The sequence below is a fragment of the Heterodontus francisci genome, chromosome 15 (genome assembly GCF_036365525.1).
Source record: "Heterodontus francisci isolate sHetFra1 chromosome 15, sHetFra1.hap1, whole genome shotgun sequence".
Classification (NCBI taxonomy): Eukaryota; Metazoa; Chordata; class Chondrichthyes; order Heterodontiformes; family Heterodontidae; genus Heterodontus; species Heterodontus francisci.
The window spans coordinates 52,733,547-52,877,725 of record NC_090385.1 but is presented as its reverse complement, the minus strand read 5'-3'; the positions used below and the strand labels follow the sequence as shown (position 1 = coordinate 52,877,725).

Genomic DNA, 144,179 nt, shown 5'->3' with positions numbered 1-144,179 from the left:
CAACTACACTGCGACAATGTCACAAAGATAGGTATGGGCAAGTTTGGATATGTGACTTTCTGTCCCATGGTCATCATCCCATCAGGGAAGTTTGAAATGAAGACATCACTGGAACGCTGGTGTGCCTCCTAGTGATCTTCTCCCAGCAAGAATGGCATAGTCATGAAAGCAAGGAGGCTGAGCTAGTCAATATTTCGCCAATGGGGAAGTACAGTTATCACCCCCATCCACTGAAGGAAAACACATTAGTTGACCATGTTAAAATCAATCTTGGACAATACGTCTATCATAATGCTAGTTACCTTGATCGTTTCTCCTTCTATATTCACCGGTTTCTCTCGAAAATCTACCCCTATGGTGGCTTCGGTCTTGTCGGGAAACGTTCCTCCACAGAACCTGAAGGTCAGGCACGTCTTACCAACATTGGAGTCCCCGATTACAATAATTTTAAATATCCGCGCTTGCACCGAGAGCTCCAAAGACGATTCATAATCCGTGGACACCTTTTTAGACGTGAAGCCTCGGGTCTCGCCATTCGCCGCCACTTGATTTGCCATATTGGATACCTCTTTGTATTATTAACGGAAGTGAAACAATTCTTCACAAAAGGATCTTTTCACGCTTAAAGGGATATGGAGCCCTTATCCACCGATGAAACCACAATCGGCTGGCAAAAGACTTCACATAGAAAAATTAAATATAAAATATTAGGATCGGGGCTGATATTGTCTGAATCAGCATCCTTACCAGCTGGGCGAACCTTTTTTCAGTTTGATTGGCAAGAATTGGAATGATAAAACTGGAAATGCTATAAAGCTGCTCCTTTTTTTCCTCGCTCTCCCCGCGCGTTGGTTTTTTTGTGCTGATTAATGGGGCCACGCAGTAATTGATGAGGTGAAGTTGACGCAGTGATGGAGGCAGAGCGCTGGCATCAGGACAAAGCACTGCTCACAAGAGAAACCGAGAGAATCAGTCACTTGCAGGGCACTTTAAAGCTAGCTGTGCATTCATTTACAGCCGCGTCATTTAATTAAATATAAAACCCTCCTCTCTATACATGTAAACCATTCTCAATTAGTTTTTTTCTTCTTTAGTGCCATATTTTAATTGCTAAAATGCTCTAACTGGTTTTGATTTGTTCCCTTCAGGTTTTCTAATAAACAGTGACTGATGCTGGGGTGCAGTTCCACAGGAAGGAAATCCTCCTATGGTTGTCCAATTAGAGATTTTTTTTTATCAAGCTGTGGGCCTAAACTGTGAATGCTCGTGCCTTATTCTGCCATAATAAGAGTATCATAGGTGAGCTGTCCTTACCTGATTTCCACACGTGTATTCTCCAGCAAGTGCCGGGATATCAATCAACACTGCAAACCTTGGTTGATTTCCCAAACCGCTTTTATTGCTCAGGACACCAAGTTTATTTGACGCATTCCTAATGTTACTCTTGCTGAGATCAGCAACTCAACCAAGACCAGGAATCAAATCTGGTCAATACGGTTTCATATCAGCAACATTTAAATTTAAAAAGCGCCGTGTACATACACAACTCTCCAAGGCACCAGCGATGGGAGGAAAATGTACACTGAGTCAAAGGTGAGATTAAGAGGAGGGAGCAAAAACTTGGTCAACACATGAATTTTCAGGAGGATCTAAAAGGATGAGAAAGATACAGAGATGTGGTCACTGCAAGCTACACATATAGAGATATTTGAAAGTTAATTTACTGTTGCTTTAGCTTCATACTTTTTTCAGAATTATTGTTCCTGTAATTAGAATCAGGTCAGGCAGCATCTGTGGAGTGAGAAACAGAGTTAACGTGAACCTTAACTCTGTTTCTCTCTTCATAGATGGTGCCTGACCTGCTGAATATTTCCAGCACTTACTGCTTTTATTGCAGATTTCCAGCGTCGGCACAAAATTGTTTTTGTTGTACCTTGGATGCAGATCAGTATCAAATACTGTGAGGTTCATCCCTCTGTCTTTGTCTTCGAACCAAGTAGAAAAGCAGTTCTTTTGTGAAGTTATGATTATCAAGATAAAATTGCCAAAAATGAAAGCATCCAGATGTCATTTTGGCAGAACACTGAACGTTCCCCCAGCACATTTAATAATGAGAGCATTAGGTGCTCTGAGCACATATACGAACAGGGCCCTCAACTTATTTCCACTTTTATGGAACTGTTGCTGCACCTATTATACCACATCTCTGTGGAATTTGATGAGTCTGGAACAGTGCATTAGTCATGTCTTAAATATAGGTGGATCTCTCTGCTGGAAAGCCACACTGCCTCAGGGTAGACACGCTCAGCCAGCTTCTGGAGTCTGTTTAAAACGACTCAAGTGAAGAGTTTCCCCACTATGTTGAGCAGGGAGATTCCACGATAGTTGTTGCAGTCACTGTGGTCACCCTTGTTCTTATAGAGGGTGATGATATTGGCATCTTGCATGTCCTGTGGTACTGCTCCCTCATCCCAGCACAGGCAAAGCAGTTCATGGAGTGCTGAGAATATAGCAGGCTTGGCACTCTTGATTATTTCAGGGGTAATGCCGTCCTTCCCAGGGGCTTTTCCACTGGCTAGAGAATCAATGGCATCACTGAGTTCCGATTTTGTCCACCATTGACATGCCGTTCTCCCTTCGCCAGCTACAGGAGAAATGCCGCGAACAACAGATGCCCCTCTGCGTTGCTTTCATTGATCTCACCAAAGCCTTTGACCTCGTCAGCAGACGTGGTCTCTTCAGCCTACTAGCAAAGATCAGATGTCCACCAAAGTTACTAAGTATCATCACCTCATTCCATGACAATATGAAAGGCACAATTCAGCATAGCAGTGCCTCATCAAACCCCTTTCCTATCCTGGGTGGCGTGAAACAGGGCTGTGTTCTCACACCTACACTGTTCGGGATCATCTTCTCGCTGCTGCTCTCACATGCGTTCAAGTCTTAAGAAGGAATTTTCCTCCACACAAGATCAGATGGCAGGTTATTCAACCTTGCCCGTCTTAGAGCGAAGACCAAAGTACGGAAGGTCCTCATCAGGGAACTCCTCTTTGCTCACGATGCTGCATTAACAACCCGCACAGAAGAGTGTCTGCAGAGATTCATCGACAGGATTGCGGCTGCCTGCAACGAATCTGGCCTAACCATCAGCCTCAAGAAAATGAACATCATGGGACAGGACGTCAGAAATGCTCCATCCATCAATACTGGCGATCACGCTCTGGAAGTGGTTCAAGAGTTTACCTACCTAGGCTCAACTATCACCAGTAACCTGTCTCTCGATGCAGAAATCAACAAGCGCATTGGAAAGGCCTACACTACTATGTCCAGACTGGCCAAGAGAGTGTGGGAAAATGGCGCACTGACACTGAACACAAAAGTCCAAGTGTTTCAAGCCTGTGTCCTCAGTACCTTGCTCTACGGCAGCGAGGCCTGGACAACGTATGTCAGCCAAGAGCGGCGTCTCAATTCATTCTATCTTCACTGCCTCCGGAGAATCCTTGGCATCAGGTGGCAGGACCATATCTCCTTGAGGTGGCCAATATCCCCAGCATATACACCCTACTGAGCCAGCGGTGCTTGAAATGGCTTGGCCATGTGAGCCACATGGAAGATGGCAGGATCCCCAAGGATGCATTGTACAGCGAGCTCGTCACTGGTACAAGACCCACTGGCCGCCCATGTCTCCGCTTTAAAGACGTCTGCAAATGCGACATGAAGTCCTGTGACATTGACCACAAGTCGTGGGAGTCAGTTGCCAGTGATCGCCAGAGCTGGCAGATAGCCATAAAGGCGGGGCTAAAGAGTGGCGAGTCGAAGAGACTTAGCTGTTGGTAGGAAAAAAGACAGAAGCGCAAGGATAGAGCCAACTGTGTAACAGCCTCGACAACCAACTTTATCTGCAGCCCCTGTGGAAGAGTCTGTCTCTCTAGAATTGGCCTTTATAGGCACTTCAGGCGCTTCTCCACAAACCACTGGCCACCTCTAGGCACTTACCCATTGTCTCTCGACACAGGAGGCCAAAGAAGAAGAAATAATATAGGTGAACATCCTTCTCTAGCTACCGCCTGCAGAATCACTTCCACGTGAAAGAGTGGTACATTGGGTGTTAAAAAGGCAGTAATTATGACCATCTAGGCCAGTGATATATTACTACCATAAAAGACATTCAAGTCTTTAGTAATTAAACATCAGTAATTGCCACCCTTGAGATTCAGCCTTCTTAAAATGTTTTTTTGCTGCCAATTTTGTGTTTACAGAGAACCACAACCTACAAGCATTGCTTTCTTGTATTGTTTTTGCAGTGTGCCTGTGGTCCCTATTTGATGCATTGGAGGTACTGAGTTCACCTTCCTTCTAACAAAAAACAAGGGTGCAAATACTGGAAATATGAAATTAACCCAAAAATACCAGCAATACTCGGAGATCAGGCAGCATTTGTGGAAATGCTTCTGAGAAACTAACATTGACTTAAACATTGACCCTACTAGTCTCTCTCCACAGATGCTGCCTGACCTACTGAGTGTCTCCAACATTTTCTGTTTTTATTTTACCCTCTTTATATTGGTAATGTGTCACTGGTGGTGAGAAACCCATAACCTTGATACAATAACACACTTCTAAAGTACATATTACATTCAAAGGAACATTTCAAAGCACTTTACAAGATGTAGGAAACATATATGCCAACCATCAGCTTTTTAAGCTGACGGTCAATGTTCAATCCACATGTCAGCTTGTCATAAGAAAACAAAATTGTCACTGATAATGCATATTATGTTATTTTACGTACTCAGGATGAGAAAAGTAATCAGGCACATACATACTCACCCCACTTATGGACTCATTTCTGTATACCCACGACTTCTTTTCCTTCTGTCCCCACCACCTGGGAGAGGTAAATATTAAAACAGAAGCAGAGCCAATTCAAGGAACGTTTGTGAAAATTTCCTGTCTAATCCTTCAAATGGAATTGGACACACCCCAGATTCCAAATTATTGGTTATTACCGAAAATCTTGCCTTCCTTCTGTTGTGATTTCCAAAAATGCACCAAACACCTTCTTGAAGGACTGTAAGGAATCAATTTTCATTAGTGTCAACAAATCAGGGGGTTTGTAAGGTGAGACTGAAGGCTGTCAGAACCATTTCAATTTGGGAGGATAACAGGAATGAATATGTTGAACCCAGTTGGGTAGACAGTGACAACAAAAACAAGAAATGCTGGATTCACTCAGCAGGTCTGGCAGCATCTGTGGAAAGAGAAGCAGAGTTAACATTTCGGGTCAGTGACAATTTTGTTTTCTTATGACAAGCTGACATGTGGATTGAACATTGACCGTCAGCTTAAAAAGCTGATGGTTGGCATATATGTTTCCTACATCTTGTAAAGTGCTTTGAAATGTTCCTTTGAATGTAATATGTACTTTAGAAGTGTTTTCCGAAGAAGGGTCACTGACCCGAAATGTTAACTCTGCTTCTCTTTCCACAGATGCTGCCAGACCTGCTGAGTGAATCCAGCATTTCTTGTTTTTGTTTCAGATTTCCAGCATCCGCAGTATTTTGCTTTTATTTGGGTAGACAGTGAGACTGGAGACTGTCAGGATCAATCAGACCTTTCCAGGATGGGAAGTGAAGGTTGCTGGAACCAGTCCAATTGGTTGGTGGCAGGACTGAGGACTGGAAGAACAAATCAGACATTACTTTCTCCTGTTGTTGGTCATCCACAAACAAGGCAGATTTTTTTTTGTTCAAGTTGTTCATTTCTGAGAGTCATAGTTACAGGTAGCTTCCCCATTTAGTGCATGTCCCCAGGGGAACTTAAAGAACAAATAAGCTGTTTAATGTGTATCTTTTAAAATCTTTTAATTTTCCTCAAAAGAACTTCCAGATTTATGTCAAGATTTTTTTTCAGGACTGGATGAAGCCATTATATTTTATAAAGAAAAGGAGGATGTTCCTGGTGTCTGTATTAACTGCCTTCATTGGATTATTCCTGTTAGTGCAGTTGTGGAAATTGGCAGGATTCATAAAACAGAAAATAAGGTTGACGTGACCTAATTAAATTTCACCTAATTAAAAATATGACATTGAGAAATACATGCAGAATTACAAGTAGAGTCCAACAGGTCATACAATGTACTAATATAATATAAAATAAAAACAAGAAATGCTGGAACCACTCAGCAGGTCTGGCAGCATCTGTGAAAAGAGAAGCAGAGTTAACGTTTCGGGTCAGTGACCCTTCTTCGGAACTGACAAATATTAGAAAAGTCACAGGTTATAAGCAAGTGAGGTGGGGGTGGGGCAAGAGATAACAAAGGAGGTGGTGTACCTCCATAAGTAATCAGAAGCTGCAGTGTAAGCCACTTAAAGCGATCTGCACCTTATCTAAAAAGCTTAATTGATGTCTTTACAGTAGTTCATAAACCTATTTCTGTTCCTTAAACCTACATTGAAACAGGTAACCTCTGTCTACAAAATTTGATGCACTTGTTCTTTCTGGTGGTTATATGAAACATTAGAGACCTAGAAACTCACTGCAATGTCATTATATGAGGTAAAAAACAGAAAATGCTGGAAATACTCAGGTCAGGTAGCATATGTAGAGAAACAGAGATGTTTCAGGTCAATGACCTTTCATCAGAACGGGAAAAAGGTTTTAAGTACAGAGGCAGGGAAAGTTAGTAAGTCCACGTTGTGCAATGGTTTGAGAATTTTATTACAACTATTGTAACACTGTGTCTTATGAAGTCAGCAGTCGCATTAAGTTGGTACTTGTTGGTAATTGAATGAGAAAGGTCAAAGTTCCTCTTTACAACCCTTACTGTTATCACAACCTATATGCTATTGACCATTCTACCTCACCAGCTGATCCTTGCATGGGGATTAGCCAGTTAAACTGCCAACGAAACTGACCACCACCTCTCTAGATGGGAATTCCTGGAAGCTTGCTCTTGCTGTCCTGGAACAAATTGGCCATCTGAACATAATAATTGTGGATGGTCAACTGAAAGGTCTAAATTCACTTCCATTGCCTCAAGTGGAAATGGTGGGTGGGTAAGAGGTAGCATTTTGCAAACCGGTCCATGCAGCTCTAACCTCCAGCCCCAATTCAGCACTTGACTGCTCTGTGAATCTAAGTCCTTGTGAGGTAAAACTAACAATATAAAAGAGTCAAGATCCTTCCTTCATGAAGTAGCCAGGAATCCCAAAATGTAACCCAAGGGCTGCATCATTATACCATATTGTGTACTATGTGTATTATTATGCTGCTCAGCAGCAGTTGTGCTCAGCTAGGCCTATGCCTTTAAGAAAACAAAGTTTAGCGCATGCCGAGCTAAATCAGATGGGTAGATGGAGTTAAGGTAAAGATCAGCTATCATCCCATCAAATGGCAGAACAGGCTTGAGGAGCTGAATGGCCTTCTCCTGTTCTGGTGTTCAGCCATTTGAGCTAAATTAGTGGCTAATTACAGTTCCTGAGGGAAGATTGGATCAGGGAAAGAATCAGAAAAGAAACCCCAGAAAGAGAATCAGAAAGGATGGACAAAAAGAGTGAAAATTCTCTTAAATACAAGATAGTCACTAATAATTCAAATAAGGAATTCAGGAGAAACTTCTTCATGCAGAGAGTGGTTAGAATGTGGAACTCATTACCACATGGAGCAGTTGAGGTGAGGGAGATGAGAATAGCAGGATATGCTGATAGGGTTACATGAAATATGGCGGAAGGAGGCTAGTGTGGAGCTTGAACATCTGCTGGACCAGTTGGGCAAAATGGCCTGTTTCTTTGTTGTAAATTCCAAGTTTAAAACAAAAAGGAAGCTTGCAACATGAGCAATATCTTTCCTGTGACCAGTATTTGTACATATGGGCGGCGCAGTGGTTAACACCGCAGCCTCACAGCTCCAGCGACCCAGGTTCAATTCTGGGTACTGCCTGTGTGGAGTTTGCAAGTTCTCCCCGTGTCTGTGTGGGTTTTCGCCAGGTACTCCGGTTTCCTCCCACCACCAAAGACTTGCAGGTTGATAGGTAAATTGGCCATTATAACTTGCCCCTAGTATAGGTAGGTGGTAGGGGAATATAGGGACAGGTGGGGATGTGGTAGGAATATGGGATTAGTGTAGGATTAGTATAAATGGGTGGTTGATGGTCGGCACAGACTCGGTGGGCCGAAGGGCCTGTTTCAGTGCTGTATCTCTAAATAAAAATAAATAAAATATCTAAGCTGGACTGTAAAAAGTATCATAGTGTTTGTGGCTATCAATTGACAAGGGTCCAAGGAAAGAGCTTTTGAAAGCATCACCAAGAGTCTACACAACACAACGGCTATTTCAGTTAATTTTTTCAAATATTTTTGTTTAAAGTGACTACATCTGATTTCTTTGGGAGAAATAGTTTTAGAATCTGGTCAAGAGGAAGCAGAGTTGCAATAAATACACAGTCCTCATTTAATGAGGAAAGCAAAATACTGCAGATGTTGGAAATCTGAAATAAAAACTGAAATTGCTCGTCAGGCAGCACCGGTGGAGAGGGGGAAACAGAGTTAACGTTTCGGGTCAATGACTTTCATCAGAACTGGAAAATGTTGGAGATATGACTGGTTTTAAGCAAGTAGAGGCAGGGAAAGGAGAAGAGTTGGGATAGGTTGGGTGGTTGGGGGGGGGGGGGGGGGGGGGTGTTGAAAAAAAGGAGAGAACAAAAGGTCTGGGATAGTGTAACAGAACAAGGTACTGAAACCATTTTGTCCAGAACAAGCTTTTTCTATGAAGATGCATAATCATTTCTGCAGATTTCCTGCTAACGGTCATCTTTGGACGGGTGAATGTTTAAGTGTGCAAACATTTATTGCAACAGTGGCTGATGATGTAACACATAACTCAACAGCAGTTAGGATCTGATACTCCATCACTGTCAGCAGATGCCAATACATTCCTCTGTTGCATTTTATAATCCAATTAGTTTTTAAACCAGATATTGATTCAAGCCACATGAAGCTGCAGGATATATGATAGTCCTCTTTTATTATCTCAAACTTGTTTTTGTTATTTTAATCTGTTACTACAGTTTATATTGGTCCATTTACCTCAGTCATGGGTACAAAAATTGTCCACGACTGCTCATAAATAAAATGACACTTATCATACATAGCTGATCTTTACTTGCGTAAAACCAAAATAGAATGAAGACAATCATAATATGCATTGCATTCAGGGAATATCAGAATTCCAGTCGTTGATATATGAACTACTGCCATCTAGTGCAGTAAAAGTCAACTAAAGCATTAAGAACAGGGCTTGATTCTGGAAAAGCAAAAATTAGAGGAACATAGGACTGAAATATGCAATATGATAAACAGTCTAACTGAATCCTCAAACAGGACTCGAATGACAGCATAAGCCAGGTGGAGTTTTCCCCTGCAATTTTCTTTTTAAAGAACTGTGACAGAAATCACACATGCCAAATAGAAATATTAATTTAATTATGTGAATCTGCTTGAGAACTTTTTACTGGACACTACAAATAACTTATTTAAAAAAGCAGGACTGAACAGATAAAAAGACGTCGACATCTCTGACTTTGAAAGAGCCAAACTCCACCACCTCCCCCCACCCCAGTATCCGAGTATGTCTGCAGGGCTCTGAAGTTCAAACGGCCCTCCGGGAACTATCGTTTCAAACAAAGAGATGGTCACATGACATACCTGCTGGTGTAACAGAGGTTTTTGAATTGTGCCTCAAAGTAGAGACTGCAACTGAACTCGAAGAGAAAAGGATATTTTTCTCTCTCTCCAATAAAGTCCCAGGGAAACCAAGGTGGCAGCTACTACACCTCAAGACTACAGGACTTTACAGGCGACCACTAAGAAAACAGTTAAAACCTCCCTTCAGCCTTCTGGAACCACAGAAGCAAGCCTGAAATTGTGCACATGACCCCCAGCAAGGACTCCAAGAATTTAACTTCAATTAAGGACATTACAACCCAGTATTTGCATTCCATTTATTACCGACTTTACTTCAACCTCCCGACTCTTTCCTCCCCTCTGTAATTATTTGTGTGTGCGCGTCTCTCGCATGCATGTGAGCATGGATGCGTCGCGTATTTTAGTAATTTTAACTGTGTTAGAGTGATAAGGTTAATAAACTTAAACCTTTCTTGTTTAAACCCAAGAAAATCTGTCTGATTGGTTCATTTGTAATTATATTCAAGGAACAGTGAGCAAGGGCTCACTGAGGCGGTAAGCTGAAGTCACTGTGTTTAAAGAGATAAACTCTGTTACGACCAAACCAGAGAAGGGTGAGAGGTGAGCCTGAGACCACTTTCTCAACTGGTCGTAACAGAATATATTAAATTTTCTGCTTAAAAATTACAAGTGATCAACCCACAACACACTACCACCTGCACCTTTACCTAGGTCTGTTAGATACTTCTTATGCAACAATTCTCAAAATGCACAAATCAGTTTACTACAAATATAAAATACTGAGATAACATTGGTTCAGATTTACAGAAAGATGCAAAAATAAATAAATTAATAAACTTTTTTTAATCCATGCTACTTAACATGAATAAGGCCACTGTAGATGTCATATAGAGCAGTTTTACCTAACCTATGCAAAGGTCAACTCAATTAAGAGAGCTACAGAAAGGCCTAGCACAACTGAAAAATAAAATGGGTAATAAAAAGATGCAAGGATTTAAAATGCTGTGCAGCATTAGTCCGTTTGGATACAATGACCTCCCAGGCTCTCAAAATCTGTTGTCAAGGTAATTGTGATCCTAAATATTAATAATGGGCAGAATTAGTCAGCAAATCTACAGAGGTAAAAGTAAAATTAGTCGGTAGTGGTGTTGACTTTCAAAAGTTAATTGCCATTTCTCAGTCTTCTTATTTCACTCACATAGGAACATAAGAAATAGGAGCTGGAGTTAGGCCATTTGGCCCTTTCAGCCTGCTTCACCATTCAACAAGATCATGGCTGACTTCAACCTCAATTTCACCTTCTGCGCTATCCCCATTTCCCTTAATCCATTACAGGATACAAAATGCTAAACTACCAAAACTGAAACTAGTGAACATTACTAATGCAGTTTGGCACGACCAAGATAATCAGTACTTCACACAACGGAGGCATTATATTTTCATGCCATTTTCTCAACAGCTCCAGTTCTAAAAGTGAATCTTCCACCAGCTGCCATGTTATACTGACTACTCTAGGGTGCAAAAAAGATCTTTATGGACTCAGTATCTTGGCACAATGGCAAAGTGCTCCTGGCCAAGGTAACTTCTACCTTCTCCACTCAAGAAAACTGTTTTTCACTTCAAAATTGGCCAGTATTTGTTCATCCACAGTTTAAGCAGCAGTATTAGGTGATGGGACTTGTGGGGACAGAATAATATGGGGACATTTAAGGTGAAATAATTAATCAATTATGTACTACTAACAAACTAACCTCGGAGCTGCAGAGACAGCTTTTCAGAAATGACTTCATAACTTCGGGGCTGCAGAGGCAACTTATCAGCAGAAACAGACTAACAAGCAGAAACTAACGGGGCAGCTGCAGACTGCTTAATAGTAGCCTATTGTACAACAATCAGCCTAACGGTTCACAAGGAGATAAGGGGATGGGAAACTGGAGTAAGAAGTTAAAACAAATTGACAAGGCAGTACCCCAATCAGGCCCCGACACCAAGAAACTGCAGAAGTTTGTAGACCAATTGGGAACAAAGAGTAGGTGTTACTGATTTGTATGAATAACTATAATTAGGCTTGATTTGGTGCGAAAGATGGGTTAGTTCAGTGTGTGTGTTGCTTTTAGTTTTAGGTTAGTTCAGTTCATTGTTAATTGTTACATCTTCAGAAAACTTAAGTACTGCAATAAAGTTTCTTAAAGCTACAGTCGGACTTCATCTCTCTTTGTGCAACTAATGGGATCCAACAATTTGGCGTAGTCGGCAGGATCACTGGAGGATAAAGACCAAAGCACTGGACATCGGACCTACATTGGCCCCAGAGGTAACGACTCCTCTTTGTTTTAAGAAAAAAAGTCCTCGGCCGTTGTCTAAGCTACTCCACCATGCCATTGCGAACCTTTCTGTTCCGCAACTCGAGACTCGGGGGGGAAAACGGAAACCCCCTATATATATTCAGGTGCCTTATTCGGCGGTATTTGGCGTAATACCGACCCGGCTATTAAGCCCATGGGCTTCGAAGGAAGCCCCCTCGGCTCGAGTTTATCTGTAAAAATTCAGCGGTATTTGACGAGATATACCGACCCGACGGCATTGATAAAATGACCAACGAAGGCAACCGACAAATTTACCAACTACCGTCAAAAGGGGGCGGGCCCCACATGACGTTCCCGAAGATGAAATCCTTCGGCAGTTAAAAGAATAGATAGAGCAACAGTTTAATTTGGCGAAAACATACACTGAAATTGGGCAAAAATATGGCACCTCCACAGGACAGTGGTCCTTGGAAGATATAGAGAGAGTTTGGGTAAGGATAAAGAACGGACCCAGTGTTCCTTGGCCGATAAAAGCCAGAGGGCTCCATGACAAAGTTTATGGCAGAGTGACATAAAGGACTATGTTTTAGAGTAAAAACAAGTTACTGTGTCTTTGATTTGAATGTGTGAATGTTGGAAGCTTCCACGAATGAATTGAATGTCCCGGGGATGTACAATTTGTGTTCTGTCGAACTGACTGTCGTTAACTCTTTGTTGTCTGGCTTTAATGTTGAAAGCATGGGTCTATTAAGTTGTTTGGAATTGGATGGGTGAGAAAACTGATTGTTGAGTGTATTCATTTCAATTTAAGATTGTGCACCCAGTAATGGGATATAAAATCGAATTATATTTTAAGTTAAAGTTTTATTTTTATTTTTAAAATTGGTTTTGCAACTGTGAAAAGGCAATGAACAATTTTCTAAGAGATAAGCTTCAGCTTTGAAGGTCTGAAGATGTCTGGCAAAAATCCAATTTGAAGTTTAAAACACTGCTTTAATTGGAAACTCTGCTATTGCTTTATTTTGCAGTCTAAACTTGACATGTTTTACTGACTGTGTTTAGGTAGCAAATGTCAGGAATTGGATATTGGTTTAAGGGAGAGAAGGATAAACAAAAGAGATATAGGAAAGAAATCCTGTTTAAAGTTTGTGTAAGGAGTTGGTGTTAAATCTTTTGTGTTAAGAATGTTAAATAACTTTTCCTTTAGTTTTTGGTTTTATTACAGGCATTTGAAAAGGCACCTGAAGAACAAGAAAAATGACGTAATTTACATTTCCTTTTTAAAAAAGCACATGCTATTCTGTTCTGTGTGTAGTTAATAAGTATTATAAGTTAATAAGTCTGAGTTAAGTTTATACTATTAAGGTTAATTGACCTGTTAAGTTGAAAAACTGGAAATTTCATTTGTGGCCACAATGAACTTTCAAGTTTATGATATCAAGTTTTGGAGGAGTCTTCAGTTCCGGACACAAGACTCGTTCATATAACATTGGCAGTTTTGATTTTTAAATATTTATTGCAGTGAATTGGAATTTGGAATCATCTTTGTTATAAAAAAAATCCTGGCATTAGAAACATCTTACAAAAGATGCTAAAAATTTGAAAACAATTGCAGTTTGATCTAAAATGCTGTCTTTCCTGATGGAGATGCTTTCCTTTGAAGTTGATAATGTTACTAATGCTTTTGTTGTTTTCAAACCCTAAAAATACCAAAAGGATTGAAAAAAAAGTTTAAAATGGAGTGTAGTTCTTTTCGATCAGAAAAAACGTTATGTAAAGTGACGCAGCTGAGAATGTTTTGCTCCGCCCCCTTGGAGACAAACAAAGAACTTAACCCTGCTGCAGCTATTGTTTTTCCATTTAATCCACCACACAATTTTTGCATTGCTGAGAGTAAAATTTATACATATTGGACATTGTTAAATTTTAAATTTCTAAACTGACAGATGTAATTGGTCAAATTAACCCATTGGGTTCAGGGGCAGAGCCCCTGATGGCAGGTTCCAAGGCCATGTGCGAACTGATGCCACAGCAAGAGATCCAGCAGCTTTGAGAATTTAAGAACTTAATTGCAGACATCAAATGTCACAGCATCTTTATCAATGAGACAAAGTTCTTCAGAAGGAGAGATAGTTGCAAGCACTTCTGTCTTTAACGTACAAAAAATACCAAGTCTGGGCATAAGAAATTGGAATCAATAAACAAAATTTAATTGATGTGAGTGGTTATTTAAAGCACTCAAAGGGAAATTTATCTGATATTTAAGAGGACAATCAAAGTTTCAGAAAATAAAAAAACAAAACAGTATAAGTGGTTTACTGTATTGGATATTAGCAATGGGTTCTTCATGTTTACGTTCCAGGGACAACAGTTCACCTGGACGTCTCTCTCCCAGGGATTTTATAATAATCCATTGATATTCCACCTTCCTCCAGAAGGTCAGAGTGAAAGTTAAGCTGGAAAAGGCATAGATAATGAAGGAAAAGGTTTCTTATTTGGGAATAGTAATAACACAGGGAAAGCATGAGATAGAGCAGATGCGAGTACAAACTCCCCTTTCAGCAAGATATTAAAGCTCTAAGATCATTTTTGAGCCTTGTTGGGTATCGCAGGAACCTTACTGATGGATTTGCCGTAAAGCCAGTATTGAAGTAGTGTTGGGAATACCTGTAATTCTGAGAGATAAGTTAGGGATGCAATTACATGAAGTAGAAATTATAGGGGTGATAAGGGGAAAAGATTACATAAAATACTATGATATATTACCCTATGTTATGGAAATTGGAAAAAAGAGGTAATTGGAACAACATTGTCTGAGTATAGTCTGGAAAACCAGGTGGTCATATGTCCTCAAATATAAAACGGCAGAATCAAAATGTGGATTTAATGCCACTGTAAATTGCACCATGGAGACTAGGAAAGCATTGTCTGGGCTAACCCATGTGGCCTATATGGGAAAGAGGAGATATTGCTTAACCACCACAGCGAAGGAGTACCAGTATGGACATAAACAGACTTGTCCGGTGAGCAACAGTACATTTTGGTTCAACCCACAAATACCAACCCGAGTAGGGAAGATGGAATTGGTAGAGATACATAAACAAAAGACAGAAATGATAACTGTGACAGAAAGTATTGAGGATTTGACCAATTACCTCCGGGAATATGAATATACTATTCAGCCATTTCCCACACGCTTGGGTAAAGAGAGACAGCAGCTAGAAGTCATTTCTGTAGTGTACTACAATCTGGAACAACAGTCAAAGATGCTACAAGATGAGATTGATGACATAAATTAGATTAGATTAGAGATACAGCACTGAAACAGGCCCTTCGGCCCACCGAGTCTGTGCCGAACATCAACCACCCATTTATACTAATCCTACACTAATCCCATATTCCTACCAAACATCCCCACCTGTCCCTATATTTCCCTACCACCTACCTATACTAGTGACAATTTATAATGGCCAATTTACCTATCAACCTGCAAGTCTTTTGGCTTGTGGGAGGAAACCGGAGCACCCGGTGAAAACCCACGCAGACACAGGGAGAACTTGCAAACTCCACACAGGCAGTACCCGGAATCGAACCCGGGTCCCTGGAGCTGTGAGGCTGCGGTGCTAACCACTGCGCCACTGTGCCGCCCTGATTCTACCTGGTGGGAGGACTTATGGAACTGGGGGTCAAACGTGCAGATACACCCCTGGTTTAGAATTATCTCCCACGTCCTGATAGTGGTTTTGGGTATCATGGTGTTATATGTGACCTACTTAATTTGGCAACTTAAGAAATTAATTAGGCGATGTAAGAGGATGTATGAATACAGGTTGGACAGCTACCCGAAAAGCAATTAGTGTTCGAACTTGCTCTATAAAAGGAGAGACAATTAGTTATGCCATAAAAGGGTAATTGTATAACCTTTTCATATATACTTAAAATGAATTAATGAATGATCAATGTACTTTATGAAATTGTATTATGTTTGTACAATTGATTATGTAATAGTGATGCTTAAATGAAATTGTAATTGTACAAGTGTACTACCTTTTATGTTTTTGCTTATTAAGTGCTGTTGTAAGCAAGTAATTGAAGCCCCTGCAAAACTTATGCCTTTCCAGAGCTCCCGCGGGCCCCTCTTGTGGCACAAGCAGGCAACGTATTGAGTGTGACCCCTCCGGGTGTTGAAGGCTGTTTCTAGACAAGTAGAGACCATTAAAAAGGCACCTAGGTGGGATCAAGGGAATGATTCTTATAAGTGTTTGAAGAATCAAAGGGGGGACTGTGGGGACAGAATAATATGGGGTCATTTAAGGTGAAATAATTAATTAATTATGTACTACTAACAAACTAACCTCGGAGCTGCAGAGACAGCTTATCAGAAATGACTTCATAACTTCGGGGCTGCAGAGGCAACTTATCAGCAGAAACAGACTAACAAGCAGAAACTAACGGGGCAGCTGCAGACTGCTTAATAGTAGCCTATTGTACAACAATCAGCCTAACGGTTCACAAGGAGATAAGGGGATGGGAAACTGGAGTAAGAAGTTAAAACAAATTGACAAGGCAGTACCCCAATCAGGCCCCGACACCAAGAAACTGCAGAAGTTTGTAGACCAATTGGGAACAAAGAGTAGGTGTTACTGATTTGTATGAATAACTATAATTAGGCTTGATTTGGTGCGAAAGATGGGTTAGTTCAGTGTGTGTGTTGCTTTTAGTTTTAGGTTAGTGCAGTTTAGTTCAGTTCATTGTTAATTGTTACATCTTCAGAAAACCTAAGTACTGCAATTCTTTCTTTTTCTTTCTTTTGGGCCTCCTTATCTCGAGAGACAATGGATACGCGCCTGGAGGTGGTCAGTGGTTTGTGAAGCAGCGCCTGGAGTGGCTATAAAGGCCAATTCTGGAGTGACAGGCTCTTCCACAGGTGCTGCAGAGAAATTTGTTTGTTGGGGCTGTTGCACAGTTGGCTCTCCCCTTGCGCCTCTGTCTTTTTTCCTGCCAACTACTAAGTCTCTTCGACTCGCCACAATTTAGCCCTGTCTTTATGGCTGCCCGCCAGCTCTGGCGAATGCTGGCAACTGACTCCCACGACTTGTGATCAATGTCACACGATTTCATGTCGCGTTTGCAGACGTCTTTATAACGGAGACATGGACGGCCGGTGGGTCTGATACCAGTGGCGAGCTCGCTGTACAATGTGTCTTTGGGGATCCTGCCATCTTCCATGCGGCTCACATGGCCAAGCCATCTCAAGCGCCGCTGACTCAGTAGTGTGTATAAGCTGGGGATGTTGGCCGCTTCTAAAGTTTCTTAAAGCTACAGTCGGACTTCGTCTCTCTTTGTGCAACTAATGGGATCCAACAGGACTCAAAAGTGTCGCTTGTACATTAAAAATTTGGTGTAATGTATTCCATGATTGATTGCCTGACTTTTATATTTAGTGCCTTGTTTAGTGTAAACAAGGTGAATTTCTGACCATATTAGGGCAACACTGTGGTTACGTGTCCACAGTATGGGGGAAGGGGGAATGCAGCTTTGATCCTAACATCCACTCGCTTTCCAATGTGAGCGGGAAAAGAGAGACCGTCAAACAGCTCAGTCTGAATAGTAACTTGCAACCCCTACATAATGTCTGAGATCAGAAGGAAAAAGAAATAACACAATAAAAGTCCTTTTCTGTAGAAAAGAGCAAGAATGGCACAAGTCCATACAGCAGAATAATGAATACAATAACTTACCTTGACAAACTTAAAAATTAAAGAAAAAAATTAAAAGCGCAGTCAATGAAACAAAATTGGCTTTATACATCGTTAACTTATGAAAATACATAAGGTAGGAATAACGTAGAGACACACAATTAAAGATACATACATTGTAAAATGAATTGTACCACACTGACATTGAAAGCCCCTAAAATTCTAAAGATGAGTCAATCAAGGCCAATTTCATGCACCTTATGGCATAGCTCACAAAGCCATGTGGGCAAAGGTTTTGGATCAGTTAACTTCCTATAAAATAAAGTGATGTCAACACAAGGGAAGCAGGTAATCAGTGAGTTGCTGATGAGTCTTTATTTATTTCTTTAGTTTATTTCTGTTAAATCTGTTAATAGTCTAACAAATAGAAACATGGCAGGGCATCACAGTCCCATGAAGTGGACATCTTGTTCCACATGGGAACTCTAGGAAGCTTCTCACGTCCTGGACAACATGTATAGGAAAATGTCATCAGCTGGAACAACTCGAGCTCCAGGTTTCAGAGCTCGAGCACAAGCTGGTGTCACCGCAGTGCATCTGCGAGGCTGAGTGTTTCATGGTAGCACATTTCTGGATGTGATCGTGCTGCAACTTAAGGTTATGCAGGCAGACAGGGAATGGGTAGTCACCAATCAAAGAAGACCAGGCAGTTAGTGACGGAGATCCAAGTGAATCTCGCTCTCCAACCAGTATTCATCGTCCAGGGAGTTTTGGCTTTGTTTGTTCTACCTTTTCCCATTGTGGGAATGTATCTCGACTGTACCCGAGCCATCTCTTTTTAAAGGCAGACCATTGTTAGGCGGGGGGAGGGTGAACAGCCAGCAGTTGTGGTCCATATTGGTACCAGAAAGAGGGATGAGGTCCTTCCAGCAGATTTTAGGGAGTTAAGAAGAAACTAGCAAGCAGGGCCTCAACGGTAGTAATCTTCAGATTACTCCCGGAGCCACCTGCTATTAAGCATAGAAATAGGAGGATAAAGCAGATGAATATGTGGTTGAAGAGATGGTGCAAAAGGGAGGGCTTTAGATTTCTGGGACATTGGAACCAGTTCTGGGGGAAGATCTGACCTGTACAGGTCCTATGGGTTGCACTTGGAACAGAGCCGTGACCAAAGTCCTTGCAGGGTGGTTTGCTAGTGTTGTTGGGGAGGGTTTAGGCTAACTTAGCAGGGGATGGGACCCAGGAAGTAACATGAGAGGGGAAAAACAAGGTGCACAAAGAATTGAGAGAAGAAAGAGTAATGCATTAAGTGGGAACATTGAATCAGGGTAAGAGGTAATGCAATAAGGTCATAGAGACATTGCGTCATTTACGGCACAGAAGGAGGCCATTCAGCCCATCGAGTGCATGCCAGCTCTCCACGGAGCTATGCAGTTAGTCCTACTCCCCAGCTCGATCCCTGGAGCCCTGCAAGTCTATTTCTCTCAGGTGGCCATCCAACCTCCTCTTGAAGTCATTCATTGTCTTCGCTTCCACTATCTCTGTGGGCAGCGGGTTCCAGGTCATTACCACTCACTAAGTAAAAAAGTGCTTCCTCATATTCCCCCTGCTTCTTTTGCCCAAAGTTTTCAATCTGCATCCCCTAGACCTTGTACCATTTGTTAATGGGAACAGCTTTTCCTTGTCTAACTTACCTAAGCCTGTCATAATCTTGTACACTTCTATTAACTTTCCCCTCATTCTCCTTTGTTCTGAGAACAAACCCAGCTTTTCCAACCTAACCTGTTAACTAAAATTCTCCATCCCTGGAACCATTCTGGTAAATCTGGAGTGATAGTTTACCTTTGTCACAGTCACCTTCAGCATTCAGCAGGGTCAGTGGTAGAGAAAAAAAAAAACGATGTGTTTAAAACAAAGCTGACATCCAACATCTATCCAGAATATTAAATTCCAACACAGTTATAGGAGTTATTAGCATCAACAGAAACAAACTCCAACTGTCAGAATGAACCTGGTTCAGTCCAGGATGTGATCAACAGCAGCAATAAAAGCAAAATCCAGGCACCTGCGAACTCTGTGTCTCAGCAGGCCAGACGTCCGTGAATCCTTTCCCACATACAGAGCAGGTGAACGGCCTCACCCAGAGCGAGAGCGTTGGCGCCTCAGCAGATCCTTTTTGTTTTTAAACTTTTCTCAGTCTGAACATTGAAACGGTCTCTTATTGGTGTGAACGGACTAATGTTTACTGAGTTGCGATGACTGAGTAAATCCCTTCCCACACTTGGAGCAGGTGAACAACCTCTCCCCAGTGTGAGTACACTGATGTACAGTGAGATCTGCCAATCATCTGAATCCAGTCCCAGTGAGAGCACTTTAATTGTTCACTGGTTTACTGTGCATGCATGCATACGGATGGAGCGTGGCAAGATTGGTGAGCTGCAGACTCAGATAGCAAAGGGGCAATATGATGTGGCTATAAAGGTGACCTGGTTCAAAAAAGGGCAGGACGGGTACTAAATATTCCTAAATACAGGGTGTTCAGGAAAAATAGGGAAGGAAAGAAAGGATGTGGGGTGGCAAGTATTGATTACAGAAAATATTACAGTGCTGGAAAGAGGATGCCCGAGAGGGGTCAAGGACAGAATCTATTTGGTTAGAATGAAGAAACAATAGAGGTACCATTACATGACTGGATGTATTCTATAGGCCATCAATTAGTGGGAAAGATATGGAGGAACAAATTTGCAAAGAAATTACGGAGGAATTGCAAAATATAGAATTGTCCTAATAATAGTAATAGTTAAAGGATAGTGAGGGGAAAGAGTTTCTAAAGTATGTTCAGGAGAATTTTCTAAATTAGTATGTTGCCGGTTCAATGAAGAAGGAGGCATTGCTAGACCTGGTTTTAGGGAATGAGGTGGGTCAAGTGGATCAAAATGTCAGTAGCGGAACATTTAAGAGACAGTGATCATAGTACCATAAGGTTTAGGTTAGCTATGGAAAAGGAACAATCCGGAGTAATAATTATTTGGAAGAGGGCGAATTTCAATGGGGTGAGAACAGAACTGGCCCAGGTAAATGGGAATCAAAGATTGGCAGCCAAACTGTAACACAACAATGGTCTGCCTTTAAAAAGAGATGGCTCGGGTACAGTCGAGATACATTCCCACAATGGGAAAAGGTAGAACAAACAAAGCCAAAACTCCCTGGACGATGATAGAGAGTAAGATGAAGCAGAAAAAAGGGTGCATATGAAAGATGTCAAGTTGATAATACAGGTGACAACAAGGCTAAATATAGAAAGCTAAGCAAAGTGGAAAAAAATGAGAAGCAAATAGAGTAAAAGAACCAGCTGACAGTTAACATAAAAGGGAATTCAAAAGTCTTCAATTAAATAGTAAAAGGAGGAGTGGAACCAATTAGGGACCAAAAAGGAGATTAACGCATGGTGGCAGAGGTATTAAATAAGTATTTTTCATCCACCTTTACCAAGATGCTGCTGCCAAAGTCAGTGAAAAAGGAGGTAGTTGAGACACTGGATGAGCTAAAAATTGATAAGGAGGTATCAGAAAAGCTAGCTATATCTGAAAATTGATAAGTCACCAGGACTGGATCAGACACATCTGAGGATACTGAGGGAAGGGTGGAAATTGCAGAGGCAGTGACCATGATCTTCCACTCCTCCTTAGATGCACCAGGGCTGGTGCCAGAGGAGTGGAGATTTGCAAATGTTACACCCTTTTTTGAACAAAGTTGTAAGGATAAGCCCAGCAACCTCAGGTCAGTTAGTTTAACCTGGGTGCTGGAAAATCTATCAAAAACGATAATCTGGGACAAAATTAATAAGCACTTGGCTAAATGGGGATTAATTAAGGGAAGTCAGTGCAAATTTGTTAAAGGCAAATAGCGCTTAACTAACTGGAGTTTTTTGATGAGGTAACAGAGAGGCTTGATGAGGTGTACATGGACTTCCAAAAGGCATTTGATAAAGCGCTACATAACAGGCTTGTCAGCAAAGTTAAAGCCTATGGAATAAAAAGGAAACTGGCGACATGAATACAAAGTTGGCCAAGTAACAGGAAACAGTAATGGTGAATGGTTGTTTTTCGGACTGGAGGAAGGTATATAGTGGAGTTCCTGAGGAGTCTGTATTTGGACCACTGCTTTTCCTGATCGATATTCATGACCTAGAGTTGGGTGTGCATGCCACAACGTAAAATTTTGCATATGAAAAAACCTGCAAACTGTGAGGATAGTGAAAGACTTCAAGAGGACATACAACAGGCTGGTGGAAAGGGCAGACACATAGCAGATGAAATTTAATGCAGAAGTAGTGGTGTGGGATTTTGGGAGGAAGAATGAGGAGAGGCAATATAAAATAAAGGATACAAGAACAGAGAGACCTAGGGATATATGTGCACAAATCGTTGGCAGGGCAGGTTGAGAAAGCAGTTAATAAGGCATATAGATTACTGGGCTTTATAGAGAGACAGAGTGCAAAAGCAAAGCGGTTATAGTGAACCTTTATAAAACACTGGTTTGGCCTCAGCTCGAGGAATGTGTCCAATTCTGAGCACCACACTTTAGAAAGGATGAGAAGGTATTAGAGAGAATGCAGAAAAGATGGAGAATGGTTCCAGGTATGAGGGAATTCAGTTACATGGATAGATTGTATAAGCTGGAGCTGTTCTCCTTGAAGAGAAGGTCCAGAGGAGATTTGACAGAGGTATTCAAAATCATGAGGAATCTTGTCAGAGTAGATAGGGAGAAACTCTTCCCATTGGCCGAAGGGTCAAGAACCAGAGGGAAGAACTAAAGACGACATGAGGAAAACTTTTTTTTAAAACTCTGAGTGTTTAGGATCTGGAAGGCATTACCTGACAGCATAGTGAAGTCAGATTCAATCATGGCTTTCAAAAGAGCACTGGATAATGATCTGAAGAGATACAATTTGCAGGGCTACAGAGGAAAGGTAGAAGGGGCAGTAAGAGAGTAGATTGCAGAGAGCCAGCATGGACAGGACTGGCTAAATAATCTCCTTTTGTAATGTAATGATTCTATCATAGCTGAGGATGTTATAAACCTACAAAAAAGAAAAAATGCATTTAGAATTGCGTGTAAAAAATATTTTATATTACTTTTGCATTACAATTCCTAAATCACTACCACTGTCAACATATTTAAATATCTTCAGGACACATTAATTGCATGTGACTGAGCTTAAATAGTTCAACTTATTTTAGAGTATATTGCAATTTCATCTTCTTCCAATTGCCTTGAGTTTTGCTCTGTGTTTTATCGGTACTTTCCAATCTGTTAAACAGGAGTCCAGTATCAGGCCCCAACTTTCTTCCTTCAAAAAGGCAAACACCATTATGATATTTGGCCAAGAAATTCAAATATCTCCAGTCTCGTTCATGTGAAGCAACAGCCAGCCGTGAAAGCAATTTGTCAGCAATTGTTGGGACCACTGGCTGCAAGAGGGTCCCATAAACACGCAGACACTCCAAAGTGACATGAAGCACAGTTTCTAGCCAGCTGCAATCTTCAGCATTTTTTCGGTCAAGTTTCCAGGGAGCATGCCGTTGAAAAAAGCCATTTGTTAACCGAATGCAAAAATTGATGGCTTCTAAAGCCTTATAAATTTGAAACTTTTCAAAGCAGTGTTCAACATCCAAAGGTAGCTGCTCAACCAATTGAATCATTTTGTAATCTTCAGTCATTGCTCTGCTTGAACTGCCCATGTAGGGCCTCTTAGGAAAACAGTGATTTGAAAAAGATGAGTAGATTTGGTCAGGATTCATGCGTGTGCCTGTACAACGGTTAAGGAGGCCTCCCAACGCATCTGCAAGCTCTGCATTTAAAACTTTACACACTTTGTCATCATAATAGTTACAGTCTGTACCTGGTACACCTTGCCTCAGCAAAAAATATCTGAAGCCATCAGCAGTGTACACAGAAAATCGTTCCATGGGATCAATAACATTCCCCAGGCTCTTGGACATCTTCTGGCCATTGACTGTCCAATGTGAATGCACATAGATTTGCTTTGGTAACTGCAGGCCTGCTGCCATCAGGAAAGCCGGCCAATATATAGCATGGAACTTGAGAATATCCTTCCCAACAATGTGATGTAGTGTAGGCCAATGATTACGATTCTCTGGATAACCTGCTACAGTAAGGTAATTAACTAAAGCATCTAACCATACATAAATTGTTTGTGTTGAATCTCCAGGGACAGGAATACCCCACTTCAAACGGTTCCTCTGTCGTGACACTGATAAGTCTGGAATTTCTTCCTGGAGCCAATGGACAACAATGTGATGGAATTTTTCAGGATATATTACTTGTGGATTTTCCTTCAACCACTCTAACAACATTGGTTTAAACTCAGATAACCTGAATATGTAATTTTCTTCTTTAGTCCATTCTACCTGTTGGTTAGAAATCAATTTTAGAATAAATACATTTCAAAATACAAATACATTCTCATTTTCTCTAGGTGATAAGATTTTGATTTCTTTGATTAAAGACAGTAAAGAACCCAAGGGTGAACGTCACCTCAATCAAGTTTCTATCAAACACATAGCAATAGCACAAAACTAGATTTTTCATTCAGAGCTCTCAAGGATTACAAGTGTGATCTTTTGAGGTTGGATTAAGGTACATTAAGGCAGTGCAGAGGGACGGTTTATTCTGCAGCAGGTTTATTATGCAAGTTGCATGTCAGTCATGCCAAACACTAAAAAAAAGTAGAGAAAATGTTCCATTTTCTTTCAAGCTTTAACGGGCATTAAAAAACACAAAGCAGCTGAAACATTCTATAAACTGAAAACTCCAGATACTGCACAGAGCAGCATACTGAATAGTCAAAGGTACTGTTCCTTTCCATCAACATCTACCCCAGTGTATTAATCCCATATAATGTTCCTACCATATGGAGTATTGATCAGATTGTGTTGGGAAGTTTACCTTGTGTCCACTTTCCAAAGATACTTTAATAATGTTCCCATGTGCATCCTTTCTTTCTACAACCTGCGAATCAGACAGGAAAGTCTCATCTGGAACAGAATACCATCCCTCGTACGTTCCTTGGTAGAGATAGCCCTTTTCACGCAAGACACACCAAAAATGTTGGACAGCACTTTTGTGACGCTTCTCTGTGGTTCGAATGTAATCCGTGTATGAAACTAGGGACTGCTGGAACAATGTCCTGAACTCCTCAGACACTTTGGAACAGAATTCCAATGGGTCGGCAGCTGCAGCATCTGCAGCTTGTTGAATCTTCAGGCCATGCTCATCTGTCCCTGGAATAAATTATACAATCATGTAATACATAAACAATACCTAATCACCTAAACTATAAATATTTCCAACAAGTGAGAAACCTCTGGTGGTGTAATTAGCCAATATGTCTCCAAATTGAAGGACTATGGGTTTGAACACACATTCCCTTATGCTATTGCAGAGCTCATAAACAATTCCAGAGCTACATGACTAAGATTACAAAACACAGGACAAATAACACACAGGATAAGGGAAGAAAGTAAACATTATCAATACACTTCAGCCAATAGCAGCTGGCAGCTGAGGGCACAACATTGTACCTCTGTTTAAAAAGGGAGCAAAGGACAGACCGAATAATTACAGGCTAGTCAGTCTAACCTCAGTAGTGGGCAAATTATTGGAATCTATTCTGAGAGAAAGGATAAACTGACACTTAGAACGGCACAGGTTAATCAAGGATAATCAGCATGGATTTGTTAAGGGAAGATCTTGTTTGACCAACTTTATCGAATTTTTTGTAGTAACAAGAAGGAAGATAGATGAGGGTAGTGCAGTTGATGTGGTCTACATGGATTTTAGCAAGGCTTTTGATAAGGTCCCACATAGCAGACTGATTTAAAAAAAAAATCCAATGGGACCCAGGGAAATGCAGCAAGGTGGATACAAAATTGGCTCAGTGGCAGGAAACAGGGTAATGGTTGATGTGTGCTTTTGCAACTGGAAGATTGTTTCCAGTGGGGTTCCGCAAGGCTCAGTACTAGGTCCCTTACCTTCAGGAGCGGAGAGCAGCTGGACCTGTGTAGAAACAACCAGAACCGGCAGCGGATAAATCCAGCGCAGGGCTCGGAGCCTTCACTTACCTTCAGGAGCGGACAGCAGTCGGACCTCTTCTAGCGCGCCGGAGTTTTGAAAAAGAGAGAAAAAAAAGCCAACAGTGACGTCACAGGAAAGCTGCAAGGTGATTGGTTGGTGAGTCTCTGCTGTTAGGGAATAGCTCGGTAAGTATCTAAGGCAAGAAAAGTTTACAGTTTGTTTCATATATAGTAAGTAGTTTTTTTAAGGAGTTCTGTAGTAACGAGGACCAGGGAAGAAGGGCCATAGAGTAACTGATATTATTTGACATTAAGATCTTCCAAAAGGTTAATTTAAAGGGTTAGGTCATGGCAGGAGAGCTCAAAGCCGTGGTGTGCTTCACGTCGGAAGCCGGGAACATTTCCAGTGCCCAGGACCAGCATGTGTGCAGGAAGTGTCTCCAGCTACAGCTCCTGGAAGCCCAGGTTTCAGAGCTGGAGCAGCAGCCTGGGACACTGTGCAACATCCACGAGGCAGACAGTATCGTGGATAGCACATATAGAGAGGTGGTCACACCGCAGGCTCAGACTCCACAGGCAGGAAGGGAATGGGTGACCACCAGGCAGAGCAAGAGGACTAGGCAGGTAGTTACGGAATCTCCTGTGGCTATTCCCCAGCAAAACAGATATACTGCTTTTGATACTGTTGGGGGGAATGGCCTCTCAGGGGAAAACAGCATCAGCCCAATTCATTGCTCCACAGTTGGCTCTGCTGCACAGGGGAGGAGTAAAAAGTGTGGGAATGCAATAGTTATAGGGGATTCAACTGTAAGGGGAATAGATAGGCGTTTCTGTGGCCGCAAAAGAGACTCAAGGATGGTATGTTGCCTCCGTGGTGCTACGGTCAAGGATATCTCAGAATGGTTACAGGTCATTCTGAAGGGGGAGGGTGAACAGCCAGCGGTTGTGGTACACATTGGTACAAACGACCCAGGTAAAAAAACAGGATGAGGTCCTAAAAGTAGAATATAGGGAGCTAGGAAGTAAGTTGAAAAATAGGACCTGAAAGGTAGACATAGAGAGATACAGCACTGAAACAGGCCCTTCAGCCCGAGTCTGTGCCGCCCAACAACCATCCATTTATACTAATCCCACATTAATCCCATATTCCCTACCACATCCCCACCTTCACTCAATTCTCCGACCACCTACCTACACTAGGGGCAATTTACCATGGCCAATTTACCTATCAACCTGCAAGTCTTTGGCTGTGGCAGGAAACTGGAGCACCCAGCGGAAACCCACGCAGTCACAGGGAGAACTTGCAAACTCCGCACAGGCAGTACCCAGAACTGAACCCGGGTCGCTGGAGCTGTGAGGCTGCGGTGCTAACCACTGCGCCACTGTGATCTCAGGATTACTACCAGTGCCACGTGCTAGTCAGAGTAGGAATAGCAGGATACATCGGATGAATACATGGTTGAAGAGATGGTGTGAGGGGGAGGGTTTTAGATGCCTGGGACATTGCGACTGTTCTGGGGGAGGTGGGACCAGTACAAACTGGACGGTTTACACCTGGGCAGGACCGGGACTGATGTCCTAGGGGGAGTATTTGCTAGAGTGGTTGAGGAGGACTTAAACTAAAGTGGCAGGGGGATGGGAACCTTTTCAAGGATTCGGGGGGGGGGGGGGGGGGGATATCAAAGACAAGAACAAAAGACAGTAAGGGGAATAAGAAAAGTGATAGGCAGAGAAATCAAGGGCCAGTATCCAACAGGGCCACAGTGAAAAATAGTGGGAAGGAGACAAGTAATGTCAAAAAGACAAGCCTTAAGGCTTTGTGCCTTAATGCGTGGAGCATTCGTAATAAAGTGGATGAATTAATCGCGCAAATAGTTGTAAACGGGTATGATATAGTCGGGATTACGGAGACATGGCTGCAAGGTGACCAGGGATGGGAAGCATCCAGGGGTATTCAGTATTTAGGAAGGACAGACAAAAAGGAAAAGGCGGTGGAGTTGCATTGCTGGTTAAAGAGGAAATTAATGCAATAGCGAGGAAAGATATTAGCTCTGACGATGTGGAATCTGTATGGGTAGAGCTGAGAAACGCTAAGGGGCAAAAAACCTTAGTGGGGTTGTATATAGACCCCCCAAACTGTAGTGGTGATGTTGGGAATGGCATTAAACAGGAAATTAGAGCCGCATGCGATAAAGGAGCATCTGTAATTATGGGTGATTTTAATCTGCATATAAATTGGGCAAATCAAATTAGTCACAATATCGTAAAGGAGGAATTCTTGGAGTGTATACAGGATGGTTTTCTGGACCAATATGTCGAGGAACCAACTAGAGAACAGGCCATCTTAGACTGGGTATTGTGTAATGGGAGAAGAATAATTGACAATCTAGTGGTGCGAGACCCCTTGGGGATGAGCGACCATAATGATAGAATTCTTCATCAAGATGGAGAGTGATGTAGTTGATTCCGAGACTAGGGTCCGGAATCTTAGTAAAGGAAACGAAGAAGGTATGAGGCGCGAGTTGGTTAAGACGGATTGGGAAACATTACTTAAAGGGATGACTGTTGATAGGCAATGGCAAACATTTAAAGAGTGCATAGATGAACTGCAACAATTGTTTATCCCTGTCTGGTGCAAAAGTATAATGGGAAAGGTAGCCAAACCCTGGCTTACAATGAAAATTAGAGATAGCATTAGATCTAAGGAAGAGGCAAATAAATTTGCCAGAAAAACAGACCTGAGGATTGGGAGCAGTGTCGAAATCAGCAAAGGAGGACAAAGGGATTGATTAAGAAGGGGAAAATAGAGTACGAGAGCGAGCTTGCGGGGAACATAAAAACTGACTGTAAAAGTTTCCATAGGTATGTGAACAGAAAAAGATAGGCGAAGACAAATGTAGGTCCCTTACAGTCAGAAACATGAAAATTTATTATGGGGAACAAAGAAATGGCTGACCAACTAAATGCATACTTTGGTTTTGTCTTCACAAAGGAGGACACAAATATCATACCAGAAATGTTGGGGAACACAGGGTTTAGTGAGAGGGAGGAACTAAAGGAAATCAGTATTAGTAGTGAAATGGTGTTGGGGAAATTGATGGGATTGAAGGCCGATAAATCCCCAGGGCCTGATGGTATGCATCCCAGAGTACTTAAGGAAGTGGCCCTAGAAATTCTATAGACTGAAAGAATTCCTACAGATTGGAGGGTAGCTAATGTAACCCTACTATTTAAAAAGGGAAGTAGAGAGAAAGCAGGGAATAATAGATCAGTCAGCCTGACGTCAGTAGTAGGGAAAATTTGAGAGTCAATTATCAAAGATTTTATAGCAGAGCAGTTAGATAACAGTGGTAGAATCGGGCAGAGTCAGCATGGATTTACGAAAGGAAAATCATGCTTGACAAATCTGCTAGAATTCTTCGAGAATGTAACTAATAGAGTTGATGAGGCGGGTGCCAGTGGATGTGGTTTATTTGGACTTTTAGAAGGCTTTCGACAAAGTCCCACACAAGAGATTAGTGTGTAAAATTAAAGCACATGGGATTGGGGGTAGTGTATTGCGATGGATAGAAAATTGGTTGGCAGACAGAAAACAAAGGGTAGGGATAAATGGGTCTTTTTCCAAATGGCAGGCAGTGACGAGTGGGGTAACGCAGGGATTGGTGCTAGGACCCCAGTTATTCACAATATATATTAATGATTTAGATGAGGGAACTAAACATAATATCTCCAATTTGCAGATGACACAAAACTGGGTGGGAGGGCGAGTTGTGAGGAGGATGCAGAGAGGCTTCAGGGTGATTTGGACAAATTCAGTGAGTAGGCTAATGCATGGCAGATGCAGTATAATGTGGATAAATGTGAGGTTGTCCACTTTGGTAGCAAAAACAGGAAGGCAGACTATTATCTGAACAGCTATAAACTGAGAGGGGGGGAATATGCAGCGAGACCTGGGTGTTCTCGTACACCAGTTGCTGAAGGTAAGTATGCAGGTGCAACAGGCGGTAAAAAAGGCAAATGGTATGTTGGCCTTCATCGCGACAGGATATGAGTACAGGAGCAGGGATGTCTTGCTGCAATTATACAGGGCCACACCTGGAATATTGTGTGCAGTTTTGGTCTCCTTATCTGAGGAAGGATGTTCTTGCTATAGAGGGAGTGCAGCGAAGGTTTAACAGACTGATTCCTGGGATGGGGGGTCTGACATATGAGGAGAGATTGAGTCGGCTGGGATTATATTCGCTGGAGTTCAGAAGAATGAGGGGGGATCTCATAGAAACCTACAAAATTCTAACAGGACTTGACAGGGTAGATGCAGGAAGGATGTTCCCGATGGTCGGGGAGCCCAGAACCAGGGGTCATAGTCTAAGGATACGGGGTAAAGCTTTCAGAACTGAGATGAGGAGAAATTTCTTCACCCAGAGTGGTGAGCCTGTGGAATTCGCTACCACAGAAAGCAGTTGCCAAAACATTGTATGCTTTCAAAAAGAAGTTAGATATAGCTCTTGGGTCTAAAGGGATCAAAGGGTATGGGGTGAAAGCAGGAACAGGTTACTGAGTTGGATGATCAACCATGATCATAATGAATGGCGGAGGAGCCTCGAAGGGCCGAATGGCCTAATCCTGCTCCTATTTTCTATGTTTCTATGTCCCCTGCTTTTTGTGGTGTATCTTAACGATTTGGATGCAAATGTAGGGGCATGATCAAGAAGTTTGCGGACGACACAAAGATTGGCCGTGTGTTAGATAGCAAGGAGGATAGCTGTAGGCCACAGGAAGGTATTGATGGTCTGGTCAGATGGGCAGAAAAGTGGCAAATGGAATTCAACTTGGAGAAGTGTGAGGTGATGCATTTGGGGAGGTCAAACAAGGCAAAGGAATACACAATTAATAGGAAAATACTGAGAAGTGCAGAGGAAGTAAGGGACCTTGGAGTGCATGTCCACAGATGCCTGAAGGTAACAGGACAGGTTGATAAGGTGCTTAAAAAGGCATATGGAATCCTTTCCTTTATTAGCTGAGGTATAGAATATAATAGGGAGGTTATGCTGGAACTGGATAACTCATTAGTCAGACCACAACTTGAGTATTTTGTGCAGTTCCGGTCACCTCATTACAGAAAGGATGTAATTGCAATAGAGAGGGTACAGAGGAGATTTATAAGGATGTTGCCAGGACTAGAAAAATGCAGCTACGAGGAAAGATTGGATCAGCTGGGGTTGTTCTCTTTGGAACAGAGAAGGCTGAGGGGAGATCTGATTGAAATGTACAAAATTTTGAAAGGCCTGGATAGAGTGGAGGTGAAGGGTCTATTCACCTTAGCTGAGAGGTGAGTGACAAGGGGGCATAGATTTAAAAGTGATTAGTAGAAAAATTAAAGGGGAGATGAGGAAAAACTTTTTCACCCAGAGGGTGGTGATGGTCTGGAACTCACCGCCTGAAGGGGCAGTTGAGGCAGAAACCCTCAACTCATTCAAAAGGAGTCTGGATATGCACCTCAAGGGCTGTAAACTGCAGAGCTACGGACCAAATGCTGGAAGGTGGGATTAGAATAAGTGGATCGTTTTTTGGCCAGCACAGACACAATGGGCCAAGTGGCCTCTTTCTGTGCCTTAAACTTTCTATGATTCTATGAGTGGGCTGGAGATATCAATTAAGAAAGGAAACAAAGGGAGCAATGTCATCGTTAATTTCTACATCCATTAACTTTGGCGAGACAACTATGGCTTGTTAGAAAGGTCTAAGTCATTCCCAGTTTCAATTTATTAAAACAAGCTCGGTCATTCATACTTGTGATTAACAATACAATATTCCACTGAAGGAAACTCTGCATGTAGCACGTTAGCATGACTGTTACAACCAAGACAACATGAAAGTGCTTTTACTATTTGAGTAAAATGAGGAAAAATCAAGCAAGTGGATAGTCATCACACCATCATTAGTATGGCAGAGCAAAGCATGTTTCTTTACCACAAGACATCTGTAGCAAGTCATTATAAATATTTCTAGGTTTTTATATCACATTGTTTAAATATTTAATTCAATGGACGCAAGTCTTATTGTTTCACTATAAAACTGCAATGGACCGAACCCTTTTCCATTAAAAAAAAGCAAAATACTGCAGATGCTGGAAATCTGGAAACAAGATATAAATATTTCCAAATTTCCCATTTTTCTGATATTCACATTGCATTGTCACAGCAATGGTAAATTTCCCCCAGAGAGCAGTATATTTAAAAAGTCTAATCACTTATATAGCTCAGTCAGACTCATTTGTTGGACGAACATTATATCTGGTGGATATGCTCCATTTTTCTATTTACTGTGGCTATCAATACTAGGACACATTACAGCTCAGATTTTGCCCTCATTGGCAAAGGAATGGCTTTCACTGTTCATTTCCAGTACAACTTCCCAGACTTCTCATGAAATTGTCAGTGGAATTTCCACTAATCCAGAGTCTGTTTTAGTGCAGTGCCCTCTAGAGAATCTGTAATATCTGAACAGGGGGAACAACAGCGAGGCTCTTCCACCAGATTGGTATCCTTACAGACATGCAGAGTCCAAACCAAGATGTAAAGAATAGGAAATATAAATTACATTTAAATTATGTACAGGAAGCTAAATAAGGATAGAGAAATACAGATGGGATTAAGGGAGACAGATAAGAGCAAACAGAAAAAGTAAAAAATACTTTTTATTTCTTTTAAAATCTGCAACAATTTGCATAAGGGAATGAGACTCCAAATTTGTAAAATTAATTCTGCAGGGCCAGAGGGATTGTTCAGTAATTTTCACTTATGACACCACTGAAAACTCACTTACTGGCCCTATGTACCAGTCCTAAGTTTTTCAGACATCTTGAGTGCAGAACCAACAGGTAAGTACCCAAGTACAGGCCACTACTCTAATTTCAGCGTCAAGTAAAGCCTGGCTCAGGTATAAAATTAAAACCTGACCCAGGCCCGACCCGACAACAGCCAACCCGGGCCAGAGTCCTTCAATTTTTTTAAATGCCCGACCCAACCCCAACACATATAGTCGGGTAGCCAGGATTTACTGCAGAGTGCAGAGTCCAGACTGCACATTTCCCGCCTTGATGTCCTGAATGTTCATTTGAAGAATACTTCCTGGAGCAAGGCAGCACTGTCCACGTCCAGCCCGACCCAGAATGCTGGGCCCGCAAGAGAGACCCGACCTCGACATGTCAGCTGGTCGGGTAGCCACGCTTCAGCATCTATTGACAAGGACTGCAAAGACGCACCCTGTGGAGGAGTGGGGTATTGCTGACGACAGCTTCTGGATTTCCATATTTTAACTGAACAACAAAAATTTAAGGGTCTGAAGATAAAGGCCTGCTACCCAACCCAAACTCGACTGAACCTGACAACATGTGTCGGGCATTCGGGCTTGGGTCAGGCTTGGCCGAATCAGAGTCATGCTTGGGTCGGGCCAGGCCAGACACACAGGGCAAATGCTCTGCCGGTAAGTATTAAAAATAAAAAAATTAGCTGAGCTGAGAGTCCGGGACAAAATGGAGTCTGTGCAGTAAGTGAGTGACATCTCTAGGACTTCGTCATGCATGCGCTCCACCTTCGTGGAGCTTCCCAGTCGGAAGGTAAAGATGGTTGGGTCAGGCTTGGGGCGAAATTGGAGGGACTCAGGCCTGGTCGAGCTCAGTCTGCTGTGGATCAGTCGGGTTCGGGTCGGGTTCTTTTTCCCGACCTGAGCAGGCCTTTACCTGAAGATACTAACACAATGGCTTTACTGACTCTAGGCATGCCACCAACTCTTAACTTTTAATGTCTCCCCTCTTCTGCCCCATCAAATACCTTCCCTTTTGTTCTCTTTCCACCTTCCCTCATATGACCTATTTAAAACCTACTACATTTCTATCTTTTCCCAGTTCAGACGAAAAGTCATCGACCTGAAACATTAACATTTTCTCTCCCCATTGATGTTGCCAGATGTGCTGAGTAGTTCCAACATTGTTTTTAATAAGTTACTAAAACTTGTGGAAAACTGTTTCATATGATAAATAATGCATAAAGTTGTGTAGAAACATTAACTAAAATTTGGAATTTCTTTTCAATGTAAACATTGAATACAACATGCGGGTAATCTTTCCCAAATTAATTCTGCCAACTTCACGTTCAGTTTTCTGGAGATACGCGGGGCACAAGGAGAAAGCTCCCGTTTGTTTACGGGATAACTGGCTGCTGCGGAGGCCGCTGGTCCCTTGTACCTGTTACAAACTTGGCTTGGTATCCCAGTAAAACCTTGGAACGGTACAAGGCGTCCGCCAGCACCGCTGAGTACAGGTGGCCGATATGAGGAGCCGCATTCACATAGAAGATGGGAGTCGTGATGAGGAAAGGGCTGAGGCCGGCCAAGGATCCCGAGTACCGGCAGGGCAGAGCACGGACGATGCAAGCGACTGCGCAGCCCGGAGGCAGACGGCAGCGGAGACCCCGCTCACTGCCAGCGGGCGACCAGAAGCACCTAGCGCCGAAAGACGGCAACTCACGAGCTAGGCGCACAGCTCGCCTGTACGCCGAACCTGTCATACCGGCAGCACTACCGACACCAGGCCCCAGTCCCTATTCACAACCATTCCCGCCTGACCCACCAACAAGGCCTGGAGCTTCTGCGGCTGCGTGCTGACCAACACACATCAACGAAACGCATGCCAATCAACAACCGAGGGATTCCATTTGCGCATGCCTATCAACAGCCAATCGACACTGGGCTTCCATTTGCGCATGCCCATCAACAGCCAATCAGCACGTGGATTTTAAAAGCGGAATATTGCAGATGTTGGAAATCTGAAATGAAAACGGAAAGTGCTGGAATAAAAACAAGAAATGCTGGAATCACTCAGCAGGTCTGGCAGCATCTATAGAGAAGCAGAGTTAACGTGTTGGAACTCTCTTTGGCCTCCTTATCTCAAGAGACAATGGGTAAGCGCCTGGAGGTGGTCAGTGGTTTGTGAAGCAGCGCCTGGAGTGGCTATAAAGGCCAATTCTAGACTGACAGGCTCTTCCACAGGTGCTGCAGAAAAAATTGTTTGTCGGGGCTGTTACACAGTTGGCTCTCCCCTTGCGCCTCTGTCATTTTTCCTACCAACTGCTAAGTCTCTTCGACTCGCCACACTTTAGCCCTGCCTTTATGGCTGCCCGCCAGCTCTGGCGAACGATGGCAACTGACTCCTACGACTTGTGATCAATGTCACAGGATTTCATGTCGCGTTTGCAGACGTCTTTAAAGCGGAGACATGGACGGCCGGTGGGTCTGATACCAGTGACGAGCTCGCTGTACAATGTGTTTTTGGGGATCCTGCCATCTTCCATGCGGCTCACATGGCCAAGCCATCTCAAGCGCCGCTGACTCAGTAGTGTGTATAAGCTGGGGATGTTGGCTGCCTCGAGGACTTCTGTGTTGGAGATACGGTCCTGCCACCTGATGCCAAGTATTCTCCGGAGGCAGCGAAGATGGAATGAATTGAGACGTCGCTCTTAGCTGACGTACGTTGTCCAGGCCTCGCTGCCATAGAGCAAGGTACTGAGGACACAGGCCTGATACACTCGGATTTTTGTGTTCTGTGTCAGTGCGCCATTTTCCCACACTCTCTTGGCCAGTCTGGACATAGCAGTGGAAGCCTTTCCCATGCACTTGTTGATTTCTGCATCTAGAGACAGGTTACTGGTGATAGTTGAGCCTAGGTAGGTGAACTCTTGAACCACTTCCAGAGCGTGGTCGCCAATATTGATGGATGGAACATTTCTGACGTCCTGCCCCATGATTCAGCAGTAAAGGCCTGCTCGGGTCTGCAACTGAAATCAGACCCGAGCACAAAAGAACCACAACCAGACCTGGCCTGAGTCCTTCCATTTTTCCCCATTCCCAACCCGACCATCAGTTAACTTACCTTCTGTTCTTCACTTTGTTCCTTACCTGCACAAGTTTAAAATAACTAACAAAACCACCACAAAAAGACCAAAAAGTAAATTAATATCTGAGCCACTAACCTGAGGTTGTGATGGAGCGTGTTCAACCCGGCCCGAGTTCGAATACCGGACCCGGAAGTGCAACCCGAAACCAACACATATCGTCGGGTCGGGTAGCTGGCCTTTACTCCGCATGTCTGACAGCATCTGTGGAGAGAGAAGCAGAGTTAATGTTTCAGGTGTGTGACCTTTCATCAGAACTGACAAAGGTTAGAAAATAATTAGGTTTTAAGCAAATAAAGTGGGGGTGGGGGAAAAGAGAACAAAAGGGGAGGTGAGTGATAGGACAGAGGGCCACAGAGAATAACTGACAAGGAGGTTATGAGGCAAAGGCAAACAGAGTGTGTTAATGGTTTGCTGAAAGACAAAGCATTAGTGCAGAGAGAATGTGAATGACAGAATAATGAGCAGCCCTAGTTAAAAGCACAAGCGTGAAAAAACCAGTGGGCAGGCACATGGTAAAACAAAATGATGAAACAAAATAAAATAAAGTAAAAATAAAAAGGGGCCAGTCATGCTCTTAAATTATTGAACTCAACTCCAGTAGGGTGTAGTGTGCCTTATTGGTAAATGAGGTGCTATTCCTCGAGCTTGCATTGATGTTCACTGCAACACTGCAGCAAGCCCAGGACAGAGATGTGGGTATGAGAGCAGGGTGGTGAATTGAAATGGCAAGCAACCGGTAGCTGGGGGTCATGTTTACAGACAAGCAGAGGTGTTCCGCAAAATGATCACCCAATCTGCGTTTGGTCTCCCCAATGTAGAGGAGACCGCAATGTGAGCAGCAAATACAGTATACTAAATTGAAAGAAGTACAAGCAAATCGCTACTTCACCTGAAAGGAGTGTTTGGGGCCTTTGATAGTGAGGAGAGAGGAGGTAAAAGGGCAGGTATTACATATCCCGCGATTGCATGGGAAGGGGACGAGGTGTCGGGAGTGATGGAAGAGTGGACCAGGGTGTCGTGGAGGGAATGATCCCTTTGGAATGCTGACAGAGGAGGGAAAGGGAAGATGCGTTTGGTGTTGGCATCATGTTAGAGGTGGCGGAAATGGCGGAGGATGATCTTTTGGATGTGGAGACTGGTGGGGTGGAAACTGAGGACAAGGAGAACCCTGTCGCAGCTCTGGGAGGGAGGTGAAGGGGAGGGGGTAGAAGTGCGGGAAGTGGGCTGGACATATCAGAAGCGCTGTTGTGGAAGGTTGCATCATCAGCCCGCTTCTACCTCCTTCCCAAAATCCACAAACCATCTGTCTTGGCCGACCAATCGTTTCAGTCTGTTCCTGCCCCACTGAACTTATTTCTTCCTATCTTGACTCTATCTTTTCTCCAGGAAATGGGCCGGACACGGTTGAAGGCCCTGTCAACCACAGTGGGGGGCAATCCTCGGTTGAGGGAAAAGGAAGACATATCAGAAGTGCTGTTGCGGAAGGTTGCATATCAGAGCAGATGTGTTGGAGACAGAGAAATTGGGAGAATGGAATGGAGTCCTTACAGGAGGCAGGGTGTGATGAATTTTATTCAAGGTAGCTGTGGGAGTTGGTGGGCTTACAATGAATATTAGTGGACAGGCTATCCCCAGAGATGGAGACAGAGAAGTCAAGGAAGGGAAGGGAGGTGTTGGAGATGGAACATGTAAAGGTGAGAGAAGGGTGGAAATTGGAAGCAAAGTGAATAAAGTTTTCCAGTTCAGGGTCGGAGCAGGAAATGGCACTGATACAGTCATCAATGTACCGGAAAAAGAAATGGGGGAGCGGACCAGAGTAGGACTGGAACAAGGAATGTTTGACATATCCCACAAAAAGACAGGCATAACTAGAACCCATGCGGGTACGCATAGCAACACCTTTTATTTGAAGGAAGTGAGTGGAGTTGAAGGAGAAGTTGTTCAATATGAGTACAAGTTCAGCCAGGCAGAGGAGGGTGGTGGTGGATGGGGACTGGTTGGGCCTCTGTTCAAGGGAGAAGCGGAGAGCCCTCAAACCATCCTGGTGGGAGAAGGAGGTGTAGCGGGATTGGACATCCATAGTGAAGAGGAGGCGGTTAGGGCTAGGAAACTGGAAAATGGAAAAATGACATAGGGCGTCAGAAGTGTCAGGGATGTAGGTGGGAAGAGACTGGGCCAGGGAGAAAAGATAGAGTCAAGATAGGAAGAAATAAGTTCAGTGGGGCAGGAACAGGCTGAAACGATGGGTCTGCCAAGACAGTCCGGTTTGTGGATTTTGGGAAGGGGGTAGAAGCGGGCTGATGATGCAACCTTCCTCAACAGTGCTTCTGATATGTCCAGCCCACTTCCTGCACTTCTGCCCCCTCCCCTTCACCTCCCTCCCAGAGCCGCGACAGGGTTCTCCTTGTCCTCAGTTTCCACCCCACCAGCCTCCACATCCAAAGGATCATCCTCCGCCATTTTTGCCACCTCCAGCGTGATGCCATCAGCAAACGCATCTTTTCCTCCCCCGTCAGCATTCTGAAGGGATCGTTCCGTCCGCAACACCCTACTCCGCTCCTCCATTACCCCTGACACCTCGTCCCCTTCCTGTGGCACCTTCCCATGCAATCACAGGAGGTGTAATACCTGCCCTTTTACCTGCTCTCTCCTCAATATCCAAGGCCCCAAACACTCCTTTCAGGTGAAGCAGCGATTTATTTGTACTTCTTTCAATTTAGTATACTGTATTCGATGCTCACAATGAGGTCTCCTCTACATTTGAGAGACCAAACGCAGATTGGGTGACCGCTTTGCGAAACACCTCCGCTCTGTCTCAAACCATGACCCAGAGCTTCCGATCACTTGCCATTTCAACACACCCACTCCGCTCTCATGCCCACATCTCTGTCCTGGGCTTACTGCAGTGCTGCAGTATTGCAGTGAACATCAACACAAGCTCGAGGAACAGCTCCTCATTTACCGATTACCGATTACAGCCTACTGGACTGAACATTGAGTTCAATAATTAAGCATGACTGGCCCTTTTTTTTTAATTTTTACTTGTTTCATTTTTTTTTACTATGTGCCTGCCCACTGTTTTTTTCATGTTTGTGCTTTTGGCTAGGACTGTTCATTATTCTTCCATTTAACACCCTCTCTGCACTAATGCTTTGTCTTTCAGCACACCATTAGCACACTCTGTTTGCCTTTGTTTCATGACCTCCTTGTCAGTTAATCTCTCTGGCCCTCTGTCCTATCAACACCTTCCCTTTTGTTCTCTTTTCCCCCACCCCACTTTATTTGCTTAAAACCTATTACATTTTTAACCTTTGCCAGTCCTGATGGAAGATCACAGACCTGAAATGTTAACTCTGCTTCTCTCTCTACAGATGCTGCCAGACCTGCTGAGTACTTCCAGCACTTTCTGTTTTTATATCATGTGGATCTTATTTGCACATGTACAGCAGCTAATCAGCACTTGGATTTTAGTTGCGCATATACATCAACAGACAGATGTGGGGGCATATGTGCATGATTCGTCAGCACTTGGATCTCATTTACGGATTAGAATGTTCCTTCAACTGAAGGACTTCTTTTGCACATGCGCATAGAGAAGAATCTAAACCCAGCCAAAAGTAGATGCTATAATATTTTATTTTTATATTCATCTGCATGTCTGTCACATGAACACGACTGCAAACTTCTTTAGCTAGAGAGTGATTACAATGAGGAGCTTCCTACCACAAGAAGCAATTAAGGCAAATAGCACAGAAGCATTTAAGAGGCAGTTTGATTAATGGATGCAGCACAGAAGGAGGCCATTTAGTCTGTTGTGTCTGTGCCAGCTCTCTGCAAGAGCAACTCAACTAGCCCTACTCCCCAGCCCTTTTCCCCATAGCCCCACTAATTTTCCTCTGCAGATAATGTTCCAACTGCCTTTTAAAAACCATGATTGAATCTGCTTCCACCAAACAATCATGCAGTGCATTCTAGATCCTAGCCACTCGCTGTATAAAAAAGTTTTTCTTCATGTCACCATTGTTTCCATTGCCAATAACATATCTGGTTCTCTACCCTTCCACCAATGGGAACATTTTCTCTCTTCTCCATCCAGACTCCTCATGATTTTGAACACATCTATCAAATCTTATTTCAACCTTCTTTTCTCTGAGCAGAACAGGCCGAGCTTCTCCAATCTATCCAAGTAACTGAAGTCTCTCATCCCTGGAACCATCCTTGTAAATCTTTTCTGTTGCACCCTTTCTAAAGCTTTCACATCCTTCCTAAAGTGTAGTGCCCAGAATTGTACACAATATTCCAGTTGAGGTCGAACGAGTGTTTTATAAAGGTTCATCATAACCTCCTTGCTTTTGTACACCACGCCTCTATTTATAAAGTCCAGGATCCCATATGCCTTTTTAACCACTTTCTCAACCTGCCCTGTCACCTTTAATGATTCATGCACATATGCTCCCACATCTGTCTGATCCTGATCTCTTCGTTCTTCCTATCACAATATAGCACTTCACATTTCGCTGCATTAAATTTCATCCGCCACGTGACCGCCCATTCCACCAGCCTGTCTGTTCTCTGGAAATCTATCATTATCTCCCTCACACATCACAATACTTTCAAGTTTTGTGTCATCTGCAAATTAGAAATCGTGTCCCATACACCTAAGTCTAGGTCATTAATATATGTCAAGAAATGGAGTGTCTCCTGACAACGTAGAGCATGCGCAGAGCGATTGCCAACGTCGTCAGTGCATCTGAACATTTGCCAGCTTGGCAGTATGGGTCCGTGCACACGCGCAGCAATGTCACCATGTAATGATGTCAGACATAATGCTGTCCGAGTGTTGCCGCACCCCTCCATGGCCGTGATCGTCGCCTACATCCCCACCCCCGTCAACAGTACCCTGCTCCCTCCCACCTCAAGTGCCGCTTCTCTTACCGCTCCTTTCCGCAATTGCCATTTCTCTTCCCCGCTTCCTCCCCAACACCCACCTACTCACCGCTCCAGACTGCTCCAGACTGCTCCTGCCTGTTCACTGCTCCAGACTACTCATTGCTCCATCCCACCGCTTCCAACACTTCGCCACTCGCTCTCCCCAGTTCACCCCCACCACCACCCCGCCCCAGCTGCTTCTCTGGGTGGCGAGGCGGGGAGCGAGAGGTGGGATGGAGTGGTGAGCAAGCGGGAGCGGCAGGATGGAGTGGTGAAAAGGCGGGAGCTGGGAAGCGAAATGGTGATTGCGGGAGGGAGCGGGAAACCGATTGCGGCAGTGATCACAGGAGAGAGCGGGGAAGAGAAGCGGTGATCGCAGGTGGGAGCAGCGTACTGTTGGGGGGGGCGTGTGTGGAGGTGGTGATTGCGGCCATTGAGGGGTGAGAGGGTTTGGGTTCAATTTGTTTTTCTGTTTCAAATTGAGCAGTGCCATTTTTATTACTGACAGCTGTTTGAGACATTGCAGACAGTGGCATTTCAGTCGATGAGGCTGCATTTGTGCATGTGCCAGTAGTGTGCCACCTCATGGTTGCATTGTCAGCAAACGCAGCTGCCAAGACAAGCTTGATCCGAGTACCAATCCCTGGAGAACCCCACTGTACACCTTTGTCCAGTCCAAAAAGCAACTGTTTACCATAACTCTGTCTTTCCTGTCACTCACCCAACTTTGTATCCATGCTTCCATTTCCCCTTTCATTCCATGGGCTTCATCTTTACTGGCAAGTTAGTTATGTGGCACTTTATCAAATGCCTTTTGGAAGTCCTTATGCACAGCATTATCTGCATTACCCTCATCAACCATCTCTATTACCTCATCTTTAGGGATCGATCATTTTTGCAAGTATCCTTAATTTTCATATGATGTACTGTAAAAATGTTCTCTGTAATCTCAGCTATTTCTTGAGATTGCTATCGGTACCGAATCAACTGCAGCAATGCTAAGAATCCTCTTCCCACACACCAGTGTCCAGCTTTGTTCATTCAACAGTTTTGCAGTCTACATTGCATTTTCATTTCAAGCAGCTCTCTTACAGCAGACTGTAACTTCAGTAATGAACTGCCTTTCTCAGTTCTACTTACCAGCATTAGGACAGCCACAGAATTAAAATAAAGGGGAATACAAAACAGATTGTGCTGGTACACTGAAGTTTCCAAAGGCCATTCTTAGACCAGATTGGGAACATTTGGAAGGGAAAACACAACAGGTCACATTATGTAGAGGAGTGAAACAGCAGTGTTCTGGATGAGCAGCGAGGCTGTAGGACTGATAGCTGGGACTCAGAGCTGTTCACTCTATAGAGCAGCAGAAATAGAAACCTTGGACAGCCATCTTCCTTCAATTTCCAAAGCTCCCCCATTGGAAGCAGAGGGAAAGATGATGATGGCAGGGTCAGAGGAAAGTAACTGCCAGCAGCCATCGAGTGTACAGACATGGCCCTGGGATAGGATGGCCCTTCTCCCTGTTCGCATGCACTTTTCTTCATTTGGAAGAAAGGCGAGGTCAATGAGAGGTAGCAACAGGTTTTGTGAAATAAATGTCTTTATTGAATGGGATGTTCTCTACTCAGCATCCATAGTGGTAGAGAAATACTCTGTTCCTGTGAGATCTGTGCAAGCATTTAATCCCATAGATAGGGCAGTCTTTCAAACACTATGGATGCTGAGAAAAGAGCTCCCCATTCCACAAAAGTCGTAACTTTCACAAAACGCACTGCGACCTCATGTTAACCTGCATATGCTAAACTCATGAGAATTTGGGGGCAGAAAGGAAGCAAACTGAAAGAGGGAGGCATCAGTGATCTGAACTCTAACAGTTCCAGAAACAGCAGCTTTACAACAGGCCGTATTGCACGTTTTAAATTGGAAAAGTACTTTGTGTATCGAAAACCGTCCATAGGTCGGCATTTGTGCGTGTGTGGTTTCAGAGTACCTCTTGGTATATGCAAGTTAATTTGGTGTTTCAGTAAATGTCCATTTTTTGCAGGTATTTTTGGAAATTTCTGTTTATGCAAGTTGCACTGTATCGGTAATGACCATTTGTTTTTCTGTTCAGTTTTGACATTCTCATGCAATCTAACTGCTTTAGATTTTAGTCTATGGTGGCAAGAACATCTAGAAATACAAAATAGTAAACATACATGTATATAGAACTTCAGATTATCAAAACAGCTCAAAGCAATTCATCTTTGTGCTTCAAAGCAAACAGCAATTGATATGTTAACAAGCACAAAGCCATCCTGCACCAGTAAAATGTTCCAATAACAGCAGCAAGATGAATGACCGCTTGATTTTTTTTTTAAAGATTAAGTGGTTGATTATTCTCTCCATCACAAAGGCTGCCCACCTCCACCACTACTAGGAGACAGTAGTGTAGTGGTAATATCACTGAACTAGTAATCCAGTTAATCCCAGAGGGCCAGGCTAATGCCTTGGGAACACAGGATCAAATCCCACCATGGCAGCTGATGGAATTTAAATTCAATTAATAAAAACAAAATCTGGAATTCAAAGCTATTCTCAGTAATGGTGCCATGAAACTATTATCGATGGTTGTAAAAACCCATCTGATTCACAAATATCCTTTAAGGAAGGAACTCTACTATCCTTAGAGTCTGGCCGACATGTAACTCCAGACCCGCAGCAATGTGGTTGACTCTTAACTGTCCTGTGAAATGACCTAGCAACGCAATTAGGGATGGGTAACAAATGCTGGCCTTACCAGTGACTCCCACATCCCATGAAATATTTTTTTTTTTATTATTTAAAAACCTTCCCTTCAGCCGCCTAGGTCTAACTGTTTGGAATTTCCTTGCTGAACCCATTCCCCCTTTCTTCCTTAACCCACTTCTGCCCAAACTTTAAGTCACGTTTCTTAATCTTTGCATCTTTGGCTGGGTGACCTCTACAAAAATACTTCACAAAGACAATATTTTTCCATATTAAACACAATATAGATGTAGTAAATCACTGGATCTACCATGAGAACATGGGTATTGATTGTTCATATGCTGCCAACTACTTAAGTTTCCATACTACTTACACATATGACTACACAATCTATCAAAACAGAACAAGTCATTTTAATAACAGAACATGAATCAGGGAACTAAATGTAACATTTCCAAGTTTGCAGACGACACAAAGCTGGGGGGAAAGTGAGCTTTGAGGAGGGTGCAAAGAGGCTCTAATGTGATTTGGACAAGTTGGGTGAGTGGGCAAATACATGGCAGATGCAGTATAACGTGGATAAATGAGAGGTATCCACTTTGGTTGTAAAAACAGAAAGACAGGTTATCTGAATGGTGATAGATTGGGAAAGGGCGAGGTACGAGGAGACCTGGGTGTCCTTTTACACAAGTCACTGAAAGCAAGAATTCAGGTGCAGCAAGAAATTAGGAAGGCGAATGGGATGTTGGCCTTCATTGCAAGAAAATTTGAGTACAGGAGCAAGGATGTCTTACTGCAGTTATACAGGGCCTTGCTGAGACCATATCTGGAGTATTGTGTGCTGTTTTGGTCTCTGAGGAAGGATGTTCTTGCCTTAGAGGGAGTGCAAAGAAGATTTACTAGGTTGATTCTTGGGATGGCAGGGTTGACGTATGAGGAGAGATTGGGTTGACTAGGTCTAAAGGCACTAGAGTTAAGAAGAATGTGAGGGGATCTCATAGAAACCTATAAAATTCTAACAGGACTATATAAGCTAGGTACAGGGAGGATGTTCCAGAATCAGGGGTCACAGTTAGAACCGAGATGAGGAGAAATTTCTTCAGTCAGAGGGTGGTGAACCTGTGGAATTCTCCACTGGAGAAGGCAGTGGAGGCCAAATCATTAAATATATTCAAGGAGGTAAATATATTTCTTAATGCCCAAGGGATTATGGGGGAGGAAAAAAAAGCAGGAACAGGGTACTGAATTAGACGATCAGCCAGGATCTTTCTGAATGGCGGAGCAGGTCCAAATGGCCTACTCCTGCTCCTATTTTTTATGTCTCTACATCTTAAACATCAGAGACTCACGGTGACCGCTCTGTCCTCAGCCTGCTGCAGCGTTCCACTGAAGCTCAATGCAAGCTTGAGGAATAACACCTCTTTCAAATAAGCACTTAGCCTTCCAAACTCAGTTTAATAACTTCAGACTGTAATCTTTCCCCATGTTTCCCTTTCTTTGCATGTTTTGGTTTTTCTCTTGTTTTTCCTTCACACGGCAACATACCTACTCTAGGCACATCCTTTGTTCGTTTTATGCCCATCACCACTCCCTTGGGCCCAGTCCAACTACCACTCGTCATTCAAATACTCCACCCTTTCACAGCCCTTCCCTATTCTTTTTCCCCCACCATCCCCTACTTCACCTGCTTAAAACCGGTTACATTTCTAACTTTTCCTAGTTCTGTTGAAAGGCCATTGACCTGAAACATTAACTGTCTCTCCAGATGTTACCAGACACGCCAAGTAATTCCAGCATTTTCTGTCTTTACTTAAGACTACTCTTCTGCATTTGTTCCTGAACTTAATGGCACTCTTGCCTTAGCATTCTTACATGCTTTTAGACCTTGATCATGGATGATGCCTTCAAGCTACATTGACCCTAGTCTTCAACCACTGACTTTCTCTGTTCAAAGCTCAAACTTTGTTTGGCTTTATGATATGGCCAATAAACCAGTTACTGACATCAAGTACATACATTATATGATGAAGCGAGTTTGGATCAGTCTAAACTCAGCACCCAGTGGATGACAGTTCTCAACACAAAACTGCATTTGGTGCAAGTTATATTTACTGAGGGGAAATACTAAACACATTTTTGGGACAAAAGAGGGAGTTTTACTCTCTATCTAGCTGTTCAATGCCTGATGGAGCATTCTGGATGACAAAACTTGGTGCCAAAACTAGTAAATTGTTCAATTAGCACTAATGTCCCTCACCATAAAAAAATCAATACAAACTTCAATATGAATAAAGATAAAATCCACTGGGCAAAGTATCATTTTGGTATTCTACTTAAAAATATAGGATTATTGCACACTCGTTTTGTGAATAAGCAGCCCAGTTCTGATTAATGTAACTGGCAATTAAACAGTGACAAAAATTGAAGATTTTTTTTTTCAACAATTACACCAACGACATGTTAGTAAATACATTTAATCTATTTTATAAAATAAATGAAACTTAGCCATACTTACAAGGAAGAAAGGGTTTTTAAAACAAGAGATGCTGAAAGTATGGATCAGAGGTATCCAAACATATATATATTTACATACAAACACATGCTATATTCATTTTTTGCCCATGACAAGCCATTTGCTTAAAAACACTTAAATACAGAACATGTACAAAAATTACATAGCTTCCAAAGCACACTTTAAATAGTTTCAAATACACATTATATTAACAAGTGAAACATCACAAGTGGTATGATTAACAGTAACATTGAAAAATTCAGCACTTGAAATTGATCTACTTCGTTGATAGTGGCCCCTGAAACACCAGCCCTTTAGTAAATTTTAAAACTCTGTTTTAGCATAAACAAACAAAGAACGTTACACAGGCACAAGATTAGCAAACATTGCTTCTTCTGAGCCAATGTATTACATTCTTCCCAATCCTAAATTATGAAATTTAACAAATAATGGACTTTTTAAAATATAGTTTGGTTGCATACAGAAATACTGGCCATAAATTGGCAGGATGTATTTTCTCCTGCATTTGTTGAGTTCCCACTGCAGGGTGGAATAGATGGGTTGGATCGAGCAGCAATAAAGCCACTTCCTCAACTGTGGTGGTGTGGGGAGGGGTGGGGGGGTGGTTGCAGAGAAGGGAAAAGATAAAAGGAATTAAAAATTATATCAAGTTAGCTTGTGTTACTGTCTAGCACGTTGTTGCAGATTAACAAAAAAGTACTCAGGAGCAGAAAGGCTTGCTGCTTTTGGCTCTTTTCTTGTCCTAGCCTGCAAGAAATTTATTTTTGAAAATGAGGGTAGGATGAAGAAAATTAAATTTTCTCAGTTAAAATAAAAAAACATTTTCACTACCACGGTAAAAAGAAAAACTACAGAATGCTGTACATGATCAAGAACAGGACTCCCTAGAAACTTAATTATTTCAACAAGACAATTAATCTTTTAAATAACACTTTGTTCTAAGAAATAAGCTGGTTCCATCTATAATCTACAAAGTTAGGGATTGGTACATTTTTTTTTAAATGAAAGTTTCTTTTTTAGGAAATCAAAAAGTCTATGATACATTCAGTAGGTACTTAATGTTATTTCCATTCTTGTGACAGAAAATAAAATAAGCTGGGCTATGTCTTTGACAGGCCAATATTTATAGATTTTTTTGCACTACATTTAAGGTTTTAGACTTTAAAAAATTAACTTTTTTTTTTAAAGTCTGCAATGGCCTATTCTAATTTTAATTTGTCTTGTATCTTGGTATTCAGGTACTGTCTTTCAATGTATTTACTGCATAAGTGACCATTATGAATAATTACACAATCGTTTCTGCTTAGCAGAGATATCACAGTAAAGAAATATTAAGCAAGTGCTGCAAGTATTTACATACTATATACATGAATACGGATGATGCAACACTACTTCCTCAGATTAAGTGTTCGACCTCAGCTGTTCTTCTAGCTTTAGAACATCCATGGGTGGAATTTTTGCTACTTCGAAGAATACCCTATGAATTAAAACAATTAAAAAGGCAATGAAAACCCTCAAGGACAAACCGGTGTAAAGAATACAGAGAGAGCAAGACCGAATCAAATGTGCCTTCAAATCAAACTATTTGTTACAGTTCAGTCTCTGCACCTGTTCTAATCTCTCGTGAACCACAAATCACCATCTTTATTCTTTGCCAGATGTCGCTTAGTATACAAAGGCATCCAAAACCGCAACCAAGTGGCCATTCTTTAATTGGTGATAAGTAAATCAAGAATAAATAATGACAGTTTTTTTCTAAATGGTGAGAAACTAGGAACTGTGAAGGAGGAGAGATTTGGGTGCCTATGCACACAAAAATCACTAAAAGCAAGTGGACAGGTGCAAAAAGCAATCAAAAAGGCTTATGGCATGTTGACCTGTATTACAAGGGGTCTGTAATTCAAAAGGTGAGGAAGTTGTGCTTCAGTCGTACAGAGCCTTGGTCAGACCCGGTTTGGAGTACGGTGTTCAGTCTAGGCACTGCAGCAGCTCAAGAAGACTGACCTTGGAAGAGGTGCAGCACAGACTCACTAGAATGATACTGGGGGTTAACAGTTAAATTGAAGTCAGGTTTTATAAATTTGGGTTGTCTTGTCTTGACAATGGAGGATTGAGGGGATATTTAATTGAGGTTTTAAAATAATAAAGTAATTCAAAGAAACTGTTGCCTTTGGTGGGGGAATTCACACAAGGGGATACAACCCTAATATTAGAGTGAAATCAGGAAACACTTTGTCATGCAAAGGATAGTGAAATCGAACTCTCTCCGCAAAAGCCTGTGGATGCTAGGTCAATACAAGACGGATTCTTAAGTAAGTGGATCAAAGGATACAGATTGATGGAGGAAAATGGGGTTGGAGTACCGATCATCCATGGTCCAACTGAATGGCTGAATAGGCTGAGGGACTAAATAGCTTACACCTGTTCATATGAAGTTAGAAATCAGAATGCCACATTTTTTTCCTAAAGGTTAGCGTGCCATGACTAGGCAAGATGTACCACTTATACTGTTGTATTAAACATATATAATGAAATGTTGCCAGCCACATAGTTAAATTCTTACTTGTGAGCATACTTGTACCGCACAGCCTTCAACTTTTCATCTGGCTTACTGTAAAGTAAAAGGTTCAGTCTCCTCATCAGTGAATGCAGATCAGTGACCTGGTATCCAGTATAATGTTCCAGAGTTGGAGTCTGAAACACAAGAGGGTGTAATAAGCAATATTTCCTGACTAAACTGCTATTTAAAACTGCCATAGATCTGTTGAAACATGAATGAATTCATCAGCTCATCCTATCCTCAAATAGCATATCCTGATTACTGAAATTGCAAGAGGCCACACAGTGGCACAGCACATTGGAGTATTAATACATGATGCCACAATCACTAGAAGCACAAAGGCAGTGTTTTGGGGAAAGCATGGAGCAGATGTTAAATGCCTCTTCCCAATTTTTCCTTGGGAAGTAGAATCTACTGGGTTACTATCTCAAATGCCCCAATAGTCAGCTGAGAGCTTCAACAGGTTTAGAAGCAGGAAATATACCAGAACCATGTGGCAAAGATAACAGAAAAAAAAAAGAGGTACAGTAGTCAGTGTGTTAATATGGCGACTGGCAATTAGCACTCACCCATCCTCCAAGCTCCTTCATCTTGAGGGCAAGTAACAGGCAGGATGCAGCCAATTTGGAAGCCCTCTCCCGGATAAATTCATATTCCTGCAGGGTCAACTCACATATATATCGAGCAAGTGTCAATGTCTCGAGGTTGGCTCTAGCACACTGTAAACATTATTCAGATTGTAAGAAAACACAGGCAGATTAGTCTAGCAGTGCACTCTGAAAACTAAACTGACATTTCCAACCAGAAGAGAGCTCATGAACAGTTGTACTGCTGAAAAAACATACACAAGGTGAGTTAACCATCCCTTCTGATCCCCAGACAAGCTTCAACCCATTTCCCCCCCATAAATGAATGTGACATATCACAATTATAATACAATAGTACAGTAGTTTCCAAGCAGCCCTTCGATGCATCAGCTAGAGGCAAGATTAGTAACTTTGACTATTATTTCTGTAAGATAACATTTCAGAGATAGTTCTCAAATGCCAGACTTTCAGTTGGACAGTTGAGAATACTTTCCTACTTTCATGTAAATTTTTGTCATTTTCAAGGGCATCTCAAATATTAACTCCAAATAGCAGAGAATATTTAGTATTGATAGCAATGTTTAAACCTTGCTGTTCCCAAAACAGAATTTCCTGATAGCCTTATTCTCTCTATCTGCTTTCTTTTGGAGGTGTGCAGGGACAGGGGGAAAACATAAGGCAACAGCTTTGTACTGCTCGATGGTGAAGATCATGATGCCATCAATATTCTGTGAATAGCACCCTTTGCACATAGTAGCAAGCAGTAAAAATCTCCTTAGGTTAGGTACAGCATGAGCTGGATACAGACAAAAGCTCTCTGCACTCTCAGCAGTACCACATCACTCCTCTTATGGTCTCAAACTACAGAGCAAATATGCCCAGAACCACGACAGGGTTCCCCTTGTCCTCACTTTCCACCCAACCAGTCTCCACATCCAAAGGATCATCCTCCACCATTTCCAATGTGATGCCACCACCAAACCCATCTTCCCCTCCCACATTTCGAAGGGATTGTGCCCTCCGAGACACCCTGATCCACTCCATTACCCCCGACACCTCATCCCCGTCGCACTGCACCTTCCCATGCAATCGCACGAGGTGTAATACCTGCCCTTTTACCTCCTCTTTCACTATCCAAGGCCCCCAAACACTCCGTTGAGGTGCAGCAGCAATTTACTTGTACTTCTTTCAATTTAGTATATTGTATTCGCTGCTCACAATGCAGTCTCCTCTACATTGGGGAGACCAAACGTAAATTGGGTAACCGCTTTGTGGAACACCTCCGCTCAGTCCAAAAACGTGACCCCAAGCTTCCAGTCGCTTGCCATTTCAACACACCCCACTGCTCTCATGCCTACACCTCTATGCTGGGCTTGCTGCAGTGTTCTAGTGAACAGCACCTCATTTACCGATTAGGCACACTACAGCATACTAGACTGAATAGTGAGTTCAATAATTTCAGAGCATGACGGGCCCTTTTTTATTTTTACTTTATTTTATTTTGTTTATTTAAAAAAACATGTACCTGCCCACTGGTTTTTTCATGTTTATGCTTTTGGTTAGGGCTGTTCATGATTTTCATTAACAATCTCACTGCACTAATGCAGTGTCTTTCACCACACCATTAGCACACTCTTTGCCTTTGCCCCATGACCTCCTCATCGGTTAATCTCTCCGGCCCTCTGTCCCATCAATATCTTCCCTTTTGTTCTGTCTTCCCCCGTGACTGCTTTATTTGCTTAAAACATTTCTAACTTTTGCCAGTTCTGATGAAAGGTCACTGACCTGAAATGTTAACTCTGCTTTCTCTCTCCATAGATGCTGCCAGACCTGCTGAGTATTTCAAACACTTTCTGTTTTTATTACAGAGCAAATATATCCCAGAAACAGTTAAGTGCCTTCAGGAGAAGAGGGCGTTAATTGTATATTAATTGAGTTTAATCATATGCAGGTGGAGCGCATTAATTGGGGTTTCACTTGAGCACACTATTTGAAAATGGGGTGTGGTTGAGTTAGGTGTATGCTTGCATTTATTTACAGACTGAAACATTACAAGACTGTAAAGATTGACTTCAGTACTATCCTTCACCAACTTTCTGGAATAGAACAGAGGGAACAAACAAAATTGTGTGCTTGGTGTCAAATGAGTATATTGACCACTAGTAAGCTTAGGCAAGTGGCACTGAAAATTCTAGTTCCAATTATAGAAAAAAAAGTGACCAACCTTTGCATATCTTCTCAAGAACCGATAGGCCACAGGAATATTGATGTCAAACTTCAGGGTTCGGAGAATGTTCACTTCCATTGAAAGCAGTTCCTCCCTTTGATATGCATCATCACAGATATACAAGAAGTCATCCACACAGGGAGGGCACCGCTCCTAAAAATGACAAACGTGTATCACCCAATACAAGTTTATTTTCACATTTTATTTGGAATGTAAAGCTAACTTTGTGCTGATGTAGATAGCGGAGGGATTTTTTCCATTTAGTCTTTTTTCTTCCTCTTTTTTGCCACCTTTGTATTGTTCTTTTTACATAGGTTTTTCTCAATGTGTTGCCCCCTTCCCAACAAAACTCCCAGCCCCTGCAGCACAGATTGCACATCTATGGTACAGTGGATAGAGGTTTAAAGCTGCTTACCTTTCCTTGGTCAATGTACTTTTGCTTACAGCATCTAAAAATGTTCACCAATTGGTACCATAGTGGCCAGACATGCAATCAGCACCTCCCCTTGACATTGCAGCCAACATCAGGAAATGACCTCTTTGGCATGAGGTTTGTGGAGGAGAATTGGAATCCTACAGCTTAATTCCTGGCACTATATTGCCATTTTAACAGGCTTATTGACAGTAGCTGTCCTTTTAGTATAATAAAATTAATTTTTACACTAGATTAATTTTCATGCTGATACCATACAGATGCTAGAAAACTACATAAAATAACTATCTTTGCTCATTGCGTCACATACCATATCCCTCACTGACAGCACATACCAATCCTAATTATAAACACGCCCCCCCCCCCTTTTAACTCCCAAAACTGTTCCCTCAAGGTACAAATAAATGTATTTATATAGCACCTATAGCAACACAAGGCAATTAATTGGAGCATTATCAGAGAAAAACCGATACTGAGCCAAAGAAAGACATATTAAAACAGATGATCGTAAGCTTGGTGAAAGAGCCAAGTTTTAAGCAGCATCTTAAAAAGGTGGTGAGAGTGAAAGAGGGGTTTAGGAGGGAATTGCAGTGCTTAGGGCCTCAACAGCTAAAGGCACAGGTGCCAAAGGTGAGTTGAAGGGGGTGAGGAATGTACAAGAGCCAGTGTTGGAGGAACACAGCATTTTCAGAGAGTTGTAGGGCTGGAGAAAATTGGAGATAAATAGGTATGAGGCCATGGAGTGGTGATGGGTGAATGAAACTTGGTACGAGTTAGGATACAGGCAGCAGAGTTTTAAATGAGTTCAGGTGTTTGGAGAGTGGAAGAGGAGAGGCTGGCAAAGAACTAGACTCATATAAAGACTGGTAAAAGTGCTTACATCAAATTTTGCAGCAATTAGGACTGCAGTAGAACCCAGCAGTTGCAGTGTTTCCCTCATACACACAGTCATTGCCAGGTAATGATCCACCAGCTTCACTGCCAGGTACAGAGTCTCATGATTCAGCTCAAAATTTTCCTTTTGAAAATAAAAATGAGGTATTTAGGTCAATGAATTACAGCAAATGCATTAAAGGGTCTTGAACATGACACGAAACTATACACAACAAGGTTACACCCAACATAATGTGAAAATTTAGGAACAGTGAAGGTCCAAAAGAGACTTGAGTTCATGTACACAGATCACTAAAAAGTAGTAGTGAGGTACACACAGAAAAAAAGGCTAATGGAATGTTAGCTTTTATAACTAGAGGGCTACAACAACTGGCAGCTTTAGTCACCTTCAACATGGCAGAATGTCCCAAGGTGTTTCATAGGAGCATTATCAAACAAAATTCAACACCAAGCCAGAGATGAGGACAGATGACCAAAAGCTTAGTCAAAGGTTTAGGTTTTAAAGGAATGGAATGAGGTAGAGAATTTTAGGGAGGGAATTCCAGAGCTCAAGGCCTTGGCAGCTGTGCCTTCAGTTACCAATGGTGCAGTGATTAAAATTGGGGATGCACAAGGGGAACACAAATCTCAAAGGGTTGTAGGGCTTGAGGAGATTAGAGTTGTGGAGGGGGTGGGGAGGCTATACCAGGATTTGAAAACAAGGATGAAAATTTTAACTGAGGCATTATCAGACTGGGAGCCAATGTAGGTCAGCAAACACAGGATTTGGTGAGAGTTAGGATTCAGGCAGCAGAGTTTTGGATTAGTTCAAATTTATGTGGGGTATAAGATGGGCTGTTGGCCAGGAGTGTGTTGGAATAGTCAAGTGTAAAGGCTTGAATAAGGGTTTCAGCAGCAGATGAGCTGAGACATGGACAGAGTCAGAGGATGTTACGGAAATAGGTGGTCTTCATGATGGCATGGATGAGTGTTCGGAAGCTCATCTCGGGGTCAAATATGGCACCAAGGTTGCAAACAGTCTGGTTCAGCCTCAAAGTTACCAGAGAGAGATGGAGTTGGAGGCTAGAGAACAGAATTTGTGGTGGAAACCAAAGACAACAGCTTCAGTCTTCCTAATATTTATTTGGAGAAAATTTCTGCTCATCCAGTTCTGGATGATAGACCAGCAGTGACAATGGAAGGGTCAAGAGAAGTGGTGGTAGGGTAAAGCTATCAGCACATGTGGAACCGGATATGTTTTTGGATGATGTTGCTGAGGGGTAGCAAGTAGATGTGAAATAGGAGGGCACTTGAGGTAACTGTGCGGGAGTGTTTAGAATATAAAAAGGAGAGGATGTTTTCCTGTACTTATAGAAAGCCCTGGTTAGGCCACATCTTAAATACTGTAGAGGCAATGGATAGGGTAAAAATGGAGAGTGAGGTGGTCATGGAAAGGTTGGCTATGCTTAGGGTCCAGATGGATTACATCCCAGTTTGCTAAAGGATATGGGGGTGAAGATAGCAGGAGGGCTTGCCATAATCTTCCAATCTACCCTAGATGGTGGGGGTGCCAGAGGATTGGAGAGTGGCAAATGTGCACCCTTATTCAAGAAAGGTTGCAAGGCCAGTTAGTTTAACCTCAGTGGTGGTTAAGGTTTTAGAAACAATAAATCGGGAGAAATAACAGACACTTGAAGAGGTTTGCGTTAATTAAGGATAGCCAGCACAGATTTGAGAAAGGCAGATTATGCTTGACTAATTTAATTGAATGTTTTGATGAAGTAGCAGAGAAGGTTGATGAAGGGAATGCAGTGGGTGTTGGCCATATGGATTTTAAGAAGGTGTTTGATAAAGCGCCACATAAAAGGCTGGTTAATAAAATTGAGGCTCCTGGAATAGGAAGGTCAGTTTCCAATTGGATAAAAAGTTGGCTCAAGGACAGAAAACAGTGAGTTTGGGTAAATGTTTTTCAGACTGGAGGATGGTAGACAGTGGTGTTCCCCAAGGGTCAGTGTTGGGACCACTGCTTTTTTTTTTGCTGTATATAAATGACTTGGATGTTGGAATGCAGAGTAAAATTTTAAAATTTGCTAATGATACCAAACTTGGAGGAGTGGCAATGAGGATGATATGAATGCTTGCAACAGGACATAGACTAGCAGAATGGGCAGAGAAGTGGCAGATAGAATTTAATACAGACAAGTGTGACGTGATGCATTTTGGCAGAAGGGATAGGAGAGGCAATATGGACTTAATGGCACAGTTTTAAAGAGTGTTTGTTCAGAAACAGAGGGACCCGAGGGTGCAAATGCATCAATGAAGGTGACAGTACATATTGAGAATGTGTGGTTAGCAAAGCATATGGAATCTTGGGCTTCATAAATGGAGACTTTGAGTACAAAAGCAGGGAAGTTATGTTGAACCTTTATAACACGCTGGGCCCCAACTAGAGTATTGCGTTCAGTTTTGGTCACCACACTTTAGGAAGAGAGGGTGCAGCGCAGTTAAATCAGAATGTTACCAAGGCGTGATGAGAAGTTATATAAACTAGGCTTGTATTCTCTGGAATACACAAGATTAAGGGGTGATTTGATTGAGGTTTTTTGGATTTTGAGAAAGAATTGATAGGGTAAAGAAATAAACTTTTCCCACTTGAGGGGAATCTAGGACAAAGGGGATAACTTTAAAATCAGAGCCAGGCCATTCAGGAGAGTAGGTCAGAAATATTCCTTCAGGCAAAGAGCAGATCTATGCTAGCTCAATTAAAACTTTTAAATCTGAGATCTATATATTTTTGCTAGATAAATGCATAACAGGATATGGAGCCAGGCAGGTGAATTGTTAAAGATACAGATCATTCATGATTTTATTGAATGCCGTTAACAGGTTCGAAGGGCTGAATGGTCTACTCCTGTTCCTCTGTTCCTAACATGCTTAATGCCCTTTCCTTTTAAGACTACAAAGGAAAATTGTGAACAGGCACATCTTGAGATCAATTGCTGTTGGTGAGGGAAATCTGTAGATTGGCAGATGACCAAAGCCTCGGGTCAAAAAAAAAACAACTCTGGAAATTATTGGCTTTGTAATTAGTGCTTAACTTTATAAAAATACATTTGCCCATTAGGAGGCTCCTAAACATGTGGAACATTCATATTATAGTAAGTCATTTGATTTTTGGTTTCTGGGCTCAGCTGAAGTTGTCTATAATGTTGGTGTCACCCTTGAATGCACCTCCAGCCACCATACATAATACTCCGAGTTTTTCATGTTTCACGAAAGAAGCCAATAGTACAGTTTCTACCATCAACCTAATCCTTCAGTTTCATCCTTGTGAAGTATGCAAATTAAAGCAATTTGAAGGAAAGGGTGTTGCAGCCCCCTTTACTTTTTCCAACCTACTGAATTTCCAACCTACCCCTTCTACAAGGAAAGCTCTAAAGGGAGGAGACACACTTCACACCTGCAAACTAACAAAGCAGGGCAGGGAAGAAAGAACTGGGAGTCAGTCACTCAGACTTTCCTCAATATTCCTCAGTCTTGCCGCATCACTGTCCCAACTCTGGCAGCCCTCTTGGCCACGAGTGGCATAGTACAGGGACACACTTGTATGGAGGAAAGAATCAGATGAACAAAACAAGCCAACCTACTAGTAAGAAAATCAAGTGAAAGTGGCCTAAAACTTAAGGTGATGGTACCTACCTGTACCTCAACCATCCAGTCCACCAAGATTGCCCTCATCTCAATGTTCAGGTCAGGCTGCTTTTCCATGTAGCCTTTCAGAACAAATTTCTCCTGCCAGCACAAGAATCACAATGTATCTAAACATTAGTTTGCTGTTAGCCAAGATCTACAGAAGCATATCAACAAACATCAACTTCCAATTGCGTCCAGTTTCCATCTTCAACACTCCCCCACCCCATTTATCAATACAAAAGGAAACTACATTTAGAGATGCCTTTGCAACTGATAATACAAGAAAATGCAAAGTTAAGGGCATTTGGCCCCTCAAGCCCTCCCCTTAACCAGACCTTGTACAATTCATTCCAGACGCCAACAAATCCATTAAAAAAAAGTGTTGCAAAATGGGCGGCACAGTGGTTAGCACCGCAGCCTCACAGCTCCAGGGACCCGGGTTCAGTTCTGGGTACTGCCTGTGCGGAGTTTGCAAGTTCTCCCTGTGTCTGCGTGGGTTTTCGCCGGGTGCTCCGGTTTCCTCCCACACCCAAAGACTTGCAGGTGATAGGTAAATTGGCTGTTGTAAATTGCCCCTAGTGTAGGGAGGTGATAGGGAATATGGGATTACTGTAGGGTTAGTATAAATGGGTGGTTGTTGGTCGGCACAGACCCGGTGGGTCGAAGGGCCTGTTTCAGTGCTGTATCTCTAAATAAATAAATACGCCAGCTCCAAAAATAATCAGAACTCTAGAATATCAATTCATGCTCACATTTCCTCTATTCAGGGATGACAGATTTTCCATCATAGACAAAAGTCAGTCCAGTCCAAACTTGCGCTACATCTACAATCCCATTGCAAGCCAGATATTTATCCAGCTTGTTTTTGAAGATTTAAAAACAGTAAATCAATGACCTACTCTGATGAAACTTATGTTGCATGATCAACAAACCTGTGAGTGGCATCAGTGCAATTGTGTAGCTGCTGGAGAATTCTTTTACCATTTGCATCCGAATTTCAAACAGCCTCCAATGTTAAAGATTGTAAATGCAGAGCACTGGGTATTAAAGTAAGGTGTGATAAAACAACAAAGTGGAGAATTAAACACAGACTGCCTGCAAAATCAGGGAACCACAGCAATCTTGTTGCGAAACATACAAGAACAATGCTGCTTTTTGGGAGGAAGGAAGATGGTTCCAAGAGTAGATTGCTTACCTCCCTTTCCTTCATGTAGCTGAATATATCATTTGCATAGATTGCATTCAGGAATGGGTCGCTCAGATTCTCTTCATCTACTTCATCATAAGCAGGCAACTACAAGTCATAGAATTTCTCCAATTAATTGTTCTCCTTTTGCAAATTACAGTGATATTTATTACACTTCCTTTTTTACACTTTTATAAGTTTCAGTTCAGCTGCATCAGAATATTAGACAGAGATCAGTACTCTTTAACGAGAAAGGAGTACTCCATCAGATTCCCTGCACCTTTTAGGCAGCTAATGAACCTAGGGCTGGTAGGTTACAAAATAGTTATACAATATCTGCTAATTCAATAGATACCAAATTCACTTGGAAACACTACGCTCAGTGTTCACAACACTAGGAGACATCCTATACCAGACAATCCCCATCGTACACAGTTTATCTCTGATCCTTTTTAAAAATTTATAACGTATATACTTTGCTTTAAAACACTATCCTTCAATACAACTCTTCCATCCGAATTCATTCTTTGGAAAAATGGTCAAAAAATCCCAGAACCACAAACTTGTTTCCATTCTGGCAATGGACCATTTTGAACTTTTGGCATTCAGTGCAAAAACCAGAATGCTAGCCTAAAAACCCAGCTAGCCTGAGGCCAGCCAGAATTGCAAGCTGATGTAAATACCAGCGGCAGCCATTTACTTTGCATTAAAACACAGAGTAGAAGTGTGAACCCAAAAAGAGAGTTTTGAAGTCTCAATAACACGGTTTGCTGGCATTGCAGATGCGCTTCTGACTATGCACATCCCTCCGTTAGATTAACAGAATGGGCACATTCATTTTCAATGCAAGAAACTGGAGCTCTGCTGCAATGGAATCATCGAAAAATAAATTCAAACTGTTAACTTGAGTGACGGTATGAGAGAAGATTTAGGGTTAGCTGGAAATGATAAAGAACAAAGAACAGTACAGCACAGGAACAGGCCATTCAGCCCTTCAAGCCTGTGCCGATCTTGATGCCTGCCTAAACTAAAACCTTCTGCACTTCCGGGGACCATATCCCTCTATTCCCATCCTATTCATGTATTTGTCAAGATACCTCTAAAACGTCGCTATCCTACCTGCTTCCACCACCTCCCCCGGCAGCAAGTTCCAGGCACTCACCACCCTCTGTGTAAAGAACTTGCCTCGCACATCCCCTCTAAACTTTGCCCCTCTCACCTTAAACCTATGCCCCCTAGTAACTGATTCTTCCACCCTGGGAAAAAGCTTCTGACTATCCACGCTGTCTATGCCACTCATAACTTTGTAAACCTCTATCATGTCACCCCTCCAACTCCATCGTTCCAGTGAAAATAATCCGAGTTTTTCCAACCTCTCCTCATAGCTAATGCCCTCCAGACCAGGCAACATCCTGGTAAACCTCTTCTGTACCTTCTCCAAAGCCTCCACGTCCTTCTGGTAGTGTGGCAACCAGAATTGCACGCAATATTCTAAGTGTGGCCCAACTAAAGTTCTGTACAGCTGCAGCAGGACTTGCCAATTTTTATACTCTATGCCCCGATCGATGAAGGAAAGCATGCTATATGCCTTCTTGACTACCTTATCCACCTGCGTTGCCACTTTCAGTGACCTGTGGACCTGTACACCCAGATCTCTCTGCCTGTCAATACTCCTAAGGGTTCTGCCATTTACTGTAAAATTTATTTTTAGAAAGTTTCAGATTAACCCAAGCAGAATCTGTTATATAAAATAGTATATATATATTTTAAAAAGAAATATGCCTGTAGTTATGTAGTAAAACAACATGTAGTTATTTTCTAAACAGCACAAGTAACAAACAGCAAGTTTGTGACTATTAAAAGCAATACTGAAGAGATTCAGGGAACCTGGTGTACTTCTAAAGGAATCCAATATTGAAAGAACAGGATGCACAATGCCAACTTGGCCATGCTTAAAATCCTCAAATGTACATATTTTCTTATCTATTACAACTGTTGCCTCATCATTCTTCATCTCATGCTTATTTGCGAGGGGTTGCTGGTACAGAATGGCTGTTGTGTTGGCCATGTAGGCAGTCCCTACATAATGAATTTTTTTTTTATTAAGTAAAGTACTTTAAGATGTAGCAGTGGACTGTGCTGGTCGATTCTCTAGAAATTTATTTACCTTTATTTCTGCTAATTTATCTACATCAGCTGCTTTTTCCTTAAGTGGTACTTGTGCCTTGGGCTTCTTCAGCTCCACTGCATTATCCTGATGCTCCTGGGAAGCTTTAGATACCATACTGAAGGGAGAAAAGGGAAAAGAGGAAGGGATTCTTTTATACAATGTATAAATCATTGTGTTATTAATAATTAAAAATCAGTCAGGTATTGCCTTCAAATGATTTCAATACCTTAAGGCGACATCCAAGAATAGTTTTGCTACAAGACCCCATATTCCCAGCAGAATCTTGATATATCCACCTCCCATTAATCAGTGATTCAGTCACAATAATAAAAAAAGGAATAACACTAGAACACATTTTACAGAACTCGGAGCTGAGATTTGTCAGTTAACCAATTGCACAGCCAAAAAAAGAATAATTTTGTATACTATTCTCAGATATGAAATTTCTTCCAATGCAAATGAATAGGAATAGATGCAATTAACAGTGGAATGATATATACATGGGGGCAGGCAAAGATGCAGCAGATATTTACACAGGCCAAATGCTTTAATATATGCAACTACAAATGGACAATAAACCAATTTACAGCACACTAAACCAAACAAGTTTAACAAGTGAACAGATGAACACCAATACTACATTACCCCAGAAAAATATTTTAATGGCAAATGTGAGGCGTATAGTTACGTTAAGGATGCATGTAAATTTAAAGACAAAAAAAGCAAGGTAGTTATGCAATGTCCCACTGTCCATTATTTACCTCGAGCAATTAGTAATCAGTGTCTCGATTACGGTTCTGAGATCTATAGCTATAAGAGGCAATTAAACCTAGTGTTGAAGTGACAGGTATAAAGATTGTAGTAGACAATAAAGGTAGAGGATGTGATGGAGGTACAAATGGTCAATTTGAGAGAATGTCTCAGACTTCCTTGTAAATCATGGAGTGTAAAGAGTAGATTGCAGAGCGAGAGAGCAAGGACAGGCAGACAGACCCACATCGCTACACATGTGCGAGCAAAATGATGGTGGATATCTCACTAAATCAGTGTCCAACATAGTGAAGAGAAAATAAAACTCATTAAATTAGTCTTATTTAAAGCTTCTTCACAAAAATGTACATTTATTGCTGTTTTGATTAAGAAATTTTATCTTTTCAAAAATTGTCTCACTAGACCCCTATGCAAGACAAAAATTGTAATGTGGCCCCCTAGGTGAAAAGGTTGGACAACCCCAAGCTAGCTATTACTCAGTCAAAACATTGTAAGAAGTAGGGGGAAGGCCTGAGGGACAAAAGGAAATCAGTTAGAGAAAACAAAAAGGTTAGCTTGACAGCACTCACACCTTTGGGTCAGAAGGCTTTCGATTCAAACCTTAACAGAATTTCAGTTCATAACATAGTCTGCCAGTACATTGCAGGTGGAGGGATTTAGGATGAGACATTTAACCAAGACCACAAGTGACTGTTCTGGTGGAGCAGGTGGACATTAAAAGATCACCTCGCAATATTCAAAAAGCAAGGAATTCTCCCTGCTAAATTTTCTTCCTTCAATCGCCAAAAAAACAAAATAGCCAATCATGCATCTCATTTTTGTTTGAGGGATCCTGCTGCCAAAGAGCTACCACATATGCCTCAGTTACTGAAATTATAAAGCAATTTATCCTATTAACTATTTTAAGAAACTTCAACATATGGTATATAAATGCAACCATTGGCATATACTTAGATACTCATGACATGTAAAAAAAAAAATCAGAAGGAGTAGGATGTTCACCTTTTTAGATTCTCATTGTTTTTGGATGTTTCTTGTCCAACAGTACTTTTCTGAGATTTCTTACCCACTGGTTTCCCAGCTTTTTTCTTTGAAATCAGGTCTTGACTTTGTTTAGCCTACAAGAATTGGAGGGGTAAGGAAAAAGGTCTGAATAAAATACAAATTTCAGTACTCCAAACTTTTCACAGAGGGATAGTCTTACCTGGTAAATGAAGAAAGAACCAAGTCACAGAACTTACATTAGTGAGGTCTTCAAAAGCTGATCTCTTCTTGGGACCACCTTGGGGTGATGAAGGAGAACGTTTGATATGAAAACCATCATCCTGAATGAGAATGAAGAAATTATTATGCATTTTGCATTTGAAACTAAATTATTGGTCATTAAAACTTGTGAAATTCCAACAGACACATTGTGCTGGCAAAAAGGAGATTTAGTAATGAGTTTTTTTTCTCTCATGCTATTACTTCCAAATCCTTCGAATTCCCTGCTCAACAATCCTGGCACCTCTTGTGGCAGAGAGGACAAGCAAACTACATGCATCCAGGCTTCCACGAATGCTATTCAGGAGTAACCCAAGAAATACAAGCAACAACCTGGTGTGGGAATCTAAAGTAAGAATGAATATGCCAAATAAAGTAGGGTTGTTTAATAGCCGCTACATGCGAGTAATGAAGACAATGTTATATTAAGAATTTTCGTTCACAAACTACAGGGTTGAAAAAGCTGGTGCATTAGTTTGTGACAGACAAGTTAATGATCCCAGGATTGCATGGCTGAAATTGCATTGGACTTCCAAATACTCTTCAGGGACAGATCCTTTACAAAAACCAAGTCGAAATGGCCTGAAGAAGACTATAACAAATGATATGCTCCAGTTGAACTAACTTCCGCTTCTGCCCCACTGTGTTAAACTCATTCTAAACCCATGAGATTAGTGACATAAGTAGTGTTTTTTGTATAGTATGCAATAGAAACCTCCTTGCACCTAAAATGAAGGGCCCAAATATGATGCCAAATGTCTCTTGCTCAGAGGATCAATATCAACATTGACACCATCAGAGCTGACTTCCATCCCCAAGAGAATAGAATTTTGTCCATTTTGAAGCATAATTCTGACACAGTGGCTCAAATCGAAAATACTAACATCTTTTGAGATTTTGCTGCGTATTTCCAGCATTTTCTGTCCTTATAGATCTTGGTTTTGGCCAGCATCAAACCTGCGCTCAAGAGCAATGCCAGCTACTAACAATTGAGTCGCACATCTTTAATGAAGCACAATAAGGGTCCACAAATCTGTGCAAACATTAAGTGCAAGCTCTTCCAGCAGATCCAGTTTACTAAACTGTCTTTTACATTGAAGTCAATCACTCCTGGTGCAGCCAGAGGTGTCAAATACATTTTTTTTTTTAAAAAGCACACAGCATGTCACATGTCCCAAAAAGCAGTAAAAACCTTGTTGCAATGCAATCTTGGATGACACCTTCGTTCTTTTGTGAATTTATAAAAACAATTTTTCCCCCAACATGATGGAGCTGAAAAATATGGAAAAGATTATTGTTGTTGCCTGGAAGACAAATTTTGAACACTTAAGAGAAAACATCCCCAACATCATGCAATCAATATCATTGAACATCATAAAAGTTGTACCACCCTGCACCTTTTTTTTCTGCTGCATCACTCTGGTAGTCAGATATACTGCAACAATTTGAGGAAGAAAAATTTAAACATCTAGAATTTGAGTAAGGATGTGACTGTACAAAAGCAGGAGCATTTAACAGAGTTCAACAAAAAGTGACAAACTAAAATGTTACCAAACCAGGATATACTTTGCAAATAGACACCGTCATTGGAACCAATTATGCATGGAAGCAGGTGTTTGGGCTGTGCAACAGCTGGGTTGTGCTACAACAATTAAAGGCTTAGCCACCGACAGGCATTTATTGCAGACTACACATTAATCAGCAATTAATAATCGAAGACGTTCATATCTACCTGTAACTCAATGTCAACTCTAGACTATCCTCTGAAGTCCAGTAGTCGAGGTGCAACAGATATCTAACACAGTCAAGTCTCAATTTTAATCCAGATTGTACTCCTGTAACTAAGTGTTTAAAAACACTGTTACTTTAAATATACTATGTTACATTAACTTTCAGCCCCAATCTGCAGCAAGCTGCTTTCTTGGGTTCAAACTGAGCTACCAGCATTTGTGGAGAGAGAAACGTTGCAGATCGATGGCCGTTCATTAAGAACATTGACCTAAAACGTTAACTTTGTTTCTCTCCCTACTGGTACTGCCTAGCCTCCTGAGTATTTCCAGCATTTTCTGTTTTTATTTCATATTTCCAGCACCCACAGTATTCTGCTTTGCTACCCAGGATTCGGTTAGGTCATCAAATCAGGTGCACACTTTCAAATGTAAACATACTCGACATGACTGACTTCCTTCCGTTAAAAACCAACACTCTCCCTACTGAAAACATCTCCAAAGACAACTAATGTAATCAATCGATGTACATTTTGTATTATTCTGATGACAACATTAAACTGAATGTTTCCATTTTCCATTCCCTTGTCTGATTACCATATGCAAATATTCAATGCACCGCGTCTCATTCGAATTTGCACTAACATTAAACAGCTGCATCAATCTGGAAAGCATTTCTGAAAGTTTTTGAATTTCTGTGCAACAATTCTATAATAATCGAACGCCGTCATTCACACACAAAGGCTTTCACTCCTGTCTTTATAGCAATTAGCTCACTGTCCTTACCTTCTCCGTTACAGAAGGCTCCTTTTCGAATGATCCACTTTGAGGGATTTTTGCTTCTGAGGCTTGAGGCATTGCTTAGACAAGCCTTTACAGAAGAGAGGGGCGAGGGGGAAAGAACCGGATCAGATGAACTAATGGGAAACAGAAAGATAAATGCATTAGTTAATTAGAGTAGAAGATTGGAAGCGCTACTTGCCGAAGCAGCAAAAGAAAACAAAGCCACACTCATCTTGCAGTCGTATCGACCTTTCTCCTGTTGGGATTCACTGACTCTCCCTCCCATCTGGTCAAAGTGGAAATGCAGCCCACTGGGGGAAACAGAGCGCATCCACATGCAGGAAGAGATTGCAACATTTGCATCATTGTTAATGCAATCAAACAGAACGAAAGGTGTTCGAACAATTTACAAACCTGCTGAACCTCGAACTTTGTGGAAGCGATACTGATTGAAAACACAAGGCTGAATGAAACAAAGGGGCGCTTTAGTCCAGAGACTCCAAGATAAATCCTCACTGTAACGAGTGGAGAACGCGGCTCTACAATACGCTCTGCTCAGGATGAAGGCAGCCAGCGGCTTGGACTCTGTATCCCAGGACTGATCACCCCACTCCCGGCAGCGCTCACACACTCAGCTCCTCCAATTCCAGCTACACCAACCTTTTTTGAAAAGTGCGGCATAGCCACCAACTCTCCACTATTGGCTCCAGGCTGCCAGGCGCTCGCCAATCAGCACGCCGCCAGGATGCGTTGCTAGTTCGCAGTTGTTAAGGGAGGAGCCTTTTTCAAAATGGAACGCATCAGACCAATGAGAAGAAAGGGAGGAGGGGAGGGGAGGGGGGACTTCCTCTCGCACGCGACCTGCGAGTTGGTGGGAATGGAAATGTACTCATTTAAAGGGAAAACAACCCAACATAGTGAAAGAACACGGGGGAAGAGGGAGGCATGTGTTAAAGAAAAGGGAGAGGAAAAAAGTTCCAAATGACTTTCTTTAAAACTATATTATTAAATTATATATACATATATTAAAATGATATTAATAAAATTTACTACATTAATGTATTCATCTATAATACAAGCAAAATCTTACTTGTTAATGGTAATTATTAGGATTTTCTGCTTCCTGACGGATTCCATTCTAACGTTCAATAAAGGTTCCACTTTCATTCCTTTCTCCAAAAAAATGTTCCACTGTGAAATTAAGGATTAAAATATGTATCTAATGGTAATATAATTATTTGATTATTTTGAGATGTTGCAATAAGGATTTTTTTAAATCTTGGATTGTTCTTACAACAACAACTTATATTTTTATAGCACCTTTAATATAACAAAACCTCCCAAGCTTACTGAGAAAATACTGCAATTCAAATGTTTAGTTTTAGTGTTTTGTATCCTTAATTATTAGATATTTGCTGTGATAGAATACAGACTGAGTGTTCAGTTTACAGAATTGGCAGGCAACTATTATTTTATTTTCTGGGCTGTAGGACCCCCCTAAAGCTAAGCAGTTTCATTGAAGTGCAGTATATTGTGCTATGGTTTGCTTTATTATTAATGCAGTGTGTAAACATTCTGTAGGCTTATTTCTTCGACCACACATTTCTGTTTTAATGGATTGGAGCAATGGATTTTTTGTGTGTTTGTTGGGGGTGGGGTTAGTTCAGAGGGACCCTGAATGCTTGTGGTGCCAGGGACTTCAATACAGCTCTGCAAGAAGATAAATTTCCTGACATTTAACCTAGTTGTATTCTTATGGAACTGAAATGCACACCCCTCCCTCCCTAGTTTTCCCTAATGTATCTAATCCAAATTATCTACCCATACAAACACAGTTTAGTCCCTTCATTATTTTAAAAGTTCAATCAAATCTTCCCAAAGTCTATGTTTTTCCAAAATAAAAAGTTCCTGCTCTGTAAGCCTATTGTGGAATTAAGGGGCATGAAGCTAGGTATTAACCCATTGGCCCTCTTCTGAAGTTTTTCCAGGGTTTCTATATCACCTTTCTATAGCTCCTTCTGTGCTGTATGATTCTATGATTTTGTCTCATCCAAGTTTCTATACTCAAACAAATCTTTGTATAATCCACAAATTTGTGGACCATTCCCCCAATGCCTTCACCAGATCATTAATAAAGATTGTGAAGAGCAATGGTCCTACTCCATTAGTAACCACAGTACCTTTAATAATAATTGTCGTGCTAGGACCCCACCTGCCAAGAATAAGGCACACTGATTTTGTCATGAACATTGATTTTAAACTGTTACTGGAGTGATTCTGTAAGTATGACTATGTCAGGCTGTTCTTGACTAGTCTGTGGGACAGCTTTCCCAATTTTGGCACAAGGCCCCAGATCATAGCGAGGAAGACTTAGTGAGGAACATAAGAACATAAGAATAGGAGCAGGAGTAGGCCATACAGCCCCATAAGCCTGCTGTGCCATTCAATTACAAAATGGCGGATCTGATTTTGGCTTCAACTCCACTTTCCTGCCTGTTCCCCATAATCTTTGACTCCCCTATAGTTCAAAAATCCATCTATCTCAGCCTTGAATATATTCGATGACCCAGCCTCCTCAGCTCTGAGGAAGAGAATTCCAAAGGTTTATGATCCTCTGAGAGAAGAAATTCCTCCTCATCTCTGTCTTAAATGGACGACCCTTATTCTGAAACTATGCCCCCTCGTTCTTGATTTTCCCTTGAGGGGAAATACACTCTCAGTATCTATCCTGTCAAGCTTCTTCAAAATCTTATATGATTCAATAAGATATCTTCTCATTCTTCTAAACTCCTATGAGAATAGGCCCAACCTGTTCAACCTTTCAAAGAACAAAGAACAGTACAGCACAGGAACAGGCCATTCGGCCCTCCAAGCCTGCGCCGATCTTGATGCCTGCCTAAACTAAAACCTTCTGCACTTCCAGGCACTGTATCCCTCTATTCCCATCCTATTCATGTATTTGTCAAGATTCCTCTTAAACGTCGCTATCGTATCTGCTTCCACCACCTCCCCCGGCAGCAAGTTCCAGGCACTCACCACCCTCAGTGTAAAGAACTTGCCTCGCACATCCCCCCTAAACTTTGCCCCTCGCACCTTAAACCTATGTCCCCTAGTAACTGACTCTTCCACCCTGGGAAAAAGCTTCTGACTATCCACTCTGTCCATGCCACTCATAATTTTGTAAACCTCTATCATGTCGCCCCTCCACCTCCGTCGTTCCAGTGAAAACAATCTGAGTTTATCCAACCTCTCCTCATAGCTAATGCCCTCCAGACCAGGCAACATCCTGGTAAACCTCCTCTGTACCCTCTCCAAAGCCTCCAAGTCCTTCTGGTAGTGTGGCGAACAGAATTGCATGCAATATTCTAAGTGTGGCCTAACTAAAGTTCTGTACAGCTGCAGCATGACTTGCCAATTTTTATACTCTATGCCCCGACCGATGAAGGCAAGCATGCCGTATGCCTTCTTGACTACCTTATCCACCTGCGTTGCCACTTTCAGTGACCTGTGGACCTGTACACCCAGATCTCTCTGCCTGTCAATACTCCTAAGGGTGCTGCCATTTACTGTATACTTCCCACCTGTATTAGATCTTCCAAAATCCATTACCTCACATTTGTCCGGATTAAACTCCATCTGCCATTTCTCTGCCCAAGTCTCCAACTGGTCTATATCCTGCTGTATTCTCTGACAATCCTCATCACTATCCGCAACTCCACCAACCTTTGTGTCATCCGCAAACTTACTAATCAGACCAGCTACATTTTCCTCCAAATCATTTATATACACTACAAACAGCAAAGGTCCCAGCACTGATCCCTGCGGAACACCACTAGTCACATCCCTCCATTCAGAAAAACACCCTTCCACTGCTACCTTCTATCTTCTATGACCAAGCCAGTTCTGTATCCATCTTGCCAACTCACCTCTGATCCTGTGTGACTTCACCTTTTGTACCAGTCTGCCATGAGGGACCTTGTCAAAGGCTTTACTGAAATCCATATAGACAACATCCACTGCCCTTCCTTCATCAATCATCTTCGTCACTTCCTCAAAAAACTCAATCAAGTTAGTGAGACACAACTTCCCCTTCACAAAACCATGCTGCCTCTCGCTAATAAGTTCATTTGTTTCCAAATGGGAGTAAATCCTGTCCCGAAGAATCCTGTCTAATAATTTCCCTACCACTGACGTAAGGCTCACCGGCCTATAATTTCCTGGATTATCCTTGCTACCCTTCTTAAACAAAGGAACAATTTTGGTTATTCTCCAGTCCTCTGGGACCTCATCTGTAGCCAATGAGGATACAAAGATTTCTGTCAAGGCCCCAGCAATTTCTTCCCTTGCCTCCCTCAGTATTCTGGGGTAGATCCCATCAGGCCCTGGGGACTTATCTACCTTAACGCTTTGCAAGACGCCCAACACCTCCTCCTTTTTGATAACGACATGACCCAGACTATCTACACTCCCTTCCCTAGACTCATCATCCACCAAGTCCTTCTCTTTGGTGAATACTGATGCAAAGTACTCATTTAGTACCTCACCCATTTCTTCTGGCTCCACACATAGATTCCCTCCTCTGTCCTTGAGTGGGCCAACCCTTTCCTTGGTTACCCTCTTGCTCTTTATATACGTATAAAAAGCCTTGGGATTCTCCTTAATCCTCATAAGACAACCCCTTCATCCCAGGAATCAATCTAGTAAACCTTCTCTGAACCACCTCCAATGCAAGTGTATCCCTCCTTAAATAATGAGATGAAAACTGTCTCCAGTACTCTAGGTGTGGTCTCAACAACACTCTGTACGTGTAGCAAAACTGCGCTACTTTTATAATCAATCCCCCTTGCAATAAAGGCCAACATTCCATTTACCTTCCTAATTACTTGCTATACTTTCATGCTAACTTTTTATGTTTCATGTGTGAGGACACCCATATCCCTCTGTACTACAGCATTCCATAGTCTCTCTCCATTTACAAATTGTATTGCTTTTCTATTCTTCCTACCAAAAAGGATAACCTCATATTTCCCACATTATACTCCATTTGCCAAAATTTGCCCACTCACTGAAGCTATCTATATCCCTTTGCAGACTCTTTGGGCTGAATTTTCACCACGGAGGCAAGAAACAGGTTTGTTTTCGGGTCAGAAATGCAGCTCCGGAGGGAAGCTGGTTAAAGTTAAGATTTTCACATGCGGAAGCCCTTCATAGGCATGGAGACAGGTTTCCTGTCCAATTAAGGCCAGTGAGCAGTCTCTCAAAGCTGGAGGGCCAATCAGAGGCCTTCAGCTTCACAGGAGAGTTGGTTGGTTGGTTGGCATCCTTCCATCTATGAAAGATGATGGACATGCAGCAAACAATCCATTTAGGTGGGGTGTCTTCTCTTGGTGCACCTTTGCTGATGGCTATGAAGGCCAATCCTTGAAAGGAAGGTTCTGCCACAAGTGCCGCATGTGAAGCTGCCAAATGACGCTGTGAGTTGTTGATTTCGGCATTGGCGCCTGTTGTCAAACTGCTGTAGCCACTGGTCATCATGGTAGTGTATGCCAGTCCACAGGATGAGTTGCCATTTTCCCTTTTTCACCAGCTAGTGACTCCCAGGTGTGATAGTCGACATTTAGGGCCTTCATGTCACACTTGCAAACATCCTTGAAGCTGAGTTTTGGGCGCCCCACTGGTCATCTGGCCCCGGCTACCTCACTATACAGAAGGGCCTTGGGTACGTGACTGTCCTGCGCACGTGTCCAATCCACCAAAGCTGCCTCTGTTTGATTAGTGCCAACACACTTGGGAGCTCTGTCTTTGAGAGGACTCCGCATTTGTGATTTTGTCCTGCCAGGATATACCCATAATGCACCACAGACAGCGAAGATGGAAATTATTGAGCTTATTTTCCTTGGAGCTGTTGTTGCCCATGTCTCACAGCCATATAGCAAGGTGCTGAGAACACAGGCCTTATAGACCATCAGCTTTGTCCTAAGGGTTAGTTTGGTGTATCCCATGTGCGTTTCGTGTGTCAGCCAAAGGTGGTAGCTGCTTTTCCAAGTGTGTATCGAGCTCTTCATCAAGGGACAGATTGTCTATCACCGTGGACCCAAGGTAGCAGAATTTGCTAAGCACTTCAAGTGGAGTGTTATTTAGTGTGATCAGGGTTGGAGATGCATACCTTGTCCCATGACCACAGCTGCAGTACAAGGTAAGTAACTGGGAGGGTGCCTTAACAGTAAGGTGCCCTCTCAGCAACTTTTTAAAAACTTTAATTTAAATACTCAAAAAACAGCCAGTCCGCTGGCGGCCAATTGGAAAATCTTAGTTGGCCTCCCAAACTTACCTTTAACAAGGCCTTTAATAAGATTAATTGCTTGCCCACCTTCTGGGGACGGGAAGCCTTCCTGGGCCCTGAAGTCACCTCCCCAAAATCCCAAATGGCCAGTACTGGGAATGGCTTCTCAGACTGATACACTAGCCAGTGCTGGTATTTTGAGCACCCACCACCCTGCTTCCCACCCCCCACCCCCCACCAACCCCACCTCTGTTCCTGACTTCGGGGAGGCCTGAAAATTCAGCCTTTGTGTCTTCCTCATAAATTGCTTTCCTACCTATCTTTGTATCGTCAGTAAATTTGGCGACAATACACTCAATCCCTTCATCCAAGTTATGACTATAGATTGTAAACAGTTGAGACCCCAGCACTGTTCCCTGTCACACTCTACTAGTTATGGTTTGCCAACCTGAAAATGATCCATTTATGTTAACTCTCTATTTTCTGTTAATTAGCCAATCCTCTAGCCATGCTAATATATTACCTCCAACACCATGCACTCTTATCTTGTGCAGTAACTTTTTATGTGGTACCTTATCGAATGCCTTTTGGAAATCCAAATACGCTATAATCTAATGGTTCCCCTTTACCCACCCTACTTGTTACATCCCTAAAGAACTCTAATAAATTTGTCAAACATGATGTCCCTAACATAAAACCATGCTGACTCTGCTTGATTGTATTATGATTTTCCAAATGTCCTGCTACTACTTCCTTAATAATGGATACAGCATTTTCCCAATCAGAAATGTTACGCTAACTGGACTATAGTTTCCTGCTTTCTGTCTCTCTCCTTTCTTGAATAACAGCATTACATCTACAGTTTTCCAATCTGCTCTTTCCAGAATCTAGGGAATTTTGGAAGACTACAACCAATGCATCCATGATCTCTACAGCCACTTCTTTTAAGACCCGAGGGTGCAGGCCATCAGGTCCGGGGCACTTGTCAAACTTTAGTCCCATTAGTTTGGCTAGTACTTCTTCTCTAGTGCTAATGAGTGCTTTAAGTTCTTCCTTCCCTTTTGCCCCTTGATTTTCTACTAGTATTGGGATGCTTTTACAGTCTTCTATCATGAAGACAGGTACAAAATATTTGTTCACAGTCTCTGTCATTTTTATCCAGGCCAAGTGACTTTTCTACTTTGAGGACTGCCAACCTATTAAGTGCCTCCTTTTTCTTTATTATTATCCTATCCAATATTGCTACTGCCTTCTCCTTTACTGCTGTATTGGCAGTATCCTCTTCTCTAGTGAATTATTTTCAATTAGTACCTCATCCAGGCCCTCTGCCTTCACAAGAAAATCTCCGTTTCAGTCTCTAATCAGCCCGAACCTTCCTTTGACCACTCTTTGATGACTGATAGTGTTGAATATGATATATGATTGCTTTTGGAGACCAGAGTGAAATCTTATGAAGCCATAAGATAAACCCAGTAGCTAAAAATAATTACCATACAGTATCTGCCCTTTGGTTAAATAAAAGCAAAATACTGCAGATGCTGGAAATCTGAAATAAAAACAAAAAGTGTTGGAAATGCTCAGCAGGTCTGGCAGCATCTGTGGAGAGAGAAGCAGAGTTAACATTTCAGGTCAGTGATGAAAGGTCACTGACCTGAAACGTTAACTCTACTTCTCTCTCCACAGATGCTGCCAGACCTGCTGAGTATTTCCAACACTTTTTGTTTTTATTTCTGCCATTTGCTTGTGGTGTGTTATTGAAAGTTTAGCCAGATCCTAACGTAAGGATAAACAAGTTCAAAGGTATGGGGAGTGGGACTTACCCATGAGAGTAATTTAAGATATAAAAGGCAAAATAATTTGAGGTAAGATGATTTGTATGACTGAAAATGTAGCAGAAAAGATTAGGTAGAATGGCATTAAGGGCAGGCTGAAAGAACAGTTGGAAATAAAAGTCTTTAGCTGGCTTTTGAAAGCAGTGAGTGAGGAAGTAAAACAAAGCACATTTGGGAGGGAATTTCAGAAAGTGGAGACACACCGGTTGAAAGAATGGCTGCCAACAATGAAGCAAAGAGGTTGGAACCAAGGAATAGACAAGTGTCTGAGAAGCAGTAGTGTTATCAGGGACACAGGACTGAAAAAGATAGGGTAAGTAAGGTTATGGAGACATCTGAAGGTGAAGGTAAGGATCTTGAAATTGATTCATAGTGGTATGGGAAGGCAATGGAGTCTATGAGGACTGGAATCGTGGAAGACTGGAGCTTTGTGTAGGTCAGGAGACAAGCAGTGACATTCTAAATAAGGTGCAGTTTGCGGAAAGTTGTAGAGTGGAGGTTAGAAGTAGAGATAATAAAAGCATGGATTAGTGTCTTGGTGGCAGTGGGAAGAGGTGGCAGCAGAGATGTTGTTGCCATGTTGCAAAGATGGAGTACATGTACCATCTGTTTTTCCTTACAAAATATAATAGTTTGGATTTGCCCCTATTGGATTTCACTTGCAATTAACTGGCCTGTGTACAAACCCCAACCAGCTTTCTTTCTAAGATCTTGGTTGCCTCTTTTAAATTCAAAGACCCCCTAGCTTGGAGTAACTTGTGAATTTAACTATTCTGCATTGAGACTCTGATTTCAGATGTATTAAGAACAGGAAGGGTTCCAACATGGACTCCCAAGGCACGCCATTAACTACCTCCCTCCATTGTGCCTCAGTTTCTCTTACAAATGCCTCTACTTCCTTCCCTTTAGCTGTTTACTAATCCAGATCTATCTCTTATTATTGATAGCCAACGAAGAGTGTCTTGGAAATCAAAGTTCACGACATCATATGGCCTTCAAGATGCAAAAGTGATGGATTCTAGGATCTGTCCATGAGAAATTCCATATTTCATTCAGGTTTTTATGTGAATTTGCAGCTTGACCTAGGTATTGGAGTATTGAAAGTGGATGTCACGGCTATTATGATTACGAATAGTTCGAAGGATAGATTTTTGTCTTTACTATCTGACTATTGCCTGAGTGGTGTACAGACTGGAAAGTCTGGCAGGGAAGATTGTTAATGGAAAGAAACTAGTAGGTTCTGTAACAGGCATGCCTTCATTCCATCCAGATTTATTTTCTGCACTCTGTCCAGGCTATGCCTTAACACCGAGGAGGTAAAGACAATAATCTACCCTGTTCTATTTAGGTAGGGAATTCTATTCCCTAGATTATCCTCTTCCTGTTGTAGTTTAGGAAAATCTTTTGGTGTGACGTTTTGCATCTGCTGCTATGTCCCTTTGCAGTTTGTCTTGACACCCACAGTCTTTTTTTTGACACGTCTTTGTGTAATTTTTAATTTGACCTGAAGGGTCCCCTCTACCTCCTCCAATAACCTCTGTTAATTTTTTTCTCCTAATTTCCCTTTTAATTTTCCTGTTAATTCATTCCAGAACATTTTTGTTTACTTGGCCTTTACTGTATTTAGCTATGCACTTTCCCTGGATGGTCTCTCATAATGATTTTTTTAAAGATGCCCATTTATCCTTGGCATATTTATTCTTAAATAATGTCCACATCTATGTCATTAAGCCCAACCCTGAAAGGCTTGTAGTTGCTTACTAGGATTTGATTATGTGCATGTGTCCTCTCGCAAGCCAGATTGAAAGATATTGTACAATGTTGACCCTTGCCTTGCAACGCAGCTCCCTTTCCGAATAGGGAGCATGTGACAAGGTACATCATGTTTAAGTTCCTTGAAAAGTGTCAAGCAACAATCAAGTATTCCTTTGATCTTTGCGGCGACCTTTCAATGAATTGAAAAGAACCTCATCATTTCAACAATAAAAGCTAACACTATCTTAAGGTTTGCTTGGTCCCTGTGCACACTGCCACAAAATTTACTTCCTCCCATTCTTCATACCTTACAAAGTAATTAGTCCAGGCTTGTCAGGAACCCTGTGCTACAGAAGTTGGGGTAGAGAACTCGCACCAAAATGACATTGGGAAAATTTCACTGAAGACATCAGTATCACTTGTATCACCATCACAAATGGGATGTTTGAAGACTCATACAGATTACACAGCAAGAGATAGAGTAAATGTCCCTAACTATTCTAAACAGTTAGGATTTGGAGCCAACATTTCAGATAACTTCTGGTGGTTTCTATGAAACAGGTCTCAAGACTTGAAATGTTCAGCATTGCCCTTAACTTCCCTCCACCAAACTGGCAGTACACTCTAGTTATTCAATCAGGCCAGATTTTACCACAAAATCATGGATACAAGGAAGAAAATTTGAAATTGCAGAATCAATAGCAATTTTGGGATTCCAAATTCTACTCAATTTCAAGAATTCCCATGTTCCAAGGTGACAATTTAATGAGTTGGTCATATTAGGCCATTTACTGGCTGATTAATTTGGATAGATCGAAAATCCTGTGTTCTTTTTTTATTTATTATGAGCAATATCATTGTTTCCTCTCTTTCCTTGAGACACGATCAGGCGCTGCCCTAATGGGATAGCCAAAGGAAAGTTATTACGTACAGACAGGAAACGCATTATCTTTGAAGGCAGATGAGTACAGTACTCATCTCTGGAGTATTCTGAAACTAAACACGTCCAGCATTACTACTCAACTGAAACCGACTAGTTCCGCTTCGGTACACACAGATGTTAATTTGAAGGGGTGCGGTTCTAACTATGGGTCCCGCCCCAGCACTTCTCCCATTGGTGACTATTGTTGCTACAGCACCAATGGTGAACTGTTCAACTGTCAATCTCGGGATAAACCCAGGAACCGGCTGTCAATCAGCACTGATGAAACACTGAAGATTCAGCGCAGTTGCAATTCAGCGCCAAGCAATTTAGATTCCTAAAAGAGTTTGGTCATTGGCTGGAATCTTACTTAAAAAACACTGGGACCAAGTTACAGAGGTAAGCAGTATTTGTCTGTTATATTTCTGTTGTTCGGATCTCACAGTTATACCGACACTGTTTTATCCAAATAATCTAAAATTATAACAATGATAAATGACATAGTTAATATATTTTAGTTTTCAAATTAGTTTTGTTCATTGTTATTTCTTTATGCATCTCTTAGACACACTAGCAATTGTGCTCAGTTTAAGAAATATATATAGTGTATATTATTACGCAAAACATACTGCGCAAGCATTAATAAATTTTTTTCCTCAGAAAAACAGGTGTTGAAAGTTCTGTTTTAAGATGGAGGGTGCGTTAACTAATTGTTGTAGGACGTGAGACATGCTTTTATATCCACCGCCACTTTTAACAACAAAAGCTTGTTTATAAAGTAAATTTTTCTTTTGTTTTCTTGGAACTATCATTTCAATTAAGTCTTTTTATTCCAGTTCACCTTCAAAGATTATCCATTGTTGAGAATGATCTTTTAAAAAACTTAAAATTTAATTTTCAGTGCCTGGTCACATTGCAGATAATTCCAAATAGTTTTATGTTATCAGTAGAACATATATATTACTGAAATCACGTTACAGCCTTGTGCTAAGAGTTAAAAGCTCTAGCTCAACTAAGCAGCAATAAATAAGGGATTAATATATAGAGTGGTCACTTTGCATTGTATATTTTTGGAGAATAAGTGAGGGGTTAGGAAGAAATACTCTGTCACTATTTGTGATAAAATGGCAAAACATTATTTCTGAATACACTTACGATGTCACATCTGGTAACCAGTGTCGTTCCCCAATATTTTTTGACTTGCTCATTCTTATTTTATTCAGTCTTATCTACCAGTGTCAATAACAAAAAGTTAGTTTTAAAAGGTATGTATATTTTAAAATGTTATACTATTATGGAGAGGTTTGTAACGGATATGATTTTAAAAACAAAAGCCTGTAAATTACTTTTTATGATTTGCATTTGTATGGCATTCTTATTATTATTTCATCCAAGGCACAAGCCCATTTACAGTATCTTAAATGGGTTATGTTAAGTGATGTGCTAATGTCACAAATAATTTCTAGGTTTAAAATGAATGCCCTGAGTACATAGAAAAGAGTTAACAGCATGGTGAAAGCTGACCACAGAATCCATACTAATTGCACAATGCATCATTTCAGCCAGAAACATAGAGGATGTTAAAATATTGCATTGCCGATTGGGTCATGAAAGGGCATGCAGACACAAACCTGACCATACACACCCCCAAAGGCATGTTTGGACTATTGAGAGTGGGGCTGCTCATGCTCATTGCTGTCCTGGTTATTGAGCTAGGGTAGTCACACTTGTGCAAAACTCCCCATGCCTCCATGACATCTAACAGTACGGAAACATTCAGGGTCATAAGTTATCTCATAGCATTTCCTCACCTACTATAGGCTAACACTACTGAGAGGATTGCTAAATGGAAAATGTGCTATTTAGTTTGCTGTTTGTGGTATAATTTGTATTTTGAAAATTTTTCTGAAACAGGTTTTAAACTTTGAACTTTGAAAAAAAATTACACTATTCTTGGTGACATTGTCTTTGGTAATTGGTCAATTATTAGGCTGTAGTGGAAAGTGGTATAAAACTCTCACAAACTATGTGGGGCAAGAATTCCTCTGGTTATTATATGTAGCACCATTATCAATGTGTTGTTGAAGATTTCTCTTGTTTGATATTTCTATAAAAAGTGAAAGTATGGGTTTACAGTGTCACTCAATGTCAAAGGCTGATGGTTAGGCCAAATTCGTTGCAGGCAGCCGCAATCCTGTCGATGAGTCTCTGCAGAGACTCATCTGTGTGGGATGTTAATGCAGCATCGTCGGCAAAGAGGAGTTCCCTGATGAGGACCTTCTGTACTTTGGTCTTCGCTCTTAGACAGGCAAGGTTGAACAACCTGCCATCTGATCTTGTGTGGAGGAAAATTCCTTCTTCTGAAGACTTGAACACATGAGAGCAGCAGGGAGAAGAAGATCCCAAACAGTGTAGGTGTGAGAACACAGCTCTGTTTCACGCCACTCAGGATAGGAAAGGGGTCTGATGAGGCATTGCTATGCTGAATTGTGCCTTTCATATTGTCATGGAATGAGGTGATGATACTTAGTAAGTTTGGTGGACATCTGATCTTTGCTAGTAGTCTGAAGAGACCACGTCTGCTGACGAGGTCAAAGGCTTCGGTGGGATCTATGAAAGCAACGTAGAGGGGCATCTGTTGTTCTCGGCATTTCTCCTGTAGCTGGCGAAGGGAGAACAGCATGTCAATGGTGGCTCTCTCTGCTCGAAAGCCACACTGTGCCTCAGGATAGACACGCTCAGCCAGCTTCTGGAGCCTGTTTAAAATGACTCGAGTGAAGACTTTCCCCACTATCCTAAGCAGGGAGATTCCACGGTAGTTATTGCAGTCACCGCGGTCACCCTTGTTCTTATAGAGGGTAATGATATTGGCATTGTGCATGTCCTGTGGTACTGCTCCTTCATCCCAGCACAGGCAAAGCAGTTCATGGAGTGCTGAGAGTATAGCAGGCTTGGCACTCTTGAAAGCCTCAAGAAAACGAACATCATGGGACAGGACGTCAGAAATGCTCCATCCATCAACATCGGTGACTGCGCTCTGGAAGTGGTTCAAGAGTTTACCTATCGAGGCTCAACTATCACCAGTAACCTGTCTCTTGATGCAGAAATCAACAAGCGCATGGGAAAGACATCCGCTGCTATGTCCAGACTGGCCAAGAGAGTGTGGGAAAATGGCGCACTGACACAGAACACAAAAGTCCAAGTGTATCAAGCCTGTGTCCTCAGTACCTTGCTCTACGGCAGCGAGGCCTAGACAACATATGTCAGCCAAGAGCGACGTCTCAATTTATTCCATCTTCGCTGCCTCCGGAGAATCCTTGGCATCAGGTGGCAGGACCGTATCTTCAACACAGAAGTCCTCGAAGTGGCCAACATCCCCAGCATATACACCCTACTGAACCAGTGGCGCTTGAGATGGCTTGGCCATGTGAGCCGCATGGAAGATGGCAGGATCTCCAAGGACACATTGTACAGCGAGCTAGTCACTGGTATGAGACCCACCGGCCGCCCATGTCTCCGCTTTAAGGACGTCTGCAAACGCGACATGAAGTCCTGTGACATTGACCACAAGTCGTGAGAGTCAGTTGCCAGTGATCGCCAGAGCTGGCAGACAGCCATAAAGGCGGGGCTAAAGAGTGGCGATTCGAAGAGACTTAGCTGTTGGCAGGAAAAAAGACCGAAGCGCAAGCTGTGTAACAGCCCCAACAACCAATTTTATCTGCAGTGCCTATGGAAGTGTCTGTCACTCTAGAATTGGCCTTTATAGCCACTCCAGGTGCTGCTTCACAAACCACTGACCACCTCTAGGCACTTACCCATTGTCTCTCGAGACAAGGAGGCCGAAGAAGAAGACAATGTCAAACAGGGAATGTGCATGAATACATTTTGAATGCCACTACATATAACAACAGAAAGCTTTCTACCCTCCTTTTATAGATGGAAATTATGTCCTGTGATATTATTAACTCTTATATTAGCCACTGCTTTAATGAAGGCCATTAATGGGTTAGTATGGTCATTAAGATGGTAGGCAAAGGATTAATATGTTAATCTGCTAGCTAATAATATCTCAGTATTGATATTGTACGGTATAGTTTCAACTCAAACAGGTAAGATATATTCTGCGAGCAGACTGATACTCTAGCAGTTCTGGCCCATTATGTTTGCAATGAATGAGCCATTACATTCACATTAGAATGGAGCACTACTAATATGCTGGCTAAGGTCTAAGTGTGAAATTACCTTCATGTCCTCTGGTGCAGCAGAAAACCCATTAGAACCTTCATTAAAGCTGAATTGCTAATTAAATACTGAGCTACAACAGTTCACATCATTCTGGGAATATGGGTTTTTAACTAAGCATTCATGTCCTTTCTCTCAACCATTCAGATTGAGCCATCAGAATAATCAATAGAAAATAAGTCAATCATTCAGTTCTTGATCAGGCAGCCTGGTAAATGAGCAACCAAAAGTCATGACATGTAATGTGGGAGCATTGATTATTGAGATGATTAAGATTTTTAGTAGACTTCTATCAGCAGTATGGCAAATCTTATAAGTCAAGTTGTGATCCCACTCCCTGTCCTATCCCTATCTTGCCCAGTTTTTGGTGGCAAGCATAATAGATGAAAATTGTTTGCAAAGCCTGATCACACCTCCCCCCCCCCCCCCCCCGCCCCCCCCCCCAAATGAAATCTTACACGTGTCAAATAACACTGACAAAAAATGAACTAATATTTCCATTAAATAAATTGTTACTCATGTTTAGATATATCAAAAATAACAAAAGTACCCTGCAACTTTTGATGTGCTTTTTTTTTTACATTAAGCTAAAAATATTAACAGAACATAGTGTGATGCACAGGCAGTACAAAAAATAACTAATTACTATGGACAGCATCTTCTCCCATGTTATTTTGCTCTTTAGGCAAGACCCATTGTTTCGTACTTTTTTATTCCAGCACACTGAACATTTGATATCATACAGTATGAGAGAGTTATGACAAAGATAATCACATGGCATTCAGGTGAATCTGGGCCTGGATAGACAGATAGATTAAGGCAGAAAGCAAAGGGGATGGGTAAAAGGAAGTTTCTGCGACTGGAAAGAGACAGTGAGTGGATTCCAGAGGAATTGTGTTACGACTGCTCTTTCTTTATACATATAGGTGATCTGGATTTAGGAATTGAGAGAACAATATCAAAATTTGCTAATGACACAACATTTAGGGGGTTATGTCATTATATAAGGATTGTGAAAGATTGCAATGTGACACATAGGGTGGCAGATGCAGTTCAGTGTAAAAAATGTGAAATTATACATCTGGAAATAAGAAAAAGCCAAGAAAATGAAGCTTGAATAATATTTAAAGGGTAAGAAGAGCAGAGAGACTTTGGTGTGCAGATATCTAGCTTGTTAAAAGGGGTAGCACAAGTAGATCCGGTCATAAAAAGCTAAATTAAATATTTGGATTTGGATTCAGTGGCATAGAACAAACAAAAAAAACAAGCAGCTAATGTTAAACTTATTCAAGACTTTAGTTAAACCACAGTTGGAACTTTTATGCACAGCTTTGGGCCACCCCATTATATGAGGAACATAAAAAAAATAGAAAGGTGCAGTGTAGATTCATTAGGATGTTACCAATAATGAAGAGTTACAGTTGTGACAAAAGACTTGACAAGTTAAGACTTTTTACACTAGGGCCGAGAGAGGACTTCAAGATTATGAAGGGGTATGATAAAGTACATAGTACAACTTTAGCATTGGGGCAAGCAGTTCTTGCTTAGCACCATTTTAAATTTATAGTGCAAATGAACAATTAATCAGAAGAGGTCTTCTCACTGTCTGCATCATAAGGATCCAGTCCACTGGTCTAAAAGATTGAACACCCCTGTATCTAGAATTCTTTGACTTCTATAAATTCTCAGCCAGTAGCAAGATACCATTTGAAACCAAATGGTGCTAACAATCTCTCCTTCGGAGTTAACTGCTTCTCTGTGATAGCATCTAGTTTGAAGCCTAAAGGAATAATCTGTTCACCAGGAGTAAATTTGTTTCTTTTTCTTCCAATTTTCTCTTTTCCTGAAGGTGCTGATTCATATCGAGGCATATTTCTAATGGCAAGGGCTGTCAGTTGTATTGATTAATTGACATTCATATGTTAGAAGAGACAGTAAGTATTGGTAGGCTATTCAACTACTAGGCAGATCCTGTCTTTGTTGAACATATATACTATTCAGAGGGGTCATGACCCTGGGAATAACTGAGACCAAATGCAATGTCACAACATTAACCCAGCTGAGCCCAGCAGACTCCGCACAGACCAGCGACTGAACTTGGGATCCTCTTGGTCCAGATAGTTTAATATCATACCACATACTCCAATTGCCTTATGAGTCATCAGGAAAGCAGGTTGATAGTTTAAAATCTTGAGTTTTCCTTCAAATATTGTTTTTAAGGAAACCTCCTGCAATCTGCTTTTCATCAATGATGGACAGAGAGAGAGTGCCTATCTCATTTTTGTTAGCCTGGGCCAGGAGTAGGCAATTCCTACGTGCAAGTAGCCTTCACTTACTCTCCTACTGACTTCCCAGAAATGGTGGTATCCATTAAATAGTTATGCAAACTGGAAACCGTTTAGACTGAATCCCTTGCTCAGATTTAAACTGGGAACCGCACCCTGCACACCGACCCCCCCCCCCCCACCCCCACCCCCACCCCCACTTCCCCACTTGAAAACACATCACACATATCCACTGAGTAAAATATTTCAGATATGTTTGTGCATATGTACACACACACACACAAACACACACACATACATACATACATACATACATATATATATATATATATATATATATATATCCACCACCCACTTGCTTGCAATTTGCATTTGCTTCCTTTTTTACAATTCTGCAACACATTGTGGGGAGGGGAGATGCAGGCCTTTTTCAGACTGGGTAAGCACTGGTGTTAACTGAAATGTCAGTTGTTGTTACCCATGCTTCTTTGTATACACTGCTATAAGATGTGCATGGGTAACGACAACCACTGAGGTTATAAAGGAGGAGGGCAGTGAGTGTTTCTGAGGTATTCAGTTTTCACATGTATGATGATAACACTCAAATCTACCTCTCTGCTAACCACCTTTGACTCCAGACTGTTGGTTGTATTTTCAAACTGCCTGTGCAACATCAGGCTTTGCATGATTCTTAACTTCCTGCAGCTTAATGCCAGAAAATTTTAAGGCATCCTGCTCAATGCTTACCAGCACCTATGTGCTTTTGGTATTGGTGGCGTGAACCTCATTAGCTCATCACTTAAGGTGAGGCCAGTATTCCACAACAATCTTGGCATGCTGTTCAACCCTGAGCTGAACTTTGTATCCAACATCTGGTCTTCACGGCTGCTTTCTTCCATTTCTGATCTATTGCCTGGTACACTGCTACCTCACCACCGCCCACCCCCCCCACCCCTCCACTACCCATGCCTTCATTATTTCAAGTATCAACTGCTCATATGCTCTTTTTGCTGTCATGCCCACCTCCATCCTTGACAAACTTCAGCTCATTAAGAATCCTGCAACCCAAGTACTCTCCTGAAGATCATTCTAACCTTGCACCACTCTCACTTTCAAATCCCTCCACAGTTTCAGCCTACATTATTCAAGTACATTTCTCCAGTTAAACATTCCAACGTGTACTGGTTTTTTAATTGAGTTGTGTTCTGGCCTCAATCACCCTTACTGCCAACCCATTCTATCTATTCACTCAGATTGTGATGCCTGCCACAGATAAACAGTATTGATGAATTCATTTAGTTACTTTTTTGAGTGGATAAGCGTGTAATTTTATATGGCAAACTTCAAAACACATCTTATTCTGGATATTACATGGTATTATGTTAATTATATTGTGCTATGTAATACTCAGAATAAGATGTATTTTTGGAGTTTACCATTTGAAATGATTAAAAAATTATCAGGGAGACTCCAGAAAGCACCTTATTCTGAGTATTCTGTTAATCTCCCACTTCTGTTTTCAGTGGGAAAGAAATGGTCCAACCCAACTTGAGAAGATTATGAGGTTGGTATTCTGAAAGGGTGAGATCAAATGAGCTGAAGAATCAGTCTAGTGATTTTTTTTTCCCCAGAATAGAGGAGCTGGGGCACATACTCTTGTGCATGCCTGACTGCACCCCAGCTAGATACTACTAACCCCCATCTTTCCCCACATTTCTATAATGCATCTCAGTCATAGATGTTTTAGCCAGGATAGCTTCAGAGGTTGCTGCCTCATATTTGCAATACTTTGGCCAAAGCTACATTCCTTTCCCTGTCTCCATTCTCTTCCTAGCTCCCTGCTCACAGCTTTATGACCAATTAATTCAGCAGGATGGAGCAAGACACTGAGATAATTCACTGGAAACAACGTGCTGAACATTGTGTGAGCATGGCGTGGGCTGCAGTTGAAATTTATTGTATGATCTGTGGTTAATACTGTAGTATCAGATGTGGAGCTTCCGTGCTGTTGCCTTGCTCCCGTTTCACAGTTACAGTACAGGATGTGGAAGATTCCATTCAGTTATCATCACACAGTTGCAGACCCTGCATTGCTCTCTGACTAGCAGAGAGTTGTGTCACTTTTTTTCTAATTGCAGTGTGCTATTTCTGGCACAACGTGGAGGCTGAACAATAACTTGTCATTTTTTAAAAACTCTGTTTTATTGGAATAATGAGGTAAAGTTACAGCAACATTTTTTTCTATTGCTGCAGAAATATGGAGTATCTCATGGTGCTCATCACTGGTTTAACATCTTTTGAAACAGTAAGAGTTTTGCCAGGTCCTGGGCCTGGGCTAGACCAGTCTCCAACCCCTAGTTTGTTACTTGTCAACAATGAGCTGTGGCTTGCAGATAGAAGAAGCAGGTTAACTTTAAAATCAATTTACTCACAGTTGACACAGTGTACTAAGGTACTAGTTTTTTTTTGCTAAGAGATAAACATAATAAAACCCCCACATGAGACATAGCCAAAGGTTACAGCTTTTCAAAAAAAAACTTTAAGTTTAGCAGAAGTGAACTTGAAATTTAAATCTACCACCTTGTATGTCCCTTTCCCTTGGCAGTCAATCTCTCTGATCTGGTCAAACTGCTCCATCCAGTGAACAGCCACTTGATTTCAATCCCTAATACAAAAGCAAAATACTGCGATGCTGGAAATCTAAAATCAAAACAGAAAATGCTGGAAATACTTCGCAGGTCAGACAGCACCTGTGGAGAGAGAAACAGAGTTAGCAACATTTCAAGTCGATGACCTGATGAAAAGTCACAGACCTAAAACATTAGCTCTGTTTCTGTCTCTATAAATGCTGTCTGACCTGCTGAATTTATCTTGCATTTTCTGTTTTGATTTCAATCCCTGTGTTGTGCTGAGCGAGCTGATCTTTAGCCAATGCAGCAATAGAGGCGCTTCAATTTTCCTCCGTTCCCCTGGGCTAAGGAAAGAAAAATAAAACCACAAGGATAGCTTGATTGCTATCTACATTTTGAACAATGGGTGAGGACAAGACTATACTTGGCTGTGATGCCCTTCTGTTCAGTAGCGGACTGACTCTCTCTGTCTATGCTCACAATCGGATAATGGTCAATTGGGCAAGTGGGAAATGTGAAAATTTCAATTTTTATCCTGCAACAGATGGGAGAGTTACTATTGCCCTCATGTTCAGAGTGATGCAATCATATAGAGGACTGACAATATTTGTCCTGATGGATCCAGAGGTCATGAAGTTCTGAGTATGAGTGCAATCACTTTAAGTTATATGCAGTGGATTTACCCTCATTTAAGAGCATAGCAAACCTAGCACACAGAAAGATGGTTTTGGTTGATGGAAGCCAATGATCTCAGCCCCAGGATATCGGTGCAGGAGTTCCTCAGGGTAATGTCCTAGGCAAAACCATCCTCAACTGCTTTATCAATGACATTCCTGTTGTGATATTACTTCAACAGTTTGAGTACCTCTTATATCATCACAGGAAGTGATGTCAACCAACATGTGATTGAGCAGTTGGAGATGTTAGTCACCTAGTCACTTGTGTATGATAAAGATCGCTTGTAAACATGTTCCTTCACAATAAAGAAGCTTGTATTTAACAACACATAACTCAAGATTGTTTGGTACCTTATTGCTGAAGAAAGCAATAATACAATATGGTGGTAGTGATGTGCATTTGAAGACCACAGCATGGAGGCAGCAGAACACATCGAAGTAGCAGTACTGCAGAGAAGCTTAGCAACAGTGTTCAATGGGGTCAGTGATCTTGAGCAAGACATCAGGAACAGCAATCTCTCCCTTCGGAATCATTGAAGACAGGCCAACACGATGCATCGTCGGAGGTAGCGATGACAGCATGACACTGTCGGGTTCAATGACCATCTGATGAATTCAGTGCTCAGGAGAGCATGAGTACATGAAGGCGGTTGTTTATTTGCGTGGTGGCTGGCAAGAAAAGGCAGTAATCGGGTGGAATTGGGCTCGGGAAAAGTGAGCAGAGTCAGTTCACGTTGAGGTTGCAGAACAGCACCATCATTACGCACAGTGTGCTTTGCTGCCATAATCGCTTCATGGGTGGAGTCTGCCCGATCACAGGCTGCAAGCTTGTGCTATAGGCACAGAGCTCAGGACATGGCTGAAGTCCGACGCTGTAGACACAGCAGACCTGAAATTTGTTTTCCCTTCAGGGAAAGCCTCAAAAAAAGACAGTAAGCCATTAAAAGGGAAAAGCTACAACTAAGAATTCTTGTGGACCAGAAATGTGGCACCACAGCTACCAAATACTCGTCAATGAATTGGAAAATCCAAGATCTCCACGAACTTCAGCTCTCCAAATAGCGCATGGAGTTGTGCTTTTTGGATCTTGCTGTCACACAGCTTGACAAGCAAGCAATTAAAATAAAAATCATGATTGGCAATGTAAGGCTGCATCGGATCAACACCTCAGGACTATCTGAAGCGGAACAGAAGGACCCAGTGAGACTCTGGACTACATTACAGGAGCAGCTGAAGGTCTCGATTAATTTTAGAATCCATCGTCTGCAACTGATGGCATACAGACAGCAGTCCCAGGAGGCTATCGATCAATTTGTCAGCAGATGCCATGAGAAAGGAAAAGTTTAGTTTAGAGATACAGCACTGAAACAGGCCCTTCGGCCCACTGAGTCTGTGCCGACCATCAACCACCCATTTATACTAATCCTACACTAATCCCATATTCCTACCAAACATCTCCACCTGTCCCTATATTTCCCTACCACCTACCTATACTAGTGGCAATTTATAATGGCCAATTTACCTACCAACCTGCAAGTCTTTTGGCTTGTGGGAGGAAACCGGAGCACCCGGAGAAAACCCACGCAGACACAGGGAGAACTTGCAAACTCCACACAAAGTCTGTGATTTCTTGGAGGTGGAGTTATCCGAACGGATAATGAATTGGTGATTGCATCTAACTCCGATAGAAGCTTTTCAGAAAGAACTATTAGACAAGGAAAAAGGGTATGCCATCAAAAGTCTCCTGAAAGAAGGTAGGAAGTTCGAGGCCATAGCTGCAAGCAGACAGTGCTCAAAAGCACTTGGAACAACAACCATAGGCGAGGAAACCAGGTCACCTCAACAAGGCAAAATATGTGACAAGTGCAGTGTGATGCACCAACCAAGAAACTGTCCAGCTTACATGGATAACTGCAAGGTGTGTGATAAGAAAGGGCACTGGGCAAGGCTGTGCAAGAGGTCTGGTAATGGAAAATTGATCAGAAGTCACAGCAGGCCACGGCCTGACGAGAAACACGCACACCTTGTGGGAGCAACAGGGATGCATTTGTAAGAGGCTAATCTAAACACATTCATGTCCACAAGATAGACAAGGACGTAAGCTATAAAGAAGGCACTGAAGGTGAACAAGCTTTTCACACGGTAACAGTTGCACACCAGATGGATGCGGTTATACAGCAGGAAGCATTCACCACCATTGACATCATCTGCCCAGAGACGAGTGGCCAGCACAAGCTGCGACTCGAGGTCAATACAGGGGCAAGTGCAAATATTTTGCCACTGAGAATACTAAAGAATATATACTTGACAAGATGGGGAGCCATGATACAACCTACCAAGACTAAACTCACTGCGTACAAACGGTTCACCAATGTTGGAGTGCAGGTATGGAAACTGTGCGGTCACCACAAGTCATCTACGTTGTTGACACCAATGGTCCAGCAGTTGCAGGGCTATCAATATGTAGCAAGCTTCGAATCCATGAGTCAGCAGTGTGCCAAGGACACAGGATCAAAATAGATGTGACCCCATTGAATCCATCCAGGATTTGCAACAAATGTACCCAGACCGATTTGACACCGTAGGAAGTTTCAAAGGAAATGCTCTCCTACATGTGAGTGATGACGCAGTTCCTTCGATAGATCCACCAAGGAAATGTAGTATCCACATCAGGGACAAATGGAAAGTCGAGCTGGATACTAGAGCAAGGCAAGGAATTATTCAGCGTGTTCAGCAGCACGCAGATTGTTGCAGCTCTGTAACAGCTGTGATCAAAAAAGATGGCATCCTAGGAAATAGGAGCAGGAGTAGGCCATTCAGCCCCTCGAGCCTGCTCTGCCATTCATTGCTGGAGGCACAGAGTGTAAAGAAGGGAGTTTGGTAAGTGAGGGAGGGGCTCCTTTCTCTCCCTCTCCCTCTCTCTGTCTCCCCCTCTCTCACCTTTTTTCAGCCTCCAGTAGCTGCCTCTCTCTTCGATACAGTGGAAGAAGCTGATTGGTGAGTAACTGATAAGTTATTCTACTTCTCATTGTAATAATTTTTTTAAGTTATGGTGTGGCAGGTCAGCTCGGCCAAGTGGAATGTACGTCCTGCAGTATGTGGGAAGTCATGGGCGCACCATGTGTCCTAGACGAATACATCTGCAGGAAGTGTCACTGGCTGCAGAAGCTTGAGCTGTGGGTTTCAGAGCTCAAGTGGCGGCTGGAGTCACTTTGTGCATCCGCTAGACAGAGGACTACATGGATAGTATGTTTAGGGAGGTGGTCACACCACAGGTTAGGAACATACCGGCAGCGAGGGAATGGATGACCACCAGGCACGTGGTGCATAAGTCCCCTGAGTCTAACTTGCTTGCTAATCGGTTTTCCATTTTGGATACTGGTGAGAGCGATGGTTCCTTAGGGGAGTGCAGCCAGAGCAAAGTCCATGGCACCATGGGTGGCTCAGCTGCACAGGAGGGGAGGAAGAAGAGTGGAAGAGCAATAGTGACCGGTGATGCGATAGTCGGGATCAGACAGTAAATGTAACTCCAGGATGGTGTGTTGCCTCCCTAGTGCCAGGGTCAAGGATATCATGGAGGGGCTGCAGGAACAGCCAGAGGGCATGGTCCAAATTGGTACCAACGACATAGGTAGGAGGAGGGATGAGTCCTGAAAGCAGATTTTAGGGAGTTATGAAGGAAATTAAAAAGCAGGACCTTGAGCAGTAACCTCACAATTAATCCCAGTGCCATGTGCGAGTGAGCATAGGAATAGGAGGATTGATTTGATTGAACAAGTGGCTGGAGAATTGATGTAGGAGTGAGGGAATCAGATTTCTGAGACATTGGGACCGGTTCTGGGGCAGGTGGAACCTGTACAAGATGGACAGGCTACACATTAACAGGATCGGAACTAAAATCCTCGCAGGGAGATTTGCCAGTGCTGTTGAGGAGGGTTTAAACTAGCTTATCGGGGTTGGGAACCTGAGAGGTAGCTCAAATTGGAAGGAAGTAAAGCTGGTAACAGGAGGTAGTGAAGTATCAGCTAACATTAGAAGGCAGGCGAAACAAAAGCGAGCATCAACTAGGCTTAGAATGCAGATTAATGCCAAGAAGACAAGGTTAAGGGCACTCTACCTGAATGCACGCAGCATTCGCAACAAGGCAGATGATTTAAAGGCACAAATAGAGGTAAATGGGTATGATCTAATTGCCATAACGGAAACGTGGCTACAGGGTGAGCAAGACTGGGAACTGAATATTCAAGGATATTCGACATTTAGGAAGGACAGGCAAAAAGGAAAAGGAGGTGGTGTTGCACTGATAATAAGAGAAGGAATCAGTACATTAGTAAGGGAGGATCTCGGATTGGAAGAACAAAATGTGGAATCTGGGTGAAGCAAAGAAACAGTTAAGGGGCAGCAAACATTGGTAGGAGTTGTTTATAGGCCACCAAACAGTAATGGTAGTGTGTGGGGCATGGTATTAATCAGGAGATTAGAGAAGCATATAGCATGGGTAATATAGTAATCATGGGTGACTTCAATCTGCATATAGACTGGGTAAACCTAATAGGCACTAATGCTGTGGAGGACAAGTTTCTGGAGTGTGTTAGGGATGGTTTTCTAGAGCAGTATGTTGAGGAACTGACCAGAGAACAGGCTATTTTAGATCTAGTATTATGTAATGAGAAAGGGCTAATTAATCTTGTAAAAGAACCTTTAGGGATGAGTGACCATAATATGATAGAATTTTACATTATGTTTGAAAGTGAGCTAGTTCAATCTGAAGCCAGGGTGTTAAATTTGAACAAAGAAAATTATGAAGGTATGAGGGACAAATTGGCTGAGGTGGATTGGGAAAATACATTAAAAGGTATGACAATACATAGGCAATGGATTGTCTTTAAAGAATTATTACATAGTTTATAGCAACTATACATCCCTTCAAGGCACAAAAACCCCAAACGTAAAGGCAGTCAACCATGGATGACAAACGCAGTTGAGGATTGTATAAGATTAAAAGAAAAGGCCTATAAAGTTGTCAGAAATAGTAGTAAACCTGAGGATGGGGAGGATTTTAGAATACAGCAAAGGAGGATGAAGAAACTGATGAAGAAAGGGAGAATAGAATATGAATGTAAGCTAGCAAAAACACAAGCACTGTAAAAGCTTCTATAGCTACATAAAAAGGAAATGTTTGGCTAAGACAAATGTGGGTCCATTACAGGCAGAGTCAGGAGAATTGATAATGGGGATTAGAGAAATGGCAGAGAAGCTAAATGATTTCTTTGGGTCTGTCTTCACTGAGGAAGATGCAAGAGATCCAAGGATTAGGGAGAATGAGGAATTGAATCACAGAATCACAGAAATTAGTACGAAGGTTGTATTGGAGAAATTAATGGGGCTGAAGGTTAATAAGTCCCCAGGACCTGATATTCCAGTGTGTTAAAAGAGGTAGCTACGGAGATAGTGGATGCATTGGTGATCATCTTCCAAAATTCTATAGATTCTGGAATGGTTTCTGCAGATTGGAAGGTAGCAAATGTAACCCCACTGTTTAAGAAGGGAGGGAGAGAGAAAATAGGGAATTACATCAGTCATTGGAAAAATGCTAGAATTTATTCTAAAGAATGTGATAAATGGACACTTGGATAATAATGATCTGATTGGGTATAGTCAACATGGATTTAATGAATGGAAAATCGTGTTTGATGAACCTTTTGGAGTTTTTTTGAGGATTTTACTAACAGAATTGATGAAGGGGAGTTGGTGGATGTGGTATATTTGGATTTTCAGAAGGCTTTTGATAAAGTCCCCCACAGGAGGTTGGTTAGCAAAATTAAAGCACATGGGATAGGAGGTAATATACTGACATGGATTAAGGATTGTTAACAGGCAGAAAGCAGAGAGTAGGAATAAACGGATCATTCTCACACTGGCAGGCTGTGACTAGTGGGGTACCGCAGGGATCAGTGCTTGGGCCCCAGCTGTTCACAATATATATCAATGATTTGGATGTGGGGACCAAATGTAATATTTCCAAGTTCGAGGATGACACAAAACTATGTAGGAATGTGTGTTGCGTGGATGATGCAAAGCAACTTCAAGGGGATTTGGACAGACCTAGTGAGTGGGCAAGAATGCGCCAGATGGAATATAATGTGGAAAAATGTGTGGTTATCCACTTTGGTAGGAGGAATAGATGTGCAGAGTATTTCTTAAATGGTAAGGGATTAGAAAGTGTAGATGTACAAAAGGGCTTGAGTGTCCTTGTCAATAAGTCACTGAAAGCTATGTTAGCCTTTATTGCAAGAGGATTTGAGTACAAGAGGAGTGAAGTCTTGCTTCCATTGTATAGAACCTTGGTTAGACACCACCTGGAGTAGTGTGTGCAGTTTTGGTCCCCTTACCTTAGGAAGGATAGTGTTGCCATAGAGGATGCACAACAAAAGTTCACCAGACTTGTTCCAGGGATGGCAGGACTGTCCTATGAAGAGAAATTGGGGAAACTGGGCCTGTATTCTCTAGAGTTTAGAGTTTAGTGTGGGGAAAAAGGCATTGAAGTGGATGATTAGCCATGATCAGCCATGATCTTGAATGCCGGGGCAGGCTTGATGGGCTGAATAGCCTACTCCTGCTCCTATGTTCCTAACTAGATCATGGCTGATCTACCTCAACGCCATTTTCCTGCACTATCCCCATACCCCTTGATATCGTTAATATTTAGAAATCTATTGATCTCTGTCTTGGACATACTGAATGACTGAGCCTCCACAGCCCTCTGGTGTAGAGAATTCCACAGATTCACCACCGTCTGAGTGAAGAAATTCCTCCTCATCTCAGTCCTAAATGGCCTACCTCTTATTCTGAGATTCTGTCCCTTGGTTCTAGATCCCCAGCCAGGGGAAACATCCTTCCTGCATCTACCCTGTCGAGCCCTTTCAGAATTTTGTATGTTTCAATGAGATCACCTCTCATTCTTCTAAACTCTAGAGAATACAGGCCCAGTCTCCTCAATCTGTCCTCATTGGACAATCCTGCCATCGCAGGAATCAGTTTGGTGAACCTTCATTGCATTCCCTCTATGGCAAGTATATCTTTCCTTAGGTAAGGAAACCAAAACTGTGCCCAATACTCCAGATGTGACCTCAGCAAGACATTTTTACTCCTGTACTCACATCCTCTTGCAATAAAGGCCAACATACCATTTGCCTTCCTAATTGCTGCACCTGCATGTTAGCTTTAGCAGGATATGTTTAACCCTAGAAGGCTGCACTGGGCATTGAAACATTGTCCTCATAAAATCCCCACTTTGGAAGAGTCAAATCAAAAGTTTGCCAGAGCCAAATTCTTTTCGAAGCTAGATGCAAAACACGGATCTGCAATACACCTCTCTGAAAGTTTACTGGAGTTAACGCCTTTCAGAACTTTGTTTGGGAGATACTATTTATTGTGCTTACCATTTGGTCTATCAATAAGTCAGGATTTATTCCAGCAACATCTGGATCATATTACTGAAATGTTTCAGGGTGTGTCTGTATTACAAATGACAGCACAAAAGAAGAGCATGACATGAATCTGCACATTGTCACACATACTGGGAGTGTGATGATACAACAATCATGGACTAACTCTGAACAGTTATGAAAAATGGACTTTGTCTTTAAAAAATGCATCTTTATTTTTAAAAGTGAACAATGGTCCAAAATGGCTACCGAAGTAAAAGGAGATTGGCCTTCTGTGTATTCAAACAGTCTGACAAAGGACAAATCTTCAAAGCCAAAAGGTGATAATGAAACCCATCATACACCTATCCTAAAAACATTCCAGAATTGAATGTCATCTTCTGAATCAAAAGAGGTGTGAAGTAGCCATGTTCTGCAATCACCATGGGGAAGTGAGGAGAATATCTCCTACCAGGAGGTGAGAGGTGACACAGTTTCACCTTTTTAAAAAAAAAAGACATCCAGAGATTAAGCTAATTATAACAGCTTGAGTTTCAGCCAACTCGGGAAGCACAGTGCCCTGCTGAAAATATCCTATGTCTACAGTATACAGCTAGAAGTAACCCACCATTTTCAACAGAACCTTCAATCAAGAGAAAAATCTACAATCATCTCAGGTCTGCATCCATGTATAAATTGATTCTCGAGAGAATTCATCAGGTTTATTGTAATCTTTCCCCCCACTAAAAATCACCTTCCTCTTTCCCTTCTCTATCTGGTGTGTGTGTGTGTGTGTGTGTGTGTGTGTGTGTGTGTGTGTGTGTGTGTGTGTGTGTGTGTGTGTGTGTGTGTGTGTGTGTGTGTGTGTGTGTGTGTGTGTGTGTGTGTGAGAGAGAATGCTTGAGTGAGTGGATGATGCAGTAGTGTCAATTTCACGATAAGGCATATCGATCAATAAACAATTGACTTTCTGTTTTTGAAAACCTACAACGAAATCTATCACTCTGTTTATTTGACAAATAAAACACAAAGGCACTAAACACTCTAATACTGTTACACTTGCTGTGGTCAGATGGGGAGTTGGACAGTGGGAACATCCATGCTACACCACGTGGCCGTAACAACATCCTAATGCAAACAGCCAGTAAAGAAGGCCTTGTATTCAACAACAAGAAGTGTGCCATTAATGTGAGCCATATCAACTTTTTGGGCTCAAATCTACTCTGATACAGGCATAAGACTGGATCCCAGCAAGGTAGAGAATATTCAGTCCATGCCTAGTCCACAAGACCAGCAAGATTCACAGAGATGTCTTGGTCTATTTAACTTCCTAGCTCCCTGCATCTCATTTTTCCGAGAAGTCTTCATCTCTAAGGGAACTCCTCAAAAATGATAAGCCATATCTGTAGCACAAGGACCACCAGCATGCATTCAATTTGCTGAAGCAGTCACTGTTGACAGAAGCATATTTGCTGTATTATGACTCGAATAAAGATACCATTTTTGAAGTAGATGCTTTGCAAAAGGTCTCGGAGCATGCCTGTTGCAAGAAGGTCATTCAATTGCTTTTGGTTTGAAAGGTTTATCGCCCACAAAGCCAACTATTCCAACACAGAAAGGGAAACACTAGCACTGGTATTCGAGATCACAAGGTTTCGCACTTTATCTTTTTGGCAAACATTTACTAGTTGAGACAGATCACAAACCACTGGTGGTGATATGACAAAAACCACTCACCAGAGCCACCTTGATTACAACAGCTATTAATTAAGGTGCAAGGGTTCACCTGCGAAATCAGATATAAGCCTGGAAATCTTACGGTGACTACTGACATGCTAAGCAGATTGCCCAATCCCAGAAAATGTAAAGACATTCCATTAGATGTCCAAGTTGACAAAGTCATCCTAGAGCTGGAAGATGTATACCAGATAGATTTAATGCGTTTCAGACAAAGGAAACATGAACTACAGGAAGAGACTTCCAAAGATCCAATTCTAAAAGAGCTATGGCAACTCATTGTCATAGGATGGCCTGACACGATACAAAAGGTTCCTCCAGAACTCAGAACCTTCTGGCCATACTGAGATGAGTTGGGAGTGTCTAAATGGCGCTAACTTCAAAGGAAGACAAGTGTTAATTCTGCAAATGCTTTGTTTGACATTCTGTCACAGTTGCACCAAGATCATATGGGTGTTGAAGTCCAGAAGACTTGCACATGAAACAGTCTATTGGCCAGGAATTAACAGTCATCGGGCGAGCAGTACAGTTATGTGATGCATGAACATCAACCAAGCCAACATAAAGAGCCACTCGTTCCACACAAAATCCCATCACATCCTTAGTCAAAGATAGCCACTGAACTCTTCTCCATTAAAGGTCACAATTTTCTATTGATTACCGACTACTTCTCCAAGTTTCCCATAATCCAATTGAGCAACATCAAGCGCATCAGTTGCTAACACTATCAGCGCAATCTTCAGTTTAGTTGGTCCCCTGGAGGAGATGGTGTTGGATAATGGCCTGCAATAAACCACCAAACTATTCCAAAACATGTGTGAGAAGTGGGTTGTGAACCATGTTACATTGTTACCGACCTACCCTAGGTCAAGCAGCCTAGCAGAAAGAATTGTGTGTACAGTCAAGTCATTGATTGTGAAGTGTCAAGAAACTAAGATTCTTCACATAGCCATGTTGCACTTAAGGGTGACACCAATTGATACAGGATTATCATCACCTGCGGAAATTATGTTTGGAAGGCAAGTGAAGACAACTCTTCCAAGTCATCATTTCATGAAATCTTCATCAATCCAGGACAAACTGTCGGCGAAATAAGAAAAGATGAAAGCTGCACATAGCATGCAGGTGTGGAATTAACATCATGACGGATTGGACAGGAGGTCAGGGTGATCCATCCGCAAGAGAAGGCACACTTCCCTGTGGAAGTATCCAAAATCTTATAAGCCAAGGTTGTATGAAGTAACCACCCCTGATGGAACAGTACTTAGAAGAGACTGATGTCAACTGAGGGAACTAGCTAACAAAATTGTGCATGACAACTGAATTGCAACGAGAACATCTTCACATTCGAATCCACAGAATGTAGCGAAGAAAACTGATAAGTGTAATGCTCAAGCACAGGATGAATATCAGAACACACATAGGTGAAGAGAAAAAAAGTTGACAAATCTAGTTCTCAACCAAGCTACACAGTGCCACAATCAGGTCGAGTCAGTAGACCATCTGTATGTTTCAGAGACACTTGCTTACAGGACTTGAGAGTCAATGCACATGTAAGTATTGTTCAGAACTGTTTTGTTTCATTATGTACATAGTTTATCTTTTGTGTATTGCCATTCAAGGAAAGGGAGATGTTGTGATATCATTTTAACAGTTTGACTACTTCATATATCATCAAGGAAATTATGTCAACCAACATGTGATAGAGCAGTTGGAGTTGTGTTAGTCACTTAGTCACACCTGTATTATAGAGCTCTCTTGTAAACTTGTTAATTCACAAGAGCTGGTTCCATAATGTAGTGGTTATCACGTCTGCTTTACATACAGAAGGTCCTGGGTTCAAGCCTCCGTGGAACCATGTGTCGTGTGGGGGAGATGGTGGTATAGTGGTAATGCCACTGTACTAGTAATTCAGAGGCCTAGGCTAATGTCCTGGGGGCACAGTTTCAAACAGTTGTGGAATTGACATTCAATTAATGAATTTAAAAAACAATCTGGAATTGAAAGCCAGTCTCCATGAAACTGTCATTGATTGCCGTAAACATCCATCTGGTTCACTAATGTCCTTTAGGGAAGGAAGTCTGCTGTCCTAACCCAGTCTGACCTACATGTAACTCCAGACCCATAGCAATGTGGTTGACTCTTAATTGCCCTCTGAAATGGCCTAGCAAGCCACTCAGTTATCAAGAGCAATTGGGGAAGGGTAACAAATTTTGGCCTTGCCAGCAATGTCCACATCCCATGAAAGAAGAACAAAAAAAGAACCCAGTATTTAACTACCACTTAGCTCAAGTGTTTGATACCTTATTGCTAAAGAAAGAAATAACAGAACACTTCCCTCCATCATAAAGTCAGAAGTAGATATATGCGCTGATGATTGCATGGTGTTCAGTTTCATTTGCACCTCTTCAGATACTGAAGCAGTATCACCCATATGCAGCAAGACTTGGACAACATTCACGATTGGGCTGACAGGTAACAGGTTACAGTCGTGCCACACAAGTGCCTGGCAATGACTATCTCCAACAAGAGAGAGTCAAACCACTTCCCCTTGACATTTGCTTGCATGACCATCATTAAATGCCCCCACCTGTAATATTCTGAGGGTCGTATTGACCTGACTTAACTGGACCAGCCACATAAACACTGGCTGCAAGAGCAGATCAGAGGTTGGGAATTCTGTGGCAAGAGTCTCCTCCTGATTCTCTAAAGCCTGTCCACCATCTACAAGGCACACATGAGGAGTGTGATGGAATACTCTCCAGTTGCCTTTGTGGGTGCAGTTCCAACAACTTTCAAGAAGCTCGATACCATCCAGGACAAAGCAGCCCACTTGATCGGCACCCTTAAATATTCACTCCCTGCACCACTGGTGTACCATACACAAGATGCACAACAACAACTCACCAAGCCTCCTACAACAGCACCTTCCAAACCCATGGGGCAGGATTTTCAGGCCCTGCTCAGGGTGGAAACAGAGAAGGACGGGCCCTGAAAATACTGGCCTGCCGGTTTCCCAAAGACATTCCTGGCACCAGCTATGCTCACCGGGGAGTGGGAGGGGGCAGGAGGGCAGGATCATGTTGCCGCGGGGTCCCCCATAAATGCCAATTAAGGTCCTTGGAGAGGTCATTAATGGGGGGTGGGGGGGTGTTGAGAGTTTCACAGGATTGCAGGGAAAATAAGCACTGTCTGAGGCAGACCAGGTGAAGGAAGGTAGGGAGCCAGTCATGACCGCCCCAGAGTATTACCCCGGATCCATAAACGTCTAAATGGTGTGGGGGGGGGGGCGACTCGGCTATTGACGAATGGGTGCCCTTGGCGCTGCACACGTGCTGGGGGGAGTGGGCAGCAACTGCTTGGGCAGTGCAGGGGTTTGTCGCCCTCCTGGCATCATGGGGCCGAAGAGAGGGGCAAGGCTGCCAAGAACAAATGAGCAACCAGCTGACCACAAGAAAGGCAGCAGCTGGCAATGGGGACGACGAGGAGCAACATCCTCTGCAGAAGGGCGGTGCCCGGGCATCAAAAGGGCAGGGGAGAGGAGCGAGGTGAAGGATGGACAAAGAGGCCATACCTTCTGCATAGGATCTACTGCCAAAGAAGGAGCTACCTAGAGAAGACAGAGACCAAGTGCCACAGGAGACTGTGACTCTCCAGGCAGATGGTCACAGACATCTGTGCCGTTGTTGCCAAAGACCTTGCATCTCACATCACTGGTCGCCATGCCCTGCCAGTAGGCTCAAATTTACTGTGGCCTCGAACGTCTTCGCTTCTGGCTCCTTCCAAGAATCAGCTGTGGACTTTGGTGGCATTTTGCAAATTTTGCTGCACACCATTGCATCTTACAGCTTTCTTTGCCAGAGCTGGACAGTACATTCATTTCACGATAGATGAGGTCTTGCAGGCACAGAAGTCATTGGATTCCCCCAGGTGCAGGATATTATCAATTGCCACCAAGACACCCAGTGACCAGCCAGTCAGATTCATCAACAGGAAGGGCTTCCACTCCTTCAATGTTCAGCTGTCTGCAAACACAAGAAGATCTTCCTCCATGTGTGTGCTCACTTTCCTGGCAGCTGCCATGGCTCCTTCATCCTCTGCCAGTCCAGGCTGCCAAACATATTCACTCCAGTCTCCAAAGTTCAGAATGGATCCATGAGGGGACAAAACAATATCCCTTGAAGCTCTGAGAAAGCCCCAGACGTAGGCACACAGGCAATACAGTGAATGCCACCTGCTCACTTGGACGGCTATTGAGTAGTCCATCAGGCTTCTCAAAATGTGATGCTGGTGCCTGGACTAGTCAGGTGGCCTCCTCCTGCAAAGGTCTGAGCCATTGTGTTGTCTGCTGTGCCTTCCATAACATGGCCCTCCAGAGAAGTGTGGACCTTGAGGACAGTGAGACCCTGGAACCAAATAGCTCATCGGAGGAAGAGGAGGAGCAGGAGGTGAGAGAGGAGGAGGAAGTGAAGTTGGAGGAGGAGGATGCAGAACACCGAAGTGCACTGACAGCACAAGGAGGTCGCCAAGCACTTCAGAGTGCGAAGGTCTCGTCAGGATACCATGAATGTCGGGGATCTTTTGATTCAGGAACATTTCAACTGAGTCCCTCTGACCCAGGATAAAGTTCATGGTAGGAAAGTCAGTGTGAGGTGCCTGTGCCTACACATCCATTGAAGACGCAGCCTGAAACAGCTAAACACTTACCACCAATGAAGGATGTGCACCTGCACAAAGGCTTTGCCCTCACTGTGGAGGAACCCTTGATTTCCTTCACCCCCTCATACCACATTTCTTGTCACACTAGCAATAAAAGGATTCTCAGACGTGAGGCTTAAAGTGTCATAATTTATAGTGATGAGAAAGGGAAATCATGTACAGAGACAGTAAGAAGACACTCCGGTAACCTACTCAATACTCTGCGCGATGCAGTGGCCTCCGTGCTTGGCCACTTCTCACGGTGCTCCCCTTGTGGCCTCGGAGGAGGTGGAGGCAGCCGGCTCACTTGTCTGTTTGCAGGTGTAGCAGTCGTCGTTGACATGGAGGTGGCCGTGAGGGCATCTCCAGAGGCTGCTGCACCTGCAACATTGCAAGGACAACCTCAATCTCTTGCCCTGCTGCACAAAGGTTCCTCAGTCCTTGGCAGGCACATTGGATGCCTGGAGCAGGATGCTTGGGGCGCAACTGGCATCCACTCCGGACATTTCTACACATCAGAGCCACTGAACGGTCAACTACACAGTGGGCATGCATCCTGTGAATGTCGGTGCACTGTTCCTGCATGCACTTCGAGTGATGCTGCATATGGATGTCCTCAAGGTTGGCCACTCCCTCAACAGAGGAGCTCATGCACTCGTAGCTTGGAGCCATGGTGACACACGAGCTGGATGGACTCCGCCTCCATCCTCTGCCCATGACCCCGCACCGTGTCAGGAAACTCTGACATGTGGGAGCACATCTCCTGCTGCTGTTCTAGGTGGAGCCTCCTTTCTTGTGACTCCTGAGGCCCTGCATCTGTGCCCAGCTGAGCAGGACTGTCTGTCCTCCATCCTCCAAGGGTGACTGCCCACAGCTCCCTCTGCTGCGATAGGGAAGGTAACCTAAACCAGAGTAGCATAGGGGAAGTGGGGTTTACAGCATTCATTGCCGCTATGCTGAATGTCCAAGGGGCTTGTGTGTGAACGTGAGGAACTCTGCAAGGGGCCTGTGTGCATGGAAAGAGTAAATGCAGGGCTGGCAGGCTTTTAAAGATGGCATCAGCACTTGCTCCAACATCAGGTGACTCCCTCATCAGCATTTCCATTGTTGCCCCTGCCATGTGACTGGAGGGGGGGGATGGCCACTGCCATTATGCAAAATGGCTGTCGTCGTGTAATTGCAGTGACGTGGCCGTTGATGTCACAAGCGCGACCTCCGCCTTTTGCGTGGTGGGGGAAATCATAAAATTCAGTCCATCATCTACTTCTATTCATTAGCATGGAACCATCAGGCTAATTAGGAGTAGATGTTTCAGAGATCCACCAATGTACTTGCTATCATCAATATCCTGTGTATTCAATGATCTGTTTTCCTTTTTCCAAGGGATCTTTGCTCATTTTAGTATCTTATTCATATGACTGGTATTAAAGTTGATGCTGTATTTATGTTTTGTTGAACAGTTTTACTTTCATGTATGTTTTATAAAAATATACATGAACAATAGACAATGTACCTTACGCCCATCAACACATTTGCTACATGAAATGGTCATGGGAATGTGTGACCATATCGAAATGGGCATTGACCCTGACAAGCAATGGTAAAGAGGATATTGTAACTTCATTGGTAATTGTGAAGTGTGGGGAAGGAGTGCAGGATAAAATGGGGCAGAACCAAGTTGTCATCACATGTACAAAGAAGTACGGGTCACGTTGGTGAGGTTTGGCTCTGTTAGTATCAGATGATTGTACTTTTAATTGCAAAGAAAAATCTTTACATGTAAATGCAAAATATACTCTTCTGTTACAACAGTTTAAATGGAGGGTAAATCAGGTGGGCTCTGTTACTGGCATGTGATCCTCCTTGCCATTTTTTCCTCCCTGCACCCCAGACCGAGGCCATGTTTTATGCTCAAACAAACATGAAAATCTATGTCTTTCAAAAGATGAAGCAAAGAAAATTGGATGTGAAAGCTTTAAATGTGCACCATATAACTGAGTAATACAAACAGAAACCTTTTGTTAAGAAAGCTTATCAGAAATTTCCCTGATCAATGTACTATTTCCTGTCTGCAGAAGCATTGTGTTGTGCAGTAGTAGTATCAAAGTGCATCATTTCCTGTTATGGGGCACTGTGTATAACTGTGTATCTAACACAGATCATTATCTCATTTTCACACAGCAGAATCCGCTAGCAACCGTTACTCTGCCGTCTGCTGCCTTTGTCGGCCTTGGGTTGAGCACAGAACATTCGAGAAATCCAACAATTTCACTTTTCAATTGAGCGTAGGGTGCAGGGGAACATGAAGTTTGTTACCAGACCAACTCTTTAAAATGAAGTTAATATTTAAGTTAACTATTTCTGTTGATTTACAGATATGTACTGGGTTTTCTCCTCTTGTGCACACCAGCATGTGACTTTCTACCCACTAAGATGAATGGGCATCATGGGTCTAACTAGGGCAGAAGCGGAAAATCCTAGCCATAATGTTTCTCTTAGTTTTCGTCCCTCTTCTCTCCTGAATGTGTTGCAATTAACCATTTTCTTTTACTTAGGGAGAGAACGGAACCAAAAGAGCCATACACAATAATGTTACATGCAACGTTATGATATATATCTCAGTGGTTTCCACTATTTTGCTGTAGACTGTCAACCAGAAAGAGGAAAAGAGTTACTTAACATGTTTTAGTGCACGTGGTCCTGAGTATTTGCTAACATGGTCATGATAACTGGCCGATAGTTGCCACAGAGCTCAACAGTGTAAGAGTCCTGAATTAATAGACAAGAAACCAACTGGAACAACACTTATCACTGGAGCAGCCTGGCCTAGTGACTATAGCTTGAATTTCTCACTTGGTGGATTATATTGGTTATGCACCAACGATTAAGTTAGTTTAATTGGCTGTTTGGAAAACCCAGCTGCCAAGTTAGTAAATTATTGAGACCCTACCAGTCAATTCATTAGTTAGTTGAGTTAACTATAGGTGACCTGTATTCATTGGTTCGGCAGTTTACTAAGAATACAAGAATTGATCTTTCATTTCAAGTTCCAGGTTTAGGGCTTCCCAGATAATTATTCAATGCCCCCCACCCCCTGCCAAGCGCATTGGTATATTCATAAGGTGCTACAAGGTGTAAGAACATAGATTCTATTTCTGCGTGTCTGACATATTTCCGTACATGTGTTTTTCCCCCAGATGTCAGATCCAACTAACTGGCTACACAGCACCAAGAAACTTTGTCAGGTTGTGATTGAAAAGTGTGAGCAACGAATTGCGATGCCTTTTAAAGAAGTAAGTGACTAGGACTCTTGGTGGAGTCATATTCTAAACTCTTTACAGGGTCAACCTGCCTGGGGAGAGGCTGTGGAAATAATGCTGCAGGATTAGAGGAGGGTCTGGGAAACACTGCCAAGCTAGGGAAGGGAGAGGGGAAATATGAAGATGAGTCATTGGACTCAGAACACTGCTGAGCGAGGGGGATGGGGAACATTGCTGAGTGAGGGATAGCAGTGGTGAATCTGCTGTTTAAGAAACAGATTCACTAACCTCTGCAGTGGACAGTCTGGAATGTACATCCTGTGCTGCTGCAGTGGGTTGTTAGTTACATGATCACCTAACTTTTTTTCAACTTTTACACATTTTGAATTACAGTGAGGATCGCTTAAAGAGGGACTAATTTTTTTGTTGGCTGTGTTTGCTGACAATGTAACCACGAGGTGATGCAGTACTGGCATATGCACAAATGCAGCCTCATCCATTGAAACATCACTGCGATGTCTCAGGCAGCTACCAGTATAAAAATGGCGCTGCTCAATTTATCACAAAAACAAATTAAACTCAAATCCCCTCAATGGCTGTGATCGCCGCCTCCATCCCACCCCCAACAGCACCCTGCTCCCTCCTGCCATCGCGCTTCTCTTCGCCGCTCCCTCCTGCTCCCGTCTGCTCGCCACTCGCTCCCTGCCTCTTTGCAACCGTCCCTCAGCCACTTGCTCCAGGCCTCACCACTTCCCTTCCTCGGCCGCTTCATCCCCACTCCCCCCCCAACCAGGTCTCTTGTTCCAGGCATAGTCGCTTCCGCTTCCTTCCCTTGGCCGCTTGCTACCCGCTTTGGTGGCCGGCTTGTCCCCCCATCCAGCCCCCACCCCCCCCCAAGCCTGACGCTTCTTTAGGCAGTGCGACGGGGAGCGAGCGAGGACTGGACCAAGTGAATTTGGGGTAGGTGGGGAGGAGAATGAGCTGGTCCTGCTGCTTCCCCCTCGCTCCGTCTTGCTGCTTCCCCCTCGCTCCGTCTTGCTTCTTCCCCTCCCCGCCCCCCCCATCCGCTCTGTCTCGCTTCTTCCCCCCCCCGCTCCGTCTCGCTTCTTCCCCCTTGCTCTGTCTCGCTGCTTCCCCCCCCACTCCGTCTTGCTTCTTCCCCCTTGCTCTGTCTCGCTGCTTCCCCCTCGCTCCGTCTTGCTTCTTTCCCCCCTCCACCCGCTCTGTCTCGCTTCTTCTCCCCCCGCTCTGTCTCGCTTCTTACCCCCTGCTCTGTCTCGCTCGTTCCCCCCCCCCCCCGCTCTGTCTCGCTTCTTCCCCCCCCCCGCTCTGTCTCGCTTCTTCCCCCCCCGCTCTGTCTCGCTTCTTCCCCCCCCGCTCTGTCTCGCTTCTTCCCCCCCCGCTCTGTCTCGCTTCTTCCCCCCCCGCTCTGTCTCGCTTCTTCCCCCCCCGCTCTGTCTCGCTTCTCCCCCCCCCCCCGCTCTGTCTCGCTTCTTCCCCCCCCCCCGCTCTGTCTCGCTTCTTCCCCCCCCCCCCGCTCTGTCTCGCTTCTTCTCCCCCCGCTCTGTCTCGCTTCTTACCCCCTGCTCTGTCTCGCTCGTTCCCACCCCCCCCCGGCTCTGTCTCGCTTCTTTCCCCCCCGCTCTGTCTCGCTTCTTCCCCCCCCCCCCCCCCCCCCGCTCTGTCTCGCTTCTTCCCCCCCCCGCTCTGTCTCGCTTCTTCCCCCCCCCGCTCTGTCTCGCTTCTTCCCCCCCCCGCTCTGTCTCGCTTCTTCCCCCCCCCCGCTCTGTCTCGCTTCTTCCCCCCCCCGCTCTGTCTCGCTTCTTCCCCCCCCCGCTCTGTCTCGCTTCTTCCCCCCCCCGCTCTGTCTCGCTTCTTCCCCCCCCCCGCTCTGTCTCGCTTCTTCCCCCCCAGCTCTGTCTCGCTTCTTCCCCCCCCCAGCTCTGTCTCGCTTCTTCCCCCCCCCAGCTCTGTCTCGCTTCTTCCCCCCCCGCTCCGTCTCACTTCGTCCCCCCCCGCTCCGTCTCGCTTCTTCCCCCTCGCTCCGTCTCGCTTCTTCTCCCTGCTCCATTCTGCTTCTTCCCCCGCTCCGCCCCACTTCATGTAATGATGTTTTCGCACACATGCACAAACTAGTCCTGGCAGGACAGGTGCTGATGTAGGCTGCGCATGTGCAGTACCATATTGACAGGCAGAAACCGTTCTGCACAAGTGTGCAGCTGGGACCGCACTGATGATGTTGGCACTTGGCTGCATTGTCAGGAGTCACTTTGATTTTTTTTTCCCTATAATCTTTTAAGATGTACACCATCAGAAACCTTTAAAAAAAAATTGAAATGAATTAATACAGAATAGGACTACAGAATTGAACTGCATTTTCCTGTAGAACTTAATCCAATTTAAACAAGGCTTGTGGTGCTTATAGCCCACTTCTGACTCACTTAAGTATTATACTCAAATTTAAATCATATTTAAATATTATAATTGTAGTTAATCCGAGGGTGGGTCTTGGGAGAGGTTTTTGCGGGGGGACCTAAATTGTCTGTATTGTGCCTGCGCGAGGGAAAGGAAAAATCTGTCAGAGTTCCTGCTTTAGATCATAATTTCCTGGGAACTGTTAGAATGTGTGGCCGGGATCTTGTGGAGGCAGTGGGGCTCCCAGCGCCAGGCCAAAAGGGCAGGGGAACCCCGCCTTGGTGTTTTTGTGCCTCCCTTCCGCACCCCCCACCTCCATCCCAGGCACGATCCTCTGTTGTTCCAGAGGCGAAGTTTCCACTACAGGGATCTCCATCACTTTAAAGCTGGGATCCCATGTCCAGGAGCTACCGGCCAATCAGAGAGCTGGCAGCTCAGCAGTATTGGCAGCGCTACCAGGAGCAGTGGTCACTGCCGGTACTGCAGAGGCCTTCGACCCAGGCCCAGGGCTGGGATCCCAGACCTTAGCTAAGTGAGGCGGGGTCACCGGAGCCAGTCTGGAAGGCCCCAGCAGGGTGTGGGTGGGCATAGTCCGGGGGGTGGGGGCGGGGTTCCATGGAGATGGAGGTTTTGCTGGTGGGGGTCCTTCGTGGGCCACAGATTGCCCATGGAGGAGGGGCCCCACCTTCCACCCCCCCCCCCCCACCGCTATTCTATATTCTATGGTACACCACCCCCCTCCCCCGCCTTCAACCATGCCTCAGGGGCCCATAAAATCCAGCCCTGTATGTGTGTGTGGATGTCGAGTGAGGACAGGATGTAGCTTGTCTTGGCATGGCTTGGCTTGGCTGTGATGTTTGCTAAATAGCATGTCAACTCTCCAGTCATTGTGCAATGTTCCAGAGATTTGCTTGTATCAACCAATTAGATCATTTGGAAGGTGCTATGCTATCAGAACCAATCAAATTGGTGGGGTGGGGACTGGAAGCTGTCAGATCCATTTAGATCTTAATAACTTCCATTGTCGATTACACTTGAATTTAAGGCTGAGATACTTATAATAAATTGTTAGTTTTTAAGAGCCCCAGTTACAAGTTTGTTTATTTAGTGAATGTTCCTGAAGAGGGTTACAGAACAAATAGAGGTGCTAAAATGCAGATTTTATAATCTTTTTGGTTTCCCCGATGGAAGTTTCTGGAGTGTGTTTTCTTTTATGGTAGTTTTTTTCCTTAAGATTGATTGCAGCCATTAATGTGAGTATGTTCACTGGTCTGAGCGCATTAGCTAGCTTTATTGGAGCATTCCTGTTTCAGAGAAATTGCCACAGTTTGATCAACCCTAAGGAAAATAAGGTTGGATTGGTGGTGACTTCTACTTGTTTCAAAATAATGCAGAGATATACCCATATACTTACAGTAGACTCCAAAATGTTGGAAAGTCCAGCAAATCAGGTGTCAAAAATGAAAGTTAATTTGTCAGGGGGATGCTCCAGCATCTTTTGAAAAATAATTTTCATATCTTTGTCAGTCTTCAATCAGTAATTTTTAGATCCACCACAGTTGCAAACTCTATTTTTCTGTACTGCACTAAAAGTGATCAAAATGATACAGGAAGACAAGCTGATGTCCCCTCACCCTTTCAACCAAACTCGTTATCTTCATATTCCATTAGTTCCGTATTCAGTTGCTCAACTTTTGATGGTTGTGAAGGTTGCAATGCAGAAATATTGAATGGAAGGTTGCAGGGCCACTTCTGATCACTGGAGGCTGCTCTAAACGACATTGTTCGAGAAAAGATCAAAACTCTGTAAATGGCTAAAATGTGCTTCAAGCAGTTTTTAAAAGCATTAAAAGCTACTTTTATACTGTCCTTTTAATTATGATGCCAAGAACATAGGAACATAAGAGTAGGCCATTCAGTCCATCGAGCCTGTTCCGCCATTCAGTACGATCATGGCTGATCATCCACTTCAATGCCTTTTCCCCACTCTATTCCCATATCCCCTTATGTCATTGGTATTTAGAAATCTGTCAATCTCTGCTTTAAACATACTCAATGGCTGAGCTTCCACAGCCTCTGGGGTAGAGAATTCCAAAGATTCATAACCCTCTGAGCAAAGAAATTTCTCCTCATCTCAGTACTAAGTGGCTTCCCCCTTATGTTGAATTGTGTCCCCTGGTTCTGGACTCTCCAACCAGGGGAAACATCTTACCTGCATCTACCCTGTCTTTCCCTTTAAGTATTTTGTAGGTTTCAATGAGATCCCCTCTCATTCTTCAAAACTCTAGAGAATACAGTCCCAGTTTCCCTAATCTCTCTTCATAGGACAGTTCCGCCATCCTGGGAACAAGTCTGGTGAGCCTTTGTTGCATTCCCTCTATGGCAATAATATCCTTCCTAAGGTAAGGGGACCAAAACTGCACACAGTACTCCAGGTGTGGCCTAACCAAGCTTCTGTACAATTGAAGCAAGATTTCACTACTCCTGTATGCAAATCCTCTTGCGATAAAGGCTAACATACCAATAGCCTTCCTAATTGCTTGCTGCACCTACATGTTAGCTTTCAGTGACTTATTGACGAGGACACCCAGGTCCCTTTGTACATCTACACTTTCTAATCTCTTATCATTTAAGAAGTATTCTGCATATCTGTTCCACCTACAAAAGTGGATAACCTCACATTTTTCCACATTATATTCCATATGCCATGTTCTTGCCCACTCACTAAGTCTACCCAAGTCCCCTTGAAGCTGCTTTGCATCATCCTCACAACACACATTTCCACCAAGTTTTGTGTCATCCGCAAACTTGGAAATATTTCTTTTCGTCTCCACATCCAAATCATTGATATATATTGTGAACTGTTGGGGCCCAAGTACTGATCCTTGCGGTACCCCACTAGTCACAGCCTGCTAACGCAAGAATGATCCATTTATTCTTGCTCTCTGTTTTCTGCCTGTTAACCAATCCTTAATCCATGCAAGTATATTACCTCCTATCCCATGTGCTTGAATTTTTCTAACCAACCTCCTGTGGGGGCGGCTTTATCAAAAGCCTTCTGAAAATCCAAGGATACTACATCCACTGACTCCTTTATTAATTCTGTTAGTAACATCCTCAAATAAAGTCCAGGTTCGTCAAACATGATTTTCCATTCATTAAATCCATGTTGACTATGCCCAAATAGATCTTTATTAGCTGAGAATCCATATATTACATCCTTTAGAATTGATTCAAGCATTTTCCCAACGACAGATGTAAGGCTAACAGGTCTGTAATTCCCTGTTTTCTCTCTCCCTCCCTTCTTAAATAGTGGGGTTACATTTGCTACCTTCCAATTCGCTGGAACAGTTCCAGAATCTATAGAATTTTGTAAGATGATCACCAATGCATCCACTATCTCCATAGCTACCTCTTTTAACACTCTGTAATATCAGGACCTGGGGACTTATCAACCTTCAGCCCCATTAATTTCTCCAATACAACCTTCTTACTAATACTAATTTCTGTGATTCTGTGATTCAATTCCTCATTCTCCCTAATCCCTTGGATCTCTAATTCTGGGAGATCTCTTGTATCTTCCTCAGTGAAGACAGACACAAAGTAATCATTTAGCTTCTCTTCCATTTCTCTATTCCCCATTATAAATTCTCCTGACTCTGCCTGTAATGGATCCACATTTGTCTTAGCCAAACATTTCCTTTTTACGCACCAAGAGGAGCTTTTACAGTCCGTTTTTATGTTTTTTGCTAGCTTACATTCATATTATATTCTCCCTTCCTTTATCAGTTTCTTGGTCCTCCTTTGCTAAAATCCTCCCAATCCTCAGGTTTCTGGCAACTTTAAAGGCCTTTTCTTTTCATCTTATACAATCCTTAACTTCCTTTGTTAGCCACAGTTGACTGACTTTTCTTTTTGGGTTTTTGTGCCTTGAAAGAATCTATAGTTGCTGTAAACTATGTAATATTTCTTTAAAGATTATCCATTGCCTATGTACCTTTTAATGTATTTTTCCAATCCACCTCAGCTAATTTCCCCTCATACCAGAGATTGGCATCTGACTCCCGATTGCTGGTTGTTTATGTAGTTAATTTTTGTTTGGTTTTTATGTGGGATGAGGACCAGGTCAGCACTTATTGCCTAATTGCCATTGAGCAGGTGTTGGTGAGCTACCTTTGGAACCCCTGCAGTCCTTGAGGTGGAGGTACACCCACAGTGCTGTTAGGAAGGGAGTGCTTGGAGGGGAAGTTGCAGGTGGTGGTGCTCCCATGCCTCTGCTGCCCTTCTCCTTCTAGGTGGTAGAGGTTTGAAAGGTGCAGAATTCATAGCCTCTGACCTGCTCTAGTATCCACAGCATGTATGTGGCTGGTCCAGTTCAGTTTCTGGTCAATGGTGACTCCCAGGATGTTGATAGTGGGGGATTCGGCAATGGTAATGCCATTGAACATCATGGGGAGATGGTTAGATTCCCTCTTGTTTGAGATAGTGATTACCTGGCACATGTGTGGCACGAATGTTACTTGGCACTTATCAGCCCAATCCTGGATGTTGTCCGGGTCTTTCTGCATATGGACACAGGCTGCTTCAGTATCTGAGGAGTAATGAATAGTGCTGAACATTGTGCAATCATCAGCAAACATCCCCACTTCTGACCTTATGATTGAAGGAAGGTCATTGATGAAGCTGCTGAAGATGGTTGGGCCTAGGACACTACCCTAAGGAACTCTTGCAGTGATGTCCTGGGACTTAGATGATTGACCTCCAACAACCACAACCATCTTCCTTTGTGCTAGGTACGACTCCAACCAGCTGGTCGTAACAAGTACTATTGCCGGAATGTTGTCTGGGCCCATAGCCTTTGCAGTATCAGTGCCTTCATCCATTTCTTGATATCACATGGAGTGATTTAAATTTGCTGGAGACTGGCATCTGTGATGCTGGGGATGTCAGGAGGAGGCCGAGATGGATCATCTGTGGCTGAAGATTGTTGCAAATGCTTCAGCCTTGCCTTTTGCACTGTTTTGCTGGCCACCATCCCCTCGATCTTTGAGGATGGGGATATTTGTGGAGCCGCCTCCTCCTGTTAGGTTTAATTGTCCACCGTTCCCGACTAGATGTGGCAGGAGCCTCTGTAGCCTGGTGGCACAATCATGTGCCCAAGCAAAACTGGTTTGCTGACAGGCTACAAAAATTGGATGTAACAACACAAATGTTGGGATTCAGAATCCGAGTAATAACAATATAAAAGAAGTCAACTCTGCTTGAACAGAAAGGTCAGCATTTAACTTTGAGGGGAACATTTGAGGTTTTCTGTAAGAACTGGGTGTCAATAATGCCGCGCTTGTATTACAGATCAGCTTTCAGTGGGCCAAGACCAGGGCTGGATTTTATGATCCCGCCGCCGGGAACGGCAGTGAGTATGCAAAATATGACGTCAGCAACCGCACTGCCGCGGTTACACGCATTTGGCTGTGAAGCATTTTGGGATGTTCTGAGGTCATGAAAGGTGCAATATAAATGCAAGTTTTTTCTTGCTGTTAGATCCTTCAGTTATAAAATGGGAAAGTTACAGTAAAATGAAATATTATTAAGGGAGAATGTTTTTCAGCTTTGTCAACCAAATTTCTGGTCCAGCCTTTCACTCTAAAACCTGGGCCTAATTATGACTGTGATTTCATATTTATTATTTTCTGCCATTTCCTTGATGCACAGACCAAGTTACTTTTATTTGCTTCATGTTTTCTCATGTAGGAAGTGACGACCACTTACCCTGAACTCCATGAGCTGATGGAATCCATCCAATTGCATCATCTAAAGGAAGATGACATAATATTAATCAAAGGGTTACAGCAGCATTCTGAGACGACAACTGATGGGCTACAGGTAAACCATAAAGCTAGTAAATTTAGCACATGACAAGACTCTCCCCTTGCATACATTCATGGGTGCAGGAGAGAATTTTTCTGCTTCTTGAGATGTTGATTGCCTTAACTAAGAAATGGAACAGTTTTCTGATTTGTAAGTCCTCTTCAGATCAAGCACTGCCAGATCAGTAATAGCACAGATTAAATGCAGAGAAAAGCTCTCTGGATTCTGGCCCAGTAGTGTGCCTTAATCAAAACTTTGGAAGATCTTTTATGATTGTTGTTCCCCGCTTCAGCTATCCCTAAGGCCATTCTAAGTCAAATTAATGATTTCTGCTAAATTATGGTGCAGTTTTATGCTGTTGACTCAAATTAGCAACTGTGTTGAGACTCCGCAAAACTCATTGAGCTGAATTTAGTGAGCCCATTTGGAATGGGAAAGGAGGTGTGGGGGCCAGAGATAGCGCCATATGTGTCTGCCCAGAAATCCAACATCGTGACGCCAGTTCTGGATTTAGTCAGGGGCAGGAAAGCACTAAATTGGTGTCACTGCTCCGACGTGACGGGACTTGCATTTAAATTGTAGAACAGTTACTTTTATACATTTGCATGCAATTGACTCCTACAGTGCTGTGCGCTCTGAATGGGCGGGCTTGGTCTTGTGTGGTTGGCCATACTATTGGGTGAGAGGGTTGGGTGGCCATACTATTGGATCAGCAAAGGTGGGCACTGAGGGCCATCAGCGCCTGAGCTACAAGGAGCAGCAAAGGCAAAGATACCAAGGCAACTTCTTCTCTGTAGGGACAGCTTTCTGGAGGGCTACTGATCACCTGGAGTGTGTCTCATACACCCTGTCTTTTTGGACCCCTGTGGCATAATGCACCACCTCTGACAGAGGGAGGGCCTGGAGGCAGTTGCTGCTGCCCATTAAGCTCCATGACGAGAGCTGGTTGTGCCAAGAAGGGCCCACCTGCACCAGAGAGTGTACCCGACTAGAATCAGCTATCTCCAAATGCCTGAGTGGCATTGTCAGTGAAGACTGCGGCTCTCTAAGGAGGCCATCATTAACTTATGCGCCATGCTGCAGGATGAGTTGCGATCTATGGGATTCAGTGGTTACCCTACACTTGTGGCCCTGAAGATCACAGTGGCACTTAGCTTTTACACATCTGGACCTTCCCAGGGATCCACTGGGGACATGTGTGGGGTCTTCGCTGCAACAAGGAGATGACCAGTGCCCTGCTCAAGAGGGCCAGCGACTATGTGTGCTACTGGACCAACCCTGACAGTCAGGCAGAGAGGGCAAACAGATTCGGGGCCATGGCTGGATTCCCCAGGTACAAGGTGTGATAGAGCAGGCTCCAACGGACCAACCAGCTGCCTTCATCAACAGGAACAGCTTTCATTCCATCAACATTCTACATCTGCGACCATTGAAAGCGTTTCCTGCAGGTGTGCACTCGCTTCCTGGGAAGCAGCCACGATGCCTACTTATTTCGACAGTCCCAGGTGCCACAGCTTTTCAGGCCCCCCGCTCGCCTTCAGGGATGGATTCTCCGGGACAAGGGCTACACATTGAAGACATGGCTACTGACGTCTGTGAGGAAACCTCGCAATGCAGCAGAGGAGAGGTACAACACTTGCAACAGCTCCACCTGAGAGACCATTGAACAAGCCACTGGGCTGCTAAAGATGAGATTCTGGTGCCTGGATCAATCTGGTGGAGGCCTGCACTATGCCCCAGTGAGGGTCTCGTGTATTGTGGTGGCCTGCTGTGCTCTGCACAGTCTAGCACGGCAGAGGGGGGGAGGCCTTGTCTGAAGAAGACATGATTGATCACTCCTCAACTGATGATGAGTACACGGAGGCGGCTAATGAGCAGCCAGCAGTTGAACCCCTTGCACCAGAGACCAAGCACATTGAGTGACGGGCCAAGGAGGCAAGAGACAATCTCATACTTACCCATTTCCAGCCACGATGATGGCCTCTCAAAGTGAAATCAATAAAGACTCACCTCCATGCATTCCGTCTATTACCTCCTTTCTGTTTGGGGTTCATGCATAGCGCCCAGCTTAAATGTGTGCTGTGACTAAAGCACTGCAATGCCCTGTTGGATAGCCTTATATGAGGGATAAAGGTCTGCAAAGGAAACCCGACCGAGCCCGAATGCCGGACCCGGAAGTGCAACCCGACACATTCCGTCGGGTAGCAGGCCTTTACCCATGTACTGATGTAAAGGCCTGCTACCCGACCCGGCCCCAACGGGACCTGACAATGTGTTGGGTTTGGGTTGCACTTCTGGGTCTGGCATTCGGGCTCGGTCAGGTTTCCTTTGCAGACCTTTAGCTGTGACCCATGTAAGATGTTTACCAAAGGAGGGCTGTGCCTACACTGGCAGCCACTAGGGGGAAGGGGGAAGTCAGCATCTCACAATTAAAGGATGAAAGAATAAGCATTTTCCTCAATGAATATTAACTTCAATATTGAAAAAAACTTTATGACAAAACAAATGTCAAATTTCAAACACCCATGAAAACACAGTGTGACTAGGTGGTTTTCTTTATACATTTTCAACTGCTTCTATGAGCTGGGCTGGAGGCAGACTGCTGATCAGGCTGCCCCTTGGCCTTTGATGACTTTGGCAGCTGTCCTGTCGCTGCTTGAGGCCTGGAGGTCTCTGGCTGACTGAGTGTTACTTGCATAAGTGCAGAACTCTCCTAAGGTGTCACGACTGCTGTAGCTAGGCACACTGGCAGAGGGGCTGAGGCTGTCCGCACTCAGAGCACCCTGAGAGGATCCCTCATCTGTGAAGGTCAGCCTCTCCTCCCTTTTAAGGCTCACTTGAACCTCCTTGTTGACCAGAGGAGGATAAGGAGCGAGACAAGACTCCAGGTGCATCTTCCTTCTCTCACTTTGTCACTGCTGCGTCGAGCTCATAGCCAAGGCAATGATGTGCAGGTCTATGTGTATATGTGGGATCTGGCACTCCATGGAGGTCACCAATCTTTCGATGGAGGAAGCCATGCACTCACATGCCTGAGATATGGCAGCACTCATGGCATGGATGGACTCCTCCATCGTCAGCTCATGGCTGCGCGTGGTCTCTGGCATTTCTGTCAGGTGTTGCCTTACCTCTCTCTGCAACTCCAGCATGCCCTGTGCTCTCGACGCCAGAGGCTCATCAGACTGTGGCTCAGCAGGGGCCTGGTCACCCACAGTCCTCTGACTTTCAGAAGCCTCTGCCTCATCCAGCTGCTCAGGCACATGTGCAGTGCTCTGCAGCTTGTGATCCTAATTCTAAGGCCGAGTATAAACCCACCAAGGTGAAAATATCTGTGCTGGTGGGAGGTGCCAGAGAGTCATGTAATGGTGCATCCTCTGACTGCTGCTCCTCAGAGGTTGACTATAGTCCCCCTTCTGATGGAGTCTCCTGCAGATGCCGACCTGCACGAGAGAACACAAACATGTGGGTCAGGCTGTGCAGATCGCGTCATGATATCCAAGCTTGATGTGGATCTGCTGAAGTTAAAGTTATATGTTAAATGAAGACCATCCTTACTCTCTTGTGTGGAGATTCCAGTCTCACCATCCGCTATTGAGCGGCTGCCCTGGGTCACCATCTGCTAACTCCAGTGCTTCATTCTCAGCTGCTGAGAGGCTGTACGTCTGCAATTTCTCCACAAGTCTTCCCTGTTATGGGGCCGCTTGTCCTGCAAGTGTAAAGAGGGAGATTGTCATAATTCACAGGAAGAGCTACAGGACAGTTGTGCTGTGGCAGCCCCTCATCCCCTACTAGGGTTTCTTGTATGGTTCATCCCCATGTCAGTTCTCAGGGGAGGTGATGGGGGTGAACATCAGATAGTAGCCTGTGGCAGAGGTGCAGGATGTGATGATGCCTAGCCTCCTTTGCCAACGCTTCTGTGGTGCCTTCCTCCCCATGTCACCTGCCACTTAGCCACATGCAATCCCCAAAGAGGAGAGCGGTGTGGAGCAATCACCTTGACAGAATCAAGGAGGTCATTGACTCTCTTCTTGCACTGCACCAATATTCAGGGGGTGACCGCACGGCTGCTGACCTCTGTGATCTCCATCCAGGCTTGCTTGGTCAGGCAGGAAGACCTCTTCTTGCCATCCCTGGGGAACAGGACCTCCCAACTTTCCCTTGCAGCCTGGCGGAGAATTTCCAGGGAGACATCATTAAACCATGGGCCCACCCCGGTGTCTTGCCTCTGTCATACTACGATTTCCTTGCCGAGGTGGGGGGAGGTTCCAGGAGTCACTTCAACACCAGTTTCAGCAGTAAACAGCAAATGATTCAAACAGGGCTTTAAACTTGGCACCAGCACCTGCTCCGGAGCCATCCGACGCCACATTTGATGCCTCGAAGCCTGCCCCCATCATGTAATTGGATGGGCCCCGTGCCTCCATTATTATAATTGGCTGCCCGCTGCGTGATTGCGATGGCTGGCCGCACACATGACAAGCGGTGGCGGCACTCATTTCTGGGTCTGCCACCAGTAGCCGCGACAGGAATGCTTAATCCAGCCCATTGTCTTTGCAACTGGAACGTAGTGGCTTTAATCCTGTCATGGGCTCTGAGCTGGAATTGAAGGTAGCTCAAGTGCCAGTGCTTATATTTAATTCTGTTCAAGTAAGATTGTTACATGTCTGAGCTGTAGTATCAAAGCACAATAGCATTACCATGACACTTTGGGTAGAAGTGTGATCTGCATGTCACAATGCCAAATGGCTGTGCCCCAGGGACCATCGCACCAGTCAAAGCAACAGGTACAAGTGTGGTCCTTCCCCAGCCTATCCTTTTGCAAGGGCCTCTCTGTGGGATGGCCACAAAACTCCTCTGGCTAAATACCTCTAACATCTCTTATCAGGGAATCCCTTATCTTTCTTTACGCAGCAAAACCAATGGAGACCAGTTTAATCCAATCATTACCTCGCTATTATTTGAACTGCCCAGTTACAAAAGATATCATGCACCCATCTGCCTGCCCAGGTGAGATCAGAGTCTCAGGACCTCTGACTTCCCACGCTCGGACTCCTATCAGCTCGTAAACATTCCAGTGCCATGCTTGACTAAAGTAGGAACATAGGAAATAGGAGCAGGAGTAGGCTATTTGGTGCCTCGAGCCTGCTCCACCATTCAATTAGTTCATGGCTGATCTTCTACCTCAACGCCATTTTCCCGCACTATCCCCATATCCCTTGATATCGTTAATATCTAGAAATCTATCGATCTCTGTCTTGAACATACATAATGATTGAGCCTCCAAACCCTTCTGGGGTTGAGAATTCCAAAAATTCACCACACTCTGATTAAGAAATTCCTCCTCATCTCAGTCCTAAATGGCCTACCTCTTATTCTGAGACTGTGTCCCCTGGTTCTAGACCCGCCAACCACCCCCCCTCTCCCCCCCCCACCACTCCCCCCCCATCCTCTCAGCCAGAGGAAACGTCCTTCCTGCATCAACCAGTCGAGCCCGGTAAGAATTTCGTATGCTTCAATGAGATCACCTCATTCTTCCAAACTCTAGAAAATATGGGCCCGGTCTCCTCAATCTCTCCTCTCAGGACAATCCCGCCATCCCAGGAAAAGCATGGTGGCCTTGGTACTCAGTTGTTTTGTCTCGGCTCTAACTATATCCGGGCCTGGGTTTCTACTAGCATGTTTATCTTTTAGTCTCATGCAGCAGCCTGTCTGTTTTCATGCTCTGCTAGCTGTCTGCTGAAGTTTACCTTTTTAATATTTGGTTCCTTTCAAAACCTTTGGGTCAAAAATACTTGGTCAATGAAGGCCCAAACCACAAATCTCCTCTCAGTTGCTTTTACCCAGGGTGTATCACAAGCAGGATTAAAAATGTAGTTTGGTATAAGCATTATCATATCACAACCATTGAAAACTCTAATTTTCAGTCAGTCACAGATTCTAAGTTTGGTTTTGTGTTAGCAAGAAAACCTGACGTAGGGATTTCCCTGCGTTCTTGCACTGCTTGCAAATCCACACATGCTCATTATCCAAGCCCTAACATATTGCTGTACGAGGGAGAGTCATCACCAGCAGCTATTCTCAGGACAACATTGGTTGAAGCACAGCAAGAGGTGTCCTCTTGTCCATAACTACAGCTGAAAGTGGTATTGGGTACTCACAAGGAGAAAGAGGAAATAATGCCATTGAATGTCAAGGGAGATGGTTGGATTCTTTCTTGTTGGAGATGGTCATTGCCTGGCACTTGTGTGGCACGAATGTAACTAGCCACTTAGCAGCCCAAATCTGAATGTTGTCCAGGTCTTGTTGCATATACACAGACTGTTTCAGTATCTGAGGAGTCTCGAATGGTGCTGAACATAGTGCAATCATCAGCGGACATCCCCACTTCTGACCTTATGATGGAGGGAAGGTGGTTGGGCGTAGGACACTACCCTGAGGAACTCCTGCAGTGATGTCCTGGAGCTAAAATGATTGACCTCCAACAAGCACTGCCATCTTCCTTTGTGCTAGGTATGACTCCAAACAGTCGAGAGTTTTCCCCCTGATTCCCAGTTACTCCAGTTTTGCTATGGCTCCTTGATGCCATACTCGGCCTAATGCTGCCTTGATGTCAAGAGCAGTCACTCTCACCTCACCTCTGGAGTGCAGATCTTTTGTCCATGTTTGGATCGAGGCTGTAATGAGGTCAGGAGCCAAGTGGTCCTGGTGGAACCCAAACTGAGCGTCACTGAGTAGTGCTGTATGATAGCACTATCAACGACACCTTCCATCACTTTGCTGATGATTGAGAGTAGACTGATGTGGCAGTAATTGTCTGGTTGGGATTTGACCTGCTTTTTGTGTACAGAACACACCTGGGCAATTTTCCATATTGCCGGGTAGATGCCAGTGTTATAGCTGTAGTGGAGTAGCTTGGCTAGAGGTGTGGCTAGTTCTGGAGTACAGGTCTTCATTACTATTGCCGGAATGTTGTCAGGGCTCATAGTCTTTGCAGTATCCAGTGCCTTCAGTCGTTTCTTTGATATCACGTGGAATGAATCGGATTGGCTGAAGACTGGCATGTGTGATGGTGGGGACCTCAGGAGGATGCCGAGATGGATCACCCACTTGACATTTCTGGCTGAAGATGGTTGCAACTGTTTCAGGCTTGCCTTTCGCACTGATCTGCTGGGCTCTCCCATCATTGAGGATGGGGATATTTGTGGAGCTTCCTCCTCTGTTAGTTGTTTAATTATGCACCACCATTCACAACTGGATGTGGCAGGACTGCAGAGCTTAGATCTGATCCGTTGGTTGTGGGATTGCTTCGCCCTGTCGATTGCATGCTGCTTCCACTGTTTAGCATGCATGTAGTCCTGTGTTGTAGCTTCACCAGGTTGACACCTCATTTTTAGGTATACCTGGTGCTGCTCCTGGCATGCCTTCCTGCACTCTTCATTGAACCAGGGTTGGTTCCCTGGCTTGACGGTAATTGTAGAGTGGGGATATGCTGGGCCATGAGGTTACAGATTGTGGTTGAACACAATTCTGCTGATGGCTCAAAACGCCTCATGGATGCCCTGTTTTGAGTTGCTAGATCTGTTTGCCACACAACACGATGGAGGGTATCCTCAGTGTGAAGACGGAACTTTGTCTCCACAAGGACTGTACGGTGGTCGCTCCTACCAATACTGTCATGGACAGATGCATCTGCGACAGGTAGATTGGTGGGGATGAGGTCTAGTAGGTTTTTTCTTCTTGTTGTCTCCCTCATCACCTGCCACAGATCCAGTCTAGCAGCTATGTCATTTAGGACTCAGCCAACTTGATCAATAGTGATGATACCGAGCCATACTTGGTGATGGACATTGAAGTCCCCCACCCAGTGTGCATTCTATGCCCTTGCCACCCTCAGTGCTTCTTCCAATTGGTGTTCAACATGGAGAAGCACTGATTCACCAGCTGAGGGCGTGGGGGCAGTAGATGGTAATCAGCAGGCAATTTCCGTGCCCATGTTTGACCTGATGCCATGAAACTTCATGGGGTCCGCAGTCAATGTTTAGGACTCCCGGGGCAACTCCCTCCGACTGTGTACCACTGTGCTGCCACCTCTGGTGGTCATGTCTTGTTGGTGGGACAGGACTTGCCTAAGGATGGCGATGGTTGGTGTCTGGGACATTGTCTGTAAGGTATGACTCTGTGAGTACAACAATGTCTGGCTGTTGCTTGACTAGTCTGTGGGACAGCTCTCTCAATTTTGACACAATCTCCCAGATGTTAGTAAGGAGGTCTTTGCAGGGTCGACAGGGCTGGATATGCTGTTGTTGTTTCCGGTGCCTAGGTTGATGGCGGGTGGTGATTTCATTCCTTTTAGCCTTTTCTCTAGTGATTTGGTACAACTGAGTGGCTTGCTAGGCCATTTAAGAGACTACCACATTGCTGTGGGTCTGGAGTCACATGTAGGCCAGACTAGGTAAGGATGGCAGATTTCCTTCCCTAAAGGACTTTAGTGAACTAGATGGGTTTTTATAACAATCAACAATGGTTTCATGGTCACCATTACTGAATTCCAGATTTATTAATTGAATTTAAATTCCACCAGCTGCTATGGTGGGATTTGTACCCCTTGGTGGAATTTGAACCTATGTCACCAGAGCATTAGCCTAGGCCTCTGGATTGCTAGTCCAGTGACATAACCACAACACCTCACCTCCCTTTCTTTATATCGCGACTTTCACAATCTCAGGACATCCCAAAGCACTTTACAGCCAATGAGGTACTTTTGAAGTGTAGTCACTGTTGTAATGTAGGGTGTTAAATGCAGAGCAAAACTCACTGGATTCTTCCCCCAATCAAAACTTTGGATGATCTTCTATGATACTTGTTCCTCACTTCATCTATCTCTCTGGCCCTTTTGAGTGAATGTAAATAATATAGGAAAGGATATCCAAAAAGCAATGTAAGAAGGAGTATGAGAGAAAATTAACAAATTATCAGGGACATTAGAAAGGCTGTCTGTCAGCACATCAGTATCACAGAATCACTGACTTACAGAAGTGTTCCAGCACAGAAGAAGGCCATTCGGTCCATCGTGTCCGCACTGACTCTATGGATGAGAAATTCACCTAATGCCATTCCCCCGCATTCTCCACAGTCTAATTCCCTTTTGAATGCCTCAATTGAACCTACCTCCACCACTCTCAGGCAGTGCATTCCAGATCTTAATCACTCGCTGTGTGAAAAAGTTTTTCCTCATGTCACTTAGTAATAAGGATAGTCCCACTGTAGGAGTATGGCCAGTAAAGGATGAAGGAGGTAAGCTTGTAGTGGAGTGTGGGAGAATAGCAGAAATACTAAATAAGTACATTGCTTCAGTTTTCACAATTTGGGATTATAGATTTAAATTACCAGAGGTGGTTATTCAAAGAGATACTAATGAAGTTACTCAAACATAAGGTGGTTGACATCCAAGGATTCTGAGGGATGGGGAAGAAATAGTGAAGGCTGTATCCATAATTTTCCAAAATTTTGTGGAAAATAAAAACTTACCAGAGGACCAGTGGGTGGGAAATATGACTAGTGCCTTTAGGAAAGTAGGGATAATCCACGAAATTATAAGCCAGTTAGTCTTACTTTAACTGTTGGTAAACATCTAGAGCCTTTACTATGGGATGAAATAAAGCTCTGGTTAGGTCCCAACTAGAGTATTGTGCTGGTCACCACATTTTAGGAAGGATGTGAGGGAGCAGAGGAGATTTACCAGGATGGTTCCAGGGATGGGGGATTTTAGTTACAAGGTTAGGCTGGAAAAACTCATGTTGTTCTCCTTAGAACAAAGGAAATTAAGGGGAGATTTAATAAAAGTGTACAAGATTATGACAAACTTAGATAAGTTATACAAGGAATAGTTGTTCCCATTAACTAATGGTACAAGGACTAGGGGACACAAATTGAAGGTTTTGGCCAAGAGATGCAGGGGGAATGTGAGGAAGAACTTTTTTATGCAGTGAGTGGTAATGACCTGGAACTCGCTGCCCATGAGGGTGGTGGAAGTGGAGACAATCAATGACTTCAAAAGGAAATTGGATGCCCACTTGAAGGAAATAGACTCGCAGGCCTACGGGGATTGATCAGGAGAGTGGGACTGACTGGATAGCTCCATGGAGAGCTGACATGGTCTTAATGGGCTGAATGGCCTCCTTCTGTACGTAAGTGCCACTATGAAATTATGAGGGATTTGGAGGAACCTGAGGGAATGAATGGATTTCTAAAAAGCACTTCATTCTTGACTGACCTTAAGAAAATTCTTTGAAGAAGTAACAGAGAGGATGAATAAAGGAAATACAATGTGGTGGTTTATATGGATTTTCAAAAATCATTTGATAAAATACCACTTAAAAAAAAAACTTTTGGCAAAGTTGATGACACAGGGTAATGAAGCAGGAGGGACCTTGGTGTGCCAATATCTGTTTATTAAAGATGGTATCACAAGTAGATAAGGTCATAAATAAGCTCTAGAGATTTTCCAGATGAAATTAGTCTTCACCATTAGTGCAAAATGCATTCATGGTGAATCAACAGCCTGTTTTACACCACACCCAATTCATCAATCTGTTGAAAACCAGAAAAGAAAATTAGGCATGGTAGAAAGTGGGCTGTGGATTCAGTGGAGTTCATTTTGTGCTACTGGCGAAGACCAATTTCACCCTCATTGAATTTGGGCCAGGAATGTACTGAAAACAAGCTCCATTTACAGTGTATGCCATTATTCTAGCACAAAAGTTCCAGGAAATTATGGTGTGAGAGAGTTATGCCATTACTGGCGCCACTTCATAATCTCCTAGAACATTTGCATCATTCTGCTATTACTCCTTGCCAAAAACGACTAGAAAGTGACCATCGTATCCCTAACCTTGTTTAAGTCACCAGCAATCTCAAAGTTGCTGCATTGAAGCCAGTCTTCATGCTGCTGCCACTTAGAATTAAAACTTATCATGGCCAAAATTGTTGATGTAGCAAATTTCAGGCCAATGTTTCCACTGGTCAGTAACACAGTAATCCAGTTGTTTCTTGCAATACATTTCTAATTGGATGGAATGGGCAAGCTGCATTTCCAAATTGGATCTTGTGATCAATTATTTCGTGTAAATGTTATAAATAAACAGGCTAAACTGGTTTAGCGAAATAAGCTTCCACCCTTACACAGATTAAGAAAGCAGATAGCTGGGAGTGAGTACCAGAAAATATCACTGAGTGGTTCAGGTGTTATTTGTTGTTCCTGTATTCGATGCTTCAACTGGTTCAAATTGAGTCAGACCAGGAAAGTCTCGGGTTTTATTCCTGCCCTGTGGCGAGGGCAGAATTAAATTGCAGCTTAGAACCAGATCAGCCATAATCTCATGAATGACAGAACAGGTTCAAGGGGCTAAATAGCCTACTCCTATTCCTATGTTCCTGTAGGAGGTTTGGATGGTTTATATACAGAATGACAGACACCCAGGAGGAAGTTACAGGCTAGAATCTAACGAAGAGGTTCAGATGTTTCATTCATAGAATAAAAGATACCTGGAAATAACTTACTGGTTGGAACCTAATCAAGGAATTTTAGCAGTGCAACAAATTGGAAGAGCAGAACACAAACCCTGAGTGGATTATTTTATGAAAATCACACTTGTTTCAAATAATAAAAATGTGATTAATTTTGTCAAGACGTTTTGTTACATTTTTGATACATTCTTATTAGGGTTCATGGGCTTTGGGGTAATATATTAGCATGGACTGTGGATCAGAAAATGGACAAAAAAACAGAGAGTAGGATTAAACGGGATATTTTCAGTTTGGCAGGCAGAGTACCACAAGGATCAGTACTTGGGCCTCAGCTATTTATAATCTATGTTAATGATTTAGATAAGGGGACTGAGTGTACCGTATCCAAGTTTGCTGCTGATACAAAATTTAAATGGGAATGTGAGTAGTGAGGAGGACACCGGGGTGGGGGAGGGGGAAGAATTTGTTTGTGTAGCGCGATGCAGAATTGCATCAATTGCCCGGGAGCAGGCCACGCATGCTGATGCTGAGAGGGATTTAGGTTACAAGAAACACAGAAATTTAACATGCAATTTTTGCAATATGAATTTGCAATACTTCAGGCAATTATGGGCACATGATTTCTTCTCTGTGCTACTTGGCCCCCTGGAGTATGCAGAGGATGCTTACACTGAAATGGATACCAGAGCTGTGAGGAAGCCGCTCGTGGCCACAGTACAATCATGAAATTTAATGCAGAGAAGTGTGAAGTCATACATTTTGGTAGAAGGAGTGAGGCGAGGCAATATAAACTAAAGGGTGCAATTCTGAAGGGAAACAGAGAAACCTGGGCTAAATATGCACAAATCATTGAAGGTGGCAGGGCAGGTTAAGAAAGTGGTTAAAAGGCATACAGGATCCTGGGCTTTATAAATTGAGGCCTAGAGTACAAAAACAAGGAAGTTATGATGAACCTTTATAAAACATTGGTTTGGCCTCAGCTGGAGTATTGTGTCCAATTCTGGGCACCACACTTTAAGAAGAATGTGAAGGCTTTAGAAAGGGTGCAGAAAAGCTTTACGAGAATGGTTCCCGGGATGAGGAACTTCAGTTAAATAGATAAGTTGGAAAGATGGGGTTGTTTTCCTTAGAGAAAAAAAGGTTGAGAGGAGATTTGGTAGAAATATTCAAAATTACGAGGGATATAGACAGTGTGGATAGAAATCCTTCCCATTGGCCGAAGGGTCAAGAACCAGAGGACACCGACTATAAGGTGAACGGCAAAAGAACTAAAGGCCACATAAGGAGAAACTTTTTAACTCAGCAAATGGTTGGGATCTGGAATGCACTGCCTGAGAGTGTGGTGGAGGCAGATTCAATCGAGGCCTGCAGAAGAGATTTGGATAATTATCTGAAGAGAAAAAAATTGCGGGACTACGGAGAAAAGGGAGGAGCGTGGGAGTGCAAAGAGCCAGCATGAACATGACAGGCCGCATGGCCTCCTTATATGCTGTAACCATTCTATGATTCTATTCTATGGAAATAAGATGGGTAGATAAAATATTTTGGGTCAAATTAATTTTGTGCTCCGTGTCAGATTCAATCAGATAGAAGAATCATCACTGATGCGCACAAAGTCTAAACCAGAAAGTAAATGTTAGAATATTTAATTCATTATGAAATCATGTACAGAATGCAAATAAAAAGAGGGAAACAAAAATGTGATTGAGAGACATAAAAGCAACAGAGAAAAATATCCAACAATAATTACATTCTGAAGGACTGAGACTCCACACTTGTAAAATTTATTTTTCAGTGCCAGAGAGATGGTTTGGCAATAATTAAGACTTATCATGCAGCTTAAAATTCACTTATGCACCAGTCCAAACATTTTCTGGCATGTTTACTGGGCAACTAACCGGCAAGTACTGCAACTTCATGCCCTTACATGGAATTTTGTGGAGGAGAAGTGCAAACCAGGCAGCAATTTCCAGATTTCCACATCTAACAGTACATGTGAAAACTCTGGATGTTGCTATCCAATTTACTCCATAATAATGGAGAATGCTGATAACTTCACCATTATTCTTAGTGCAAAATCTGTGCCAATGATGTTCATATGAAAAGAATTAGGCTAGTAATTTCCTTGGAGCTGCTTCTGCTCTGCAGCTATAACTTCACAGGAAGTACAGCATAAATGTAAATCTTATTTCCGCTGCACTTCTGGCAAAATTTATGGCAGCAGAGAGTGAGCAGCTCCAAGGAAATTCCCGAGCCTAGTTATAATATTGCTGCTGTAAATGTAATCAAAAGTTGAAATATAATCAATATAAAACTAATATTCTTCCTGAAGTACATTCTTAAATTGTTGATGTTTTGTGTTTTGAATAACAGAATTCAACAGAAGGAGTAATGTGCCTGTCACCCTCTCCCAGTTACAACAGTAGTTCCGTATTTCACAGCCTCAGAAAATATGCACTGGGATTCCAGCATGCAATCGATGCAATTATTGGAAATTTTCCTGATACCAACAGTCAGAGTACAGACGGAACACAGCACATTCCCACTAATGATATTTCTCTTCCCGATGCCAATACTTCTCAAAGAATAAAAGTGCCTTTTCCTGATGTTGATACTTACCTTCATCATACTTCCTCTTCTGGTGTTGATATTTCATCTCTTCCAAGTACTGATCTTCCAATATCAGAGCAGTCATGTCAGCAGAATTTAGTTGCTCAAAGGCTTTCTAGTCCTGTGCAACTTGCAGAGGGCATTGAGTTGCCAAATGTAACAACAGGTATAGTTGTGGGAACTCCTTCCAATGCTCCATTCCCCAGTGGATCTCAATTCTTGGAAGTACTTTCCTATTATGCAGAGTGTATGTCGAATGAGATACTTAGTACAGTGATTGAGGATGGTGCTCCTCAGGGGATCAAAACCACAATGAAACAGCCAGAAGCCTGGACATCCAGTGAAGGCCATTTTGCATCGGAGACGGTTTCTCATAATGTCATCCCACACTCCCATTTAAATCAAATTTTTACAGGTATTGATGAGTCCATCAATTCATCACAAGATGATTTAAGGACAAGCAGAGCAATAGGAGCTGAGAGAAACCTTGAAGGATCTAAAGATGGGAGGGAAGATGCTCCTCACTATGACATAGATCACCTGGCAAGCAGTGAGGCTTCCAGTATTATTCAGAGGTCTTTTCAGGAGGTTGGGATTCAAATGGAAGAGACCTCTGCTGACCACATTTCACAGTTGATAATTGCCAACTCATCAGGAGAAGCAGTAAGTACAGTGTTTCCCGTTGTGGAGAAATATGCACTGAGATTGACCCAGGAAGTAATTTCTGACAGCACCAGGGAAGCAAGCTTAGGAAGGAAGGTAACAAGAAACAAACTGCAGCAATTTGAAGAAGAAACTAAGAACTCACAACTTGCTTATGTGGGATCACATAAAAATAAATCTTCAGACCTTTCAGAGATGTCAGCAATGGTGTTGTCACAATCTGACATCCTTACACATGAACTTAATCATCTTACAAGAACAACAGTAAGTTCATCATGTGCTGGAGTTAGACCATTGATTGATCGTGAACAAGTTGAAAATTTAACCAAAGAATCGCAACAGTATTTGGATGGTTATTCCCCAGACAGGGAAAGGCATTTATCAGCATCTGACAAAGAAAGATCAGATTATCATGACTATGAGAAACTCATGTTTGATAAACTTGGGCTCACCAAGAAAAGTTCGTTGGACTATCCTGATGCACCTCCACCTACACCGCTGAGGCCACAGTTAGGTAGCAGTCAGAGGAGTTTTACTAGAAAGCTCAAGGGAGGTTTAGCAAAAGAATTCCTTCCTTCACCCCCTCCACCAACCCCAAAGGAAACCATAAATTTTTGCTTGTCTGAGGAAGATCGAGACACTGAGGAAAAGGCTGAATTTATGAGAAAACTAATGCGATCCTTGTCTCAAGAATTTAATGGCAAAGACACTACAGGGATTTCCGAGGTGCCTGAAGAGGAGAGGTTGCAAAACTTGGAGCTGGAGTCTTTGGCTTCAAAAAGTGAACCAACAGAGAATTCATGCACAGATGAGGAAAAGGTGCAAGACTATTTTAGTCACTTGATGTCAGGTATAGTCTTTTCATCTGCACAAGTAATTTGCAGCATCATGGGAGAAAGCATTGATCCTAAAGCACCTAAGGGCCAGCTATATGATAGCGTTACATTTAGCAATGGATACCAGTCGAACACCCAGGCTTCAGAAGAACTGAACGCACTTTCTTCTGATGCAGTTATGCTGGAAACAGAAAGGATTCCAAATGAACACAATGAGGATAAACACAGAGCCAGTTTTCCAGTAAGACTGGAGGGTCTGTTCTGGGACTATGCTGACAAATTAGCACAGAAAATTATCATTGCAGTCACCAACTTTCTGAACCAAATTGAATTACTTGACCATGAAGAACATAACAGGGACAGAAAAGGTGAAATATCTTCTGCTGAGAATGCAAACAAAGATTGTAGGCATTCACATTACATTAAGCAGTTAAATTCCATATCAGAAGAGTGGGTAAAAGAGATAGTACAGTCTGCACTCCAAGTATTTAAAACTCAGTATCAGTTGCAGCAGGCCAGCGATACCAACACTGTGAGCTTACCTCAGGCTAACAGTGAGTTTGTGCATGCATCAGAACAGTTGCAGAATACAGATGCTGCAGCCAGAAGCACCGATGCACAGCCCTTTTTCATTGGGGCCAACACAGAGCAGCACCTTAGTAAAAACTCACTGGAAACAATGAAATTTGAGGCAAGCAGCCAAGCTGAGGTTCTATGCAGTGATTCTGTTTTTGTTGAAAGGCAAAATCCAGTCACTCAAGGCTCAGGATGCGGAATTGGCATCAGTAACATTGCAAGCCCCCACGAGGGAACAAATGATGTCAATGACAGCAATTTAAGCTGCTGCTACAATCCATACCCATGTAAGCAGCCACAGATAGATGTGAAGATTGAAGAAGTCACTGGAAAGAACCTAAGTTGCTTTGTCCAAGCAAAAACAAAAATGAGCTTGTTTGAACAAAAGCAGGAAAGATTATGTCAGCATGAAGATGAGAATGCATTTCTAGCCCTTAATTTCGAGCCCATTATTGATGAAGAAAAGTCTTCTACCTTGGAATTATCTGAAGTGATGTTGAAGGATCCAGACCACAAACCGGCAAATAAAACATATGCTGAAAACCTAGCAGAAACTATACTGAAATCCTCCTTGGCTGATGCTTGTAGGAACTGTAGTGCTGGACCAGTTTTAAAGGAAGTACCAACATGTTCTCCAAAAACTGATGCATTGTATAGAAAACCTCTTTCAGTTTCCGACAGCTCACGAGAACAGAGTCCAGAGTGCCAACAGAAGGTACAGACAGAAGAATCATTCAAGGACAGAGGAGATGGCAATCCCATAATTCTGAACACTAAATCACAAAGACTAAATGTAGTTGAATATACAGGTGTAACATCATCAAAACAAGCACAAGAGGATCTGAATCAGTCCACTGTAACATTACAGTGGCAGGCTGAAGAACAGGAAGGCTGCAAGGAAGTACAGTACTCCACTTCTCTGGCTCCAAGGGAAATTGAACTTTCGTTGGTGAACTTTAACTCTAAGTCTGTTGCTATTGACGCACAGGTGCAAGCAATGCTGCAGTGGGCAGCAGCATCTCAGCTTAACATCTCCAAGATTCATATAAGGAATTCGAGTGAGCACTTCATAGGGGTAAGTCCTACAAACTGGGGATTATTAAGATTCCTTTCCTACCATGAGATCACAATTTATGTAAATTGGTTATGACAATGTGTGAATTAATTAATTACCTGAATCCAATACTATGATTGAGCAAAGCTGCAAAAGAATGCATCATAGTTATACTGTGTCAAGTAGTTAATTAGAAAGGTTTACCATCATGCGAATATTTGGTTGAAAACATTTTAGGGGAGAAATTTGTCTGTGTAGCAGTTCTACACAGACTAAGTGAATTCTGCAGAGGCAGGCAGTGCTGCGAGCCACTACCTGGACGTCCTGTACGACATTCTTCATTGATAGCATTGAAGATCAGTGGTTCTTCCTTCCTCGAGGGAATTGCCAAATGTCTCTGCATTATGCAAACAAATTTTTCCCCTTTAAGTTTACCTACTTACTGGTTGAAATTTCTGAATGCATCAGTGGATGTATCTGTTAAAGATAAATTTTATTTGTTTTGAGCTATGTCCATCAACAAGAGATCAACCATTGCTCATACATTTGGAAACTTTGCAAAAGATAATGGGAGATTTTTAAAAATTGACACCTTCAGGAAGCCCAGAAAGTTGTTTAAAGAAAGTGTGTAGAGGGTGACTTTCCCTGATTGGTTGGTGATAAGTGCATCACATGACTTGGCACTGAATCATATGGAACCAGAAGGTGCCAGGTTCAATCTTTGGATTGTGCTGAGTCAGCTGATTTCAGCCAAGGTCAACAACTGAAAATTATAATTTGCATCAGTGCTCCTGGGCTAGGAATGGGTTCTGTTTCTGATCAACATCCAGGGACCTCTACTACAAATGTGTGCACAGGTTCAGGCTTGGTTGTGTTGCTCTGACAATGAAATAGCTTTCTGACAATCACATTTTAAACTCACATTTGAGGAATGGTCACTTGGGTGAGTTATCATCTGCATTTTCCATGGACCTATATCTTGGCATGATTCACCGCTTTCAGCGAGAAGTCTCTGCATATGTACACACACACATACAGATTGTATGGGCGTGGGATGGTATTCCCTTTCATTGCATGTTACCTCCTCATGTGGCTTATGACTTCATTCACTGCAGAAGGCCAGAACCAGTAAGCCTGACCAGACTGGAAATACTGACTGGAGATTTATTTTTTTCTGGAGCAAACTTAAAATGCACACCATCTCAATTCAGTATGCAGATAGGAAATAAAGCAGTCTGGCTCCTCCAATGTCATTATATTATTTACAACTTCATATCTACTGAAACCATACTTCAATCAACTGCATTGTATCAGTTGGCACTCAATATCAATAATCTGTCTGTATTTATGAACACAGCTGAATGGCATTAATGAGTTAATCTGCTTAACCAGCATCCCATCTACTGGGAAAAATCAAGCTATGATAGAAACATTAAAAGTGTTGGAGGGATTGTTTGGATATGGTATTCATCCAGTTAGTGGAGCTAACACAGCACAGTCAGCACTAATTAAATGTAATTATTTTCAACTAAGCACAAACAAATGTTCTAAAAATATCATGGCCCACAGGGTGAAGAGTTAAATATGAAGCTGGTATATCCGTTGTGATTTAGAAGTATAAATATTTGCTTCATACTTATCATTCCAATATTTATTTTTGAGGTCATGTTAATATTTTTCTCCCTTCCCTTTAATCTCCCAAACCACTCCTATATCCTGCTTTCGAAACAGCAGAGAGGTCACCTTCGCCTTTACACCATCAACCACTACAAAGTACAAGGGTGACCTTGAGAGACCACCTCCCCACTCTTTCTCTTTTTCTCTCCAGTTTTCCCTTTCTCCTTATGATAAAAAGTTGAAGTGAAATAATACACTGATATTTCTTCTTTGAGATGGAGTCAAGTGACTGACATTGGAATGTATTGATTGAGTAGTTGCTAGATTCTTTGCAAGACTGAAGTGAAGTCAAATACTGTTTCATTTCTCATAAATACATGAGTTTAAAAAAACAACAAAGGCTTCAGCCATGTCATACAATACTTGTGGACTGCAGATGGTGCTTCTCCTACAGTAGCACAACTAAGATTGTGAACTCATTGGAAGTAGAATTAGAAACTGTCTGCCAATGCACAATATTACACACTATAGCCACAACGAATCGTGCCACTGCATTACCCAGTTTATCCATTGCATCCTTTAATCATGTCATAAACAACGTTCCCTGTAAGCTGCGCAGCAACACCTAAGTCCCCGTGCAGGCTGCGCACAAGTCGGTCCCTTTAAGTTACTGCACATGCGCGAGTGCACAAAAAACTAAAAAGAGCCATGCACTTAAATAAATTATGTGCACTTCCAAAAAAATTACAGGAAACGTTGGTCATAAAGCTACTAAAAAGGCCATTATTTCCTTAAATATACATAATGCTTTAATCAATGAAGCTGCTTTATATTGTCTTGCAGACGCTGCTGTGATATCAAGGTGGTCACTTGTTGTACTCCAGTTACTTGGTCTTCAGGACCTGATTGGAAAAGGATTTGTCCAAAAAGTGATGACAGTAATCCCTCTCTCTCTCTTCTAGTTCCCGGCTCTCTTGGCACAAGCTGAAGATGAGGAATGGACAGTGGGAGGTCTTCTTCATGCAGTGCTGAACTTCTATGAAAGAAACCAGACAGCAGACAGCCCAATGCTCTTTGACTGTCTCCTTGAACACCCGGATAGCCTTCACAATATTCCGCACAGGATCTCCAGCTAAGGTCTTGGCTTTTACCCAGAAAATTGCTTAAGCCATGATTCAATCTTTATAGTTTTTTTAAAATGTAGGATGCAATACATTTTCAACATCCCAAGAGAAAGATGCCTGCAAGAATTTGAGTTTGGAAGAAGTAAAGAAGGAATTGTGTGTTGAAACGGTCTCTCATCTGCTCACAATCTTCAGACTAGTTTCAGGTTATGCATAAAGTTCAAGTGCTGTGTTTTTAAAAAGGTTTAAATTGACGGTTTCCTTTATTTGTGATCTGTTCCCAGACCACTCCCCCTAAATGGTAATGATGCAGAGGTGCATCAGCATGCCCTGGGTTGGCATTCCTCATTCACCACAGTGCTTGGAAATCTTTCTGTACAAGCATGGGTGCAAGTGCACCACAAGCACCTACATGCTGTATCCACCATGCCCTCTTTTTGCATTTTTTTTTATTGTATCCTGTTCCTTTTCATGGCAATCATGTAGAGTGCAGAAGGCCTAAAAGAAATTAAACAAACTGAAGAATGTTAATTGAAAACCCCCATTTGAAAATGTCGGTTTTTTTCTGGTTGCCTCAGCAATTCTAGTAATCTGTTGAAGATAGGTTGCTGGGCTGCTGCAACATCCTGCAAGCCCTTTTGAACAATGGTATCTGAAGCCATGATGTTAACAGCCTGCTCTTGTATGACAGCAAACTTACCCGGTATCACTTCAGTCTGAGCTTCCACTGCAAAACTCAGAGTTCTGGTGGAAGCTGCTTGTGCTGCAATAGAAGCAGAGACATCAGCCATCTGACGCTGCCTCATGGTTGGGTTCACAAGTGTTCTGATTGACTTGACTACCACTCCATGCTGGAAAGGATGGGCTGCAAGCTCTGTACTAAGCCAATGCTGGACTTCTCCATGTTCCTTGACATTGAATGCAGGCTTTCTGGCAGGCTTCCCAATGCACCAAGCATTTCATTGTACATACCCATCAGCTATCTTCTTCAGCCGGTCCCATCAAAGTGCTCATCTCAGTCCTCTGCCGCAGAACTCGTGTACAACCTTACCCTCTGGCAAGCTGGCACCTGCACTATCATTGCTCCCTGCCCTGGCTGCAGGCCACTTGCACCCAGTGTCGCTGCATCTAATCTATCCAGTAAGTAATGCGCAGTGGCAGTAACTTGAGCTTGTGGCTTAGAGTGTGAAATCGAGTGTGTCTTCTTCATCACTGTCTTCTTGCTGTCCCTGCACTGCCTGGCCAGGTTGCACCTTTTGGGTATCTGAAAGGAGAAAAGCACAAGGATATGGTCATAGTGAAGGGACAGAGTAAAAGTAGCTCGTAAGTCAGAAGAGAGTGTGAGATGAGGTGGTAATAGGATGTGAAAAGGAGGATACCATTATCTTCAATTGATTCATCTAAGTTTGCATAAGAAAAATGGCTACTTGGGCAACAAATTTGAGTGCTACTGACGTACATGAAATCATTCTCAGCAGCAGTCATAGGCTATGCAGTTGCTGTTCCAGTAATAGCCAGCGCCATCTCCTGCATGGGGGTTAGGACATGCAGGTGCGCCTGGTCCCCTCCAGTTAGCTCCTGCTGCCTCTGGTTGTGCACCACCTTGGGAGAGGGAAGTCTGTCAGTGAGTGTCATGCAATCTCCATGGCTGATGTTGCTGGCAGTGTGTACAATCTCTGAGATGTGGATGTGAGGCTTGAAGCAGGGCTAAGTTGTGAGAGTGAAGTAAAGCATATAAATGTTAGGAATGAGTCTTGATTGATAGAGATTGTTAGTAGGTAGCAGTGGCTGAGGCTAGTGGTGCAGCTGATTGGATATGGTATTTGAAGAAGCATTCACTGACCTTTACTACTCATGTGAGATCATTTGAACTTCTTGCAACACTGTCTTCTGGTCCTTGGGGCTTGACTGCAGGCATCTGCTCTCACTGCCTTTTGGATGTGTTTCTGGAGGGCCTCCTGGCCCCCAGTAGATCCAGGATATCTCTCCTACTTTCCACCTCCTCCAAGGCTTCCAGTGCAGCATCCAAAAACCTTGGAGCCCGCTCTTACGGGTTGTGCCATTCTTCACTGTTTCCCAGATCAGATTCACTTCCTGCACAACTGCCAGCACCTGCTCTCGCCACAATGTGCCTCTTTTAAGAGGTGCAGACTAGCTTTAAGCAGTGCAGCCTAGCTTTATGAAATGCTAGGAAGTTACAATTTTGGGTCCCTGCTAATGTGTGCAGCCAATGAACAGCATGATTAAATCTGGCATTTTAATCAATTTTCAGTGGCTATTGAATTTAGCTCCCATATATTTTTACATTCCCACTGCTTGTATCATTGACAAGGAAACTTATATATTGATTAAAATGTAGGAATTTCCTGATACCTGTGCATTGGTTTAGCACTAGTTTTGAGGATCTGACATAATGTGAGTGCAAAGTGCCATTTTCTGTAGGATCTGAATGCTTGGTTTAATTATTGTGCTTTAGTATTTGACTCAAAATGATTTTGTCCAAGTGACTAATGAATGCATCAATCTTTGCCATCACAAGATTTGATCTAGAAAACTAATCATTAAACCATTTGAGCTAAACAAAACTTTTTCCATGGTTCAGTGAATAAATGCACCATTCACTGTAATATTGAACCACAGAAATCTAAGTTTGATCCCTGATTTGTACTGAGTTAGCTAATCAAGCTGGGTGGGAATGGGGTGTTACATTAACCTCAATATCCCCAGGTTAGGTAGGAGCCAGCTCTTTTCTGCTTACTGTCCATGATTCCTGCTGGTAAGTGTGGATGCATGAACTTTAGGTGAAGACACAGATTTAGAATGGCTCTAATGTTATGATTCACATATGTTGACAATGCCCACAGACTTGTACACAGTTTGAGTTAACATCTTGACTAGAAGGGAGAGAATTGGACAGGAAAGACAAGGCAACAAGAAGTTTGCCTCATGGTGACCTTGTATAATTGGGGTTGTTGAGCATGCAAATTGCTTTGGATGCCTGCCAAACCTGGAAAGGTATAACAAAAGCAAAATAATGCGGATGCTGGAAATCTGAAATAAAAACAGAAAGTGCTGGAAATACACAGTAGCTCTGGCATCTGTGGAGAGAGAAACAGAGTTAACGTTTCGGGTCTGTTGCAGACCTGCTGGAAATATTTAACTTTGACTAGTGGGTGAATGAAATATTTCTGCTTTGTGTTGTGTGAAAGGTACATTGAAATTTGTCTTCAGTTGGACTTTTTGTGAGCTGGTTAACCAACATATGATGCAATTTTTAAAAAAATATTCAAAGCACTACAGATTTGAGTTTGTAGATGATCCAGGGACCTGAGAATAGAAGGCATTATGGAATGTTTCAACCTTGCAGCAGTCTATCCTCTGTTCCTTGCTACAGTAAATGAACTAGGGTGTGTTTCTCCTTTTCAGTCAAATGTTCCCGATATTAAAGATTGTGTTAAAGATTAATATTAAAGGTTCAATGACGAGCCAGATATATTTTAGTGTTCCAAAATGGTGCTTGTTTCACCCTAGGCTGGGAGCAATGCCAGGATGGGCACCGGCTGGGGATGGTGCCAGGTTGGGCATAGGCTGGGATCAATGTCAGGCGGTCACAGACTGGAGACAGGCTTCCTCAGCTAGATCTTAAAAAGTGTTTGGGAGCCAGTGAGGGATCGGGTTTGTGCAGCGCTATCAGAGAATTTGGCTTATTTTACGTGTATGTTTGCTTTGTTATTTATATTTCTCCTTCCTTGACAGCATTTATTTGAAGTATCCCACATATCCTTCTCCTGGTGTAATGAGGGGTGAGTAGATGAATCTACTCCAGTCTCTTTCTCCTTCTGTTTGAGGTAAACTTTGCCTCAAATGTACATGCTACTCTATTTTGATGCAAATTGGAGCCTGTAGTTTCAGTGATCTCACAAGGAATATATTAGAGCAGTGTTTTTCTACTTTATCTTTTTATTTTACAAAATCGTTTTACAGTTGTGTAACAGTTTTAAAATCATGTTCTGCATTTATTAATAAAATGTCAATTTTCTTTAGTGTGCTTTGTCACTACTCATGTCTCCTTGATTTAGTTTGAACAACATTGATTGTGACAGAATGGGAGCTGAATGGACAATTATATTATCACCCCAAACCACATACCACAGACATGGCTTCAGTTCATTACACTACAATTGCCAGAACAAGCCATAAAGTCATGGATGGGTGCAGACTGGGGGCCAGGATATTCACAGGATTTTGCTCTTGTACCAGGATATATTCCCTTGGGTGTTTTGCTCATCTCCCAACAGAGGGTACAGAGGAGTGAGGTCTGGAATCTGATCAGTCACCATCTGCTCGGACAAGAAATAGTCCATGGCAGAGAGAGGGAGGGAGGGCAAATAATGAAGGAGTGGGTGGGGTAGGGGGTAGGATGTGGGGAATAGGAATTAAAATATACATTTAGATCACATTGTCTGTAAAATTGTCTTGCTTTTAGAGGAGGAACTCATAATATGTATTTATTTGTTTCATTTCTAGGTACATACCAAGGATCAAGTGATTATAATCTGATCAGTAAGTCTACTGAGTATTATAGAATCGTACAGCACAGAAAGAGGCCATTCAGCCCATTGTGCCTTTGCTGGAAAACTCCTTTTGAAAAGCCTTGTCACAGATCTCTGCAGCATTCCTCTATACCTCTGCAATTTGTCTTGTATTTTTTTCCTTGTTCATCATTCAGATCTCTTTGTTTGGGTCCATCATTTGAAAGCCTGAGGAGGAACAATGTGACACCCATACATTGTACCAAGCTTCCAACAGTGGCAATGTAGAAACAGGAAGGGGATTCCACTTGTATCAGGCGATGAGCTGCTTAACTAACCGTCCTGAAATTGACTCCAGGCAGCTCAAGGAAAGGCCCTGAACTTTATTTTGCGGGATTGGTGGTGGGGGGGCGAGCGGGTGCTCTTCCTGGTCTCCCCCCCAGATACTCAGTGGCCTGCTGCTGCACAATGCTTAACCTCTCTGGTATCGGCTCCCTCCCTAGGCTCGATTGCTTGTCTGCTGAATCTGGGAGTTGGCTGATTTCCCGCCTTCCCCCACGAGCCAGCTGCAACGGGGCACCCATTTGGCATCACAGTTCACTGCTGGCATTCAAATGCGGCCTGATCATGAAGATAGTTTTGGGAAGAAGTTAAATTCAACTCCTCGATCTCTTATTAGCCATAATGACAAGAAGATTGACACTCAAAAATATTCTGACAAAGCCAGTGAGACTGGTCATGACTGTCTTGTGGTCCTGGAGTTGGATGAGAATGGAATATGTCTCATGAGACAGAAGGTTGTTCTGGATATTTACCTTGCTCTAAATTAATGTACCTGCAGCGGTCATGATGGTTATTTTCTACCCTTGCTCATTATTAATTTCTTGTTGATTACCCAATTAGTGGCTGAATGTCTCCAAACTAGTCTGTTTGGCTCAATGTAATATGTTTAACTTCCTCGAGCCCATCTGACCTCCATTCATGGTCTATTTGGCCACTTGTGGCTTATCTTTTTAAACCTTCACTTTTCTCCTTTCTATTTTCGCCCATTCATCAGAGTAGGCCATTTGCCATCACATGTCCTTATCAAAGAGAAGTCGGAACCATAGGATACTGCACAATCACCAACTGTGTTGTTCCACAGGATATGACAACCATGCCTGTTGATCAAGACAACAGCCTTTTTTTTCATCCTGCTGCTTCTAACTTTTTGACCTCTAGCAAGGACTAACTCTAGCCAACACGTGGCAGTAACATTCAGCCAACTAGGACCCAAACAATTCATGAGGAAGCCACAGTTGGAAGCAACAGCTCATTAGATTAGTCCTTTCAGCCAGAAGAGATCTCGTAAAGCAAACTAAAAACATCTGTTACTAAAATAGCTCCAATAAAGTAAGTTGTGCTTCTTCCTGTAATGGACTGGAGCTTTGCAGCTTCTGGCAAAAGCCAAGACAGGAAATCTTTTCCGTTCTCTGGTCTGCAAACACTATAAGTGAATTTCCCAATGCAATACACAGGAAGATGCATTTCTCGAGGCGACCCACAAGATAGCAATGTATTTGGATATTAGTTCTGGTCTATTTGCCCTTTTCTTACATTTACACAAAGTTCCGTTCTCCCCTTCTGCTCCTTTCTTGAATGTCCCTACATACTCTTAGGGGTGTCCTAGCCTTAGGCACCACCCTGGATTTTGAAAACCGGATACAAACACCTGTGTTTTACAAAAATAAAATTCTCCTTTTTTCCACTTATCTATGGTACAGAGCTATTAGTTATTGAAGTTTACAGTTAATTTACATCAGTCACAAAGAAATAATCAGATGTGAAGGTGGGTTTTGTTGGAGCTATCAGCAGCAATTTAACTTTGGGCTGAATTTTACTGGCACCCTGACATCAGGGGTTGTGGCGGAGGGGCCCGGAAAATGTCTCCGGGAGAGGCCTGCTACGGGCCTTGACGCCAGAAGGCCCTGCCCCATATTGGCAGCAGCGAGGCCTCATGGCGGCCCCCCCGCACCGCCCCCCCCCCCACCCTTCTTGGCGACAGTGCATCCATTTGAATATGTTAAAACATTAAAATGAAGGAATAATTACTAACCTGGTCCCGACGGCTGTCCTGCTCCGATATTATGGTTGATGGCTGGCACTCCCATGTCGTCGGATCTCCAACCGGAGATCCAATACTGGACACTGGTGGGGAGGGGAAGGAGATATGTATTTCAGTGTGGGGAGGGGAGGAGCAGGGTCAAACCTACCTAATTGGTCGAGGGGGTGATAGGAAGGGGTAAAGGTAAAAGTTTCTGAACTTTGGCGGGAGGAAGCGAAGGTCAGGTACCGAAGGTAAGCATTTTGTGGGAGGAGAGGGCAGGAATGACCTGTAATGCTTTTGGGGGGGTGTGGGTGTGGTGGGAGAGGACCTGGAAAGAGTTTTAAAATTATTTTTAATACTTTTGAATGCACTGCTTCTCCAAAAATTTAAGTTGCCTTTTTAAGTCCTTTAAAAGCTTTTAAGCCCTTTAAAAAATTGCGGCGGTTCCAGCGCACTGTCGCAGGACGTTGTTGCCGGGGACGGAGCACCCGCCCCCTCCACGTCATCTGGGGTTGTGGGGGCGGCGGTCCACCATGGCAATGTAAATGAGCTGCCGTGTTTAATATCGCGGTGGCTCCACCATCTTTGAAGCTCGCCGCCGATAGTAAAATTCAGCCCTTGGAAGCTGCGGCCATCTTTTCTAGTTGCTGAGGGGCTGACTGACTGTCCAGGCTAACAGCATTTTATATCTGCTTGCTGGCCTGTGTGGACCTGTATGCACCTTCCCCAATCACTGACGAAAGAAAAGAAATCACAAACTGCGACTTAAAAAAACAATTGTATGTACAATAGAAATAGGGCAGATTTCACAGCAGCAGCAACTTCAGACTATATTATAGGACCACTACTTGTAGTATAAATTCAGGAGTGTATCGTGCAGCTGGTGATGCACAGTTACACATACCTCCTAGAGGATGCACATTTCCTACCTGATCAAGATGCATTGTATGCTATGCCTGATCTGGAAGTAATAGCTTGATGCGGACATTAGCCCAAGTTTTTCCTGTGTGCATTAGTTTTAATGAATCTGTAAATATGTCATTTGTAAGAAAAAGGATTTGTTAAAGCTCAAATGAAGAGGAAAATATCAGGATTATTAAAAAAATTATTCTCTTTCACAGACCTTGATCACACTCTTGGGGCTGAATTTTATGAGCCTGCTGCGGCGGCTCATTTGAATAGCCACGGCGGCTGTCCCCAGCAATGGCATCTTTAAATATTTCAAAAAAAAGTAATGAAATTAAATAAATGCACCTCTTTTGCCCCTCTCCCACCCCCAATAACAATTAAATTGACCATTTGCCCTTCCTCCTCACAAAACACTTGCGTTCACCATCTGACCTTCTCCCCTCGAAGAGCACAAACTTTTAAACTACAATCCTTCCCACCATCCCCCATACCCATGATGTTAATTTGACCCCGTCCCCTCCACCTTCGCACTGAGAAACTTACCTCGCCCACCCCTCCCCACCAGTGTTGCTCCTCGTTTCCCCGGACGGGGATCCAAAGGCGCGGGAGTGCCGGCTGCTGGGCCGAAGATCGCATGGGGACATCAGGATTAATGGTAGGTACATGCAAATCTACTAATTTACATTATTTGCATATGGTGATTGTGCTCACATCACTGAGTGGCGGGGAGAGGGGGAGGGGATGCCACCACGGTGACTCGCTGCCGCTGGGAGGATCGGGCCGGGCGCTGCTGGCATCAAGTTCCATGGCAGGCCTCATCCGGGGCCATCTTCAGGCCCCTCCGCTACGATCCCGACGTTGGGGGCTCTTAAAAATCCAGCCCTTGATTTTTTTTTCTCCAAAGATCTCTGAGCGAGCATGTTAGTTCCCCACTCAGCCCACTGTATATCCCTAAACATTGCACAATTCTGAAAGAAATTCACAAAACATAAGCATCCCATCTTTCACTCTATCCAATAACTTTCACCCACATAGACCTCCACTCTCTGAGGTGTCTTGGTCTTGCCTTCTGTTCCATTCTTCAAACTTTGATCTCTCATTTGGCCTGGGTCGTAATGTTTTCTGTGTTTGTGGGCATCCAAGACCCAATAGTTCAGTGCACCTTTCTGGGTTTTTTTGCCCCTCAATGGTGCACACATAAACTTATTTTTATTTATTTAGAGATACAGCATTGAAACGGGCCCTTCGGCCCACCGAGTCTGTGCCGACCATCAACCACCCATTTATACTAATCCTACCACATCCCCACCTTCCCTATATTCCTCTACCTATACTAGGGGCAATTTACCTATCAACCTGCAAGTCTTTGGCTGTGGGAGGAAACCGGAGTACCCGGCGAAAACCCACACGGTCACAGGGAGAACTTGCAAACTCCGCACAGGCAGTACCCAGAATTGAACCCGGGTTGCTGGAGCTGTGAGGCTGCAGTGCTAACCACTGTGCCACCCTAAATAAAGATGATGGTTTCATCACAATGCTTTCACTGCTTGTTTCTGTACCATACTGTGTGCTGTTAATATTAAATAAGGATAGTAGAATTTGGGTCTAAGTAACAGGAGTTTATTTACAGGGGTCTTATCTCAAAGGTATCAATATTAACACTGAGCAACATGAGGTTCAGATTCGTGACATCACATCCTGTGATGATGCGTAAGGTCTATATACATAAACTACCCAGCAACACCTTATTATATTCCATCTCCCCTCAAGACTTCATTCATCAGGTCTGTAACACCGTGTGGTTCTCACAACTCTGTCATAGCATGTTCTTCTTCACTTGTTTGGGTATTGAGTCTTCCAGTTCTTCTTCCTCACTTTCCTGTGGGTGAGTGGAACTATTGGATGACTCAGGTTCTCTGTCTTCGCTGTCATCGGGATGATTTGTTGGTTGTGTCACCAGTTCATCAGCTGTCTCTGATAGCTGATACTCGATTTTTTTTCCCATTTGTTTTTTCTGAGATGTCAGTAGCAAAGATCTTCTATTTCTTCTTATCCATCCCTGGTCTGTCTGAACTACATAGGAGCGAGGATATGGAGATTTCTCCATCACTTCCTCATATCAATCCTGATCTTTAATCCGAATCTTCAGGTTGTAGGTCTATTTGATTTTATTGCTCTGTAGTGTCTATCATGATTCCCTGTTTGGAGTGACCTCTCTTTCTCTTCTCTCACCCTCACCCCTTCCTGGTCTTTTGCACCAATTTGTGGCTGGAGGGTTCTTGGGAGTGTGGGTAGTTGTGTCCTCAATCTCCTACCCATTAGCAACTCACATGGGGCCAACCCGTTCTGGAGTGGTGTTGATCGATCGTTTAATAATGCCAGTCAAAAATCCTCATTCTTTTCCAGTAGCATTTTCATGGTTCAGATGCCTCTCTCCACTTCTCTATTGCCCTGGGGGTAGCTCGGTGAACTTGTAACATGAGCAAACCCATACGTTTTTGTGAAATCTTTGAAGGCTTCATTCATGAATTGTGGACCATTATCAGAGATCACTCGGTCCAGAATGCCATGTGTGGCGAAAATTTCTTTTAGTAATTTGATTACGGCTTCAGAACTCTGGCAATGGATTTGTTTGACTTCAACACATCTGGAGTAATAGTCAATGACAATAAGGAAAATCTTCCCTTCATGTTCAAACAGGTCCATTCCCAGGTGCTCCCATGGCTTGGACGGAAACGAAGATGACATCAGTGGCTCTCTAGTGTCTTATCTGGTAGTAGTGCATCTGATACACCTAGAAATAATGTCTTCAATCTCCTTGGAAACCCCCAGCCATCATACTTAGTTCCTCGCTCTTGCTCAACACTTGGTGATTCCTAAGTGCCTTTGGTGTAGTTTCTCTAGGTTGTCTAACCTTAAAACGCATGGAATAACTAGTCTTTCATCATGGAATAGTAAGTCGTCCATAATCGTAAGATAGCTTTGTTGCTCATGATTCTTCCTTAAAACCTGGTTATTAGGCATATATTCTGGCCAATCTTCTTGGCAAAACTGTCTTACCTTTTTGCAGCCTTCATCCTCTTTCTGTAGGTTTCTAATTTGACATAATCTTTGAGCAGTTGCCGGCAAATCTTCAGTTTATAGCTAAAGCAATGACTTCTACTTCCTCCAGGAATGAGCCATCCCCCACTTCAGGTAAAGCACTTGATGCTTTTGATAATGCGTCAGCTGTCACCTGATTTTTCCCTGGGACATTTTCAGTTGTTGTGTCCTGTCTCATTAGTCATAGTCAAAATCTCTGTATGCTTAGGGGTAATTTAGTTCTAAAAGGATTTGTGTGGACCTTACCCAACTCAGTAACGCTGCATTGAGAGAGAGAGAGTCACCCTATGCCATCAGCTCTTTTGAATTGAGCAACATCAATAGTGGCTTGTGGTCAGTTTCGATCTTGGCCTTGAGGCCCAGTATGCAGTCCGAAAATTTCTCTTATGCCCATGTTGTTGTTAATGCTTCCTTTTCAATCACTGCGTATCTTCATTCTGTCTCTTACAACGACTGAGAGGCAAAGTACAAAGGCCTGCGATGTCCAACTTTTTGAATCTGGGACAGGACTGCACCTAACCCTGTTGACGATGCGTCTGCCACAATAAAGTCACTAGTTCCGGATCATAGTGTGCCAATACTTCTGATGAAGTTAACATTTCCTTAATCTTCTTGAAAGGCGTTATCTGGCAGTCTCCCCAGCACCTTGCTGCTCTTTGGCAGTTGTCGTAAAGGCTCATTGACAGTGGGTAGATTTGGTAGGAATTTCCCTACCTGGTTAACCATACCCATGACTCACTGTAAATCTGTTATGTTTTTTGGCTCTGGGAAATCCTTTATCGCCTTCATCTTCTGTGGATCTACCTTAATGCCAGATCATCAATTATGTGGTCAAGGAACCTCCCTGGCAACTGTGAGAATACACACTTCTCATTTAATGTGAGACCGGTCTCTTGTAATCTGTGTAATACAGCTCTTACCCATGTGTTGTGTTCTTCTTGGTTTGCTCCATGAATCAGAACATTGACTTTGCAGCAGTTAGATACAACTGAGTGACTTGCTAGGCCATTTCAGAGGGCATGTTAAGAGCCAACCACATTGCTGTGAGTCTGGAGTCACATGTAGGCCAGATCAGGTAAGGACAGCAGATTTCCTTCCCTAAAGGACATTAGTGAACCAGATGGGTTTTTACAATTAACTATGGTTTCATGGCCATCATTAAACTAGCTTTAAATTCCAGATTTCTTAATTGAATTCAAAATCTACCTTTTGCTGTGATGGGGATTCAAACCCATGTGCCCAGAGCAAAACCCTGGGTTACTGGGTTATGAGTCCAGTGATAATACCACTCAGTTATATCTAACTGCTACGAAGTCAATAAAACAGAATGAAACTAGCCGGACCACCCGGCATCAACCTAAGCACGGAAAACGACAACAGCAAACGCAGCCCTGTTGACCCTGCAAAGTCCTCCTTACTAACAGTGGGGGCTTGTGTCAAAGTTGGGAGAGCTGTCTCACAGATTAGTCAAGCAACAGCCTGACATAGTCATACTCACAGAATCATATCTTACAGGCAATATCCCAGGTACTGTCATCACCATCCCCGGGTATGTCCTATCCCACCGGCATCACAGACCCAGCAGAGGTGGCGGCACAGCGAAAAACAGGTGGTAGGGAGATGCCCCAGGAGTCCTCAACATTGACTCCAGTCCCCATGAGGTCTTATGGCATCAGATCAAACATGGACAAGGAAACCTCCTGCTGATTACCACCTATGGCCCTCCCTCAGCTGATGAATCAGTACTCCTCCATGTTGATCACCACTTGGAGGAAGCATTGAGGATGGCAAGGGTGCAGAATGTACTCTGGGTGGGGGACTTCAATGTCCATCATCAAGAGTGGCTCGGTAGCCCCATTACTGACCGAGCTGGCCGAGTCCTAAAGGACATAGCTACTAGACTGGGTCTGCGGCAGGTAGTGGGGAAACCAACAAGAGGGAAAGACATACTTGATCTCGTCCTCACCAATCTGCCTGCCGCAGATGCATCTGTCCATGACAGTAATGATAAGAGTGACAACCACACAGTCCTTGTGGAGACGAAGTCCCGCCTTCATATTGAGGATACCTTCCATCGTGTTGTGTGGCACTACCACCATGCTAAATGGGATAGATTTCAAAACAGATCTAGCAATGCAAAACTGGGCATCCATGAGGTGCTATGGGCCATCAGCAGCAGCAGCAGAATTGTGCTCAACCACAATCTGTAACCTTGTGGTCCGGCATATTCCCCACTCTACCATTACCATCAAGCCAGGAGACTAACCCTGGTTCAATAAAGAGTGAAGGAGGGCATTCCAGGAGCAGCACCAGGCATACCTCAAAATGAGGTGTCAACCTGGTGAAGCTACAACACAGGACTACTTGTATGCCAAACTGCTTAAGCAGCATGCAATAGACAGAGCTAAGCGATTCCCATAACCAACGGATCAGATTTAAGCTCTGCAGTCCTGCCACATCCAGCCATGAATGGTGGTGGACAATTAAACAACTAACTGGAGGAGGTGGCTCCACAAATATCCCCATCCTCAATGATGGGGGGGCTCAAAACGTCAGTGCGAAAGATAAGGCTGAAGCATTTGCAACAATCTTCAGCCAGAAGTGCCAAGTTGATGATCCATCTCGGCCTCCTCCTGAAGTCCCCAGCATCACAGATGCCAGACTTCAGCCAATTCGATTCACTCCACGTGCTATCAAGAATCGACTGAAGGCACTGGATACTGTAAAGGCTATGGGCCCTGACAATATTCTGGCAATAGTACCAAAGACCTGTGCTCCAGAACTTGTCACGCCCCTAGCCAAGCTGTTCCAGTACAGCTACAACACTGGCATCTACCTAGCAATGTGGGAAATTGCCCAGGTATGTCCTGTACACAAAAAGCAGGACAAGTCCAACCCGGCCAATTACTGCCCCATCAGTCGACTCTCAATCATCAGCAAAGTGATGGAAGGTGTCATCGACAGTGCCATCAAGCGGCACTTGCTGAGCAATAACCTGCTCAGTGACGCTCAGTTTGGGTTCCGCCAGGGCCACCCAGCTCCTGACCTCATTACAGCCTTGGTTCAAACATGGACAAAAGAGCTGAACTCAAGGGGTGAGGTGAAAGTGACTGCCCTCGATATTAAGGCAGCATTTGAGCGAGTATGGTATCAAGGAGCCCTAGCAAAACTGAAGCCAATGGGAATCAGGGGGAAAATGCTCTGCTGGTTGGAGTCATACCTAGCGCAAAGGAAGATGGTTGTGGTTGTTGGAGGTCAATCATCTCAGCTCCAGGACATCACTGCAGGAG

At 43.1% G+C, this 144,179-nt stretch overlaps 4 protein-coding genes across 11 annotated transcripts in view; 1 reads left to right on the top strand and 3 right to left on the bottom strand.

Annotated features, from left to right (window-relative positions):
* rab33a (RAB33A, member RAS oncogene family) overlaps window positions 1–913 on the bottom strand; it is a 27,817-nt gene extending 26,904 nt beyond the window's left edge. The window contains exon 1 of the mRNA XM_068047965.1: window positions 303–913. Coding sequence (XP_067904066.1) covers window positions 303–557 — 255 coding nt within the window. The 5' untranslated portion in view covers window positions 558–913. The remainder of the gene's footprint in view (window positions 1–302) is intronic.
* Window positions 914–22,820: 21,907 nt separating this feature from the next.
* mars2 (methionyl-tRNA synthetase 2, mitochondrial) lies at window positions 22,821–34,529 on the bottom strand. Of its 2 annotated transcripts, none has more exons than XM_068047559.1 (3): window positions 34,438–34,529; window positions 24,682–25,016; window positions 22,821–24,143 (listed from the first exon to the last, which is right to left on the bottom strand). In XM_068047559.1, the coding sequence occupies exons 1-3, from the start codon at window positions 34,481–34,483 to the stop codon at window positions 22,944–22,946; spliced, it is 1,581 nt and encodes a 526-aa protein (XP_067903660.1). In that variant the 5' UTR covers window positions 34,484–34,529; the 3' UTR covers window positions 22,821–22,943. The 2 variants fall into 2 exon arrangements, with proteins under 2 accessions (XP_067903660.1, XP_067903659.1); XM_068047558.1 differs by lacking the exon at window positions 34,438–34,529 and adding an exon at window positions 34,054–34,431.
* An 11,391-nt stretch (window positions 34,530–45,920) lies between these two features.
* On the bottom strand, window positions 45,921–64,959 carry ccnb3 (cyclin B3). Of its 3 annotated transcripts, none has more exons than XM_068047556.1 (12): window positions 64,884–64,959; window positions 64,227–64,357; window positions 61,692–61,775; window positions 61,453–61,568; window positions 59,677–59,794; window positions 57,519–57,617; window positions 56,330–56,422; window positions 52,638–52,775; window positions 51,322–51,477; window positions 49,080–49,229; window positions 48,514–48,644; window positions 45,921–47,427 (listed from the first exon to the last, which is right to left on the bottom strand). In XM_068047556.1, exons 2-12 carry the CDS (start codon window positions 64,296–64,298, stop codon window positions 47,352–47,354), a joined length of 1,233 nt encoding a protein of 410 aa, XP_067903657.1. In that variant the 5' UTR covers window positions 64,299–64,357; window positions 64,884–64,959; the 3' UTR covers window positions 45,921–47,351. The 3 variants fall into 3 exon arrangements, with proteins under 3 accessions (XP_067903657.1, XP_067903656.1, XP_067903658.1); XM_068047555.1 differs by lacking the exon at window positions 64,884–64,959 and adding an exon at window positions 64,638–64,877; XM_068047557.1 differs by lacking the exon at window positions 64,884–64,959 and adding an exon at window positions 64,473–64,524.
* Window positions 64,960–75,284: 10,325 nt separating this feature from the next.
* si:dkey-171c9.3 (A-kinase anchor protein 11) lies at window positions 75,285–136,543 on the top strand. Of its 5 annotated transcripts, none has more exons than XR_010976453.1 (7): window positions 75,285–75,414; window positions 101,909–102,004; window positions 110,138–110,269; window positions 124,154–127,540; window positions 130,099–134,063; window positions 134,788–134,823; window positions 134,990–136,543. XR_010976453.1 is itself a non-coding variant. In XM_068047554.1 (7 exons), exons 2-5 carry the CDS (start codon window positions 101,909–101,911, stop codon window positions 130,270–130,272), a joined length of 3,789 nt encoding a protein of 1,262 aa, XP_067903655.1. In that variant the 5' UTR covers window positions 75,285–75,414; the 3' UTR covers window position 130,273; window positions 134,788–134,823; window positions 134,990–136,543. The 5 variants fall into 5 exon arrangements, 4 of the variants coding, with proteins under 4 accessions (XP_067903655.1, XP_067903653.1, XP_067903654.1 ...); XM_068047554.1 differs by having other exon boundaries at window positions 130,099–130,273; XM_068047552.1 differs by having other exon boundaries at window positions 130,099–130,273; window positions 134,017–134,063; window positions 134,788–136,543.
* The last annotated feature ends 7,636 nt before the right edge of the window (window positions 136,544–144,179 follow it).

What these genes read in the sequence shown, in the direction of transcription:
- ccnb3 (XM_068047556.1), bottom strand. Translation starts at nt 64,298, where the DNA reads ATGCCTCAAGCCTCAGAAGCAAAAATCCCTCAAAGTGGATCATTCGAA. An exon ending in GCTACATGAAGGAAAGGGAG is followed by an intron (nt 56,423 to 57,518) that starts GTAAGCAATCTA and finishes TTGTGCTGGCAG; the next exon opens with GAGAAATTTGTTCTGAAAGG. An exon ending in TCTTGAGAAGATATGCAAAG is followed by an intron (nt 49,230 to 51,321) that starts GTTGGTCACTTT and finishes TAATGTTTACAG; the next exon opens with TGTGCTAGAGCCAACCTCGA.
- mars2 (XM_068047558.1), bottom strand. Translation starts at nt 34,375, where the DNA reads ATGACAGGTTCGGCGTACAGGCGAGCTGTGCGCCTAGCTCGTGAGTTG. An exon ending in CCAAGCCAAGTTTGTAACAG is followed by an intron (nt 25,017 to 34,053) that starts GTACAAGGGACC and finishes AATTTATTCCAG; the next exon opens with GGACAGATGAGCATGGCCTG. An exon ending in CTTTGGAAAGTGGACACAAG is followed by an intron (nt 24,144 to 24,681) that starts GTAAACTTCCCA and finishes TCTAACCAACAG; the next exon opens with GTAGAATGGACTAAAGAAGA.
- si:dkey-171c9.3 (XM_068047554.1), top strand. Translation starts at nt 101,909, where the DNA reads ATGTCAGATCCAACTAACTGGCTACACAGCACCAAGAAACTTTGTCAG. An exon ending in CGACAACTGATGGGCTACAG is followed by an intron (nt 110,270 to 124,153) that starts GTAAACCATAAA and finishes TTTGAATAACAG; the next exon opens with AATTCAACAGAAGGAGTAAT. An exon ending in CGAGTGAGCACTTCATAGGG is followed by an intron (nt 127,541 to 130,098) that starts GTAAGTCCTACA and finishes TCTCTCTTCTAG; the next exon opens with TTCCCGGCTCTCTTGGCACA.